Source organism: Vulpes lagopus, chromosome 11 (assembly GCF_018345385.1).
Source record: "Vulpes lagopus strain Blue_001 chromosome 11, ASM1834538v1, whole genome shotgun sequence".
Taxonomy (NCBI): Eukaryota; Metazoa; Chordata; class Mammalia; order Carnivora; family Canidae; genus Vulpes; species Vulpes lagopus.
In genome coordinates this window covers 97,803,770-97,926,002 of record NC_054834.1, presented here as the reverse complement: position 1 = coordinate 97,926,002, position 122,233 = coordinate 97,803,770, and the positions used below count along the sequence as shown (strand labels likewise).

Genomic DNA, 122,233 nt, shown 5'->3' with positions numbered 1-122,233 from the left:
AGATTTAAAAAAAAACAAAATAGCCAGGTTCAAGGGGAAAAAAAGAAGGCAGTTAAGAGTGAAGATGGAGAACAAAGGTGAAGCGAGAACAGGAAGAGAATGTATGACTTTTCCATGGTTTCTTTCTGCTCATTTTTCTCCTTAGTTTTCAGAACCTTTAACGAATCCTTAGCTTACTGTGACTTTTCAAATCATACATTTTTGTATCTTTGCACAAAGACTACTAAGATGATGGGAAGGCATCTAAAGTTGCCAGACCAAAAAAACAAAAACAAAAACAAAAAACAAAACAGTTAAATGCAAGGCAAAATCAAGGCTTTACAAAGGACAGGTGCCTGTCATATTCAGTGGAATATCATATATATATATATATATATATATATATATAAGATTTTATGTATTTATTCATGAGAGACACACACAGAGAGAGGCAGAGACACAGGCAGAGGGAGAAGCAGGCTCCATGCAGGGAGGCCCATGCGGGGCTTGACCCCGGGTCTCCAGGGTCACGCCCTGGGCTGAAGGCAGGCGCTCAACCTTGAGCCACCCGGGCTGCCCCGGAATATCCTAAACATCTTAGACTTGAAGAGAATTTTGACTCCAAAAGATTAATGCAAATACAGGGTTTCTTCGAGTTTCAAAATGGAGCTCTGCACGCGCGCCGCCTTCATTGCAAGCTCAGCAAGCTTCCCAGCCCCCGGGGGATGCACACGTGGTCTCCCCCACGGCGGGACCGCAGGTGTCCCTTTCCACGTGGGCGCACGTTCTATCCAGATCCAGCCCAGGCCCCGGCTTGGGAAGGTCAAGGTCACACACAGGCCTCGGCGACGGGGAAAGCAGGATTCTGACCCGGATCTGATTTTTAAACTCTTTGCTATAAATGACTAGTCACACCGACGTATGAACCAGCGGATCACAAGACGCTGGGCGTTAGGCTGAAAAAAACCAGAGGCTTCCAATTCCGTCTGAATTTACGGCGAGGAAGACGAGCCTAGCAGGGTCCCCGCGGCAGCCGCCATGTTGGCAGCGCCGCGGCCGGAAGTGTCGGCGGCGAGCGGCTGGGAGGCGGCGGCGCGGGGTGGAGCCGGGGATCTGTGTCCCCACCCACCCCTCCCCCGCCCCCCCACATCCCGGCTGCCGGGGGCGGAGCCTCAGGGCGGGACCGGGAACCCTGCGGCTCGGAGCCCTGCGGCGGGGGCGGGGCCTCGCGGCGGGGGCGGGGCCTCGCGGCGGGGGCGGGGCCTCGCGGCGGGGGCGGGGCCTGGAGGCGGGACCCGCGGCTGCGAGGCTCGGAGGTGCCCAGGCGGCGCGGCTTGAGGCCTGGGGCGGGGGCGGGGCCTAGGGGCGGGGCGGGGCCCGGTGGAGGGGCGGGGCCTAGGGGCGGGGCGGGGCCGCGCGGCGGGCGCGGGGAGGAGCTGACCCGGTCCCCGCGCTCCTGCACCTCGCTTTCTCGGAACGTGACAGAGCTGCTGTAGCCGGCCGCCAGCAGCCCGCAGCTCTCGGTGGAGAGAGCTGGGGTGGGAGATGACGGTGATTTCCTCCCTGCTCGGCCCATCACGAGCATCGACTCCCTTCTTGCGGCCTCGGGGCTGCGGACGTAGCAGGTGAGATGGGGCCCCCGGGGGCGCCCCCGCCCCGCCCCGGCTCGGCCTGGCGTACCCTGGATGCCCCCATCCTCGCCCCGCGGGCCTGGGCCAGGGGGGGGCAGTGCCCCGCCCTTAGCACCCGGCGTGCAGCCCGCTGCCGGAGCCTACCCGCTGTTAGGACCCCGGGAGCCACCCAAGAAGACTTAGCCTAGGGGAAGGGACCGCTCGTCCCCTCCAGTGACAAGCGCCAGAGCCCAGTTTGAGGAGCGCCTCCTTGCTCGGCCACGCGTGTCATTCTCGGACTCTGCCTTTTATCCCGAGGGGGCGGCCTCAGTATCTGCCCTCCTGGGAGCTCCTGCCCCGGTACCTGGAGCGCTGCACCAAATTTTCTCCCTTGCCTCTTTTTGGAGCATGTCAGGTACCGTGACGTTGTGACCCCCACGCCCCGGGGGAGCTGAGACCAACTTTCCATCCCAGGCGCAGACCCCAGGCGGCCTTTCGGCTGCCACCGCTGGCTGCCCGGGCCCTGGGTGGCAGCCGGTCTCGGGGCAGGCTGTTTGGTTAAGGACGCTCCGCATCCTTATCTTGGAGGGCCAAAGTCTGCCCCTGCCGACGCGGGAAGAGGCCGTGCATGGCTCCCACCCGAGGTCTCTAGGGAGGACATTTGGTCCTCTGCAGGTAGGTGGGAGTGGGCGGGTGGTGTGACTGCTGATGTGCAAGATGCTGTAATAATACCAGGCTGTGTTAGGTTTGTTCCCCCGCAGGGTAATGGATATTGGCTGTTTGAGGACAGGCTAAGAGTTTAAAGCTTTCTCTGCAATAAATCAGAACCCTCTTCCCCATTTTCACTTAACAGGGGGTGGCTGTTTACGGTTTCAGTGGTTCCTTCGTGTTATCGCCACCAACTGTCAGTGGCTGGCAGCCCTTTGTATGTAGCATTTCTCTCCTCCTCATCCCACTAAGCGGCCACCGAGCAGTGTTTTTTATTGGGGCAGGTCAACTTGTGCCATTAGCAACTCTTGTTTTTAACGAGATGAAAAGACTGGATACAATTTTTTAAAAACTTCCATTGCTTGTGGTTCCTGTTCATGTTCACAGAATGCTTTAAAAAGCTTATACTCTTCCCTACTGGGGGCACACACACACAAAAAAAAAGAGAGAGAGATGAGAACCCTTTGTAAGTGCTATTTTGGTTGTTTCGACATTCCCTCTATTGACAAGTATTGCTTTTATACTGTTGAGGAACATTAAAAGAATCTTTCGGGGATGGGACAGGTTACTTTTCAAAGTTTTTCTCTTTAATTTTTAACTAACTTAAAGTTAATCCTGGGCAGTGCTACAACTATTTGACCATCACCTTGATAAAAATGAAGAACTCTCCCTTCCCTGCTAAAAACTGTTTTAAGTTCAAACTGGATTAAATTGAATTCCTTTTAGTTGTTCGGTATAAAAGAGAAGCTGTTAAACTATGACCCTTCCCGTTTCTCTTATTTTCTTGGAGAATCTTTAATGCCAAGTTTGAAGAGCGGGCATAAGGCATTGAATTATATTTAACGTGTTACCAGTCTCATTATGACCACACTCCTAAGGTTGAAGAAGCTAAGTTTCAGAGAGGATATTTAATTTGCCCAAAGAGTTGATAGGTGATAGGGTCCCAAATTGGGTTCAGGTCTATTTGACGCTTTGAAATGAACAACTGCTATTTTTTTTAAAGATTTTATTTATTTATTCATGAGAGACACAGAGAGAGAGGAGAGAGGCAGAGACGTAGGCAGAGGGAGCAGCAGGCTTCCTGAGAGGAACCGATGCGGGACTTGATCCTAGGACCCCGGGATCACAACCTGAGCCAAAGGCAAACAGACACTCAACCACTGAGCCATCCATGTGCCCTGAACAACTGCTATGTTAGTTAAAACTTGGTTAAAAAATTATTGTAATAATTGATTTGTACTACATACAATACTACATATCAATTATTACAAATAAGGGGTAGTGAACAGTATGAGTTACTAATATTCCAGGTGAAGAAATATAGGGAACTTTAAAAAATAATGTAAGACTGCAAAAGTTCATCACCTTATTTTTTAACATTGCCTTTTCAAGTCCACACCTTTTTGGGCTCCAAATGTTTTGTTTACCAGCTTCTTACTTCAACTAATGGTACCTGTCCCAACCATTAGCTTCCCCAGGATATAATTTGATGCTTATTTGGTAAACTTCAAGTATGTGATTATTGTAGGTTTATGTATATTAACCACTCCTATCTAATCCTGGTAGAAAAATACTTGTGCTGATCCAGATTAATTGTAAGGTTTTAAATGGTTCAGTTTATACGAGGGTAACACAGAGAAAATTATCTTGTCCACACCCCATGTATCAGTTGTTGCTGGTTGGTCTCTGGCCTGCTACCTGAGTCTTTTTTATGTCCTGTGGGTGTTTGAAAACTTACCCGTTGGTATTGTAAATTTCAGGAATCATGAGTGTTTTTACTTTCTACCTTATATAAGGCCACTTTAGACGGTTAACCCAGAATAATCACTTAGAAATTGACAATTGTCACCATATTAATTTCAAGTTACTAATTAAGGCTGATTAGTTGTGAAGTTGCCCAAACTTCATATTCATTGTGAATATGAAGGGAGTCTGATAAGTATTGTAATGCTAACATAAAATTTTTTTCTTGCTTTAGCATTTTCTGAACATCGTTAGAGCATTTTACAACACATTTTGTGTTCTTTAACATTTTATGAACAGCTTTAGAACACTTTAGAACACATCTTGTGGTCCTGAGTCTGTTGCTATAGTGAAAGCTTATAATGCTTTATTATTCAGGAAAAAGATTTCTGTCCATGAACTAGAAAGTTCCTAAAAGAGGACATTGATCCACTAAAAGGTGAGAGATTTAAAAGCAGATTAATATTTTAATCATTCATCAGAATTATATATATTTTTTTTAATATTTTTTTTTATTTATTCAGGAGAGACATAGAGAGAGAGAGGCAGAGACACAGGCAGAGGGAGAAGCAGGCTCCATGCAGGGAGCCCACCATGGGACTTGATCCCGGGTCTCCAGGATCAGGCCCTGAGCTGAAGGCAGCATTAAACCGCTGAGCCACCAGGCTGCCCAAAATTATATATATTTTATATATATAATTATGTAGTGTATATTGATAGGTATATATATATATATATATATATATATATATATATATATATTTTAGACGGTTAACCCAGAATAATCTCTCTCTCTCTCTCTCTCTCTATATATATATATATATATACCCACACACTCTAACATATATATTTGTGTATCCTGTGTGCCAGGCACTGTGCTAGGTGTTAGGGCTACAATAATGAGCAAAAATATGCAGAGTCCGTACTTCTGTGGCACTTAAAGTCTAATGAAAAGATAGATGGACATAAATTAAATAGTCACTCTCATGCATGGTATAATTACAAACTAAGAAAAGTAGCCTGCAGGTAAGGAACATGATTCTACTTGAGAAAGACCTAGCTATGGGATTAGTGAAGCCTCATGGGGTAAAGCAATTCCTGAACTATATGATTTAGAGGGTGAACAGGTATTATTATATAGACAGTGGCAAGGAGAGAAGAGAATATTTTATACTGAACTGCATGTACAAAGTCCCAGTGACACAAAGGGACTATGGGCAAGAGAAGGCAAATATATAAGACCACTATAAAAGGAGGTAAGGGTACCCTGGTGGGATGCCATCACTTTTTTAAAGTTCTCTTTTTTTTTTTTTTTAATATTTTATTTTATTATTATTTTTTTAATTTTATTTATTTATGATAGTCACACGCAGAGAGAGAGAGAGAGGCGCAGAGACACAGGCAGAGGGAGAAGCAGGCTCCATGCACTGGGAGCCCGATGTGGGATTCGATCCTGGGTCTCCAGGATCGCGCCCCGGGCCAAAGGCAGGCGCCAAACCGCTGCGCCACCCAGGGATCCCTAAAGTTCTCTTTTAATGGGCTACCAAAAGTTGTATTTAACTTTTTTTAAGTGATTACTTTGTGCCAGATGTGATTATAAGGACTTGAATAACCTCAAGTCCCAATGAGATAGGTACTATTATTGCCATTTCACAGATGAGGAAAGTTACTGAATAAAGTTGCTCTGTGATACTCTTCTACTATATTCTTCCTGTCCTATATTCAGGTATGACCAGAGAGACAGAACTCTCCTATCCTAAGGTAGCCTTGATAATTGAAATTTCCAGAGAATTTGGATGCAGGTAGACATTCAGGAGAAGCTCTCTGGGTGCCATGCTCTTACCCACAAGGTGGAGCTCAAGTGTGGATCATGGAGAGAGCCATGGGGTATCACTGCAACTGTCGTATTTGTGGATCTTATTTTATTCATGTTTGATACTGAAAATAGGACAGCAACATAAATATTTTGACCCACCTTTGAGAGTAAAGAGGTTATTATTACCAAACACTCACTTTTCTTTTTCCATTGTATTTTTCTCTGGTGGTTGTTGAAAGAAAATACGTGTATTTATTTGGCTATTTGATATGTCTGGGCTTACCAGTATATACTTTCAACTAGAATTCTTCTCATTATTGTTTGTCTGAATTGGTTGACTGAATCTTTTCCTTTCTTTCCAGAGATCTGGTTGGAGTTGGAGGGTGAAAGAAAATGGATTCTTTTTCTGATTTACCTGCAGAGAACCTAACCATTGCAGTCAATATCACCAAGACTTTATCCTCAACAGCAATGCATAGATTTAATTCCACTAATGACCCACCTTCAATGTCAATAACAAGGCTTTTTCCAGCCTTACTAGAATGTTTTGGCATAGTCCTTTGTGGCTACATAGCAGGAAGAGCCAATGTCATAACATCAACACAGGCCAAAGGACTAGGAAATTTTGTCTCCAGATTTGCACTTCCAGCTTTATTATTCAAAAATATGGTTGTACTTAATTTTTCCAATGTGGATTGGTCGTTCCTATATAGTATTTTGATTGCCAAAGCTTCTGTATTTTTCATTGTATGTGTATTAACCTTATTGGTTGCCAGTCCAGACAGTCGATTTAGCAAAGCTGGACTATTCCCTATTTTTGCTACACAAAGTAATGACTTTGCATTGGGATATCCTATAGGTAAGTTATTTTTTTTTCAAGTTTTTTAAAAAATTCAAGTGTTTTAGGAAGTAGCAAAATATAATCCTTTAATTTGTCTAAGCATTTTTTAGTGACAGATATTTACTTATATCTAAAAAAAAAAAAAAAAATCTCTTGGGGCACCTGACTGGCTCAGTTGGTAGAGCGTGTGACTTGACCTTGAGGCCTGTGAATTTGAGCGCCATGTTAGAGGTAGAGTTTACTTTAAAAAAAACAAAAGTCACAAAGCCTCATTCCAAATCTCTGTACTTTGTACCACCCCACAATGCCTACCCCCAAAAGGGACTAAATCTTTAAAAATTTCAAATAAAAAGATCTCTTATATTTTTTCTTAAATACTTCTTACATTAGGGTGAATTCTATTTTTTCCTCAAACTCAGAGTTTGAAGCTCTTTCAGATGTTGACCTAAAATAAATAGTCATACCTAAATAAACTCTATAAATCATCTTTCTAATACATCCTTTTTCTTCTCAGCAACCACATGAAAGAAGTTTAGGTTCCAGAAGGGATTAGAGTCTGATTTAAATTATACTAGAAAGATAGACACGTCTGTATAAAAATAGTTATTAAATGTTAGCAGTGCAAATTTACGAGACTTTTCTCCCCTCCATCATTTTTCTTGCCATCCAGAATATATATTGCTTTACATTAAATCTTGTTGTTGAGTTTATTATTTAAACTGTCAGTGTATTTCCATTGAAGTTAATTTCTTGTATAAGAACAAAAATGGTGAGAGCTTTTTACCTTTTCAACAATTCCTTCCTAGCCTTTCCAACTCTTTAGGCAGCCTAATTTTATGTTTCTATGTGTGTTTTCCTGATAAAACCTTTGGGATGGTGAGATATCTTGAATGTATTCTTTTTTCCAAAACACTCTAAGTACATATCTACCTAGTAGCTACTTTTTATATTTTTATATTTTTTTTTAAGATTTATTTATTTATTTATGATAGACATAGACAGAGAGAGATAGAGAGAGAGAGGCAGAGACACAGGAGGAGGGAGAAGCAGGCTCCATGCCGGGAGCCCGACGTGGGACTCGATCCCGGGACTCCAGGATCGTGCCCTGGGCCAAAGGCAGGCGCTAAACTGCTGAGCCACCCAGGGATCCCCAATATTTTTCCCCAATATATTTTTATATTTAAATTAAAGTTTATGTTGTGCTTTGACCACGTGTCATGATATGAGGACTTGAATATTATGGATGTAGTCATTCATTCATTCACGCATTCATAGGGACCTGTTACATATTAACGTTTGTGCTAACAGATGGGAATATACCAGTCAACAAAGTTCTCAAACATTTTGAACTTACATCTTAATGTGAAAATAAAAGAAAAATTAAAATAAATCAGGTAATGACAAGAGTCATAAAAATAAAGTAGCATAGAGGGCTAGGAATGACGAGGTACTATCTGACATAAGGGTCAGTAAAGACCTCTCTGATATATCTTCTGAGCAGAGACTGAAAGAAATTTATTGAAATGGACAGCTGAAAACTACCATTAACTCCCAGATTCCTTTTCAGTAGTTTTAAAACTTTCTCCTCACCCAACTGTTAATTATTTCCCTTTTCTCCTCTTTTGCCCTTCCTCCATCTCACTAACCAGAAATAGAGCTAAATTATAGAAATTAAATACTAGGAGTAAAGCAGGAAGTTTATAAGAGAAGAGAAACTGGGCTCTTAGATTAGTGAGCTATAAATAGTAACTCTAAAGGTGTTCCTTTAAGGTTATTGAATTTTAAAATTAAGGATGAACCAAGCATTTAAATAAAGACTTTGGAAATAAAATAAGTCCATCTCCTCAGGAGCATTAATAATGTAGATTTGTCAAGGTATTTATGACATAAAGACCTTATAAGTGGCTCGGTATCATAGTGTTAAGTATTTAACAAATATTACATTATCTTAATTTAGGCATAAACTATAAGTATATGGTTTCATGTTCTCGTAGATTAGTAAGTACATAACTAAACAACTAACATTTGTAACTTAATACTTTATAGAGTATTTTCTTATATACTTAGGTAGGGCAGATACTTTTAATCCTCAGTTTCAAATAAGGACACAGGCCTTCAGAGATTTAATTGTTATATCCCAGGTCACACAGCTAATGTGACTGAGATCCAAACCTAGGTCTTTTGGTTCTAAATCCTAGGCATTCTCTTATGCCACAGAGTTATATAACATGCCCATTTAATCTTCGGAAGACCTAACTAGCCTGTAACTCATAAATATCAGAGGGAATCAAACATTTTTTTATCTTTAGATTATTCTAAAGATATTCCATAAAATGAATAGCAGTGGAAAAAGATGTATTAGATGAGCTTGTGCATTTTCATGTTAAAGCAGCATCTCCAAATCAAAATGTAGTCAGCTGTTTTCATTACTGTTTTTCTTATGTCCCACCTTGGATCGCTGAATCTGGCAATAATCATGTTCCCAGCAGTGTGCTAGTCCAATTTCCCTGATGATTATCCTTCTAAATTTTGAGTAGTCATTTTTTGTTTTTAAATCACAAATAATATAAGAGCTCTTGTAACATTAGGTTGCAGAAAATAACCTTACCAGAAACCAACAGTATACACAAAAGTGCTTACTTATATATCTGCAGATTGGAAGGTGTGGTACAGAACTGTAGGGCTGTGTATCTGCTCCAGTGAGCTTATTTATTATTGCTGCTCATGCCCATCTGCCTTCTGGGGCTTTTCAGGATGAACAGAGAAGACTGTGTCTCTAGTGAGAAGACCCGTTCTTTCTGTTTGTTACGTGATGTCTCCCAGGAATTCCCACTCTCTTGTTAACAGATAAGCATCATAGCTTATGAAAAATGTCCTTTTTAAGACTGCTTTTGTTCCACAGAATCAGTCCAATTTACAGGTGACTCGGGAGAAGGCAGATAAGTTAATGATAAAGAAAAAGGACATTCAAGTTTCCTTTTTCTCTATATTCTGACAATTATAACAGTCTATAATATTATATTAAAATGGTGTAACAATATTCAAGTGGAAGAAGGCTGCAGTGCATTTAACAGAGTAAGAGAGAAGCTCGCTGTTTTTTAGAACAATTCTTTTCAAAGGTACTTTAAGAAATACGAGTTCGAGAAGAAACCAAGAATCTACCACGGTGAAATGTTGATTTCAGCAAGTCAGAATGGTTCCCTACCTCTGTCATCAAAAGATACTAATAAGGCATAGTTAAGTCCTATAATTTATTCTTCAAACAATGCTGATAGCATAAGTGCCTCGACTAATCATAATTATGCTCTAGTGCTTGAGCTGTAAACAGAAAGGAAATGAAACATTTAACTATATGCCATTAAATAATAGGATGATCTTGTCTGGGTCTTTGTGTTATTTGCTAGGGATTGAAGCCCGGCAGGAATCAAAATAGGAGCCGCAGTGGGTGGTTAATTTTGTCTCTTAGTTCCTCATAGTGGGATTCTCTCCTCCTCCCCCCCACCAAGAGCTTTATTTGTAAGTGTTAATTAATTAGAACTTAATAGTTGATATAATCATTATAAATCTAATTTGTTAGTATAGGTCACTGGTTTTCATATGTGGTTTTCATATTTGAAAAACCATCTTTTGATTGGTGATAAAAGCACTGCCAATTCATAGATAAATATGTAACTTTAATTATGCAAACGAATGGCAGAAGTGTACTGAAATCCCCACACTAAACCCTGTTCTAGTGATTTAACAAGTATTTATTAATTCCCAATTTTTGCTCTCCCACTAGATTGGACCTTTTTTACCTTCATACACTTATTCAACTGACTCAAAATACCCTAATAGTAACCTGCTTCATAAGTATTCAGAATATGAAAAAAGAAAAAAATTGGATATAAAAAGAAACAAGTCTAAGAGAGAATAATTAGATATAAATTGCCGTGTGTTACAAAATACATTTTTACTTTGAAAACTTTGACATTCGTTGATGTGATAATTCCATTCAGGGAGTATTTTCAGATTTGCTCAGCCCTGCGCGAGGGACTGAGTGGGGGTTCTGAAGAGATGCCTTCAAGGGACATTGTGATGAGGTGGCACTAGTAGGACACAAGGTGCCAGAGCCATCCAGAAGAGAGGAGATCCATGATATAGATTGAAGACTTGGTGGAGGCATTGGTACCTGACACAGGCCTTAAACTGTAGGCAAATTTAGGTAAGAGAGGAGAGACTTCAAGAAGTTGGGGAATGATGATCAGCATGTAGAACGGGTGGTTATGAACCTGGTGTTAGTCCAGCATAACTGCCATCTTTGGCTAGTGGAGGCTTTGCCTTAAGGAATAGTGAGTAAGTAAGGGACCTTACTTAAGGAACTGAGTAAGTAAGGGACCACTTGTGGAGACTGGACTGTGAATGTCAAAAGAAAGGCTTTATTGCTGTTCTTGTGGGAGGTGAGAACTGTGGGAAAATCCTAAGTTTGGAAAGTTAAAATTTAGATGATGTTGTCAGCAGCGAATAGAATGGATCCAGGGAGTGGTCAAGAAAAACCAAAAGAATATAAATTGGCAAACACAATTAATCCAGTTTTGAGATTTCTGACTAGTGGTTCAAGAGAAAATACAAAAGATCCTGAAAGAAGACAATAGTTGGTGATTGGTTCAACATAGATCATAAAAGACTGCTGCTCAAATTTGCATTGAGCTTTTAAAACAATCTAAAGTCCATTATCAGATGGTGGTTAAGTGTTAGAATGCCGGGAAAGTAAATTTCTGGAAAAAGGCATTAACTTAAGGGACTTTGTGTGCTGAAAGTTGTTAAAGGAAACACCTTATGCATTTAATTTTGGCCACTTGGGAAAGTATCTGTACTCAGATTGAAAACACAAGGCTTTTCCAAAAATATGCTATTTTAAAAATTGAGTGGTGGGCAGGTATGGAAGGCTTGCTCTTAGAGATGGAATGTCTGATCAGAAGGAGGGGAGCTGTCTAGAAATAGTTACCAAAAAAAAAAAATGATGCTTTTTTGTACTTTAAAAGATGAAACCTTAATGAAACATGAAAGAAAACCAGTAAGAGATATTCAGCTCCTATATCTAATTTGGAAATCAGTGGAAAGAATTCGTGAAATTTTATGTAATCAAATAGGTTTTGTTTAGCCACTGCTTCATTTCAGGGATATTATAGACCTCTGTATGTGCTTAGCTGAGAAAAAAAAAGGGGAATCGAATCCTACACAAAAGTAGGTTTTAGCTAATGAGAGCCAGGTAGATTTCTAAAGGTTATATAATCTTGTTACATAACTTTAACAGGACATGTGCATGACATTAACTGAACTTATGTATCCTGAGTAAGTAAACTAATATATTTTCCTACCTGTGGAACTTTATCTTAATGTAAATTGAGAAATCTAATCTTTTACATTTTTTCACATGATCGCTTCTGTCTTTGCGAATGATTGTGGCTGTTGTTGTTGTTGTTGTTTTTAATCTTTCTTTCTCAACCTTCAATCATCTATGAATCATCCTTTATATGTTAGGTTGAATTTCACACCTCGTTGCCAAAAAATGTGCCTAAAGACCAGGTTGGTTACTCTAAGGCTCTAGGTTGCTCTGAACAACCCAACACCAGGCCACCAGCTCTCATGTCCATCAACAAACAGCTAGAAGTCTGATCCAACCTACCTGCCCCCTTCCAAGGAGACTCATTTTCTTTTCTTTTATTTTTTTATTTTTATTTTTATTTTTTTAGGAGGTTCATTTTATGCACTGGTTAGGTTCTTTTTTTTAATATTTTTTTAAATTTTTATTTATGATAGTCACACACAGAGAGAGAGAGAGAGAGAAGCAGAGACACAGGGAGAGGGAGAAGCAGGCTCCATGCACCGGGAGCCCGACGTGGGATTCGATCCCGGGTCTCCAGGATCGGCCCTGGGCCAAAGGCAGGCGCTAAACCGCTGCGCCACCCAGGGATCCCTTTTTTTTTTTTTTAATATTTTTTTTAATTTTTATTTATGATAGTCACACAGAGAGAGAGAGAGAGAGACACTGGTTAGGTTCTAAAGTCATCATGTATAGTCAAATCCTTGAAAATCCCTTAAATCACCCACAAAATGCAACGCACATACTTTGTGCATTTTGTATCATTTCTCATAAGTCTAGCAGTCAGATTTGTTTTTCTCTAGCGTTTTTCTTCAATGAACAGGTGAAATAATTAATTTGCATTTGGGAACATGCCTGATGGGGGAGAAAATAAATCTTTTGTTTTCCTACGAGTGTATAGTTTGAGTTTGTGTTAGTTAAATATGCATTGACATGACTCTATTCCATTCGCGAATATTCCTTAGACCCACCTTTTCATTCCTAATTCTTCAGCATCTTCACAGGGTCTTCCTAAAGGCATTCATTCCTTATTTCTCTCAATTGGAGGCTGTTTATTTTCTCTTCACCTGCATCCCACGTGAGCAATAGTACAATAGGTGATAGGTGGAGGCTGCATCCTCATAGCCATCGCGTACCTCTGCTAGGCCATTATTCTCTGCTCTTTTGTAGGAACTGCTTCTTTGGGGTATGTACTGCCTACCTAGACTGTTCATCCTCCTTGCTGTCATCACTGACCTCATTCTGATCATTCTTCCTCATTTAGTGAAGATTTTAATATCTGGCTCATTGTCATCTCGACTTCCAAGCTTTGCCATTATCTTGTTTGAATTTAGCATCAATGGGAACTACCCGTTAAATCCTTGCCTTTCTCAGTTCCCTGACTTCTCCATCTCCAGTGATGTTTTCCTCTGCTCCCTTTCAGCCACCAACTCCTACAGCACATCCTAGACCTTGGCATCTGGGAAAAATTAAATTCAGTAGGTTAATATCTTACTTACTTTGAACTCCTGACCTTCCAACTACTTGTCATCTTTGGATTTTGGAGGGACTCCAGTCCCTGACTCCTCTGCTTTTTATCTGAGAGCCACCTCCCATCTTCATTTCTTTTCCATTAGAGCTTGGACTCTATGCCTCCAGTGCTACTCCCTTCTCTAACCTTTGTAGTCTGGTTTTGGTTCCCTACTCCAGTGCAGCCTCTCTCAAGGGAACCAAACCACTTTGTTGCTATTACTACTTGTATAATTTCTTACTAAATTTGTACTTGGAATTGTTTCTTTTAAGAATTCTGCCCCTTTACTGAGACTAGTCTTAGCCTCTACATATTAAAAATTAGTGGGTTTCACTAACAGTAATTTTTTTAAAGATTTTATTTATTTATTTATTTATTTATTTATTTATTATTTATTTGAGAGAAAAAGGGAGAGGGAGGAAGGGGGAGGGGCAGAGGGAGAAGCAGGATCCCTGCTGAGCAGGGAGCCCCACTGAGGGCTCAATCCCCCAGGACCCTGAGATCATGACCTGAGCATAAGTCAGGTGCTTAACTGACTGAGCCACCCAGGGATCCCCACTAACAATTTTTTAAAGTTGGTTATTATTTTATAAGCTAAATACCATTTAATATAGTGTGCTTTTCTTCCTTTTCACCTTTATTTCTAAAATTTACTTTTCCAAAGTAGGCTAATGAGGTCATTGTGCACTATTTATATTAATTTAATATGTTATAATTAAGCATAGAAAACATTATGTAATTTATTAATGCATTTCTGTGGTGATCATTTTTAAAACAATTTTAATTCATGTTTTGCAGTTGAAGCTTTATATCAAACTACATACCCAGAATATCTCCAGTACATTTACTTGGTGGCGCCAATATCTCTTATGATGTTAAACCCTATAGGGTTTATCTTCTGTGAAATCCAGAAGTGGAAAGACACTCAAAATGCGTCTCAAAACAAAGTGAAAATTGTAGGACTTGGACTTCTGCGTGTATTACAGAACCCAATAGTATTTATGGTTTTCATTGGCATTGCCTTCAATTTTATTCTTGATCAAAAGGTGCCCGTATATATGGAAAATTTTCTTGATGGACTTGCAAATTCTTTTTCCGGATCAGCTCTATTTTATCTTGGTCTTACAATGGTGGGAAAAATCAAGAAACTGAAGAAGTCAGCATTTGTTGTACTAATTCTTCTCATCACAGCTAAACTGTAAGTTTAATTTATTTAACTTGGGAACTGTATTTTGGGAAAGCCTTATTTAGCCAGTTCATTAGATGTGTCTGCAACTATTTTCTCATTTAAATACTCTGGTAGGGATCCCTGGGTGGTGCAGCGGTTTGGCGCCTGCCTTTGGCCCAGGGCGCGATCCTGGGGACCCGGGATCGAATCCCACGTCGGGCTCCTGGTGCATGGAACCTGCTTCTCCCTCTGCCTGTGTCTCTGCCTCTCTCTCTCACTGTGTGCCTATCATAAATAAATAAAAATTAAAATTAAAATTAAAAAAAAACTCTGGTAGTAATACTCTCTCCTGAGTAGTTGTGATTTAAAGGAAAATGATGTTGGTATATTGTTGAAAGTTATTGCCTTATTCTGTATAGGATATTCTTTCCATTTTATCACCAGAAGATAGACTGTTGGCTTCCCCTTAACTTTTATATAGTTTTACTTAGTATCTCCTAATATCCCAGTTTGATCATATATTTAAAGGCAATTTTAGGACAGCCCGGGTGGCTCAGCAGTTTAGTGCCACCTTCAGCCCAGGGCGTGATCCTGGAGATCTGGGATCCAATCCCACATCAGGCTCCCTGCATGGAGCCTGCTTCTCCCTCTGCCTGTGCCTCTGCCTCTCTCTCTATGTCTCTCATGCATAAATAGATAAAATCTTAAATAAATAAATAAATAAATAAATAAAGGCAATTTTACAGGATTTCTGAATCTTCCAAATCTTTTAAAACCCTATTAGTAATGATGAAAACAATAATTTTGAATATAAGCTTTTTTTCATGCATTTTGGAGAAATATTCTATAATTTTGTGGGTGATTGAACTTTCTAAATAGGGAAGTCTGTACAAATAATTATTACTATCTGATCATAGCCTATCAAATGAAGTTTTTATCAGCTCCTTAGTTAACAGTTCCTTAGCTTATTTAGCTCATTAGCCATAGAACTACACTTCATGGTGCAGGTGACATAATTTTACTGCGACACTACCCCAAGGAACTTGGGGCATACTTAAATATCAGAATTAGCTCTTGTATAGACAGTTAAATTCATGAAAGCAGTGCAATATGAAATAGTATCTATATTTTCAAAATAACAAAAATGAATATAACTTTTGAAAATTTTTTATAATGTGGTGTTATGCTCCTTGGAAACAAAGTATTTTTTTAAAAGATTTTTATGTATTTATTTATGAGAGACACAGAGAGAGACAGAGACATAGGCATGTAGGACTCAATCCCAGGACCCCAGGATCACAATCTGAGCCCAAGGCACTCAACCCCTGAGCCACCCAAGTGCCCTGGAAACAAAGTATGAATTAGTATTGCCTCAGTAATGAACATGATTCTAATGTTAATAGTGTTGTCAACTTCAACTGAAATATTCTCATTTTAAAAATTTTTTGTCTTAAAAAATGTTTTTTTCTGGATCTTTGATCCCTATTAGATATTTTTAATCTTTTTCCTTAACTAAAAATACATATAAGAGCAGTCTCGTATATCATACTAGAGCATATCTCTAGGTGCTGCTATGACAATGTTATCAACCCTGGCCTCATTCTTCTTAAAGGAAAGTTTCATTAGCTCAGCTTCCCTTTTATTCTCTTTCTATGGAATCCTGAAGGATTTGTTTAATAATTGACTCTTCACCAGGTCTGGATTTCACTACTTTTCTGCTCTACCTTGGTTGTTTCAGTTACTTCTTTTTGTCTTTATAGTGATGAAGAGGTATTTGTAAGATGTCTGTTTTTCTCGTGGCTTTCAGAATCTAATTGAGCCACATTGTTATCAATACCTGAACAATTTAAACCCCAAATCAAAATAAAGATCAGGGTTCTTTCCAAAAAGAAGTTTAGTAATTTTCTTGAAAAAAGTTTACTCAGATTATCAGTTTTTTTCTTTCAACATTTCAATTTTCTAGTAGAGGAAACAAAAATAGCAGTTACAGTTAAAACTTCTAAAAAATTTTTTAAGAAAATTATTTGTAGAACCAAAGCTGAGTTTGTTTCCTCCTAATCCTTGATGTTGAAAGTATTTCTTAGAATATTGTTACATCTAAATGACTTTAGTTGAATTCTTGATTCTTTCAAAATGTTCGCAAGTAGGCATGCAGAGACTATGTGCATGCAAATATATATACCTTATGGGGAAAAGAGGAATATAACCTAATGCCAGGTTCACTAGAACATCTCCCCTTTGGGGACCACTATGCTCTAATATCAAGTGAATGACATGTTACTTGTTTTTTTCAGCCTGGTGCTGCCACTTCTGTGCAGAGAAATGGTGGAACTCTTGGACAAGGGCGACAGTGTAGTGAACCATACAAGTTTATCAAATTATGCATTTTTGTATGGTGTCTTTCCTGTAGCACCAGGAGTGGCTATCTTTGCAACACAGTTCAACATGGAAGTAGAGATTGTATGTATATTACTACTTTCTAAGTTTGATTGTACAGTTAGTAGAAAAAATGAATTTTTAAAACACAGAGATCAGCATTCTTTAATGAGAATTTGATAAGTGAAAGCTACTTCATTGTAAATAAGGAGGCATCATGTAACATCAGGTAATAATAGAGTTATTTAATCTGGGGTCTTTTTTTAGCCATAACTTTTTTTGTTAGTCTTTTTTTGCTTAAGGATTTTATTGTTATGCTAAAGCTTAAAGATTTATTTATAAAGAATGATAATTTTTGAAGTTTTGGGTAAAAATAATCTGATTCATTCACTGATAATTCACCAGATGCAGAACACTACATAATCAATTGCAGTAAATAGCTATAATCAATTAACACTAAATTATTAGCTGTGTCTAAGCATATTGTACATGTTATTTATACCATTAAATGTTTTTGAAATATAACATGAAGGAACTTCATTTGTTCTAAATTGTTTAACAAAGGATAGTTCCATTATTTAATCTGTAAAATATTTATGTGGTAATTTTTTTCAAATTGATTTTATTGCTTTATATTTTATGAAATAGTATGGAAGGAAACTGGCCATCAGTTTAGTTAGATCATTAATATGGCTTACTTTCGAGAACCTAGAAGATAACCATTAGCTTGGGATGTCTAGTTCTGGCTATGTGCAAATATTAATTGAGCATGGATTGGAAGAGGAATCAAAGGAACTTTCTTTTAAGAACTCTCAGAAAGGGGGAGAATGGTATTAGAAAACATGCTGGAATTTAGAATGTCTTTTTATTGACTCTTGCTTTTATTTTAGAATGTACTGTGGCTATTTAAAATTTAGGATCATTGTTTAATTGAGGCTATGAGTCTTTTCTCAATTTGATTTCATTTTTTTGCAGATAACCTCAGGGATGGTAATTAGCACATTTGTGTCTGCACCAATCATGTATGTTTCTGCCTGGTTACTAACCTTTCCCACTATGGACCCTAAGCCATTGGCATATGCCATCCAGAATGTTAGTTTTGATATAAGTATTATCAGCCTCGTCTCCTTGGTAAGTACGTTTCAGTGTAAATATGAGTGAAAACAGAATGAGTTTGAAAATAGCTTGGTAACCAGAAAGTTAGGGATTTAAAAATCTATTTTTAAAAATCTCTTATGCCATAGAGAAAGCTAAAGCCTACCTATAAAACATAATACCAGCCTTCTGAGTTGTGTCTTTCGTTTTGAGAGTTAGAATCATGTAGCAGACAAGGCATGAGATTGAGTCAGACCTGGTTTGGCTCTTGGCCCTATCACAAACTAGCTGTATGTCTCAGCCTTTCTAAGCTCCAGTTTTCTCAGGTAGGAGATAGGGATACTAAGTTTACCTATTTCCACAGGTTGTTTTAAGGATTACCTAATGACGATATATGTGAAAAGCATCTGCAAGTGGCAAATCACTATACAAATACTACTAGTATTAGCTAATTGTAGTAGAAGCATGGGGTTGGAAGAAATCGTCCAACGACCCATTTAATGTTAATGAAACTTTCTGGATAGATCTAGTTCAAATTAAGTACTTAAACATTTGATGACTAGAGTATCTTGTAGCTCGAGTTGCCTGTGGAGTTCAAGCAATATTCTGGTTGAAAAACAAAAACAACACCTTGTTAAAGGAAGGAGGTAGGGATGAACATGTATATGGACAATGAATAAATGTGTGTCTAATGTATTTTTTAGGAAATTTTACTTCTGTTACATATTCTTAAAATCTGTGTTCTTTGATAAGAGGACAGTCTGGGGAGAGAAGTGATATAAATTTTAATTGATAAGGAGGGGAGAAGAAAGAAAGACATCAACCAGTATACTTAGCTGGGCACTTCAGAAGGAGAATAGAAACTCCATCCTTTTAAATGTGAGGAGTGCAAGGCAATTCATCTTAAAGTGGGCAATATGTATTGTTTGAAGTAAGACTGCCTGGAATTTAGATACCTCATGAACCAATGGTGGAATCAAAAGAAGAAAACTTAGAAGAGGACTTGTAACTGTATCTCCCACTAAAGATCTTTTCCTGAATAGTTGACAGTGAGCCTGTGTCCTAACCGAGCCACACAAGTACAGGAAGTCAGTACGTGGCCTTGGTCAAGACATTAGTTCTTAAAGACCTTGTCATTTCTAAACAGTTAATTTATGATAGGATCTCTCCATGCTTTGCTTTTCCCAAAATATAATGACATGTAATTATTAGTTTCAGGAGAATATCATAGTGATTCAATATCTTTATACATTATGAAGTGATCCCCATGATACGTCAAGTCACCGTTTGCCACTTATTGAAGTTATTATGGTATTACTATATTCCCTATGTTGTACATTACATCCCCAGGACTTACTTATTTTATAAGTGTACTTCTCAGTCCCTCTCTACCCTTCACCTGCCACCCAACTCCTCCCCTTTCTGGTGACCAGCAGTTTCCTGTATCTATGAGTCTGTTTCTGTTTTGTTTTGTTGGTTTATTTGCTTTGTTATTTGGATTCCACATAGAAGTGAAATCATAGAGTATTTGTGTTTCTCTCTCTGACTATTTCACTTAGCATAATACCTCCTAGGTCCATCCATGTTACTGCATCTCCATGCTATTTATTTTACTTTGGATATAGTAATTTACCTTAATATTCTGTTGGGAACCAGGTAGATTAATGTTAAGTAAAATATTGGAATTTCTTTCTGAGCCAAGATAAAGAGAATCCTTTAAAGAAGCTAATCAATGAGTTATTTGATAAGTAGTCATAAAGGTTAAGAAACCTGAATAACTTTTGAACCTTTTGTCTTTAAGATCTGGTCTCTGGCTATTCTTCTTTTGAGTAAGAAATATAAACAGCTCCCTCATATGCTTACAACTAATTTACTCATCGCTCAGGTTAGTAAACCTACAGATACTTAGAACTATGCTTTTTTCATTGACTGTTCTACTATAGAGGGGAAAATTATTTTCCTGGGTTTTTCCAGTTATAAGTTTGAAAGTATTTTTTATGAAGTGCAATCAATCACAGCTTGATTACAATGAATTTATGCCTAACTTATTATATACCACAGTAGGGCTTGAACTAATAATGTCGTTCAGCGATCACTTTGCATTTTTTAATAGAAACAATTAAGTCCTTAAAAATTGAACTCTCACAACCTTATTCTTCTAGTCAAATCTTTGCAAGTCTCAGTTTATGATGGAAAGAGGGTTAGCATTTTTCATGTAAACCATTACTAAATATAAGGTTAATATTTAGAATGTTTGTTTCAATTGAATATGTATACTGTTAAAGACTGTAAGAAGGGCTTTTATCATAAAACTTGAACGTTTAGTATAACTAGCATGATAATCATTCAGCAATCTTGGAAGAAGAATAATTATAATAAATTTGCTGCGAATCAAACATTTGTCTGACTCACATGAATGACTGACTTTGTTTGTAATTTTTTCTTTAGTCTATTGTCTGTGCTGGAATGATGATATGGAATTTCGTTAAAGAAAAAAATTTTGTTGGACAAATTCTGGTGTTTGTTCTATTGTACAGCTCTCTCTATAGTACCTACCTGTGGACAGGTAAGATGGATAATTATTGGAAATTTAGGTCTTCTATCATTAGAAGCTATTTGAAATCTGGTAATCCAGGACTAACACATTCTCTCAGGCTCTTACGCTCACTACCATAGGCAGTCTGCAAAGTCAAGTTCTGTTTCCACGATATAGAGAAATAGTACTCTATTTCTGCCTGGGTTTGGAGGTTTCCAGTCACGTGGTCTTTTTCCTCAGGATCTTTGGCTCTTGGCCACAGTCAGCACAGCTCCCTTTTGGAAACACCAAGATATTTGGTACTAGAAGCAAGTCGAGAAAGGAGGGAGAGAATGGGAGAGAAGTGGGAGGCATGTGAGATATGTCCCAGAGCTCACTATGAGAGTCCAACTGAACTGAGTGAAAAATTCTGACTCTGCTGTCAGCAAACAGTTTAGCTTTTGCAATCTCAGTTTCCTCATCCATGAGACAGGATTATCACACCTTTCAGTTACTTTGAGAGCTAAATGAGATAAGGGGATTTATGCCTGATACACCGTAGGCAGTCAACAACTGAAACTGTATTATTAAACAGAGGGGAAATGGTTATACAAGAACAAGAAAAGTAAGGACTACAAGGGAATGGAAATACAAGAGTACCCAGTAAGAAACTATTTCTCTTTTCAACTGGCTCCAAAAAAAGATACTCAAATATTTTAGCTTATTGTCATTTTGAAGTATAATATTTATTTGGAGGCATACATTCTGGTATGTTTGCCAAACAATCTGTGTGGCTGTTTTGTATTCAGACCACAAAAGTGAACCTATAAAGTGGCACATAAAAGGAAATTGTAGCATGGTAGGGCTGGTGATAGCCACTTTTGGGAGGCAGGTGTCAGGAAATGGCTTCGAGGGACAGGCCTTTGATTTCATGCCTTCGAGATCAAAAGCAGGGCCCATCTAAGTCAATAGCCTTTTGAAGTGAAGCAACAATGTGGGGAGGAATAACAGAATGAAAAATTCAGTGCAAACAGGAGAAGGTGTGTGCTTTTTAAAGGCAGCACATCTGTAACCAAACCAACGTTGAGTTGGCTCCTTGGTGAGTCACAGATAGAAACCACCAGGTGAGTTGTCGCACAAAGGAAACTTTATTTGCAGCAAATAAGGAGATCACAGGGAATAGCTTCCAAAGCTGTGACTCCCCAAGCAAGGGTGAATGGGTTCCTTTTGTCTAGGGTTAGGGTGAATATTTAGATAGGGAAGCCTTGTCATCATATGTAGAGGCGGACATAAGGTCACGCATGCTCCTTATGGATATGTGGCTGTACATGCATTGTATGCCCTGTAAATGAGGCTTGTGCTCCTCCTTGGGTGGAGATTTTAGTGTTAGAATGAGGTAAAGGTAAGAGTAGGTCACCCCAGAGGTCACTCCGTAGTCCTTCTGCACCGGTGCATGCAAGTCGGGGATTTTGCTCAAACTGGTGTGGGTGGCCTGGGCCACAAAGCTCTTCCTCTGTTGCTTGAGGGGTAGTTTTGTTTTGCATCAGGCAATGTTATCCCTGGTTCTTTGCCTGAGTTAAGTTGGGAAGAAGAACTTAAGGAAAAATGTGAGACAAAGGTCTGTGGATACAAGCAGATGAGCAGTAAATAACAAAGGTCTTGGGATCTAGCTGGTGACACATCTTGCATAGCATAAGAGTTCTCATGAGATGTCAAGTAAAAGAGCTTGAAGACTTTTATTTCCAAATACACATGGATAACCTGATCTCTAATACTTAGGCTTATCAAGGCTAAATTGATCATATGAATAGGAGAGCAGCCAGTAGATCAGTGTATCAAAAATCCCCAAGGTTCCCTGAAATCCTCCTTAAGCACACATGCCAAAATCTATCTGGAGCCCTTGTTCTGAATTCCTGGATCCCAATGAAGGTACCCTTTAACCTTGAGCTTATTATGCTAAAACAGAATTTTAGACTTACAGTGTCATTTTAAATCATCCTATTCAGCCATTTTTAGTTTCGCTCGTTCGCATACGGTCTTCACAATTTTTGCCGTATCTGTGTACCACTTGTCCTTTTTTTTTTAAATTTTTCCCCAGAAATTTACTCACTTTTTTAATTTTAATAAATCGAGCTTTATATTAATAAAATCTCAGGGTTCGTGTGCTAGTTTTTCACGCACATGTTAAAATAAACACCCTTATACCACCTATAGTCTCTACACTTCGGAAACACTGGTGTAGTTTACATCCTTTATTCTTCAAGTGAGTTAAATGCGGCCAAAAGAGTTTAACTGATTCAGGCAGGAACTCTCACTGCTTCCACCAGCAACCCAAGAGAGATCCAGGGCTAGCCTGGGCCTATTTGTCTGTCAGTCTTTTCATAAAGCAAGAACTTTAAAGAGTGCCCTCACTACTGGAACAATTGGCACACCGTTGTGTACCTTGTTTCCCTGGCACTTTGAAATCCTAGAACTATAGAGTGCACAAGTATATTTAGGAAGGAGCAGTGGTAGTTAAGTGCCTCTTGAACTTGAGTAAGGTGTGGGTTCCCTGCAACGAAAAACAATTTTCAAGAGCCTTGGTGTTGATTTGTATTATTCTAGCACAGTGTTACTTAATCTGTCCAATCCTAGGTCTGGGTATGAATTCCTCATATACAGCTAATACACAACTTTAAAACCGAAGCAGATTCACAGATGAGAGCCCCAATTACAAACTCAGTAATTCTGATTAGCATCATTCACTGACATCACGGAATCTGAATCACAACCTTGAAATGTAAAATGGAACTCCTTTCTCTGGTTAGGATTTTTTTTTTTTTTTTTTGCCTGGTTTGCCTTTACTTTCAGGTGTGGGCTTAGGACCTGGTTCATCTCACTGCTTTTCTCTCTTCAAACTACCACAGAACCTTCACGTGGACAGTGTGTTATGATATCATTTGGCCCTCACTTGGCTCAAACTTAATGTAAAACCAAATGTTAGCTCTGAGATCATGAGACTGTGCTTTGGTTATAAGATAGGCATCTAGATGATTATCATTGAAAATGTACCAATAGACTTAAGATTTCTCATAGAGATTTCCAAATCCTGCAGAATAGGTCTCAAGAACCCGAGGGAGCCGTGGTTCTGAGTCTTAGAAACACTGAGAGAGTTGGACTTACCTTGAATCAGGTTGGGTTTGTAGTCCTGCTCTGCCCTCTGCTGGCTATGTGGCTTGGGCAAACCCTTGTTTCCATATCTATTAAATGAAGGTGTTAATTTAAAAGTGATTCCTTCCAACTCTGAAGTTCTAAGATTCTGTAACTCTGTAGAATTTATTAAATAAGATATTACTTGTATAAATAATTGGGTTTAAGGTATAAGAAGCCCTCAAAAGTTTTTAAATATCTGTGTAAAATTCACATTATATTTGTATTAAGTTCTGTCATTTAGACTTGAGGCATTTTCCAAAAATTAAACCTGGGTAAGAATTGCCTATACTTAGCACCAGCAAATGAGGATGTTCTTATTTTTTAGACTTGCTCTGTATCCAGTTGGATTTTTTTTTTTTAACAAATATACTTAGATTCCTAACACATCAGACCAAAGAATAAACTGATTTGGGCCTTTGAAGACATCCTCATGTATAAAACAAGGAGATATGAGTAAAGAAGTAATACAGAGGGAAAACATGAATGACTTTGAGTCAAACTTGCTTCAAAATATTGGGGACAGCATTTATTTGGAAAGAGTAAATTCTAGGGCCAAAACCATAGACTACCATTGAAATAAGCTTGGTTAAAGTTCTATGAGGTCTGATCAACATCGAGAATCATTATTGACCTTTCAATATATATCTCTTGTTCCTAGGCCTTCTGGCAATTTCTTTGTTTCTTTTGAAAAAGAGAGAGAGTGTACAAATTCCTGTTGGAATCATCATCATATCTGGCTGGGGGTAAGTTGATAGTTTTCTGTTTGCTTACATGTTTTCCATATATTCAGTTACTATTCATCCTCTCTTTCTCTCTCTAAACCTTATTACAGAATTCCTGCTCTCCTTGTTGGTATTCTTCTGATAACTGGAAAACATAATGGAGATAGCATTGACTCAGCTTTCTTTTATGGAAAGGAACAGGTAAGAAGAGTTTATTGACAGTTCAGTTCTTGGGAACATCTCTCTTTAGTTTGTTCCTAGGTTCTGCTATACTTACATTAGAAGAACAGATTTAAAAATCTGTTCCAATTTATTGCATATCCCACTGGTGATCCTATATCACTTTAAGTCACACCTCAAAATGTGGTAAAGATTTTATAGGTCTATATTCATTTTTAGCTGAGGATTTCCAAATGCTTGAGACTTATCAGGTCTTCTTAAACCCAATAAGTGAGTAAAGAAATAATACAGGAGGGAAAACTTATGAATTATGCTTCCTCTACTGGAAGAGCGATTAATTTAAAGATATTTAATGAGTTAGCAGTAATAATAAAAGCCATGTTCTTGACTTTCAGTCCTATTATAAATATAAATTTCAGAATAGTAAGTATCTGGGGGAAAATGTGCTTAAGAAGCTGTAGTGTCTCAGCTGATCAGAATTCTCTAGGGGTAGGACCCAAACATGTGTGTTTAAAAAAAAAAAAACCTTCAAAAGATTTTTATTTCTTATCCTCTTTTTTCTGTTTTATAATTTTGAATGTTATTGGGTTGTCATGAGAATAAATAAGATTATACATATAAAAGACTTCGACTAGTGTTGGCATATGTTAGTACTCAATTAGTACTAGCCAGAATTATTTATGTTTAATATTATTACCATTGCAGAGTCTCTAGTTGGAGTATGGTTGAACTGCATATTAAAGCAAGGAAAGGGATCCCTGGGTGGCGCAGCGGTTTGGCGCCTGCCTTTGGCCCAGGGCGCGATCCTGGAGACCCGGGATCGAATCCCACATCAGGCTCCCGGTGCATGGACCCTGCTTCTCCCTCCGCCTGTGTCTCTGCCTCTCTCTCTCTCTCTGTGACTATCATAAATAAATAAAAAATTTAAAAAAAAAAAAAGCAAGGAAAAACTTTGAAATAAAAAAGGTCTGTAAGCAGTCCTTCAGACTCCTTATAGAGGAAACCAATGACATTGGTGTATAGTGAAAGAAGCATCTAGAAGTCGTATGATTCCAAGCAAATCCTGATTTCTCTTCAAGTAACTTACATGCCTGTCATACTCTTACTCTTTCTTGAGAACCACCGTTCGGGAGCATTTATAGCTGTGGAGATAATGCATTTCCCACCAAACAGCAGTTCCCTTAAGCTACTCTACTAAGATTATTGAGCTGGGATTGTGAAAAGTGGCCTAATGTCTTTTTGCGATGTTGGCAGATGATCATCACAGCAGTCACCCTGTTCTGCAGCATTGTGATAGCTGGCATCTCACTCATGTGTATGAACCGCACCACCCAAGCAGGACGCTATGAAGGTTTCGACCAGTCTCAGAACGACAAAGCAGCAGAGCCTGGGAACGCCGCTTTTGAGGAGAGTTCAGTGCCAGTAAATGAACCGGAACCTTTTACAAGTTCTATCCCAGAAACAGGTATGATCCTTACACATAAAGAAACTCTTACATGCCTGTGTAGCATGTCTCGTAAATGTTTGGCTTCGGGGAATTTCCTTGAACTATCTTGAATATCACGTGTATTTGTCAAGTGAGGGACTTGAATAATAGTAATAGAAAGAGCTTGCAAGTTCTTCTTTAGAGTCAACTTCATAAATCTTTTGTGAGAATAATCTTATGTGAATAATCTTATGTTAAATCCTAAAATGGCTTTGGACCTGAGAGTTTAGGAGAAAGTGACAACTGAAGGACGTCCCTTTGTAGGGAAAGAAGACACTTCAAACACATGCTAATCTGACAATATTGTCTCAGGTGAGCACCATCAACCAAGTGAGCTGAAGGCCTGTTTTGGCAGAATTAATAGTCAGGAATCGACAAACTATAGTCTACAGGCCAAATCTGAGCCACCACCTGCTCTTATATGGCCCCAGAGCTAAGACTAGTTTGTACATTTTTAAAGCCTTGAAGAAAAATTTCTAAAAAAATATTTTGTGACATTTGGAAGTTATATGAACTTTAAATTTCGATTTTCATGATGTTTCATTCGAACCCACTTGGGCTCATACATTTACGTATTGTGTCTGGCTGCTTTCAGACTATGTTGGTAGGGTTAAGTCATTCACCAGAGACCCGGGGGCCTGCAAAGCCTCATCTGGTCCTTTACAGAAAATGTTTGCCAATCCTGTAAGTGCAAATATGTTCCTAACTAGTAAGTTGGTTAAAAAGTGTTAACAATTGTTGTGGGATTGGCTTCAATTCAGGAAGGGAACTCAAAAATAGAGTGTGCATTTTGGATTCACTGGTGGATGTGGAGATTTCATGGACCGAAAATATTGTGCCAGGAGGTCTATGCCTGTTTTGTTCAGAGACTTTGTGGAGAAGAGGGATGACTATATCAAAACTGTTAATTGTAAATATCGGTAAGAAGTAAATGATTTTAAAAAAAAGAGAAAGATTTGAAAAGTTTAACTATCTTTGTCTTAAAAAGAAGATCCCACAAATCTTACCATTTCATATTGCCTCCTCCTCACACCCTCCCTTCCTCCATCCCAGCCTGGAAGTATAGAGCACAGCGGCTAAAAGTGGAGACTGGAGCCTGACTTCCTGGATTCAGATCCTGACTCCTTGATTTGGAGTTACTTACTTACTGCTTACTGCTCTGTGATTTGAGCAAGTTCCCTGTGCCTCAGTTTCCATATCTGACGCTGATGATCCTTACCTCATGGGACAATACGGTCTACCACATAGGACTGTAGGTTGCCAACTCCTGACTTAGACCATCCCATCCCTGCTTCTGTCAGGACTCCTTTAGTTCATATTATTAATGGTCCTCGCTCATTTTTTATTTTTCAGCCTTCAGAAATTCATTCTTTTGAACCCTCTTCAACATTTTCCCTTTTATTTATTTTTATTTTTTTAAAGATTTTATTTATTTATTCATGAGAGACACAGAGAGAGAGAGAGAGAGAGAGAGAGAGAGGCAGAGACACAGGCAGAGGGAGAAGCAGGCTCCATGCAGGGAGCCTGATGTGGGACTCCATCTGGGGTCTCCAGGATCACGCCCTGGACTGAAGGCGGCGCTAAACCGCTGAGCCACCGGGCTGCCCCAACATTTTCCCTTTTAAAATGGAGGTTCAATCATGTAACTTACGATGTTTTCACTAAAATTTTAAAAGTTGCTTTCCCTAAGTCTGGAGTACTTTTCTGATCCTGCCCAGCACCCTCTTCCTCCTCACTTCCCCTGTGGACACATAGAATGATCCTATAAAGGATCCAGTAGACTACCACTCTGGCTGGCTCTTTGTGTCTTCGTCCCCCACGAGTGTTTTAGAACTGGCAACAGAAGGCCTGATAATGTGTGTGGGGAACACAAAACAAAGTGTCTTAAGCCCAGAGCCTCGTGCTGCCACTGCTACCTGTATTTTATTTTTAAAGATTTATTTATTTTGAGACAGTGTGAGAGAGCAAGCACATGCGGTGGGGGGAGGGGGGTTGTGCAGGGAGAGGGAAAGAATCTCAAGCAGACTCCTCTCTGAGCACTGAGCCTGGCATGGGGCTCGATCTCACAACCCTGAGATCATGACCTGAGCTGAAATAGAGCCGGTTGCTCAACTGACTGAGCCACCCAGGCACTCCTCTATCTGTATTTTTAAAATAACAAATAAAGTGCACCATTGATGTTCTTTAAACTCAGTCATCATTATCTCCAACAGGAAAACTAGCTTGTCCTGTAATGTAAATAAATAAAGAGCCAAAGGACAGCTATTGCTTGGTTCCACAGGAAATCCTCTGCAGTGTTTCTGTTTTCCTCTCCTCACATCTCACTGTTTTATAATTGCTTTTATTTTATTTTTTTATTTTTTAAAGATTTTATTTATGTATTCATGAGAGACACAGAGAGAGGCAGAGATATAGGCAGAGGGAGAAGCAGGCTCCCTGTGGGAAGCCCGATGTGGGACTGGATCCCAGGACCCCTGGGTCACAACCTGAGCCGAAGGCAGATGCTCAACCACTGAGCCACCCAGGTGCCCCACATCAGTCTTATTTTCAGTGTTCAGTAATATTTGTTAAATGGATGGGCAGATGCCCGGCTGGATAAGTTACACCATGATTTTCTGAAGCTACCCTGCAAATTGCCATAGCAAAGTACTTGTTTATATCCCTACTGATCCATGTTGCTAGTGGGGAAGATCTGTGTGGTTATTCTCCTTCCTGAAATCCTGCTCTCTTCTGCTTCACTAGTAGTGTTAACATGTAACACATTTGATGTCCAGCCTGGCCTCCCCAAATCTCTTTCCAAAATAGTTGACTCACCTCTATCCCTTGCTACACATTTGTCAGAGACCCATGACTTGTGCATGTTATAAGTATGGAATTATGATTGAAAGGGAAATTAACCTATTTTAATATGAGATCAAAAGTTTATTTATAGAAGAAAAAGCTAACAGGCTAGTTATGTATCCCTCTTATGTTAGAAGATAAAAACTGCCATAGCACTTCTCATGGTGGCTGTAATCATGTGTGTGTGTGCATTCGCATGCATGCCCTGTATGTATGTCATCGGAATGCGCTGGCTTCATATCTGTTTTCTGAACAATTTCATCTTAGCTGAATTAAGTCTTCCAAGTTTCTGAAGATAGGTGGGCTGAGCCAGATGATCTCTGTATTTTCTTTTCTATCATTCTGTGGTTCCATTTTAACCTTGAGATAGCGTCATTATCTTAAATTTAGTAAGACACTTGTAATAGTTTATTATAGGTTATAATTTTTATACTTTGAAATCTTTTTCTGTTAAGAACACTGCTGAAGATTTAAATCATATTATCAATGAAAGTTTCAGCCTAGGCATTATTCCTTTCTCTGTAGCATATTAAATTTCAATACAGTTTATCACTGAAGTTATTATTCTATTAGAGTCCATGTCAAAAAAAAAAAAAAACAACAACAACAACCAGAATCCATGTCGAGGAGTATCATGTCTTATATGTGTGAAATGTTTAAAGGACACTGAATGCATTCTCTGACTATGTAGAGGAATAACTGCATCTTTATAGCAGATGTCTCAGTGCAACTTCTGTAAACCAATCTACCTATAAAGCAGAGAGAGATTTTTAGCAGTATATATTTGAAAAGACAAAAAAAATAGAATTTTCTGTACTGCATTTTCTAGACTAGCAAGAAACACTTTCTTGAAAGAGGCAAGTCTTGGGCTGAACAAAAAGGAAGCAAGGATTTCAAAGAATTAACAAGAGTGGGAATCCCACGCATGTCTAACTAAGTCTGCAGACCCAAAGAGGCATGGGATTCGTGGAGGACACTAAAGAATTGTCCTGAAAGAAGAGAGAGGCCTTGTTGGATAGTTGGGGTGGTTGGATAGGGAGAGAGGAGCCAAGTCCTTGAGAGCTTTCGAGTTCAGGCCAAGGAGTTTGAATTAACTACAGTAAACAATAGAGCATTAATGCATGTTTTTAAGGAGTGATGAAATAAAACCCGTATTTGAAGAAAGTGTTCAAATTCTTAGTTCTCAAAGCACAGTGGTAACTAGCATGAATAAAAACACTCTTCCTTGTCTCATGCAATGAGGAGACAATACATAAAGGAGCCGGTCCTTTGTCTGCTGCTCTTTAAATGTTAGCTTCCTTGTAAACACATGTAAAATCTTCTCAATAGACATCATGTAAAAACATTCCCATTGTGACAGCATGGGAAATTTGTGTGTGTGTATGAGTGGGTTGGTTGTTTGGTTTGGTTTGAGGTTGTTTTGTTTGGCATCTCTTGAAGTTGTCTGTTTTGTTGTGGTTGGGCCTTAATCTCCTATGTTGTTTCATTTATATAGGTTGCTGCTCCTGCTCCATGGGAAATGGCGGATTACACTGCCAATCCACTGAGCCAGTAGCAAACACAAGCACCAGTGGGCTTGTGACTCCTTCGTTTGAGAAAAGTAAGTGCCTCCAGGCTATGAGGATGGGCCAAAGGAACAGAAGATTCCTCTCCTTATACCTTAAAAGATTTCAGCAGTGCTTATGTATTCTCAAATAAGATAGGGAGAAGTGCTACTAAGATAACAATTGTGCATAGAGTACTCATTTTAAAAACTAAAGTTAGGGATCCGTGGGTGACGCAGCAGTTTAGCGCCTGCCTTTGGCCCAGGGGGCGATCCTGGAGACCCGGGATCGAATCCCATGTCGGGCTCCTGGTGCATGGAGCCTGCTTCTCCCTCTGCCTATGTCTCTGCCTCTCTCTCTCTCTCTGTGTGGCTATCATAAATAAATAAAGAAAAAAATTTTTTTTAATAAATAAATAAATAAAAACTAAAGTTAAAAAAATAAAAAATAAAGTTCGGGGAACCTGGGTGGCTCAGTTAAATATCTGACTCTTGATCTCAGCTCGAGTATTAGTGTCAGGGTTATGAGTTCAAACCCCGAGTTGGGCTCCATACTGGACATGGAGCCTACTTAAAATAATAATAATGATAATAATAATAAAATATAGTAATTGGTACTATTAAACACATATTTTCCAATAGATTTAACCCATGTGGTAATTCTGAGAAGTTTGCCCTAAACACCATTCTTTTAGGTTTTTTTCTTATTTTAGCAGCTGAGACTTTTCCCCCAATCATTTCCACCAGGGCCAGAACCAATTGGTGCTTAATTATATTTTGAATTTATATATTTTAAATATATTCTTTCATATAAAACAAGAAAAAACGTTGAAAGTAATAACCTTTGACATATAGGGTAAGAGACTGAATTACATTTGTGGTCTGAATTTCAGGTTATCTGTATATTTGACCTAGAATTAGTATGTGACATTATATTAGTGTAATGTATATAACATAAAAATTCAATATTTGTAAACATTACACAATGATCACCACAATAAGTCTAGTTGCCATCCATGACCATACAATTGACCCCCTTCACTCTTTTCACCCTCCCCCTAACCCCCTTCTCTGATAACCGCCTTGCCCTAGCTCTTGGTTGTCTCTACATCCTTTGTGATTATCTAAGTAGCCTGATTTTTTTCTTGATAGTTCCAGTTGTTGGGAGTGTGTTAGGGCCCATCCAAAGGGAGGGACCTAGATTCAGGCTGACTGGGAAGCCAGATCCTCAGGCAGCAGCTTTTAAAGTACATAAATATATACAATCCTGCTGGACCATGGTCCTAGACCCTGCTGACCTCTAGGCCAGGAGATCTGAAGGTATCCCCTGGGTGACAATTGCCAAGAATCAGGGCTTCGGACAAGTGTAAACGATCCTTTCTGGGAGATACCAGTGAGCTGCAACAAGGCCCGGGTTGGGGTGGGGTGCGCACAATTGGTGCCTCCCTGCCTGCATCCTCTGAGAGTGCTTCTGTAGCCTGTAGAGGTGGGGAAAGCCTGCAGCTCATCCCTCAGGTTAAAGCTCCTGGACAATTAAATGGGTCTTTTTCATGGGCACCCTGGGGGTATACTTCAGTTTGCTATCTGTGTATTGCCCAGGGTATGGTATCCTGTCCAGAACTATCTTCCCAGTTGTTACAGAAGCCCAAGCCTCCTCGGCCACCAGAACCAGGCAGTAGAGTGTCCTCCATGTGGACTGAGTTCACCCACCAGCTTTAGCAAGGTTGTGAGAAGAGTGTTGGGTGTGGGGCATGCCTGTCCAGTGAAAGAGCATTAGGGGCAGGGCACACCTGCAATTTTAGCAAGGCTGAAGAAGAGCTTTCTGGGATGGACATGCCTTGGTTTTAGCCCTGTTACATTTGCATACACCTGCCTGCCCCAGCAAGGGAGAGGGAGAGTGTAACAATTGGCACTGCAAGGAAAAGTCCAGTGAATTTTCACTGCAAGGAAAAGTCCAGTGAATCTTTAAGATCAGCACTTGAATCCTTCACATATAATCCAGTCACCTCTCAAACTGCTGCCTTTTTGCTGCTTCCCCAGATGGGTGAGTCCACGCATGAGCCCTCAAAAGGAGTATCTCAGATCCCCATAGCCCTGGGGTCCCCTGGACGTAAGCCCCATGTTTCCAAAGCCAGACTTTTTTGGGGCCTCATCTGTCTGGTGCGGGTCTCAAGGCTTGGGTGCCTGATGTGGAGCACAAGCCCCTCACTCCCCAGAGAGTTCTAGGCCTGTCAGATCCTTCCCTATCGTGTGTCACTGCGCCCAGAGTGAGCTTTGTGGTGGGACGGCATTTCTGCCTTTCCTACCTGGCTCCATGTGGCCATTTTTCCCGTTGTTGTGGAGGAAGCTGTTCAGCCAGTTTTCAGTTCTTTTTAGGTGGGAGTGATTCCATATATAGTGCTGGGTTTGGTGTGTCTGAGGGAGATGAGTTCAGGGTCTTCCTGCATCACCATCTCAGATCATCCTCATGCACACACAGTGGAACTCAAATTATTTAAAACAACTGAACACACTTATGTGAAATTGCAATGTACTTTAGTTGATTATGCTCATTTGTAATCAGGTTAGAAAGGGAAACCCCTGAAAATCATCTTCATGATAAAGCATATGTCAACTGTATTGTTGCCAAGGCATTTCATTTTTATATACGAAATGTGAGGATTATGAAAACGAAGTATGCAAATCACTTAGCACAGTGTGGGGAATACGTAGTAAATGCTCATTAAACATGCAGTTGCAGTAGTAGTGGTGTTATCAGTCAAACGGGGTTTATATTTGGCTGCTCTCTGCTAAGAATGAATCTTGAATAGTGGAATTCACATTTCTGTAGAAAGAAGTGAAAATATATCAGATGTTGGGCCTTCACTGACTTTCTGCTGGGAAACCCCATTTGGCATTCAGTTAAACTGCCTCTCCCTTTTTGTATGCCACTGTCCTGAACTAATGTTTCTTAACATCAAAATTCCCAAGGATTTCCTCCTTATGTTTTCTCCCTACACAGTGCACCTAACAGGAAAGTCTGTCGACAAATTCAATGTGTAATTTAATATTTTTTTCTCTGAAAATTATGTTATGCTTTTCTTATCTGTCATTTTCTTCATGAGTAATGCTGATTTCTGAAAATTCTTCTATAGGAGCTTCTTAGATTTTCTGATCCTATTTTGCAAAAATTATGAAGATGAAATCCATATACAAAGAAAGCCATTAAAAAAAAAAAACAAAGAAAGCCATTGTATATGGACTTCATCTATTCACATAACTTAGTGTCATTCCTAAGCCTAAAATAAAGACAGGCTGAAGGGAATCAAACCATGAATAAGTGAGAATTTTTAGAATTTAGCAATATAATTAATTCCTCATCCTCAAAACACTGGCACAGCACAAAGGCAACATCAATATGCAATGTGTGAAAAAGGCAAATGAAAGATAATAAGATGTATTTTTATCCATTTTTGTAATATCTGTACACAGTTTAAGGCTGGATTTATTATACATGTAACTCATTGAACTTTTTTACACCAAAATATATACAAATAATTTTTATTGAGGTAGGATCACACTACAGAGACAGTTTGGCAGCCTGCTTTCTTTTCACTTAGCAGCACTGCACACGCCCCATGCCGTTAGCCGTAATGTTAGACCATGGTTAATGACTGCATATGTCCTTTTCTGGAAAGCAACTCTCAGAAATACAAACTTTTATTGTTACCTTAAGGGCTGAGACCTATAAAATTGTAATTTTCATCTTTTACTTTTTAAAGTCAGACTGTACGTTAAACTAGACATCCATTTGGTAAAAAATGTGGAGCAGAGGCAGGAGAATGAAGGTTTTTCGGGAGAGGCCCCTCCCATCTACTCCTGGCCAGAGAAGGCTCATTCCTGTGATTTGGACTTGGTTCTGCGTGTGAACAGAATGGTGTATAATAGCTTTTATTTGATTTCTTGAAGGTCTTTTTTTTTTTTTTAAGATTTTATTTATTTATTCATGAGACACAGAGAGAGAGAGGCAGAGACACAGGCAGAAGGAGAAGCAGGCTCCGTGCAGGGAGCCCAACGTGGGACTCAATCCCAGGACTCCAGGATCGGGCCCTGGGCCAAAGGTGGCACTAAACCACTGAGGCACCCAGGCTGCCCTTGAAGGCCTTTTCTAAGGCAGATTTTAAACTCTTTAATGAAAGGCAGCGGGGAGTAGTAAATTTGTGTTACAGTCGGCCAAACTGGGGTATCTGTGACCAGTATGTAGATTTGTTATAGATGAAACATGAGTTATTAATTTAGTTTTTAAAAAAGAAATTAAGGGCAGCCCAGGTGGCTCAGTGGTTTAGCATTGCCTTCAGCCCAGGGCCTGATCCTGGAGACCCGGGATCGAGTCCCATGTCGGGCTCCCTGCATGGAGCCTGCTTCTCCCTCTGCCTGTGTCTCTGCCTCTCTCTCTGTGTCTCTCGTGAATAAATAAATAAAATCTTAAAAAATAATAATAAAAATAAAAAATAAATTAAGATATATATATTTGTAATATATAGTTAATGGCTATAATAACAGCTAATGGCATGAGGGAAGTACCCAGTGTTGGTAAGTTAAAAAAAAAAAAAAAAAAAGATTGCCAAATTGTCTCTGTAATATGATCCTACTTTAATAAAAAGTATTTGTATATATCTTGGTGTGGAAAAATTCTATAAGCATATATAGTAAACACGGTCTTAAAAAATATATATATATATATTGAATAGTGTAGAAGGGAACTATTGCATCCTACTTGTATTTTTTCGGATGAAAACACTTGACAAGTAGAACTCTTGTGAGACCACAGGAAGGAGCCTTCCTCAGATTTCATCTAAAATAATATACTGATGCTGAGCTGAATGTGCATATGTGCTGGTTTTGCTTAGAAAGTCATTATAAATTTAAAATGCATTCAAATAAAAAGCTCTGATTACAAATTGTTGTACTTACTGTCTTATAGATGATCATTGTGTGAGTCGCTGTAACTCCCAGAGCTGCATGTTAGTCCAGGAAGAGGAGCAGTATCTACAGAGTGGAGACCAGCAACTGACTCGACATGTGTTGCTGTGTTTACTTCTCATTATTGGCCTGTTTGCTGTAAATGTTTCTTCTGATTTTTGTTTTAGGGCCATTTCCTTAAATGTTTGGCAAAGATTTGATTCAAGCATCTGGGAGAAACTTGGTTGCTGCTTCCGGGGTGGGGGTAGGGGGTGGCAACTAGGCCAACCTGAATCCTGATCTTGAGCTGTTCTGGGGAGAAAAGGGAATGAAGAGGGACACCTGGGTGGCTCAGTGATTGAGCTTCTGCCTTTGGCTCAGGTCGTGACCTCAGGGTTCTGGATGGAGTCCCACATCGGGCTCCCCGCAGGGAGCCTGCTTTTCCCTCTACCTATGTCTCTGCCTTCCTCTCTGTGTGTCTCATGAATAAATAAGTTAAATATTTAAAAAGAGAAGAGGGAATGAAGAATTCCCAGCACTCTGTTGCCTAGCTGCCCCAATAGCCTATTTTGCTTAGAGTCACTTACTTGCTCTATTCTCTGAACCTAGAATTTGGTAAGACCAGGTATCTCCACACCATGCGCAGAACCGCTTATTCAAACGTATTCCTTCTGTGACTGACCTTGGTAGATAAATGCCCACGTGGTCTCACAGAAGCTATTCCTCAGATAAATACACTTTTAAAAAGAATTTTTCGTTTTGAAAATAACACAACCACTTCATACAATAGATAGTTATAAAATTGCTGCCTTCTATTTTAAATACATTTTTCATGGTTCTAATTGTCATACAGATTGATACCCTGTTTTGTCACTTATGTCATCCATTTTCGTGTTGCTTGCTACATAGTCGTTCATAACTGTTACTTTAAATGGCTCCTCAATAAACTATAGAGGAGATACATTATAATTTACTCAACCACTTTCTAATGGATGATTATTCCTAGTTTTTCAAAATGCTTAAATAAACATCTCCATGCAATATTTCCATATGATAGATTCTCAAAGTTGGGAAATCTGGATCAAAGAGTATAAATATTTCTGTGCCTTTGGATGCATTCTACTAAATTGTTTTCTGAAGGAGTAGTATAGGTTTGTAAAAGTACTCTCACCAGCACTGAACATTATAAATCTTAAAATTTGATGATTTTATTTAATTTATTTTTTTGAAGAGATTTATTTATTTATTCATGAGAGACACAGAGAGAGAGAGAGAGAGAGAGAGAGGCAGAGACACAGGCAGAGGGAGAAGCAGGCTTCATGCAGGGAGCCCGATGTGGGACTCGATCCCAAGTCTCCAGGATCACACCCCGGACTGCAGGCGGAGCTAAACCGCTGTGCCACCAGGGCTGCCCAAAATTTGATAATTTTATAAGTGAAATATAGCACTTTATTTTTCCAATGCATTTCCCTGTTACGGGTTTTTTTTAATTAGTTTTATGTCCTCTTTTGTGAATTATCAGTTATTATTATATAATTCTTTGAGATGGTTCAGGCGTAACTTGCCTAGAGATGGGAGATAAGCCAAGTAACCTATAAAGGAACTTTTTTACATGGGGATACTCGTTACATAGAATACTATCAACCAGCACCATTTTAACTGCTATTTAAGAACAAAAATCAAAAAGTAAGAAATGCTGCCAAGAACTGCTGCTTAGTGATGTGATTGTTTTCATTGTGTAGAACTAATTTTAAAATCAGCCCTGTCTTAGGCTAGTCAGCAGTCCTGATGTATTATGTAAGCTTCTGTATTATGGCGCATGTCTTCTTGCTTCAAGTCTGATCAAATTAATTGCTGTTTGAATGACATCTGTCAAAAGGAGAGGTTGAAACCTCTTGTTCAAAAGACAAAGCCTCCATATTCTCTCGGTGTTTTTCCTTTTAGACTTTTTCTGCCTAATTATTAAGCAGATAAGTTATTGTACTGTGTTCTGGGTGGAGAGAAATGATTTAGCTAGCTTCATTTTAAAACACTATTTTCACCTTCCTTCCCAGAATCTTTCCAGTTGTTTATGGTGGCTATTCAACCAAGAACCTGGAAGACTCTATGTCGAGTTACAGTTTTTCTGTGCTGTGTTTAACTTTGGCCAGGTATTTATTTCCTGGGAATTTTTAGAGCTTTTTTTATTTTCCTGGATGGGCTGTTTGGGGGGGTAGCCGTGCGGATCTTGTTGTTTTCTTTTGAATCAAAAGGGTTTAGTTGGTTTGCCAGCTGCTAGCGTGACAGCTGACAGCTGTTGGTCTCCATGTTGGCTCAAGTCATCAGAATGCACGCGGAGTGTTTCAGTCAGAAATACCAAGTCATTTTTTGCTTTGGTTTTAAAATAAAGAGTGATTATTTAAGCAGGGAAAGATGTTCCAGCTTCTTTTTAAACTTTGTGATGGTCTTAAGAAGTCACTTTGGGAAAAAGACCTACCTTCTCTGAGCCTTTAGTTTAGTCACTTAAATTGAACATCATTTCATTTCAGTGTTTCTTGGACAACAGGTACTTAAATCATTTTTAGAAAATCATGTGGTAGATAAATAAATTTTGGCCAAGGATTGTAGTTACCATACCTTGAGGGCCTCCTACTATATGCCAGCCATTATTAAGCATTTTACATTAGTCATCTTACTTAAACATCACAAGAATACTTACAAAGTAGACGTTATCATTCTCATGTTTAAAAATTAGGAACTAAAATCCCATGAAAATCTAATAGAATAGGTGCTGTTGTTTTAATGTCACTATTAAAACGGATATTTAAGGATAAGTGATGTTTTATGTATTGGGAAGATATTTTTGTGTAAAGTTCAAAATATGATTTTGTTTGCAATCCTTTACTTTTTAATTAGGGAATATTAGTCCCCAGATTAAGTATCAGGTTGAAAAAAATACTGTGTTTGAAATCACTGGTTTTAATAATTGACCGAGTCAGTTAATATTTAACAGTAAACACTCCTACACATTGTACCCTAACATTAATTTCTTGAACTATTTCCAGTTTGTTTTACCATTATTGTGGGAGCAAAATGACTATGTCCAGATAGAGAAGTGACCTATTATTATAGGTAGACTAGAGTATCCCAAAGCTACTTGATGCCCACCTCACTTTGTGATTCTGTATAAAATACTAGGTTGAAAACTCATAGTCTGACTCAGCATTTTGTATTCAGGAAAGACACTCCAGGCTGAGTCACCTCAAGACTGGGACTGAGAAAGCTTCAGAAACAAAGAAGCTCATGCCAGGAATGTTGCATTTGAAATGATGCTCCATGGCTAATGCCCTAAATGTTTTGAGAGAGAGAGAGAGAGAGAGAGAGAGAGAGAGAGATAAAATCCTCCCCCACAACCACATCCCATATAGGTATTATAGTAAGATCATTCCTTTTTTGGTTGTTTCTAGTTTGGGTGAAGAAAGGTAGATCCTTCATGCAATATATTACGTTGCCCATCCCACTTCCCACCAACCTGCATTTAGATCCTTTTCCCACTGAGCCTGACAAATGGCAGTTCCCAACCTCCTGCCCCCCCAAGCTGTCCCAGTTGTCCCAATCTCTGGGTGACTTCTGATGCCAGTTTGCTTCATCACCCCTAAATCCTTCAAACCCTTTCCCTAAGCACCTAGCCAATTTCATCTCACATAAAGTTTATTCAGTTACTTCATTATAATCAGATACTATATAATTCTATAATTTCTGAAGTGTTAACAGAAAAATAATAAATACTTAAGTACAATAGAAGGTAACATCTTTTTTAAAAGGGAAAAAAAGACAAAGGTCATAAATGTTTTCATTTTCCTTCAATAAGCTAACATGCAGATGTGGTCGCTCAATACTGGTTTAAACCAGTTATCCAACATAATTAGTAGAATAGATGACTGGAAAAAGGCAGCCAAATATCATATTGCCTCCAGGCACTAAACTTTTAGAAGGTCTGCTTTGTGTGTTCCATTTAAAATATTGTGCTAATCACTATGGGTTTACTAAATATGGTGGCTTCCATAATCTCGCAGTCTTAACATTCTAGTGTTGAATTCATAACTGCAACTTTTCTTCTTCCATAGGGATTTATTTCCTTTGGCATCTTTGGATTGGACAAACATTTAATCATTCTGCCTTTCAAAAGAAGGTAAATTTAGTTTTGAAATAAATCTATATCTGTCAAGGCAATAATGTATGTCAAGGCCATTCTAGCCATTCTAGTAAGATACTGATATTTTTAAACCTTTAGTAACTACTAGGAGACCACAGAAAGCTTACACTAAACACTACAGAAAGGTTATATGTTAATTCACATATTTGTTGTAAATAATTGCAGAGAAAATATTGGAAGAACTCTTAATAATTCAACATTGTCATTTGCATTTTAGCAAAAATTGATGGAGGCAGACTTCTATCTATCCCATTAACTACATAAAGCAAAAGCAAAATGACCCTGAAAGTGTATTTAGAAATGGAAATAGTAGACGGTGTGCCCCCAAAGGCCTATATTTGACAATATAGGTTCTCCCTTGACAGTAGGATTTCTCTTTCTATCAAACTGACAATTTATAGAAAACTCAAGTTCTCTCCTTTCTAAATTTTTGTTTTTTATATGCTTGGTAAAGAGTTTCTTTGGATTCAGATTGGGAATTTCTTTATAATAATAATGATAGCGTGAATATGAAAATGAAGTGAGAATTCTCCAACTTGGGAGTGGCAGGAAGGGGGGCACAAATATTTGTATATCCTCATTTGTTTTCAAAGTCAAAATTAGTAGAAATGAGAAATGCTAATGGAACTTATCGAACCAGGTATATAAAAAGTGCCCAGTATTTGGTCACTCTTCTTTCTCCTCCTCCTTCTTTTTTGTCATCAACATCACCACATTATAAAGATGTAGTTGCTGGGTCATATCACTTCATTAAGGAGGAAAAGTGTAATAGGAAAGTCACTAAACTTAGTTATCAGCTTCATAATGTTGATCAGATAAAATAGTCAACACATCTATTGTCTGAGCTGGAAGAAACAGAATTCTGCTGTATTCCAGATCCCAGTATTGGTCTCTGTGGTACTGAAATTGGAAAATGATTAAATAAAGTACTTGATCTCTGTGAGTTATTTTTGCAACTTAAAACAGTAGAATGTAGAACAAGAAAAGAACATTTATTGGCAGAAACTGAAATGGATCAAATATGTCAGGAAGGTTTATAAAATGTTCAAGTCTCCCACCCCACCTCACCTTACCCCCACCGTACCTGGTTGGACCAGGAAACCAAGGGCAGGTTATGTCTTTGCTTTCGAGATTAAAAATATCTGGATGTTGTAGATGGTAGCTTTGGAAGACACATGTTGATGGGGGTAATAGGCAAGAAGGGGTTTTCTCTCCGTGTTTTCCTTTCCTTAAAAGTGGCATCCATAAATTTTGATTTTTAGACTTGAATTCCTATGGAATAATAAAGAGACAGCAGAAAACAGGGGTTCTCCTGTTCCTGAGGAAATAAAAATGACCTGTCAACAGTTTATCCATTATCACCGTGACCTCTGTATCCGAAATATTGTCAAGGAAAGAAGGTAAGTACAATTTCCAGATAATTATATTTTAGATATTAATTTTGGTTTGTAACAGGCTGAGTAATGGGGTTGTAACTAACTGCATGGTTGTTATTTTCAGTAGCACTTTTACATGTAAAAGTCAAAATAGCTTTATAGTTTAAGAAATAACATATATAAGATTTTTACACTTTCTAAATGTTATATAACTTCCAATGTCCGTATAAAATGCGAAAACTAATTTAGAATGAACCAAAATGTAGTAAAATATTAACATTCACTTTATGTTGGCCATCACAAAACTATGAGAGACACTGGATTTAGGGTGGCTTTCTATTCTCCTGGCTCCTAGCGGTACATTATTTCATATTATTAATTACATTGTCAAGAAAATGAAATGAAATTTCTGTCTTTTAATTACTTTTGCTGCTTATTTTCCCTTTCAAGTCCTAATCTTCAGTCTATGACATCATATTTATTCTTCTAATTCTCAAGATACAGAACATGCAGCAGGAAATGAATGAATCAGTGCCATGATGTTTGGTTGTCATAAAAGAGGGGAAAAAAACATTAAAAAAACAAATACTTTTATGTCTATAACTGCAGATTTGAAAATTTATGAAGATTACCATTTAGGATGATATATTTACACATTTTATGCCAGTATATTTTATTATAACCAAAAGGTAGCCTGGAACAGCTAGTGGAAAGGGGACTCACTGGTTGGGCACCGATACTAGGAGCCAGCCCCTGAGTTTGCCACATATTAGCTACATGACATTGGGGCAGTTCAATTCTCTAAACCTTAGTTTTCCTCTTCTTTAAAATTAGATAACCTGTCCTTGAATCAGATGACAAAACCTACATAATAGGCCCAGCTCAGGTTCTGGTAAACTATGAAGGAAAGCTTCTTACCCTTAAAGAGCCAAAGTTCCATCTATAGATAGTTTCAACAATTTACAATTGTTTTTTGAAATTAAGAAAGGACCCCTGTGATCACCTGCTGTCAGAAGCATGGCTCTTGCGCTCTGCAGGGCTGCCAGTGGGCCTCAGTCCTGGGTGGCTGAATGGGCGCTGGCTGGCAGTGGTGCTCTGCATCCTATATGGCGGCACATTCTCTGCCACTCGGCACAGTCCCATGGGCTGTGATTGCAGCTGCCTGGTCAGTCAGCAGGAAGCAATATTATTCAGTTGGTGTCTGGGATATAAGGTGTTGGGCCATAAATTAAAAATCAACAAGCAGGAAGAAGGATCAGACATAGGTTGTAATGTTCATTCAGGCTTTCTGTTCAAAGTGATAGAGTTTGTAGTTGCAAAACATAAATTAAGATATCTTATTACTAAGCAAAACACTGATGTCAAAATATATTGATTTATGTACTTGAGAAGATTTTTCATGTATATTAACTCTTTTCTAATTTTTATATGAAACGCTGTATTCATTGGTGGTTAAATGTTCTAAAATTTTTGTCGCCTATTTCTCATTTCATCTTGATTTTCATCCGCTGTTTTCCTGTTGTCAAGCACTTCAGGTGTTACAGCTTGACTAATGCTTGTGGACAGATTCATGTTGTCTCTTACATATTTGTATAAAAATGTACAGACTTCATGTAATTGGTTCTTTTACATTTCTCTTCCCTTTGTTTATTTGTTGATATGTGAGGAACCCCACATTTGCATTAGGAAGACAGATTTTAAATTTTAAATTATCAAGAAATAGATTCATCATCAAAGTACATTTTAAAGACGTTAGATTTGTAGCAAGACAGATCACACTTATTCTTTCCTTACTTCCTAATGCAGCAAATTCTTGACAAATACATCAGTAGGATTGTTTTGCTGCTGAAGGCAAGAAGAAAGACTATTTGTGGGCACTGTGATAAACAGAAAATAATGATGTTCGATTTGAGTAGTTTAGTAAAAATAATTACTTCCTAAGAGCTTGTAAAAAATATTATTTAATGTTCCTAAGACAATTAAATTACTTATTATACCTATGAATATATATAACATAAAATAAATAATATCCAGCTGTCTACAGAATGGATCTGAGCATAAAAGGCCAGCTACTATAAAAAGAATGCTTCTTTGTAGATGCACTTACATCATTTTTTTTACATGTTTCTGTTTTCACAAGCATTATTGGCACATTTTATTTTTTTCTGGTGGATCTTTCTAGGGTCAGGTGAGTTTAACAGACCCTTTATATCAGAAAAGTTTCATTCCTGCCACACTTTTAACTGTCATGCTGTGTTTCCCTGTCTCCTGTTTTTCCTTGCTTGTCCTCTATCATGCAGTGCTCATACCAGGTTTACAGAACATATGGGTGAATCATTCCTTTGACATACAGGTGTGGTGCAAAGACATCTACTGGGACTTTCTGTGGCTGTGACCTGGTGAACTGGCTCATTGAAGTCGGCCTTGCCTCTGACCGTGGTGAAGCTGTGATATATGGAGATAGACTGGTGCAAGGGGGAGTCATCCAACATATTACCAATGAGTATGAATTTCGGGATGAATACTTGTTTTATAGATTTCTTCAAAAGAGTCCTGAGCAGAGTCCTCCTGCTATTAATGCAAACACTCCCCCACAGGAAAGATATAAAGAGATTGAGCATTCATCTCCATCCCCTAAGACCTAAATGATGAAGGAGACAACCCTGGGCCATATTCTAGCCCCAGGTCTGTTTCTTATTAGTTGAGTGACCTTGGGCAAATCACAACGTCTCTGAGCATCAGTTGCCTCTTCTGTAAAATTTGATGAGATGTGTTCCTACTCCATGCTAACATTTTGTGATTTCATGTGTATGGAAAACACACAGGAAAACTGACTTAGGAAAAAAGAGAAAACCAAGTCAAAATGTAAAGTCCTAATAAATGTAATAATTACTATAAACTAATTATGCCAACATTTTAAGACATTGCTCCCTGCATCTGTTTGCTATAATTTCAAAGTCAACATGCAACATATTGCTTTAAACTGCCAAATTTGGCAAGTATACTGCTAGCAGGAAATGGACCTTAAATTATGACAACTTTGCACTTATTGATAGCACCTCCTGAAAAAGAATTTTAATGATTCTGATAAAAGACCTTCTTACTCTATTTTCCTGTTTTCTTAACAAATAGTAATTAAAAACTAGAGGCAATATTTTTTTAAAGTTTATCTTTTCTTGTTTTTCTAGCCAAAGTACTAATCTGTGCCACAGGAGGCAAATAAGAACCACCATAAATATTATCTCCAAAATCCCTCAACAGAAGTATAATTTTAGCTTTTGTATTAAAAATAATTTCAGCAGTTTTGTTTAAATTTTAGCAAGAATATTATTGTCATATATCAATTCTGGTGTTTGCACAAAGCATCACAGTGCAGAAGCATAGCCCTATTAATTTCCTGCAGTTAAAAAGAAAAAAAACTATATAGTTCAAGTCAAGATTAAAAAATTCTAAACCTAACATCCAACTTTTACACCTAGAATTTAGTCTTTTTAAGTATCCATGTATAAAAATCTATAAACTTGAAAATTATTCAGTGTTGCCCTCATGTAAGCTTTATCTTCAGTAAATTAAAAAGAGATCTATTCACATGACCTTTGAACCTCTACTTAATTTTATTAGGTGTCAGTGCTGGTTTAACTTATTTAAAACATGTTTCAAGTATTTATTTTTCTCATACTTTTAATGTGTCATGGAAAAGCCATTTAGAAAATGATTTATAAAGTTAAATCATTGCCCTTTTAATGAAACAAATAGATAATTTTTTTAAAAACCTGCATGGAAGCCTAGTGTATTTAACAAGTAAATTACACTTTATTGTGTAGTATTAACCTGTACCAACTTCATGTTATGATGAGGGAATGGGGATGTTTTTCAGCAGAACTGTCTTGCTGCAAGACCTTTTTTTTTTTACATGACCATATTATAACTTTCAGATTGCTCAGGAGTAAGCAAAACGCTTCATTGTTATAGCAGGAGACTTTTATAGTCACAGAAATGCAGATATTAATTCACATGCATGCAGGCAACTCAAACTGGAGAATTTGTTTTGTGAACAAGTCATACTACACATGTTCAGTTATTTGCATGAAGGGAATAAGCAGCATCTTTTTCCACAGAAAACACTAAGAGCAAACCCTGGATCTGAATGATCTGAGATTTCAGATAAACAAAGGCTTTTAAGGGATGTTTTTAGGATTACGGATATGCTAATTTTATTAAATGAAAATATTTGTAACTTTTACTCTGACAAAGCAAGTTTCTCAATAAAATGCCTATTTTAACTTGCATTGGCAACATCTTTTCTTTGAGTAAACTGAAAAATGCAGAAGCCATCAGAGAGGTCTTTTCTATGTTTTCTAAGTTTACATGTTTTGTTTTGTTTTTTTAATATTTTATTTAGGGCACCTGGGTGGCTCAGTGGGTAAAGCATCTACCTTTGGCTCAGGTCATGATCCCAGGGTCTTGGGATTGAGTCCTGTATTGGTCTCCCTACTCCACGGGGAGTCTGCTTGCTTCTCCCTCTGTCCCTCCTCCTGCGTGTGCTCTCTCTAAGATTTTATTTATTTTTTGAGGGAAAGACAGAAAGCACAAGCGGAGGGAGTGGGAAGAAAGACACACAGACTCTCCACTGAGTGGAGAGCCTAATGCAGGTGTGGATCCCAGGACCTTGAGATCATGACCCAAGCCACCCAGGCGCCCCTCAATGTTTTCTTAAATGGGTCTCCTGAGATTGTTCCATTCTTCGTGATCTATGCATAGAGATCTATATGCACAGGGTCTTGCTCAATTATTCACTCAGTAAGCACTTTTTATTAATAAAAAAATGTGACAAGAGTCCTTTTCACATTTCATAATTTTTTTAACATATTTTTTTATTTATGATAGTCACACACAGAGAGAGAGAGAGAGAGGCAGAGACACAGGCAGGGGGAGAAGCAGGCTCCATGCACCGGGAGCCTGACGTGGGACTCGATCCCAGGTCTCCAGGATCGCGTCCTGGGCCAAAGGCAGGCGCCAAACCACTGCGCCACCCAGGGATCCCCACATTTCATAATTTTTAATATGCAGGGTCACAGCTGGGAAAATTACCTGATAGAATTCTGGTTAAAATCTACCCCTTTTAGCCTGGCTGGCTCAGTCAGTAGGGCATTTGTCTCTTGATCACGGGGTCATCAGTTCAAGCCCCAGGTTAGTTGTAGAGACTACCTAAAAAGAAAAAAACTACCCCTTTTAGGCTAATATTCAGTATGGTAAGTTGTTCTTTTCTTTGTTCTGATTAATTTCATGACTATCTTTTATTTAAACTTCAATATTTTAAAAATAAGGTAAAGAGTGCTTGGCATTTTAAGAATAACAATTAATGACAGTAAGTTTGTAAAAGCAAGAAAAATGTAAAACTATTATTTTACATGTTTGCTATGCAGAATAGAGCTCTTATAGTTTTTGCTCCTTCAATTTTCATACAATGTAAAATACTAAATTGCCTTAGACCACTGGACACAGGTAGTCAAGTGATGTCTGATGGTTGGAACACAGTTCAGGATCAGAAGTGTTATCACCATTCTTCAGGAAAAGGTGAGATGAGAAATTTCTATGATTGGTGTGATAAAGCCTGAAGTAATTAAAGAGAGAAAACATTCATTCCATTCAATCAATTTTTGGCAAATTACACAAGTAGGAACTAAACTTCCAAAATTCTAGACTACGTAATTGTTTCTGGGACAAAATTTTTGGTTGATCAAGAAAACTAAAAGACAACCTACTGAATGGTGAGAAGATATTTGCAAATGACATAATTGAAAAAGAGTTAGTATCCAAAATATATAAAGAACTTCTACAACTCAACACACACACACACACACAAATCAGTCCAATTAAAAAATGGGCAGAAGATGCAAACAGACATTTCTCCAAAGAAGACATACAGATGGTCAACAGGCATGTGAAAAGATGCTCAACATCACTCACTATCAGAAAAATGCAAATCAAAACCACAATGAGATGTTACCTCACCTGTCAGAGTGGCTAAAATCAAAAAAAAGAAACAAGTGTTGGCAAGGATATGGAGAAAAAGGAACCCTCTTACACTGTTGGTGGGAATGCAAACTGGTGCAGCCACTGTGGAAAACAGTATGGAGGGTCCTCAAAAAATTAAAAATTAAAAAATTAAAAATTAAAAATAGAAAAAAAATAGACCTACCATATGATCTAGTAATCACACTACTAGATATTTAACCAAAGAATACAAAAACACTAATTCAAAAATCTATATGCATCCCTGTGTTTATTATAGCATTATTTGCAATAGCTAACCAATTGTCCATCAACAGATGAATGGATAAAGAAGATGTGGATAAAGAAAATATATATATATATATATATATATATATATATATATATATATATATACACATATACACACAATGGAATATTATTCAGCCATAAGAATGAAATCTTGCCATTTATGATAGGGATGGATCTAGAGAGTATAATACTAAGCAAAATAAGTCAGAGAAAGACAAATACCATATGATTTCACTTATGTGTGAAATTCAAGAAAAAAGCAAAGGCAAAAAAAACAAAAGACAAACTGTTAACTATAGAGAACAAACAGATGGTGGGAGTGTGATGGTGGTGGGAATTGATGGGTGAAACAGGTGAAGAGGATTAAGAGTATACTTATCTTGATGAGCACTAATATCTGGAATTGTTGAATCACTATATTGTACACCTGAAACTAATGTAAAATTGTTAACTGGAATTAGAATAAAAAATAAAATTGTTTTGGTTGAAGATTAATACATAAATTGATGTTTTCACCAAAGATCAAACTAGCTTTCTCTAAAGTGCTCAGTTCATTAGATTATTGGTTTATTACATCATGGTAAATAATAACCACATCATTTGAGGGTTAACCAAAAAAAAAAAAAAAAAAAAAGAAAGCTTAATTTTGGCTACTATATTTTTTACTTAAGAAACACATGAATTTTAAGAAAACCTTAAATTTTCTAAAATATGCCACCAGGGATTAATTACCCACATAATTACCAAAACGCAAATACCCTATCAGATTTATGGAGTGAAAGTCTCCCAAAACTTTTTTTTAAAGAATTTTTTTATTTTTTAGATTTTATTTATTTATTCACGAGAGACACAGAGGCAGAGACACAGGCAGAGGGAGAAGCAGGCTCCATGTGGGGAGCCTGACGTGGGACTTGATCCCGAGTCTCCAGGATCACACCCTGGGCTGAAGGTGGCACTAAACTGCTGAGCCACCCGGGCTGCCCATCCCAAACTGTTTCTTAGTTAATTCATATATCCTTCTAATAATCCTTGTATTTAGGGAGATGTTATTCCCATTTTGAATATGGAAAAAGGCAACAGGTTGACCTGTGACTTAACAAAGGTACTAAGTTGTACAGGTAGATTGTCTAGGTAATTTGCTCAACTTTACAGAGGACTGTATAATTTATTTCCATGAGCACTTGAATGCTCATTTAACAAATATTTATTGAGCATCTAGCTTGTGCCAACACAATGTTGACTACTGAGCACACAATAGTGGGAACAAAGACAGTTCCTAACCTTATAAAGCTTCTATTATACTGTGAAAGACAGATGTTAGACATATAATTACACTTGTGATCAGGGTCACATGTGACTCTGAGAGTGTGTAACAACAGACTTAACCTTGTGGTGTGGAGAAAACTTTCCTGAGGAACTCATGTTTCAGCAAAATTCTAAAGGAATTTACATAAAGGAATTACATAAAGTGGAGCACATGAAATGAATGGTGCAAACAGGGTACAGCCATTGTGAAGGAGTTGGGCACATTAGAGGATTTGAAAGAGCAGCATAGGAAGAGCTTTTTAAAAGGCACTAGTTGGGGCACCTGGGTGGCTCAGTTGGTTAAGTGTCTGCCTTTGGCTTTGGTCATGATCTTAGTGTCTAGGGATGGAGCCCTGCTTTGGGCTCCCTGCCCAGTGAGGAGTCTGCTTCCCTTCTGCTCCTCCCCACCCCCACTCATGCTCAAGCGTGCTATCTCTCTCTCTCTCTCTCAAATAGTCTTAAAAAATTAAAAAAAAAAAAAAGGCAACAGTGTACAAGGGTTCCTTTTACACTGTCAGTGGGAATACAAATTGATGCAGGCACTGTGGAAAACAGTATGGAGTTTCCTTCAAAAGTTAAAAATAGAATTACCATAGGACCCAGTAATTCAACAACTGGGTATGTACACAAAGAAAACAAAAACACTAATTCAAAAAGATATATGTGCCCCTCTGTTTATTGCAGTATTATTTACAATAGTCAAAATGTGGAAGCAATCCACGTGTCCAATCATAGATGAATGGATAAAAAAGATGTGGTATATATATACAATGGAACATTATTCAGCCATAAGAATGAAATCTTGCCATTTGCACCAACATGGATGGACCCAGAGGGTATTATGCTAAGTGAAATAAGTCAGGAAGAGAAAGATAAACATCTTATGATTTCATTTATATGTAGAATTTAAGAAACAAAATAAACGAACACCAAAAAGAAGAAACGGACAGAGAACTGGTGGCTGCCAAAAGGGAGGTGAATGGGGGGATGGGTGAGGGATTAGAAAACAACTGGATAAAAGTGTAGTAAGATATAGATGGGAAAGATCAGCAGGATCTTGTTGATAGTTGTTAAGGATTGGAACTCATCTCAATGACTCTTGAGTTTTAGACTCAACAATAAGAAAATGAACAACCTGATTTTTAAAACGAGCAAATGATCTGAACAGATTATCTCACTAAAGAAGACATACAGATGGCAAATAAGCATATTAAAAGATGCTCTGGGGACCCCTGGCTGGCTCAGCTGTTAAGCATCTGCCTTCAGCCCAGGGCTTAATCCTGGAGTCCCAGATCAAGTCCCACATCAAGCTCCCTGCATGGAGCCTGCTTCTCCCTCTGCCTGTGGCTCTGCCTCTCTCTCTCTGTCTCTCGTGAATAAATAAATAAAATCTTTAAAAAAATGAAAGACGCTCTGCATCGTATGTTATCATCAAATTAAAACAAGGTACTACTATACACCTATGAGACAGCCACAATCCAGAACACTGACAATACCAAATGACAAGGATGTGAAGCAACAGAAACTCATTCACGGCTGGTGGGAGTGCAAAATGGCAGTCACTCTGGAAAATAGTGTGGCCGTTTCTTATAAAACTAAACATACGGGATCCCTGGGTGGCGCAGCGGTTTGGCGCCTGCCTTTGGCCCAGGGCGCGATCCTGGCGACCCGGGATCGAATCCCACATAGGGCTCCCGGTGCATGGAGCCTGCTTCTCCCTCTGCCTATGTCTCTGCCTCTCTCTCTCTCTGTGACTATCATAAAAAAAAAAAAAAACTATAAAAAAAAAACAAAACTAAACATACTCTTCCCATACCATCCAGCACTCATGCTGCTGGGTATTTACCCAAATAAAATGAAAAACTTATGTCTACACAAAAACTGGCATGCAGATGTTTATAGCAGCTTTATTCATAATTGCCAAAACATGGAAGCAACTAAGATGTCCTTCATAGTGGATATCAGCAACCAAGATACCCAGACAATGTAATATTACTTGGCACTAAAAAGAAATGAGCTCTCAAGCCATGAAAAGACATGGAGGACTCTTAAATGCATATCACTAAGTAAGTTAAAGAGCAAATCTGAAAAGGCTATATTCTGTATGATTCCAACTATGATATTCTAGAAAAGGCAAAACTATGACAAAAAAGTAGTTGTCAGGGGTAAGCAGAGGGAGAGATGTGTAGGTGGAACACAGATGATATTTAGAGCCGTGAAACTACTCTGTATGATACTATGATCATTAATACATATGATTATATATTCGTCCAAACCCATTGAAGGTACCATTAGTGAACCTGATGTAAACTATGGATTTGAGGTGATAATGATATGTTAATATAGGTTCCTCAGCTATAGCAAATGTACCATTCTAGTGTGGGATGTTGCTAGCAGGGGAAATTGGAGGTGGGACAGGAGGTATGTGGGAACTCTGTACTCTCTGTTCAGTTTTGCTCTAAATCTTAAATTTGCTATAAAAAGTATTTTCTTAAAAAGTTCCAGGACAGCAATTCATGATTAGATTTACACTTCTAAGAGATCACTGGGCTGCAGTGATCTGTATGAATGGAGATAAAAAACAAAAATGGGTGTAGAAAACAGCTGAAATTGTCCAAGTAAGAGATGGTGGTAGTTGAGTCTAGGTTGGTGTGGGAGGAGAAAGGGAAAACATGCTGGCCCTAGGGAGAGAATAAGATTCAAGTATGTGTCTCTAGATAAATGAACAGCCTGCTTAGTTTCCTCAAATATTAAAAGAGAGATAAAAGGTGCAGGGGTTGGCCAAGGGTTTTCATGATTTGGAGAGAACCTAACACTGAACCATAACTGAGTACCTGAGATATGTCTCTCTATGGCAGCCCTCAATTAGACAAGAGCAATATCAGGCAGATTATGGTTTTTATGAGAGAACTTTTTAAGAAACTTCCCGGGTACTCTTTAAATATAATGATTTACTGCTTTAGTAATAATCCTAATTACAATGATAGCAACCAGTAAATATAATATAATCAAGTACCTAAAAGAGATATTTATAGAAACCAATAAATAGTGTTATCTGGAGTTGGAATTTTCTTTTGTTTTAAATTTGCGACTTTGAGTCTTACTTGTAATCTCTATGTGACTTTAACAAAGTTTTATAAGCTTTGGGTAGATATTACTCACTTATAATGCTTATAATACATTATACACTATAATGTTCTTAATGTTCATAATACACTAACAATTCTATTTCATTGCCACTCTCACTCATGTTGCTGTTTTCAAGTGAATAGAAATAAAATTTGAGAAAGATTCAAGACACAGAAAGAGTATTCCCTAAGGTCTTGGTTCCCTTAGCCATTTCCTAATCCCCAGATAAGCTCTTCTAAAAATATTAACATAAAAGCCTATAAAGGTGCATAGCATAGCTGAAAAACTACTTGATAACTAGAGGTAATCGCTCACTGGTCAGCCAATTTTTTTTTTTTTTTTGGTCAGCCAAATCTTGACAAAAAGCATGTTTGAGTTTAATAAAAGTGCATTTGCAGAATTAATACACTGTAATAAGACAATGTATAAACCTACAAAATTTTGCTAGATATGATTAGTATTTGCCTAATGAGAAAAAACTCATTACTCAAGAAACAATAATTTCCATTACTAAAGAAAAATCTGCTTTCTTGCTGTAATTAAGAAAATTATTTGAGGGCTATAATAAACATAAATCCATGTATTATTTCAATGTTTTATGCTTTGTGCAGAATATTTAATTACTTTAATTTTTAAAAGGCATTATGGCTAAAAAAAAAAACCCACAAAATATCTGAAATACATCCTGACTATCCCATGATATATGTGCCTAATTCCAATGTTTTTTTCTTTCTCAATATTTCAGCAAAGCTATATGTAGTTTTAATAGGCCATTAACATAAATGCTATTAAAGAATAATCAGATCTGCTCAAGCTAGGTTCTATCATTTACCAAAGTGATAGATTCAGACTTTGAAGATTGCTGACCATTTATATGACCACTAAGGACTAATGTTTGACTTATAAATTCTAATTTCATCTTTTACACACTGAGGAAAGAGATTAACAATTTTATCCCCATCAAGGTGCTTGTTTTGAAGAATTGATTCTATCTCTTTGAATAGTTCTTTCTCCAGTTTCCTCATGTTATCCAACAATGTTTTGGCTTTTTCCTGAAAAATTAAAAAATAAAAATAAATAAACACACACAAATGTACAAGTCTAACCAAATTCCAACTCACTTCTACAGGCAAGATTTGTTCATTCTGGTTTTCACTTCTATTTTAGTTCCCCTCCTCATATTCTTTAAATAGAGAAGGAATAAAATTCTTTGGGAAAAATCATTGTTCTAGGTTAAGTTAATGGATTAACCCAAATTTATTAGGTTTTTTTTTTTAAAGATATTATTTATTTATTCATGAGAGACACACAGAGAGAGAGAGAGAGAGGCAGAGACACAGGCAGAAGGAGAAGCAGGCTCTATGTAGGGAGCCTGATGTGGGACTCAATCCTGGGTCTCCAGGATCAGGCCCTGGGCTGAAGGCAGCACTAAACCACGGAGCCACCCAGGGATACCCCTATTAGGTATTTTTAATAGAAAAGATAATAATTGTGTAGGATTAGTCTATAAGCAAGAAACCTAAAAGACAAAGAGAGAGAGAGAGAGGCAGAGACACAGGCAGAAGGAGAAGCAGGCTCTATGTAGGGAGCCTGATGTGGGACTCAATCCTGGGTCTCCAGGATCAGGCCCTGGGCTGAAGGCAGCACTAAACCACGGAGCCACCCAGGGATACCCCTATTAGGTATTTTTAATAGAAAAGATAATAATTGTGTAGGATTAGTCTATAAGCAAGAAACCTAAAAGACAACAAGGACCATTGAAATTATGATGTTGTACATGGGGAAAGTTGCTGAAAATTGAGGCTAGGATATTTTTATGAAGTTAGATCTTCTATTTTTTTTTTAAAGATTCTATTTATTATTCATGAGAGACACAGTGAGAGTAGGGAGAGAGGCAGGCTCCATGCAGGGAGCCTGACGTGGGACTCGATCCTGGGTTTCCAGGATCACACCCTGGGCTGAAGGTGGCGCTAAACCGCTGAGCCCACCGGGACTGCCCACCTAAACTTTTTTTTTTTTTTTTTTTTAAAGATTCTATTTATTTATTCATAGAGACAGAGAGAGAGAGAGAGAGAGAGAGAGAGAGAGAGAGAGAGAGAGAGGCAGAGACACAGGCAGAGGGAGAAGCAGGCTCCATGCAGGGAGCCTGACGTGGGACTCGATCCTGGGTTTCCAGGATCACACCCTGGGCTGAAGGTGGCGCTAAACCGCTGAGCCAACAGGGACTGCCCACCTAAACTTTTTTTTTTTTTTTAAAGATTCTATTTATTTATTCATAGAGACAGAGAGAGAGAGAGGCAGAGACCCAGGCAGAGGGAGAAGCAGGCTCCATGCAGGGAGCCTGACGTGGGACTCGATCCTGGGTTTCCAGGATCACACCCTGGGCTGAAGGTGGCGCTAAACCGCTGCGCCACCAGGGCTGCCCAGTAGCTACCTCTTAAACTGGTTGTGAAGATTAAATAAAATACTCTGTGTAACAGTACCATGGTGCTGAGTGGATAGTAAGTGCTCAGTAAATATTAGATACTGTTATTACACTTAATATACTAAATTTCCCTATAAGACTCAATGCATTCTTAACCATTATTTTTAACCTCTTGGTTATAGCTCTCCTAGAATCTAAACTATTTTTAGCTTTATAGCTCTCCTAGAATCTAAACTATTTTTAGCTTTATAGCTCTCCTAGAATCTAAACTATTTTTAGCTTTATAGCTCTCCTAGAATCTAAACTATTTTTAGCTTTATAGCTCTCCTAGAATCTAAACTATTTTTAGCATCTAAGCACCTAAACTATTTTTTTTTTTTTTTTTTAAAGATTTTATTTATTTATTCATAGAGACAGAGAGAGAGAGAGAGAGAGAGAGAGAGAGAGGCAGAGACACAGGCAGAGGGAGAAGACACTCTGGAAACATATCACTCAGGAACTTGAGCAAAGGCTAGAAGAACCAGTGGACTAATTATTTTTCACAGAGGTGTGCTGAGTCTGGAGGGTAAGCCAAGCCCATGCAATGTATGACACCACAGCCACTGGAGTGGGCTCTCATCAGCACATTTAATGGGCTCCTAGAACAAATTGTTTGCCTCTCACTCCATGCCACCAGGCTACAAAAGGTGTTTGGGCTCTAAGCTTCTTGTTGTTGTTTTAAAGATTTATTGGCTGGGTAGGGGCAGAGGGAGAAGAAGAGAAACTCTTAAGCAGACTCTGCACTGAGCAGGGGGCCCGCACGTGGCCAATGCTACGCTCCATGTCAGGCTCAGTCTTATGACCCTGAGATCACGACCTGAGCCAAAACCAAGAGTCAGACACTTAACTGACTGTATCACCCAGGAGCCCCTATGCTCTAAGTTTTAAGTTAAAACAAAGATAAAACAAAAATAGTGTCAAGAATTCACAGCAAGGGGATACCTGGGTGGCTCAGTGGGTGGCACCTGCCTTCAGCCCAGGGCCTGATCCTGGAGTCCCAGGATCGAGTCCCACATCGGGCTCTCTGCATGGAGCCTCCTTCTCCTTCTGCCTGTGTCTCTGCCTCTCTCTGTGTGTCTCTCATGAATAAATAAGTAAACTCTTAAAAAAAAATTCACAGCAAATAGGTCTGGACAGAACTCTCTGCTTTAAGCATAAGCATAGCAGGTGGGGGAATGGCAACCATTCTAACATACCACAGACAAAAGTAAATAAATAATTACCTGGAGGACAATTAATTTAATTCACTTTATGTGGAAAAAATGTAAATGTATATACCTTGATGAAGTTAAAGGAATTATAGGCAACAGAAATCAGGAGCTGGTATAAACAGGCGAGAAAAGGTATAAAATGGCCAATCTTTTCCTTCATTGAGGGAAATCAGTTGATAGTTCTTTAAAAAACCTTTAGGGTGCCCTTCCATTTCCTTCTAGTCTATTTTTATCTCTGGGGGAGAGAGGGAAGAGGACAAGAGGACTGAAGAGGTATGGATATTATAAAATTGTCAATCTATCCATGTATCTGTCTCCCCAAAAGTGTATCTGCTTATTTCTAGAGATGAGATTTTGCATGTTAATCTCCTATAATTCTTACATTTAAAAAACACAAGCATTTATCTTTTTGTTTAAACTCCAACTCATTATTATTATTTTAAGTCTAAGGGGTGTTAAGCACTTTGCATTAAAATTCATCTACGGCTATATGATTAAGAACATTATGGAAGAGATTACATTAACTGCCCTCCAATAGCTTTGTTAGTGAGATATAAACTAAGCAAACTGCTTAAACTCCCTAAGTCTCAAATTCCTTATCAGCAAAATGGACATAGTAATAGTAACTACTCTTTTTTTTAATTCTACAGTTTTATTTTTTTATTTTTATTTTTATTTATTTATTCATAGAGAGAGAGAGAGGCAGAGACACAGGCAGAGGGAGAAGCAGGCATCATACAGAGAGCCTGACGTGGGACTTGATCCAGGGTCTCCAGGATCACGCCCTGGGCTGCAGGCGGCACTAAACCGCTCCGCCACCAGGGCTGCCCAGTAGCTACTCTTAAACTGGTTGTGAAGATTAAATAAAATACTCTGTGTAACAGTACCATGGTGCTGAGTGGATAGTAAGTGCTCAGTAAATATTAGATACTGTTTTATTACACTTAATATACTAAATTTCCCTATAAGACTCAATGCATTCTTAACCATTATTTTTAACCTTTGGTTATAGCTCTCCTAGAATCTAAACTATTTTTAGCTTTATAGCTCTCCTAGAATCTAAACTATTTTTAGCATCTAAAGCACCTAAACTATTTTTTTTTTTTTTGAGAGAAAGAGACAGACAGACAGGCAGAGGGAGAAGCAGGCCCCATGCAGGGAGTCTGACATGGGACTCGATCCTGGGTTTCCAGGATCACACCCTGGGCTGAAGGTGGCGCTAAACCGCTGAGCCACCGGGACTGCCCACCTAAACTTTTTTTTTTTTTTTTTAATTTATGATAGTCACAGAGAGAGAGAGAGAGAGAGAGAGGCAGAAACACAGGCAGAGGGAGAAGCAGGCTCCATGCACCGGGAGCCTGACGTGGGACTCGATCCTGGATCTCCAGGATCGCGCCCTGGGCCAAAGGCAGGCGCTAAACCGCTGCGCCACCCAGGGATCCCTAAACTATTTTTAAACCTATTTTTACATAAAGGAAGGAAAGAAAGCTGAGATTCCAAAGTTCAAAATATGGATTGAATCACATTTGAAACTCTTCTTAATGATAAAACAGAATCTAATTTAGTCATACCTCCTTTTTATCTATTACTTCCAATGCCTGTTGATGCTTTTGGTAGAGTGGGTGCCTTCTGTCAGGCTTATGCTGGAAACGTGGCTTCTTCTTAACTGGATCTTCAAGTCCAAATGTTGGTGAACTGGTATCCAATAGTTGTGAAATATTTGGCACAAATATGAAAGGCTTAAAAACGGATCTAGAAGAAAATGTCTTCATTAAATTGGCTTGCGGTGATATAAAAGTATTCAGCATTATTTTAAATCTTTTAAGATTCCCTCTAGTTAGAAGTTTCTATTAATTTGTTACATACTAACTGTTCCTGTCATACTAGCTATACTCACATCGGTCTTTCCTGGTACACTGGGCTCTCCTTTGGGGCTGGGGACCGTACTTTCTTTAGCTCTGTATTTCCACAAACCTAACAAAGGGCCTGGCACAGAAACAGTGCCAAGTGAAAACACAGCTCATCATTTTCTACTGCAAACTCCACAGCTGAACGGTAAGAGCAACCCACAATGTTATAGATTGAGGATTGGGATTTGGAATGAAAATCAACAGCAGTATTAATAAAGCATTCACAAGTCTCATTCCATATTCTTGAAAATATCTTTAATAACATGAAAGACTTTAACACTAGGAAATAGTGAACATAAGATCATTTCTAATGTCATGTGCATTGAGTTCTGTGGGAGACATTAATGACTAAAGATAGTCTGTATAAATCTGACTTTAGATATAACTTCAGCTACTGATAGTTTAAATTTTATATGCATGTATTTTCTAGATATGAGTAGATAAGTAACCATCTAAATCCGGCACAACTACATCTAATTCTCCATTTTATCTTTTTACTGTTATTAATCATCTAATATTGTAATGCTGAATCTGCAAAAGAAAACCATCTTCTTTTCTTGACAATTTTAAATATATTTGGAGAAAGAGAGTAGGGATAACTGCATACAAGAAACTATTAACATTTTTATCCTATAAAAATGAGAATAGTTATGGCAATTATACACATATGGAAATGGCAGGCTACAACTTGAACAGAAAATGCTTCCAAAAAATTATTGTCATATTTGTGTAAGAAAAATTTAGCCTGGTAAAATCACCAACAGACTAGTGACTACCCTACCCCCTGAGCCCTTGTTGGTTTACAGTATTTTATGACTTTACCTCTCAGGATCAGGAGTCCCTGTAAAGAAGTGAATGCAAGGAAGGCTGGAGTCTTGAGGTAAAATAGAAACCATGCTTGCAGTGGTCAGGAATTCTCCTTCCATATTAATGCCACTTGGTTTATCTCGGAGAATTTCCATCATTGTTTCAAAAGTTATATTTCCTAGGGAAATCATTTTAAAAATCACCAAATACATATGAATTTGCATACTGACATAGTGTAAATATTAACTGCTTTCTCTCAATAATATATAACATGAGATAATGGTCTAGGTATAAATTAGAGATTGACTATAAACAAACATTGTATCATAACTATTAGTTTCATTCCACTGTCGTAGAAAGATTTCTTAGAAAAATATAAAATACAAAGTCTCAAAAACCATTATATCAAGTAAAATCTGTAACTTCCTCAGAAGGAATAAAAAATGCAAAATTCATTCAATCTGGTTGCTCTTACAAAAATCTTTAAGGTGTATTTAGTTAGCATTACTGACAATATTCAGTAACTATTATCTGAGTGTATCCATTCTTTTTAAATCTTTTTTTTTCTTTTTAGATTCTATTTATGTATTTAATAGAGAGCGAGCACAAGCACAGGGAGTGGCAGGCAGAGGGAAAGGAAGAAACAGGCTTCCCACTGAGCAGGGAGCCAGCCATAGGACTTGATTCCAAGACCCTGGGATCATGACCTGAGCCAAAGGCGGACAACTGAGCCACCTAGGTGCCCTGCTTACCCTTGCTTCTATGGGAGAACATTTTTTTCAACCTGAAGAATGACCTTTAATATTTCTTTAGTGCCAATTAGTGACAACTTCTGTTTTATTTCAAGTTCATTTTTGGAGGAGATTTTCACTGGGTATAGAGCTCTAAATAGGTAATCATTGTTTTTGTTTTTTTTTTCATCTCTTTAAAGGCATCCTTTACAGTCTTCTGGATTCTTTTCCTTCTGTTGAAAAGTTATTTGTCAGTCCTATATTTGCCCCTTTGTAGCTTTCCCTCACTGATTTTAAGATTTTCTCTCTATTGGTTGTTGTTTGGGTTTTTTTTTTCCTTCAGAAATCTCACTAGGATGTGCCCGGGTATGGTTTCTTTTTATTTCTTCTTGTGGTCTGTAGAGCTCGAAGCTGGGGATTAATGACTTTTATTAGTTTGGGAAAATTCTTGGCCAGTATCTCTTCAAATATTGATTTTTTGCCCCTTCATATTCTCTCTTTCCTTCCCTGCTGGGACTCCAACTCCATATGTGAGACCTTTTCACCAAGTCTGAGAAGGCTCTCACACACTTGTCTACATTTTCTAAACTTTTCTCTCTCCATTTCAACCAAGATAGTTTCTACTGACCTTCCAGTTCACTAATTTCTTCTGCTATGTCTATTCTGTTATTTTTTTAAATTTTTATTTATTTATGGTAGTCACACAGAGAGAGAGAGAGAGAGAGAGAGAGAGAGAGGCAGAGACATAGGCAGAGGGAGAAGCAGGCTCCATGCACCGGGAGCCCGACGTGGGATTCGATCCCGGGTCTCCAGGATCGCGTCCTGGGCCAAAGGCAGGCGCCAAACCGCTGCGCCACCCAGGGATCCCTGTCTATTCTGTTATTAAACCAATTGGTATCTGTTGAATTCTTAACTTCAGTTATTAGAATGTTACAGTTCTATTATTTCCATTTGATTATCTTCATAAACTCCAGTTCTGTAATGAAATTCTCCATCACTTCATCTAATTTTTTGAATATCTAAAATATACTAATTTAAGTCTGTCTGATGAAGCTAGTTTATGGACACCAGTGGATCAGTTTCTACTGTCCACTTTCTCTTGGTTTTCAGTCATTTAGTCTAATACCTTGGCATGTCTGATAATTTTTTATTGAATGTTGGACACTATGGATGAAAATTTGTAGCAGCTCTTCATGTTTTCCTCAACAGAGGATTTAATTTTCTTGTGGCAAACAAACAATATAAGTAGATTACCTATTGGTCCAGTTGAGACTGGCTTAGTACCTGTTTCTTCTTACTCCTAAGGTGTAGCTTTCCTGGGATGTTTCTTAGGCCTGGTTGACTATTAGATCTAAGTTTTGTCCCTAAGGCCTTGTGAGATTCCCAAATCTTACATAGCTTTTTAGACTTTTAGCAACTACTTTTGTCTTGATTTTCCAATGTCTCATTCTACATTTGTGCTACTTACAAGTCAACAATTGCTTTAAGGAGAAATTGTGACATAGAAGGTCAGGTGCTTCTCAAAGTGTAGCTAGTCATTCCTCCATCTCTTGGATCTAGGCCCTCATGTCCTAACTGTCTTGGGTGCTCACCTATGCCTTCAAATTTTATAGTTTTTATAGTTATTCTTTGGGGGGGGGAGGTTAGCCTACTACCAGTTATTCCTTGATAACCAGAAACAGAAATCCAGCTCAGTGCTTTTAACCACTCCACTATTGTGCCTCCCATCAGTCTCTTTTTAGCCTCAAATAGTATCAATTTTCCAATAATAGTAACAAACATGATAGGCCCATATTTAACAAGCACAGTTAAAAAATTTCCTGCCATCAGATATTTTCAGATACTTTATATTGGAAACATTTAACTACTGCATTAAAACTATTTCTAAAGAAACAAATAACTTTCATTTAACACAGTTGGTTGACCACAGGTATTTGTTTCCTCTCTCCTAATACCCTATGACAATAACTGTAAAGGAATAAAATATGAAATAACTCACAAAGACAAAGAGAGCATGAAAATCAAGAATTTCCCCCTACCCCATTCCCATGATATATGGGAATAATTAAAAGGAAAAAAGCTTACAGGAAGTCTGTACTCAAAATGTGATTCTATGACATTTCAAATTAAAATAAAATTGACTTCCATATAAAATAATCTAATGTAATACCCTCAATCATTACATGTTACCAACTGTTTTATGTTAATAGCAAATTTTCCGTTTCTCTTTAGGAGAGCTATGACTTCCAATTCAAGAAAAATAATTTATACATAACTTCTTATAAGAGCAAATTTTTCTGTTAATTTTGAGAAAATGCAGGGAAAAAAAACAAGACTGCACCTGAAAACAGCCTTTAACTTTAAAACTAAACAATAAAGCAAAAGCCTGCCATCCACACCTATCTATCAGACACATAGCTTCTGCACCTAGTGAGATTTTAAAATGATTCAAATCTAAATTCCTGTAAATGGCAAGTTTTAATGAAAACAGTGTCAGAACCATAACACTGCAATAATACAGGTATTATGAAAATGTTTTCTGTATTCAAAACCTACAATTCTCAAAATGAAGGGAGGATTTACATGATCACTTGAGTAGGATAGCTATAAGTAATCCACTAGCAAGCATTGAATAAGTACTGAGACTGCAGTAGCAGGGTTCAGTAAAATGAATGCAAAACACAGGGTGCAATTTCACTGCAATTTAAACTAGTTATTTAAAATACATGAGTGAATATAGATACAATTTGGATATACATGCAGCACAGTTAATAGCTATCAGGTAGCTGGAAAGAAGAAAGATAGACTCTTCCATCTAGAAAAATCATAGGAAAAATTATAATATATACTAGTAGACAATTTTCTATGAAAGTATTGGAAAGACATTTATTCCTTTGGCAAGCACAGAAAGCTAGATGAACTGTACTTTATACTTGGGAAGAAAAAAGTTTCATGTCAGATGCAATTCTTGCTGTAATCACATATGCATTTCAAATCCATATAGAATTCAATTATTTTATAAATATAACAGAATTAATTATTATGATGCAGTGGCTAATTAATTTAGTTACCTCTACTTTTCTTTCTTTTGTCCAATTACTCTAAACCCTAGGATTCTTGACATTTTCCTCTCCACCTTAATTATGTGTTGTTATTCTTCATTTTTTTTTTAGGAATACCTGCTAATTTATGTCCCAAGCCTCTAAGTTTATTGCCAGAAAAAAGTATACAACAGCAACCTTTGTTAAATTATTTATCTGTAAGTTACAACTTAATTTAATTCAATTAAATTTAACAATCCTGGGATGCCTGGGTGGCTCAGCGGTTGCGTGTCTGCCTTTGTCTCAGGGTGTGATCGCCGGGGTCTGAGATCAAGTCCTGCATCAGGCTCCATGCAGGGAGCCTGCTTCTCCCTCTGCCTGTTTCTCTGCCTCTCTGGTGTGTCTCTCATGAAAAAATAAATAAAATCTTAAAAAAAATTAACAATCCTTTGTTAACTTAATAAAAAAATACTTATTTTTTAAAGATTTTATTTATTTGTGAGAGATAGAGATAGAGATAGAGAGATAGAGAGAGAGAGAGAGAGAGAGAGAGAGAGGCACAGGGAGAAGCAGGCTCCATGCAGGGAGCCGGACATGGGACTTGATCCTAGGTCCCAGGATCAGGCCCTGGGCTGAAGGCAGCGCTAAACCGCTGAGCCACCCGGGCTGCCCAAAAAAATACTTATTAAACACACGGAACATACTAATGCAAGACACTGAACTAGGTGCTGAGAGAATAGAAGCTCAAAAAAGAGAGTCCATTTTTTTCAGCTTCATAGAGGAGATAAATGAAGAACAGTTTCCTCATTTGTGAAATGAAGGTAATATCTACTTCACATAGTTCCTTAGAGAAGATAATACAATCACTTAGCACAGCGTCTACCCATTAACAGCTTTTAACAAATGGGAATAGGTACTGCTACAATTGCTACTCAGTCTCTACTTTTACAATAATAGTAAGTCTAAAAATCCTTAGAATAATATATTTTAGCATTCTCTACATATCCATCACATGAAAACAAAAGATAGTCTAAATAATCTATTTACAAAATGACAAACTAACATTAAGAAATTTTATTTAAAAACCTTTCAAATGATAAGACATTCTTCTGGAAAGCAAAATATAAGTAAAATACTAAATATTTTAAAACAATGATATTAAGGCATTCAAAAAACATTGTCACAAACTTTTTTCTGTCATACCAAATAACTAACATATTACTAATGTGTTTAATGAATACCTAAGAAGCAAATATCAATCATTGATCTATCTCGGAGCAGTTGCTTTCTGATTGGCTTGAAGAATCATTTTATCCTTCAAGTGAAACAGAATATATTAGTCACATATTTTGGAATACTGTGGAATGACCCATTAGTAGTTAATTGGTACCCAATAATCTTCTAAATACAAGTTACTTTGCTGGAGCTATTTGGAAGCAAAGGGGCAAAGACACACTACAATTTCTTTTTTAAGAGTTAATAGTAAAAAATAAATAAAATAAAAAAGAGTTAATAGTGACTAAATTTAAAAATGGAAAAAAGACATACTAATAAAATACAATTTAAAAATTACAGCTTTTCAACAAACTTAATTCTAGGTAAGAATAAGTAGACAGGGGGATCCCTAGGTGGCTCAGTGTTTTAGCGCCTGCCTTTGGCCCAGGACGTGATCCTGGAGTCCCAGGATTGAGTCCCACATCGGACTCTTGCCATGGAGCCTGCTTCTCCTTCTGCCTGTGTCTCTGCCTCTCTCTCTGTCTCCGTGTCTCTCATGAATAAATAAATAAAATCTTTAAAAAAAAAAAAAGAATAATTAGACATATAAGAATATGCCTGGGGCGGCTGGGTGGCTCAGCGGTTGAGTGTCTGCCTTCGGCTCAGGTCATGATCTTCAGGTCCTGGGATGGAGTCCCACATTGGGCTCCCTGCATGGAGCCTACTTCTCCCTCTGCCTGTGTCTCTGCCTTTCTCTCTCTGTGTCTCTCACAGAGAGACATGGGTCCTGGGACATGGACAGAGAGACACCCCAGGGTCCTGGGATCAAGCACCATGCCAGGTTCCCTACTCAGGAGGGAGCCTGCTTCTCCCTCTCCCTACTGCTCATGCTCTCTCCCACTATCCCCCTCTCTCTCTCAAATAAATAAATAAATAAATAAATAAATAAATAAATAAATAAATAAATAAAATCTTTTAAAAAAATACAACCATATGGAAATAAACAAGATAGCAAAATAATAGAATACTATGCATCAGTTAAAAATGTGAAAAAATCCTAGGGACACTTGGGTGGCTCAGTGGTTTAGCACCTGCCTTTGGCCCAGGGCATGATCCTGGAGTCCCAGGATCGAGTCCCACATCGGGTTCCCTATATGGAGCCTGCTTCTCCCTCTGCCTGTGTCTCTGCCTCTCTCTGTGTGTTTCTCATGAATAAATAAATAAATTTTTTTAAAAAAATGAAAAAATTCTAAATACATTAAATAGAATCACCTACATTATATATTGTTAACTAAAAAAAAATTATGTGCGGAAAAGTGTATATGGCATACTTCCATTTCTTTAAAAAAAGAGAAAAAATTACATATATATTTTTTGTTTCATCAAGCATATATTATCTATGGAAGAATACAGAAGAGATTTCCTGTGGAAAAAAGAAATTAACATTTAGGGACAGGATAGGAGGAAATTACTTCACTGTATACTCCTGTGTACCTGTGGATTTTGAATCATGAGAACATATTTCTATAAATAAAATAATGTCATGGAATATTAAATGACATAGGAAGGGGTTCTGCTTTCAATTAAGCTAAGTAAGCTCCTATCAGACCAACCCTCCCTTAGGTAGCTATAAACTTGGGACAAAAGACAGACTACCTAAAGTTTCTTTACAGTTAACAAAAGTAGGAAAATTCTGGACAGGGCCTTTTGGAAGATGGGATGAAGCACAGGATAAATTTCCTATTTTTGTTTTGGCTTCAGCCCAAGGGAAGGCCACAGTCAACAGTGTGCAATATTGTGCAATTATTTACAAAAACCTCTGGCCTGAAGAACTAGAGGTCAACCACAGGTATTAGAAAGTGAAGGAGAAATCCCTTAAGAGACAGAGTTAGAGATAAACCCCCCAAATTCTGTGGGGGGATAAAGCTGCCCAAATTTCCATCTGTTTTGTGAATCAGGATGTGGAGCAGACTGTAAGCAGCCTGCTAAAGATAAAAGAACTGAGCTGACGTTTGAGCTGCCCACCAGTAGAGTTTGCAGGTTGAATACAACCAGTTGTCTAGCAGACAATTATCAAGAGTTACTCCTTTCTAGGTGAGTTTTGGTGGTTTGTGGCTTTCAAGGAATTAGTTCATTTCCTCTAAGTTTGTAATATTCCTGTCATTCTCCTAATGCCAGTGGGGTTGATATTTTTCTTGCACATAACTTGTGCTGTCTTCCTTTTTTTTTTTCAAACTGTCTAGGGTATATCAATTTTTTAAAAAGATTTTATTTATTTATTCATGAGAGACAGACAGAGAGGCAAAGACACAGGCAGAGGGAAAAGCAGGCTCCATGCAAGGAGCCCAATGTGGGACTTGATCCGGGAACTCCAGGATCATTCGCTGAGCCAAAGGCAGACACTCAACCTCTGAGCCACCAGGCCCAAAACTTATAATATTAGTTCACAAAATTTCAGTTTAGTAAAACTATGTCTTACTAAGAATAATTTCTTCAGGGACACCTGGGTGGCTCGAGGGTTGAGCATTTGCCTTCGGCTCAGGGTGTGATCTCAGGGTCTGGGGGTTGAGTCCCGCATCAGGCTCCTGTGGGGGAGTCTGCTTCTCCTTCTGCCTATGTCTCTGCCTCTCTCTGTGTGCTCCATGAATAAATAAATAAAATCTCAAAAAAAAAAAAAGAGAATAATTCCTTCAAAACCAGATTTTATCATACCAACCTTATACTCAGGCAAAATATAATTTTTCATTCTGATATTTTTTAAATGATAAAATACCTTTGTGTTTATTCAGAAGCCTGTAGCCTTCACAGTATCTGCCTGGTGAAATCTTCATCTTGGCTGTGTCAAGGTAAGAATATGTTGCAGCAAAATCAAACTCCTTTTTGCCATCCCACCAACCTTTCTGCTTAGCATAGTTTCTCATGTCTGGATGTTCCCGATCAATCTTGGTTGTTATAGAAAGCTGATTAGAAATATTACGAACTCCCTCTATTTTCAAAGAAGAGCGGAAGGAAAAGAAAAATCACATTTAACATATTGTATTTATTTGTACATTATGATTCCTAATCACTTTTTAAATGTGAATATAGATCTCTAAATTTTGTACCATATGCATTTGATGAACATCTATTACATACTCAAAAAGATAAAGAGGGTGCCTGGGTGGCTTGGTGACTCTTGATTTAATTAATGTCATAATATGAAAAAGAGAGAACACCACCTTTTTCTCTTTTTCAGAAAAGCTCTTTGTAGTACTCCTTCACTGTTACATTCTTTCAAATTTTTCATTTCCCCTGCAGTTCAACCCTGCATTACACTGGATTATAAATCTTGAGAAATAATTAAATGCAATGTCTGTAGTTAAGGGGGTTATTTTTTTAATTGTAAAACAAATTTTAAAAATCATGAAAAGTAATCCATACCTTGTACTTTTTCTGCTGCCCAGTACTTCCCTGCAGTCTCCAGAATCCAGGCTTCATTCCTATCAGCTATCAGGAAACTGTTGTGATAGCTAAATACCATCCTACCCTCTGAACAATTTCCACCCTGGCCATATTTTTCTAATAGATCAACAATGACATTGAGGGCTTTTTCAGCTGTATCAGCTCTTTCAAGGCCAAGTCTAAAATAAAAATATAAAAGTTTTCAGATTAAAATAAATTTCCATCATTTTTCTTAAATAATTTCATGTACATGAGATTTTTTGTTTCTTTTTTTTTAAGATTTTATTTATTTATTCATGATAGACAGAGAGAGAGAAAGAGAGAGGCAGAGACACAGGCAGAGGGAGAAGCAGGCTCCATGCAGGGAGCCCAATGCAGGACTTGATCCCAGGACTCCAGGATCATGCCCTGGGCCAAAGGCAAGCACTAAACTGCTGAGCCACCCAGGGATCCCCAATTTTTTGTTTATTTCAAAGTAAAAGTTCTTTTAAGTTAATGGATAAACTGAAATCCAACTTCTAAGCCATTCCTTCTGAAGTCACTTTGGAATCATGAAATCAGAAAAAAGTTTCTGGAGTCAAATAGATCAATGTTCAAATTCCAACTTGGCAACTTATTGGCAAGTTGCTTTATCTCAGAATCTCATCTATAAAAGATGATAATAATATGTAGTCTATGAAGTTACCGTGAGAATTAATTATGATCTGATAAAGTATGTTAGGTATTTCATATAATTTCATATAATTCACATAAATGAATCATAATTTTCAACTCTTTCCCTTCTCCCAATAACCTTGAGTCTTCAAATTACATGCCTATATAGGCATATGTTGGAGATATTGCAGGTTCAGTTCTAGACCACTGGAATAAAACAAATATTGAAAAAAACAAATAGGGATCCCTGGGTGGCGCAGCGGTTTGGCGCCTGCCTTTGGCCCAGGGCGCGATCCTGGAGACCTGGGATCGAATCCCACATCAGGTTCCGGTGCATGGAGCCTGCTTCTCCCTCTGCCTGTGTCTCTGCCTCTCTCTCTCTCTGTGACTATCATAAATAAATAAAAATAAAATTAAATAAAATTAAAAAAATAAAATGAATTTTTTGGTTTCCCAGTGCATATAAGGTTATGTTACACTATTCAATAGTCTATTAAGTGTGCAACAGCATTATGTGTAAAAACAATTACATCCCTTTATTTAAAAATTAATTTTAAAATACTTTATTGTTAAAAAAATGTTAACCATCATCTGAGCTTTCACCAAGTTATACTCACTAATCACAGATCACCATAAAAATATAATAAAAAGTTTGAAATGTTGTGAAGATTACCAAAATGTGACATAGACATGAAGTGAACAAAATCTGTTGGAAAAATGGTGTCGATAAACTTGCCTGACACAGCATTGCCACAAACCTTCAATTTGTAAAAAATGCAGTATCTATGAAGTATTATAAGGCAAAGTATAACAAGATGAGATATGTCTGTACTCTGAAGCATTTTAATACAAACTATAAAGGATCAATGTCCAAAATATGGGAAAAAACAGGAAAATAAAACTTATAAGAGTTACACCAAAATTAAAAATTTAGACAAGTTCTATACTGGAAAAATATAATTAAAAAATAACCTGACAAGGTCCATGCCCAGTAGCGCCTCTTCATCACAAACTTCTTCTCTTCCCCATACAGCTTCGTTCCCAATGCAAACTCCATGCTCATTGGCTCCCATTTCTGCCCCCCATAACCAAGCTGGGCGACTAAGGACAACAGCATAGGTTTCAGGAACTTGATCAATTTCTATATAAGTACACTGTAAAGAAAGCCATAGCAACAACCAAAAAAGAAAAACTTATTAAATTCCAGAATCTTAAAAATCAAGCAGAAGACATGCCCATTATGAAATAAAGTACAATTTAAAATTTTCAATCATAAAATTATTACCCTTTAAACATATTCAGAATTTACCCTGAAGCTTTTATTCATTGAAATCAAGCATCTCCTATCACAAAGCATTCTAAGAGATATGGTAGTTACAAAGATGAATCAGATACAGATTTCCTTTCAAGAAACTAAAACTTTTTTTTTTTTTTTTTTTTTTTTATTTATTTATGATAGTCACACACACACACACAGAGAGAGAGAGGCAGAGACACAGGCAGAGGGAGAAGCAGGCTCCATGCACCGGGGGCCCGACGTGGGATTCGATCCTGGGTCTCCAGAATCGCGCCCTGGGGCAAAGGCAGGCGCCAAACCGCTGCGCCACCCAGGGATCCCTAAAACTTTTTTTTAAACAATATCTTTTTTAAAAAAAAGATTATATTTATTTATTCATGAGAGACACAGAGGGAGAAGCAGGCTCCATGCAGGGAACCCGACATGGGACTCAATCCTAGGGTCCCCAGGATCACGTCCTGGCCCGAAGGTGGTGCTAAACCACTGAGCCACCTGGGCTGCCCCTAAAACTTATACATTAACTGAAATACAACAAAATGTAAAGTATAAGGCCCATGAAGAAAAGTAAAAATGAGGTGCTAACAGAAGCTTAGGAGAGAGATGGTTTCTAGTTGTGAAATCATGAAACATTTTGTAGAGGAAGATGTATTGACTTAGGCTTAAAGAGAGTAGATCTCAATCTCAATGTCCAGTATTTCTTAATTAGTGACATAAGTTCCATATAGCAGCGCTTATATACAATAGAATTGCTACAGAAGCCTCTGTAACATGTGGAAGTCACCCATCTCGTGTGTCCACCATAGTGAAAGAATAAGAACCACTGGTTTACAGAACAGGAGAAATTTAAACATAAAGAGAGAAAGTGGAAATGGATTCAGGATGAAAAAATAGTCTCAGAAAATAAAAAAGGCCTGTATACAGAAAACATCTAATATTTAACATATTTTAGTATTAGAATATCAATAAAATGAAATCTAAAAAATATATACCTTAGCAATAAAAGCATAATATGAAACTTTTACTTTAAGTTCCATGTTGAAAGGATTTTTTTGAAAGGATTTTTAATAAACATTTTTAAAGGTCCTTTAGTTAATGAGTATACTACAAAATGACTGCATAAAACATATGTTTTTTTTTTAAGATTTTATTTATTTATTCATGAGAGGCACAGGGAGAGAGGCAGAGACACAGGCAGATGGAGAAGCAGGCTCCATGCAGGGAGCCTGATGCAGGACTTGATCCTAGGACCCCAGGATTCACCACCTGAGCCAAAGGCAAACACGCAACCACTGACCCACCCAGGTGCCCCAAAATTCATGTTAATAGTGTTATCACAGGGCCCCAAAAGCTTTTTTGAAGATAAAACTTTTATTCCAGAGACTGTAATTACTTTCCTTTTCTACACCAATCAGAATTCCTTTCTGTCCATCAAACTCCAGCTGAACCCTAGTTCCTGGGTGGAAGTCTTCCGTGATCTCTAATCCGAAAAAACTGCTCTTTCTCCACTGTTGTCACAACTGTGTTGTTCATTATTTAAATTTAGCATTTAATACCACCCTACTTTATAATGGGTGTGTAGTTACATGTACATTCCTATTACTCTACTCGACTCTAAACTCTTAGAAACAGAACTAGTCTTGACAGCAGGCTTTAGTTCAAGTTCTAGTCCACTGAGTATAAAACAAATATTGGAAAAAAACAAATAGGATCCATGGGTGAGCGCAGGGTTTTTGGCGCATTCCTTTGGCCCAGGGCGCGATCTGGAGAGCTGGGATCCGAATCCCACAATCAGGGTTCCGGTGCATGGAGCCTGCTTCTTTCCCTCTGGCCTGTGTTCTGCCTCTCTCTCTCTCTGTGACTATCATTAAATATTAAAAATAAAATTAATTAAAATTAAAAAAATAAAATGAATTTTTTGGTTTACCAGTGCATTAAGGTTAGTTTACTCTATTTCATAGTCTATTAAGTGTGCAACAGCATTATGTGTAAAAACAAATTAATCCCTTTATTTAAAATTTATTGTAAATTACTTTTTTGTTAAAAAAATGTTAACCATTCATCTGAGCTTTCACAAAGTTTACTCACTAATCACAGATCACATAAAAATATAATAAAAAGTTTGAAATGTTGTGAAGAATACCAAAAATGTGACATAGAATGAAGTGAACAAAATCTGTTGAAAAATGGTGTCGATAAACTTGCCTGACAACAGCATTGCCACAACCTTCAATTTGTAATAAAATGCAGTATCTTGAAGTATTATAAGGCAAAGTATTAACAGATGAGATATGTCTGTACCTCTGAAGCATTTTAATACAATCTATAAAGGATCCAATGTCCAAAATATGGGAAAAAAACAGGAAAATAAAACTTATAAGAGTTACACCAAAATTCAATATTTAGACAAGTTCTATACGGAAAAAATAAAATTAAAAATATAACCGGACAAGGTCCATGCCAGTAGCGCCTCTTCTTCACAACTTCTTCTCTTCCCATACAGCTTCGTTTCCAATGCAACTACATGCTCATTGGCGCACATTCTCCCCCTAACCACGCTGGGCGACTAAGGACACTGCATAGGTTTCAGGAACTTGATCAATTTCTATATAGTACACTGTAAGAAAGCCATAGCCAACAACCAAAAAAGAAAAACTTATGAAATTCCTGAATCTTAAATATCAAGCAGAAGACATGCCATTATGAAATAAAGTACATTTAAAATTTTCAATCATAAAATTTTACCCTTTAAAACATATTCAGATTTACCCTGAAGCTTTTATTCTTGAATCAGCATCTCCTATCTACAAAGATTCTAAGAGATATGGTAGTTACAAAGATGAATTCAGGATACAGATTTCCTTTCAAGAAACTAAAACTTTTTTTTTTTTTTTTTTTTTTTTTATTTATTTATGATAGTCACACACACCACACACAGAGAGAGAGGCAGAGACAACAGGCAGAGGGAGAAGCGGCTCCATGCACGGGGGCCCGACGTGGGATTTCGATCCTGGGGTCTCCGAATCGCGACCTGGCAAAGGTAGGCGCAAAAAGCATGCGCCACCCTGGGATCCCTAAAACTTTTTTTTAAACAATATCTTTTTTTAAAACAAGATTTTATTTATTTATTCATGAGAGGACCACAGAGGGAAGAAGCAAGGCTCCATGCAGGAACCCGACATGGGAATCAATCTTGGGTCCACAGGATCAGTCCTGGCCCGAGGTGGTGCTAAAGCACTGACACCTGGGCTGCCCCTTCAACTTATACATTACTGAAATCAACAAAATGTAAAGTATAAGGCCCATGAAGAAAAGTAAAAAGAGGTTGCTAACTGAGCTTAGGAGAGAGTTGGTTTCTAGTTGTGAAATCATGGTAAATACATTTGTAGAGGAGATGTATGGACTTAGGCTAAAGAGAGTAGATCTCCAATTCAATGTCCAGTATTTCCTTAAGTAGTGACTTAAGGTTCCATATGCAGCGCTTATATACAATAGAATTGTACAGAAGCCTCTGTCCATGTGGAAGTCACCCATCTCGTGTGTCCACCATAGTGAAAGGAATAAGAACAACTGGTTTACGAACAGAGAGAAATTTAAACATAAAGAGAGAAAGTGGAAATGGTTTTCAGGATGAAAAAATAGTCTCAGAAAATAAAAAAGGCCTGTATACGAAAACATCTAATATTTAACCATATTTTAGTATTAGAATATCTATAAAATGAAATCTAAAAAATATATACCTTAGCATAAAAGCATAATATGAAACTTTTACTTTAAGTTTCCATGTTGAAAGGATTTTTTGAAAGGTTTTTAATAAACATTTTTAAAGAGTCCTTTAGTTAATGAGTATAATACAAAATGAATGATAAAACATATGTTTTTTTTTAAGATTTTATTTATTTATCATTGAGAGGCACTGGGAGAGAGCAGAGACACCAGGCAGAAGGAGGGGGGAGAAGCAGGCTCATGCAGGGAGCGATTGCAGGACTTGATCCTAGGACCCCATGGATCACCACCTGAGCAAAGGCAAACACTCAACCACATGACACACCCAGGTGCCCCAAAATTCATGGTAATAGTGTCTATCACAGGGCCCCTAAAGCCTTTTTGAAGATAAAACTTTTTATTTCAGAGACGTAATTACTTTCCCCCTTATCTACTCCAATCAGAATCCTGTCTGTCCCATCAAACTCCAGCTGGAAACCCTATTCGCTGGTGAAGTCTTCCTTGGATCTCTAATCCGAAAAAACTGCTCTTTCTCCACTGTTGTCACAACTTGTTGTTCTTATTTAAATTTACATTTAAAACGCCCCCTACTTTATAATGGGGTTTAGTTTACATGTACTTCTATTTACTCTACTAGACTCTAAACTCTTAGAAGACAGAACTAGATCTTGACAGCAGCATTAAATCCTTGCCCTAATTGACATGCTTGCATAAAATAAATACTTCAAATACTTGAACAAAGAAAATAACGTTTTTATTGTTATTTCACTTCCTCCAAATCACTGAAATCAAAAGACCAGATAGTATAGCTCTGATTCAAATTATTTTTTCAAATTTAAATCCTTGAATTTTTAACATCTATAATCTCTACCAAATAACTAGCTAATGATCATAGGAAAGCTGTTTATGGGTAGCCCTTGGTGTGCTGTGGTTTGGCGCCTGCCTGGCCCAGGGCGCGAACCTGGAGACCTGGGATCGAATCCCACATCCAGGTTCGCGTGCATGGAGCCTGCTTCTCCCTCTGCCTGTGTCTCTGCCTCTCTCTCTCTGTGTGACTATCATAAATAAATAAAAATAAAATTAAATAAAATTAAAAAATAAAATGAATTTTTTGGTTTCCCAGTGCATATAAGGTTATGTTTACACTATTCAATAGTCTATTAAGTGTGCAACAGCATTATGTGTAAAAACAATTACATCCCTTTATTTAAAAATTAATTTTAAAATACTTTATTGTTAAAAAAATGTTAACCATCATCTGAGCTTTCACCAAGTTATACTCACTAATCACAGATCACCATAAAAATATAATAAAAAGTTTGAAATGTTGTGAAGATTACCAAAATGTGACATAGACATGAAGTGAACAAAATCTGTTGGAAAAATGGTGTCGATAAACTTGCCTGACACAGCATTGCCACAAACCTTCAATTTGTAAAAAATGCAGTATCTATGAAGTATTATAAGGCAAAGTATAACAAGATGAGATATGTCTGTACTCTGAAGCATTTTAATACAAACTATAAAGGATCAATGTCCAAAATATGGGAAAAAACAGGAAAATAAAACTTATAAGAGTTACACCAAAATTAAAAATTTAGACAAGTTCTATACTGGAAAAATATAATTAAAAAATAACCTGACAAGGTCCATGCCCAGTAGCGCCTCTTCATCACAAACTTCTTCTCTTCCCCATACAGCTTCGTTCCCAATGCAAACTCCATGCTCATTGGCTCCCATTTCTGCCCCCCATAACCAAGCTGGGCGACTAAGGACAACAGCATAGGTTTCAGGAACTTGATCAATTTCTATATAAGTACACTGTAAAGAAAGCCATAGCAACAACCAAAAAAGAAAAACTTATTAAATTCCAGAATCTTAAAAATCAAGCAGAAGACATGCCCATTATGAAATAAAGTACAATTTAAAATTTTCAATCATAAAATTATTACCCTTTAAACATATTCAGAATTTACCCTGAAGCTTTTATTCATTGAAATCAAGCATCTCCTATCACAAAGCATTCTAAGAGATATGGTAGTTACAAAGATGAATCAGATACAGATTTCCTTTCAAGAAACTAAAACTTTTTTTTAAACAATATCTTTTTTAAAAAAAAGATTATATTTATTTATTCATGAGAGACACAGAGGGAGAAGCAGGCTCCATGCAGGGAACCCGACATGGGACTCAATCCTAGGGTCCCCAGGATCACGTCCTGGCCCGAAGGTGGTGCTAAACCACTGAGCCACCTGGGCTGCCCCTAAAACTTATACATTAACTGAAATACAACAAAATGTAAAGTATAAGGCCCATGAAGAAAAGTAAAAATGAGGTGCTAACAGAAGCTTAGGAGAGAGATGGTTTCTAGTTGTGAAATCATGAAACATTTTGTAGAGGAAGATGTATTGACTTAGGCTTAAAGAGAGTAGATCTCAATCTCAATGTCCAGTATTTCTTAATTAGTGACATAAGTTCCATATAGCGCGCTTATATACAATAGAATTGCTACAGAAGCCTCTGTAACATGTGGAAGTCACCCATCTCGTGTGTCCACCATAGTGAAAGAATAAGAACCACTGGTTTACAGAACAGGAGAAATTTAAACATAAAGAGAGAAAGTGGAAATGGATTCAAGATGAAAAAATAGTCTCAGAAAATAAAAAAGGCCTGTATACAGAAAACATCTAATATTTAACATATTTTAGTATTAGAATATCAATAAACTGAAATCTAAAAAATATATACCTTAGCAATAAAAGCATAATATGAAACTTTTACTTTAAGTTCCATGTTGAAAGGATTTTTTTGAAAGGATTTTTTTTTAATTTTATTTTATTTATTCATGATAGGCACACAGTGAGAGAGAGAGAGAGGCAGAGACACAGCCAGAGGGAGAAGCAGGCTCCATGCGCCGGGAGCCCGACGTGGGATTCGATCCCGAGTCTCCAGGATCGCGCCCTGGGCCAAAGGCAGGCGCCAAACCGCTGCGCCACCCAGGGATCCCTTTTTTTTTTTTTTTTTTTTTTTTTTAAATTTTTGAAAGGATTTTTAATAAACATTTTAAAAGGTCCTTTAGTTAATGAGTATACTACAAAATGACTGCATAAAACATATGTTTTTTTTTTAAGATTTTATTTATTTATTCATGAGAGGCACAGGGAGAGAGGCAGAGACACAGGCAGATGGAGAAGCAGGCTCCATGCAGGGAGCCTGATGCAGGACTTGATCCTAGGACCCCAGGATCACCACCTGAGCCAAAGGCAAACACTCAACCACTGACCCACCCAGGTGCCCCAAAATTCATGTTAATAGTGTTATCACAGGGCCCCAAAAGCCTTTTTTGAAGATAAAACTTTTATTTCCAGAGACTGTAATTACTTTCCCTTTTCTACACCAATCAGAATCCTTTCTGTCCATCAAACTCCAGCTGAAACCCTAGTTCCTGGTGAAGTCTTCCTTGATCTCTAATCCGAAAAAACTGCTCTTTCTCCACTGTTGTCACAACTTGTTGTTCTTATTTAAATTTAGCATTTAAACCACCCTACTTTATAATGGGGTTAGTTACATGTACATCCTATTACTCTACTAGACTCTAAACTCTTAGAAGACAGAACTAGTCTTGACAGCAGGCTTTAAATCCTTGCCCTATTTGACATGCTTGCATAAAATAAATATTCAAATACTTGATCAAAGAAATAACTGTTTTTATTGTTATTTCAGCTTCCTCCAAATCACTGAAATAAAAGACCAGATAGTATAGCTCTGATTCAAATTATTTTTCAAATTTAAATCCTTGAATTTTTAACTTCTATAATCTCTACCGAATAGCTAGCTAATGATCAATAGGAAAGCTGTTTATGGGTAGCCCTGGTGGTGCAGTGGTTTGGCACCACCTGCAGCCCAGGGTGTGATCCTGGGGACCCGGGATCAAGTCCCACGTCGGGCTCCTTGCATGGAGCCTGCTTCTCCCTCTCCCTGTGTCTCTGCCTCTCTCTCTGTGTCTCTCATGAATAAATAAATAAAATCTTAAAAAAAAAAAAAAGAAAGCTGTTTATTTTATTTTTAAAGAAAACTTGCTAACAAAACATGTACTTCACTTACCTGAAGATGTTCTCTCGGGTTATCATGAACTGCGGCAGGAAAATAAACTATCTCCTGTACTTCATCGCACAGTCTGTCTGAATTTTTTCCAAAAATAATCCTGTTATCAACCGTTGCCGGAGGTAATGCCACAAAAGTATCACAGGAACAAGGTTCCATTTTTTTAAAAAAAAAAAAAACTATAAAAACACATAGAAAATTCAAAATAAAAAGAGAAAAACGTTTTTAGTATACACAAAATAGAAATTTCACTCGATGGCCAAGGGATGTTATTACTATACCTAATAAAGGGTATTCACTGAAGTTTTAAACGTTATGCTGTCTACAAAAATCAGTAAGAAAATGACTTAGGAATGCATTTTGTAGTACAAAAATCAGTAAGAAAATGGCAATGACCGGTACCTTCTTCTAGTCTACAGGTCAAATTTATTCTCTAAGATCTTCCTTTCCTGATGTGTTCCCTGAATCTCCCTTCACTGTTTCCATACTCGGAAACCCCTGCACTTTACTACTATGTAGACCATATCTTTGTACACATATGCATTTCCATATCTGTGTACACGCGTGAGTCTCCTTCTAGACAGTAAGGTCCTTGAGGGCTGGGAGTATGCTTTATTAACTTTTGTATTCTCACCACCTGAATTTATGAAAAGTCCCAGTATTTCCTCAAACGAGAATACCCACAGATTATAATACTGAGAACACTGAAAGTTTAAAAGCTTTTTAAAAGCTGACTCGCTGAATCAGACAAATACAAAACCATGTCAGTAAAATTCCTAATTGTTGATACTTCCAGGAAGAAGCTCACAGACATAATTTGTAAATCCTGACTGTAGAATTTAGTATCAAGATTGTGTCTTCATTTGTAACTTGGAAAATCTTAAACCCTTGATTTCCCATAGAACGCGTGTGCTTCCAGAGTGGACATACTGGTTTAGAGTTTCCTGCTCTCCTTTATTTTATAATGACCAAACTTTAGAATGGCTTTACACAAACAGATGCTAGCAATTTTTTTTTAATTTTTATTTATTTACGAGAGTCACAGAGAGAGAGAGAGACAGAGACACAGGCAGAGGGAGAAGCAGGCTCCATGCACCGGGAGCCCGACGTGGGACTCGATCCTAGATCTCCAGGATCGCGCCCTGAGCCAAAGGCAGGCGCCTAAACCGCTGCGCCACCCAGGGATCCCAGATGCTAGCAATTTAAAACAAAATATAAATCTGGTAAATGTTTTCATTCGAAAGAGAACAGAACGACTCAAGAAAGAAACACCATGAGCCTGAAACTCTTAAAGACTTTTCCCTTTTCCTCAGTTATGGGAGGAGAGAGGTCACTAGCCGCTGGGTGAATTTCAATCTTTGTGCCCTGGATCGCCTTCTATTTGTGTTCTGAGCTTAGCTCTACCACTGCACAACCTTGGGAGGCTCCTTAATCTCCATCTAAGCCTTCCCCCTCGTAGGTAAATCCCTCAGGAGGCTCTTATTAGAATTTAATAAGACAATGTATAAAGTTTTTTTTGGATTTTTTACATATTTAATATTTATTTAATATTTTTAAAATATTCTATTTATTTATTCATGAAAGACACACAGAGAGAGGCAGAGACATGAGAAGCAGACTCCCTGCAAGGAACCCGATGTGGGGGACTTGATCCCAGACCCTGGGACTACACCCTGGGCCAAAGACAGACGTTCAACCACTGAGCCACCCAGGCTCCGCCCCCCCCCCCCGGGGGAGGTGCATATTTTATTTTAAAATAAAAATATTAAACATTTAAAAAAATATTTATGTATTTATTCAAGCTTTTTTGCATAGTGCATGGAACAAATCAATACAGGCGAGCTCGGTTCTTGTCTCTTGTAGTCCAAGAATGAATCTTGCGGACAGGAGAGCGAGCAAAGCGATGGAACTTTATTAAGCAGAGATACAGAGAAAGCTCTCGAAAGGGAGAGGGGCCCAGACAGGGTTACCACCCAGGGCTTTTAGGGCCTGTCTTTTATAGGAAAGTGACCAGGGAACTTGGTAAATTTCTTATCAATATCATTGTGGATATTTAGAAGGAACACAGTGGGGACCTGTGAGCATCATCCCAACAAGATGTTTTTGTAAATGTCACGAGCTCAAACCAGGGGTTCCCTGCTCTCTGGTTAGGATCTCCTCCGTAACATTCCTCTACAACTGGTTCTCTGGGATCGCTTAGCAGCCAGGTAAAGGGGGATAACTCCCTAACATTTTGGAGCTAGGGAGCTAGGGTTTTTTTTTTTTTTTTTCCTGTCTTCACCGTCTTATCTGTTTCCTCGGGATGGGTGGGAGCCCGACTCTGGGGGCCTCTCCCTTATCCTTCCCTGCCTAGCCCCACCTGCCCCTAACTCGTTCCTCCATCAGTATCAGACACTCAAACGCAAGCGGTTATTATCATTGGACAAAAGGGTAAACCGCTCACAAGAGGTTTATTCTCGCTATCGCACCCCCCGCCTCCCTGCCAGAGGGCTTGGTTGGTGGAGCCCCTGCAGCAGTAGCAGCTCCGGGCACCCAAAACCCTGGGGTCTCCGGGCAGCCCGGGTGGCTCAGCGGTTAGCGCCGCCTGCAGCCCGGGGCGTGACCCTGGAGACCCGGGATCGAGTCCCACGTCGGGCTCCCTGCGTGGAGCCTGCTTCTCCCTCTGCCTGTGTCTCTGCCTCAGTGTGTGTGTGTGTGTGTGTGTGTGTGTGTGTGTGTGTGTGTGTCTAATAAATAAAATCTTTAAAAAACATGGAGCTGCACGACGGGGGTCGCAGGAGAGGCTATGGAACAGGCCACCTAGTTGGTAGAGCAGTGGGGGAAGCTCAGGAGCCCTTGCCAACTCCTAAATGCGCATTCACCACTCAACAAATGCCAATGCACATCAGGCACACGGTACAGCCGGTAACAAAACATAAACCCTCTCGCTCCTTGTGGACCTTGGCATTTTCCAGGGCACAGGCTTAGCTCACCGAGAGCTTGCAGAAGCATCCAGAGTTTGCACGAGAATTCGCTACTTCCACAATGCAGACGAGACAATCGGTGCGGAGAACTTTAGGTAAGTCGAGTCAGAGTCCGCGGAAGGGACACCTCCACACAGCCCTGCCCACCCGCAGCCCACCCCCTCCCGGAGCCCCCGAGGCCGCCACGCAGCACCTCCCGGCTCGGCAGCCCCACGGCGCACGCGCCCACACTGACAGGGGGAGGGGCCTGCGGGGCGGGCGGAGGCGCGAGTTGCCGGAAGTGGTCACCTTTGACCGCGGAAGTTCCCGCCGCCCCTGGCGGCGCACTTCCGGTTAGGCGGCAGCGTTTGTTTACGTTGTTCTGAGACCCGGCGTCCAGCTTCCCCAGCTCAGGCTTTAAGATGGGGAAATCTTTCGCCAATTTCATGTGCAAGAAGGACTTTCATCCTGCCTCCAAATCCAATATCAAAAAAGTGAGTAAGGGAAGCCGGGGAGGGTTCCGGCCGGGGGTGCCCGGGCTGCCCGGGGCTGCAGGAGCTGACCCTGGTGGTGTCTCTGGGATTCCCGGGACAGTCGCCTCTTCCCCGGGCTGAAGCCCTGGTCTTCTCGCTCCTTCTCCTCCCCGGAGAAACTCGCCGACGAAGCTGGCATCAGCCAGGAGACGGGCAAGCCTTCGTCTGCTCGGTCGGCTCGTCAGCTAGAATGTGAATCTGTAAGATAACGAAGAAGTCTGATCGTAGTTACTTCCTCAAAAGATTCTGGTTTTGTCTTTTCGGATCCCAGGGATCGTGGCTTCTGAGCTCTGCCATCCTGTCCAAAGGTGATTCCCTGTTTCCTTCAGATCTTGAAAGGGAAGTAAGGTCACCTCTTGCTTCCCCCCCCCCTTTTTTTTATCCCACCCGAAAATGTAGCGTCTGTCTCATCTCTTTGAAGTTGGGCTATTTTACGTAATATTTTTAAATTCAGGCGTACACAGTGTTACATTAGTTTCAGATATACAACGATGTTTGGCTTTATTTATGGAGTTAATGATTTTTTTAAAAGTAATCTCTGCACCCAACCCGGGGCTCCAGCTCACCACCCCGGAGAGGAAGAGTCACATACTCTGCGGCTGAGCCAGCCAGGCGCCCTGTTGAGCTTTTTAAATGATCAGTTACAGGTCTACTCGGTGCAGTACGGAAAAACCCGTGCTGAATAGTGTGGCCGTGGAAAGCAGAGTGGTGAAGTAGGAAATAGGAAAGTCTGACCTTTCTGGAATCCGACCAGGATTGTAATTATTTCAGTACAGTCACTTTTAAACTCCAGACCTTACACAAATATTTAAAATCCCTTATCCTCAGTCTCCTAATTTGTAAATTTAAAATGACAAGTGTCCGTTACCATGAAATTGTTAGCAGTAAATAAGATGGTGCAGATAAAGGCTGTGAAACAAAGCACCACCTAGCACCGGCTCACCCATGGAGGGATTGCCCAATAAAGTGTTAATTGCCCCCCCCCCCCACATATTTATTTTTAGCCTGCTCTTAGAATACATATGTTATCCAGAGCTTCATCCTTGGCCTGTGCCATACTTTGTTTACTTTATATGCTTTCCCAGACAGTCACATCCACTTTCATGGTTTTAACTATTACTTTACAACTCTGAAATCTGAAGTCTCACTTTTCTCCCCCAGCTCAAGGTACCTCAAGACAACTGTATGCACTAGAGAGTATCATCTTGGCACATTACAGGCATCTCAAACTCAGGATAGCTGAAATGAATATATATCTCATCCTAAATCTGCTTTTCTTTTTATACTTCCTATCTCATATGGGTAGGAAATAGAGGTAGTAACACATTCCTTCATTCTGTTACCCAGGCCAGAAATTCAAGATTCATCCCTTTTCCATCACCCCTTTATCTAGGTAGCTAATAAATTCTGTTTGTCTTACCTTCCAAATATCTTTTTAATTCATTTCTCCTCTTTGTCACTACTGCCTATTTCTTAGCTTAGACCTTCATTATCTTCCACCTAAAACTTAAATTTCCTATAAATGGAATCATTCAGTATTTGGCCTTTATGAATGATTTTTTTTCTTAATATGTTTTAAAAGTTAATCCATGTTGTAGAATGTATTGGTATTGTATTCATTTTTATTGCTGAATAATTCCATTGTGTGGATATAGAACATGTCTTACCCTGTATTTTCCTTCAAGTTCAAAAATTTGAACTTCTTCAAAACCCTGCTTAACATGTATAAAGTTACTTGTGTATGGGGTTATTTGTTGAAGCAAAGTTTATAATAGCAAAAGATTGGAAATTGTTTAAATGCCCATCAGTAGAGCGGGAGACTGGTTAAATAAATGGTGCGATAGCTCCACAGTAAAATGATATTCGGCCCCTTCTCCCCCCAAAACCAAGAAAGCTTTTTTTTTTTTTAAACTAATCTAGAAATGATCTCCATAGTATTCAGTTTTATTTTATACATATTTTGTGTGCAAGTATGCAGTATACGTTACCATTTATGAAAAGATTGAGAAAAGAATGTATGTTTGTTACATATACTGGGGGTGTGTGTGTGTGTATATATATATATAATCATATATATAAGATTATGTGTATATGCATTAGAACATCTTTGGAAAGATATGTAAGAAATGATAACTTTGGCTACCTGAAAATATAGTTACCTAACTTAAAAATTAGCTTCTAGAGATACCTGGGTGGTTAGTCAGTTCAGTATTTAACACTTGGTTTCAGTTCAGGTCATGGTTTCAGGGTCATGAGATCAAGCCTGCTGTGGGGCTCTTGAGATTCTCTCTCCCTCTGCCCCTGCCCCCTCAGGTGAGCATGCTCTCTCTTCTCTCTCTAAAATAAATAAATCTTAGAAAAATTAACTCTAAAAAGCAAAACTTGCTATAAAGCATTCCATTATACCAGCCTTCCTCCTGTCCTCCAGTCACTGTCTTGTTTTATTTTTCTTGTATATATTTCTATTATCCAGATATCAAACTTTATTATTATTTGCACAGTTCATTTTCTTATCGTGAAATAGTTTAAACATACAGAAGTGAACGTGATTTTTTTATCAGCATATTCTGAGCATTTTGAAGGCAAAAATGTATTTTATTTTTATTTCAGTCCATGGTACTCAAAATGTATTTAAGCACTTGAGCAATTGAGATTAGTAAAATAACTTTGTAAAATTTAGAGCTTTAAATAAATGGTAGTTATTCTGTTAGAAATAATATGTTCTCCACTTGAATGTTATTATTAATGTGTTATTCTATGAGACAGTGACACCCTGCGTGTCTTTGTTGTAGCTGTTTTCACTTTGAGCTACAGTAAAAAATTCCAAATGTGCCTATCTTAAATGTAGGTGTTTCTTGTACTGTAATATTACATTGCTAAGTATGAAGTCAGTGGGAGAAACTTTCAGGAAACATACCAAAAGAAATTTCTGGTATATTCTGTCCCTGGAGAATTGCCTTTCCATTTCTTTTTTTTTTTTTTTAAACTGTATACTTTTTTTTTTTTTTTTTAAGATTTTATTTATTTATTCATGAGAGACACGCACAGAGAGAGAGGCAGAGACACAGGCAGAGGGAGAAGCGGGCCCCATGCAGGGAGCCTGACGTGGGACTCGATCCCAGGTCCCCAGGATCACACCCCGGGCCAAAGGCCATGGTAAACCGCTGGGCCACTGGGGCTGCCCTGCCTTTCCATTTCTGTTTTTGCTTTTATTTCCATATGAATTCCTTCTTACCCACTTCTAAAACAGTGTCCCCTAGAACATTCCTATTTCATCATTATTAAAATACTGGTAACTACACCTGTTTTGCTTCTAGAATTGAGTAATGGCAGTCTTGTCCCACACTCTCCTCTGCATACCTATCTGCCCCCATAGTTAATAATTATAATTTTATCAATGTAAGTATTTGTCCTCCAATTTACCTTCCTAAAACAGCATATTTAGAGAGAAAGTCTTGATTTCTTGTTTACATTGAATGGTTGTCAAATACCGTGTCCTTTACTGTAAAGGCAGTAGGAAGGCACTGATACCTTTGAAACCAAGAAATAACCTGATTAAGTATTCTTGTATAAGTTGTGTGGGCTTTTTACCTCCAGTACTTTTATGATTTTTGAGGATTTCACGTAGAGACACAGTCAGCCTGTGGTTTGGTACCCTTGAGCAACTCAAGACATTTGACACATCTCTGTTACCTGTTTTCTCTCTTGTCTCTTTCCTTTTTTCTACAACTACCTTTCCATTTCTTTTCTTTCTTTCTTTTTTTTTTTTTTTCTATTCCTTATCCTCCATTTCTCCTCTTTTGGAGTGTCTGTGATACTCATGGGCATTGTTTATTCCTACTGGTTGTGCCGTAGGTGTTTTCTAGACTAGACATATTCCATATAGAGAGATGGTCATTCTCTTCTCTAAGATGATATGGAGACTGCATGCAAGAAGCTGTTGTACTGCAGGTGCTCAAAGTGGTTCTTAAGTTTGATAGTTTTGCATGGAAGTTTAGCTATTTTGAATGACTAGATTTAAGGACCTGTATCAAGGCACAAATCAGACTTTTTAGCTGTTATTTTGTGGTGATGTCATTATGGCCAAAATAGGTTATGTTGTAAACCATATATGATAACATTTTATATTTTGTTATAAAAGAAAAGAAAACTTACTATTTAACTTAAATTTCTTACTTCACTAATTTAGGTATGGATGGCAGAACAGAAAATATCATATGATAAGAAGAAACAAGAAGAATTAATGCAACAGTATCTTAAAGAACAAGAATCATATGATAATAGGTAAGAAATTTCACTATGCTAATGTTTTTAGAATACTCAGTTGCATGAGAATAATCACTTACTAAATCATACAGTAAATTAGCTTTTTTGAATTGAATTCCCCAGTGGTAGGATTCTATTTCCTGTGTACCCTCTTTACTCTTATATCTGTACATTGCCACTTTTTCCAGCCTTACCCATAATTCACATAAAACATATATTGATGTGACTCCATCACACAGTTGATGAGCAAATCCCAACTTAGGTAAAGCTTGGAAGAACAATGAAAGTCTACACTCAAACTACTGAGATTGCTTACAAAGATACTTTTTTAGCGTACACTGAAATAAAAAGATGTACAGGACGCCTTCAAAAAGTAAAATGAAGTGTCTCTACTTGACCTGCATGTCATTGCCCTATTAATGGCAGAATCATAGTAGAGTTCTGTTTTGATGTATTCCAGCAGAGTACCTGCCCTTCATCTAATGTCATTTTATGTTTATATTAATATGTCTAATTCTGAAGCTAATTGCTCTTGGTTAATTAAGCAAGTGAATGATAGTGCTTTAATTACATAGACCATACTATCTTCAGTTCATTTCTGTTTTTCATCAAACTATGGAACATAAGTGAAGTACTACTTAACTCTTACTAGATATTCTCTTTAAATATAGTATACCAAGGGGCGCCTGTGTGGCTCAGTTGGTTAAACATCTGCCTTTGGCTCAGGTCATGATCTTGGGTGCTAGGATCAAGCCCCACATTGGGCTTTCTGCTCAGCAGGGAACCTGCTTCTTCCTCTCCCTCTGCCTCCTTGTACTCTTGCTCTCTGTCAAATGAATAAAAATCTTTTTAAAAAAAGTAAAATAGGGGATCCCTGGGTGGCGCAGCGGTTTGGCGCCTGCCTTTGGCCCAGGGCGCGATCCTGGAGACCTGGGATCGAATCCCACATCGGGCTCCTGGTGCATGGAGCCTGCTTCTTCCTCCGCCTGTGTCTCTGCCTCTCTCTCTCTGTGACTATCATAAATAAATAAATAAATAAAAATTAAAAAAAAAAGTAAAATAAAAAAATATAGTATATCAAGAGTGAAATTATAGAAATAAAACTTTTAGGTCAATTAAGTACTCTTCTCACTAATTCTATTTAATTTGGTTAACTTTTATTGAGTACCTAATTTCATGCAAGACCATAAATAGCAGGCTGTTTAAATAGGGGCCTATACAAGTGTGATATATAGTTTGTCTCTGCCCTCAGAAATATCTATGTACACATAGTTCAAAGCTGAATATAATAACTTGACATATTAAAAACACAATGTTTTAAAAACTATAGCATGCTAATGTAGGACAGATGATTCCATTTGGGATAGGAAGGTAAAACTTCATGAAAGAAGTGACAATTGAGCTGAACTATGAAGAATGTTAAGGATTTAGATCAGTGGTCCTCATCTGAAGGCCATTATTTCCCCCCACTGGCCACCCTCCTGCCAGGGGACATGTGACAGCATTCGGACACATTTTTGATTGTCAGAACTCAGAGGTTGGATGCTACCAGCATCTAGCGGGTAAAGACTAGGGATGCTGCAAAACATCCTACAGTGTACAGAACAGTCCCACACAGCAAAGAATGATCTGGTCCAAAATGTCAGTAGCACCACTGTTGAGAAACCCTGATTTCCATATAGTAAAAGCTTATTAAAGATCAAAGTGGGAGAGTAGAGAGGGTGTTTGGGGAAGCAGTCAATAATTGAGTTAGGCTGATAAAAAGATAGTGGAGATGGAAAAGTAGGTTTGCAACAGATTATGCTGGGTTTTCTTCTTCTTCTAATTCTTCTTCTTCTTCTTCTTCTTCTTCTTCTTCTTCTTCTTCTTCTTCTTCTTCTTCTTCTTCTTCTTCTTCTCTTCTTCTTCTTCTTCTTCTTCTTCTTCTTCTTCTTCTTCTTCTTCTTCTTCTTCTTCTTCTTCTTCTTCTTCTTCTTCTTCTTCTTCTTCTTCTTCTTCTTCTTCTTCTTCTTCTTTCTTCTTCTTTCTTCTTCTTTCTTCCTTCTTCTTCCTTCCTCCTTCCTCCCTCCCTTCCTTCCTCCTTCCTCCCCCCCTTCCTTCCTCCTTCCTCCCCCCCTTCCTTCCTCCTTCCTCCCCCCCTTCCTTCCTCCTTCCTCCCCCCCTTCCTTCCTCCTTCCTCCCCCCCTTCCTTCCTCCTTCCTCCCCCCCTTCCTTCCTCCTTCCTCCCCCCTTCCTTCCTCCTTCCTCCCCCCCTTCCTTCCTCCTTCCTCCCCCCCTTCCTTCCTCCTTCCTCCCCCCCTTCCTTCCTCCTTCCTCCCCCCCTTCCTTCCTCCTTCCCCCCTCCCTTCCTTCCTCCTTCCCCCCTCCCTTTCTTCTTTCTTCTTCTTCTTTCTTCTTCTTCTTATTATTAAGTAGGCTCCATGCCCAGCATGGGGCTTGAACTCAGAACCCTGACATCAAGAGTCACACATTCTACCAACTCAACCAACCAGGTGCCCCCTGTTTATTCTTGATCTTAAAAAAGAGTTACTTTATTCTCTTTGTAATTAAATATTTGAAGCTATACAGATATCCTGGGTTTTTTTGAACTTTTGTCCACTAAGCTAGCATTCACTGGTGGATATTGCCTGCATCAGTTATTACTGTGGTATTCCAGTAGTTCTATTCCTCTCATTCCCCCTATATTTTAAAGTTTGAATTCCTCTGGAAAGAAGAATTTTCCCTTTGTCTCATTTAGTTATGTATGTAATTATTTCTACCAGCATGGACTCAGTGATACTTATTCAATGGATTATAATACAGTATTATTGTTACTTATTTTGTTGCTCAGATTGTGTCAGTTTTGGCCTTTGACTGCTCTATCAGCTTGGTTCCTAAATCCATTTCACATGCTGCAACCTTTTTTTTTTTTTTTAAGATTTTATCTATTTATTCATGAGAGACACAGCGAGAGACAGAGAAAGGCAGAGACACAGGCAGAGGGAGAAGCAGGCTCCATGTAGGCAGTCCGATGTGGGACTCGATCCTGGGACTCCAGGATCATGCCCTGGGCCAAAGGCAGGTGCTGAACCACTGAGCCACCCAGGGATTCCCCCCCCCCTTTTTTTTACATACATTTTTTTTAAAGATGACAGTCACATTTATTATTCTGACTGGATAAAAACAGATTTATTGGGATGTCAGTGCATTCACTCTGCATATAATCAATAGCAAAAAAATAATAATTTTTACAAGTTTTTAATTGAAATTAAAACAAAATGCCAGTATCATATCTTTACCTTTTATTTTATATACTTGTTGAATTTTACATGAAGTGGAAATTGGATCTTCCAGTTTTTATTTTATGTTATTTTTGTTTCAGTATAAACTAAATGTTTTTTTGCAGGGGTAAAATATATAGAACATTTTTAAGTGTACAATTCACTGCCATTAATTTCATTGACTGTGTTATGTTATCGCTACTATTTATCTCCAAAACATTTTCCTTTACACCAAATAGAAACTGTACCCATTAAACAATAATTCCCTATTTCCCTCTCCCTTCAGCCCCTGGTAACCACTATTTTACTTTCTGTTTCTATGAATTTGCCTATTATAGGTGCGTCTAATAAGTAGAATCATAAAATATTTGTTTCTTTGCAACTGATTTATTTCTCTTAGCACAGTGTGTTCAAGATTCATCCATATTGTAGCATGGGTTAGAACTTATTTTCTTCTTATGGCTATATAATATTCCATTGTGTGTATATACTGTATTTTATTTACCCATCCATCCATGAATGGACACTTAAGTTGCTTCTACCTTTTGGCTGCTGTAATGCTGCTATACACATTAGCATGCAAATGTCCATCTGTTCAAGTCCCAGTTCCTTTAGATATATACTTAGGAGTAGGGATCCCTGGGTGGCGCAGCGGTTTGGCGCCTGCCTTTGGCCCAGGGCGCGATCCTGGAGACCCGGGATCGAATCCCACATCAGGCTCCCGGTGCATGGAGCCTGCTTCTCCCTCTGCCTGTGTCTCTGCCTCTCTCTCTCTCTGTGACTATCATAAATAAATAAATAAATAAAGCAGTGCTCTAAAAAAAAAAAAGGAGTAGATTTGCTAGGTCATTTGGTAATTCTGTGTTTAGCTTTTGAAGAACCACTAAATTCTTCCATAGTAGCTGCACCATTTTACATTACCACTAGTAATGCACGAGAGTTCCATTCTCTCCGTGTCCTTGCCAACATTTATTATTTTCCTTTTTTTTAATAACAGCCATCTTAATTAGTATGAAGTGCTATCTCATGGTTTTTATTTATTTTTAAGATTTTATTTATTTATTTATTAGAGCACATGTGAGACAGAGTGAGCAGGGGCAGAGAGAGAGGGAGAAGTAGACCTCCCACTGAGCAGAGAGCCTGATGCAGGGCTCAGTCACAGGACCCTGGGATCATGACCTGAGCTAAAGGCAGACACTTCACTGACTGAACCACCCAGGTGCCCCTAATTTCTATTTATCTGATGACTAGTGATGTTGAGCTTTTCACGTGCTTGATTTTAACTTTTAAGATGGTGTTAATTTAAGATAAATTTTTACAGTTGTTGAAAATGTACATTGGCTTTAAGTATATATCATTACAGAGTTTGGGAGCCATCCTAATCTAATATCAGAACATTTTCATCATCTGAAAAAGAAATATTGTACCCGTTAGCAGTTACTTCCCATTCTTATACCTTGTGCCTTCTACTTCTCAGCCCTAAGCAACCATTAATTTCTTTTCTGTCTCTATAGATTTGCCTACTCTGGGCATGTCATATAAATGGGATTACACATATAAATGATCTTTTGTGACTGGCTTCTTTCTCTTAGTATAATATTTTTGAAGTTCATCTATTTTGTAGCATGTTTCAGTAGCTCATTCCTTTTTATTGCAAAATAATATTCCATTATATAGATAGTGATCCTGTCATCCTTTTGCTCTCTTTCTTTTTTTTTATAGTTCTTTAAAAATTCGAATGGAAATAAGTGAAGAATTATAATTATGTAATACATCCTTTGTGATTGCCTTTTTCAAATATAAGAGGTGATTCTATTCACTCTTTAGCTTTCATCTTTATAATCAGTACTTTACTTGGATCTTATGAATTAAAACTTTAACTCAACCAGTCATTCAATTTATTGCAGAGCTTTTTAAAAAATTATATCTCCCTAAACAGAACTCAAACTGGGAACTTTCAGTGTTAGACTATAAGGAAAATGATTTTTGAGGTGCAGCAGACATTGATTCTATCATAGTGATTAACCTGTTGTAGGATCTCTTTAAACTGTTCTCTCCTCTGTGGCCTCATCAAAGAATTTGATTCTCCTATTGACTTTGACCCTTATTACAAGCACTAATTGGATTGACTTTCTTTTTTTTTTTTTAAACAATTTTTTTTTTTAAATCTATTTATTCAGAGAGAGAGAGAGACTGAGAGGCAGAGACACAGGCAGAGGGAGAAGCGGGCTCCATGCAGGGAGCCTGACGCGGGACTCGATCCTGGCTCTCCAGGATCAGACCCCGGGCTGCAGGCGGCGCTAAACCGCTGCGCCACCGGGGATGCCCTGGATTGACTTTCTAAAGAAATTCCAGAGAGACTCATTTTTCCAAATGGTTTGATCCTTCACAATTAAGAAAAAATGTTGGCACTATTTAACTTAATTCCAAATTTCTGCTGGAATATAGAATTTCAAAACTGTCATTATTTCCATAGCATTTCAGGGTTTAAAAAAAGTATGTGAGGGCGACCATGGCATTTTTCTCCTTTTCTGTTGGGAGGGCTAGGATCTCTCAGGTAATGAGAGAGTCTCAAAAATTAAAACCAGTTACTAAAGAGGCAGCACTGTTTGAATTTCCATTCATGTATTTCAGAAGTTATCTAATCAGTGAAGTAAAGTTTTAGAACTTTATTTCCAACAAAAATATTTTCTCTAAATTCCCTTAGAGTTTTAGAAGATGGGGAACAGTTATTCTGTAATTTTTTCCTCCTATATAAAATTGTTAATTTTATTTCTTGTTTTATTTAGATTGCTTATGGGCGATGAGCGTGTAAAGAATGGCCTTAATTTCATGTATGAGGCCCCACCAGGAGCTAAAAAAGGTACTTGCCTCATTCCCTTTTTTTTTTTTTGTCTTTGATGTCTTTACAACTAAAGCTTGAGCACTGTTAGAACAGACATTTTTTTACAGTTGTTCTTCATCTTTGGGGCTCCTGGGTGGCTCAGTTGGCTAAGTGTCCAACTCTTGATTTTGACTCAGATTATGATCTCGGTATCATGAGATTGAGCCCCACTTTGGGCTCTGTACTCAAGACTCTGCTTGGGATTCTTTCCATCTCCCCGCTTGTATTCTCTCTAAATAAATAAATACATAAATAATCTTTAAATAAGTAAATACATACATAGGTACATAAAAGTTGCTCTTCATCTTTAAAATTGCTATTTTTTCCTGTAAAAATAATCGTAAAATACTGAATTCAGTGCAACAGAATAAATACTAAAAATACCTGTCTAATCTAGTAATATTTTGTGACTTGACCTTTGAGGAGGAAAAAATGTCAACATTAACAGAAGTGCATTTATTCTTTTATACTTTGTGTATACATCTTTAGTTCTTCCTGCTGAATATACTTATAGGTAGCATAATATTCTTTCAATGAAAAATAAAAAGGTTTAAAAATTAGGAATTAATGTGTTATTACTATCTCACTCAATATTGTATTTATCCTTTAGCAATTTGAATTTTATCTTGTGAAAGAAGAAAAAAAGTCAAACCAATAATTTCTTACAAGTTACAACTAAATACTGTGATATCATAATATATGATAGGAGACTTTAATGTTGAAGTTTTTAACTTGAGCTACTTTTTTTTTTCTCCTATATCTTTGATATGCAATCAAGAAAACAAAGAGGTAAAGTACTATTTAATGTGCTTCAGTTTACTTGGCAGTAGATTGTAATTTTATGAAAAAATTGAAAGACTTCTTAATGTTTTTAGAAAGAAGAAACAGAAGGAGAGACTGAATACAAATTTGAATGGCAGAAAGGAGCTCCACGGGAAAAGTAAGAGCCAATTTTCTTTTAAGATGAAATATATATCATTAACTTTATCTGATATCCCATCTTATATCGCTTCTTCATTCACTAGAGTAGGTGACTAATGTAAAAAGATATTTTACATGATTTGTTTTATACAACTAATTTACTTGATCATAGGCTTTAATTTTACATAGTTTTCCATTTTTTAAAAATCACATATCATCAAACTGGATAATTAGTAATAAAGTGGTGTTTGGAAATACTAAATATATTTCATAGTTCTGTGTATTTATTGAAGTTACACATTTTATAATGTATTTAGAACCATAAAACTATTTTCAGGATTACTGCTCTCTAATTTATTAAACTGTTCTTAATATTGTGTTTATACATATTCTCTACTCAATAGATATGCCAAAGATGACATGAACATCAGAGATCAGCCCTTTGGCATTCAGGCAAGTGACCCATATTTTACTCTGTAAAAATATTCTTACTTAATAAATACTTCTTTATACTGTTGTCCAAAAGGTATTTCAGCTGAAAAAGGGCTCTGTAGTTTTGATTTGTATCCAGATAGTAAAAGGACTCGGGGAGAAAACATTAAATATAGTAGACAGATTAAAGATAGGAATCAGAAATTTCATATCCATGTGGATTCTCTGTACATATGCCTATTAAATTTGATTTTCTCCTGCTAAAAAAAAAGAGAGAGAGAGAGGAATCAAAGGTTTGTATTGAGGGTCATAATGATATGGGTCTCTGTAGTTTTCAGGAATTTGGAGAATTAGCTCAAAGTTAAGATGTAAAACTATTTGTTTAGAATCGGGACAAAATATTACCAGAGGGCCAAGTTCTTGTTGGAAATAACATTTTTTGGAATCCTGCCTTGCTTATTCATTTACATATTGTCCGTGGCTTCTTTCTGCTACATTGGCAGAGTTGAGTAGTTGCAACAGAGACCTCTGGCCCATAAAGCCTAAAATACTTACTATTTGGTGTTTTACAGAAACAGTTTGCAAACCTCTGGTTAGGCAACTGAAACTTCAAAGGTTAACTTTTATGAATTAGAGAATTTAAGATTAAGCCAGGACATAATTCTTTTTTGATATTTTATCATTTCTTTTTAGATGACATTGTTTTATTGTCACCAAGTAACAGTCAAAAGGAAACAGAATTCAGGTTAGCTTTTAGGCAGAATTTATAGAAGATTTTAGTATTTATGTTAAATTACCAAATATAGTCAGGGAGTCTCTTTCCCTGGAAATCTTTTATGAATGATAGTAATTTAACCTAAACTACTAAGAAGTAGGGATTTGAACATTTGTTAGATTCTTACAATCTGGGCAGCCCCGGTGGCTCAGCGGTTTAGCGCCGCCTTCGGTCCAGGGCGTGATCCTGGAGACCCCAGATGGAGTCCCACGTCAGGCTCCCTGCATGGAGCCTGCTCCTCCCTCTGCCTGTGTCTCTGCCTCTCCCTCTCTCTTTCTCTCTCTCTGTGTGTCTCTCATGAATAAATAAATAAAATCTTTAAAAAAAAAGATTCTTACAATCTTAACTGAAATAATGTTCATGATTTCTCAGGTTCGAAACGTGAGGTGCATTAAATGTCACAAATGGGGTCATGTCAACACAGATCGAGAATGTCCTCTATTTGGTCTTTCTGGAATCAATGCAAGTTCCGTTCCCACTGATGGCTCAGGTAGGCACTAGACATGATTTGTTTGTTTGAGAATTTGTATCAAGGACAAACAAGGAAAGAACATTTTTCTTTTTTTAATCTCCCTGGGTAGTGGTTTCCTTTGGTTTGGTTTTTTTGGACCAAGTCATGTGCTCAAAATATGACCAGTGGGAATTCTGGTCATATATTTTGAATTTGAAATGCTGTGTATTAGAATTAAATTTAATTTGTCTAGCCAAGAGCCCTATAAACTTGATTTTATTTATTTATTTATTTACTTATTTATTTTAAAGATTTTATTTATTTATTCATGAGTGACAGGGAGAGAGAGAGAGAGGCAGAGACACAGGCCAAGGGAGAAGCAGACTTCATGGAGGGAGCCCGACATGGGACTCGATCCCGGGTCTCCAGGATCAGGCCCTGGGCTGAAGGCAGCGCTAAACCGCTGAGCCACCCGGGCTGCCCTATAAGCTTGATTTTAAAGGTAAAAGACAGATTAAGCATAGTTAATCAGGTTAGTAACCTAAAAATAGAAGGAAGAAATAGTTATTTTTCATATTCATGTCTCCAGAATTATAAATGTAGGCTAACTAGAAGACTCAGCAATTGGTAATTGCCTCGTTTTAGTTCAGAGATAAAATCAAAATTGAGTTTAAAAAGATGTTAAACATGTTAAAATTGAGTTTTACTTGAAAGTTATTTACCTTCCTGCATATTATTGACTACTTAAAAAAACTGGTCTAATTTAGTTTGGATCATTTGCACACTCAGATATTAAAGCTGAGAAGTTTTAAATTTGCAGTGCCATATTAGTATATTCCTGAGATAGCCACACTAATCCAACTGTAAGTCATAATAAATTATAAATAGAAATAACCAGAATAAATAGAAATAATAATACTTAACTGTAACCTTAAACAAGTTACTCCACTTTTATGAGCTTTACCTCATCTTAAAATATGAATGATAGTATAACTCGAGATTTTTCAGCATTATTTAAGAAACTGCAGAACCTTTTTAAAAAAGAACTCTTAAAAAATATAAATAAATAAAATAAAAAAAAATAAAAAAGAACTCTTATGTGAAACCCCAGTATATAGAACATATATAAGGCAGAGCTGCTGTACTGAAGCAAGTGCTCTGAGCATTAAGCCCTATCCTGCTCACTAGCCCTGTGATGCACCTTTTTGGACTCCCTATGGTTTTCACTACCACCTTTGAGCCCAGGGTTCACTGTCAATCAGCATATGACCTTCAGCTTTTATTCTCTTACAAGAGATCCTGCTTCCTTCCAACAAGCCAGAGGAAGGCTTTATGATTCAAAATGCTAGTTCTCATATTAAGATTATAGGAATTTGGTCCGATGTCAAGTTTGACACTGGAGTTTTTGTTTTTGTGGATTTTTTTTTTAAGTTGTTTTAAGGGCGTGGAGCCCAGTATGGGGCTTGAACTCATGACACTGAGATTAAGATCTGAACTGAAATCAAGAGTGAGAGGCTTAACCGACTGAGCCACCTGGGCACCCCTTGATGCTGTTCTTAAATGGCATATGGATATTAGAACGGGTAGAAGAAGTACACAGAATATTACAATCGATTTTTTTTTTTAATCACTGCTCTAAAGAAGGATAAGAAACCACATTTTACGTAGAGGGAAACCATTAGCTCAGTGGTGAGAGAGTATTAGTACAGACCTTGGTCTGGCAATCTCTGACAAAAGAACGTTCCATGATGCCACTGTGCAGGTACTCTTATAACCGACATATTGATGTTCCCTCCCCTCCCCTGCCCCCACTAAACTGGTGAAAGAAGAGGGAGAGGTCCCAAAAGAAAGCCCCAAAGAACATGAGGGTAGACTAGGTCATATATGAAGAACCCATTGTCTCAAATATTTCTGACTACAGTTTTAGTAGTCATAGGAATCTGAGTTATTTCTGAAAGGTATATATGTTTTTTGGAAGGGGTTGCATCATTCTCGTTTTTCCTTACAACTGCATGACTTCTGTATTGGCTAGGGGCAGACAGTAGTAATGGCTGCCTTTGTAATCCCTAGCCTCATCTTACTTTGATCCTGCTTCTTAGAGGATGAGTAGGATAGACTCCAGACTTAGCCTTTTATTGAGTAATCAGTAGACCTGCTTTGTCTTATATATAACAACACCTAAAAGAACATGTGCCTTTGACTTAACCTCTTTAAGAGTATTGGATGGTGAATTCAGATACAACAAAGCTGGTTATTAGCTCTTCTCCAGCTGTCTGTTTACATTCATAGACTTTAAAGTATAATCATTCATTTTATACAAAGTTTTTTGAGCCCACTTATGGTGGGATTATACTGTAGTTCTGTTCTTCAGTCAAATGAACTTTTTCAAAATAAAGTGAACCAAGTAGAAAAATACACTATTTGTGGCTCCTACTAAGTCTTAACATATATGTAACCAAGCCTGAACTGTCTACAAATTACTATTACTCTGTATCTAAATGAATTGAGCAGTGGGTGATAGAGGTTAAAAATGTATTAACTTTTTTGAAATACTACAGTTGATAACCCTAATATATAAAATGCTCTTTCGGGACACCCAGGTGGCTCAGTGGTTGGGCGTCTGCCTTTGGCTCAGGGCATGATCCTGGAGTCCCCGGATTGGGTCCCACGTTGGGCTCCCTGCATGGAGCCTGCTTCTCTATCTGCCTATGTCTCTGCCTTTCTTTCTGTCTCTCTCATGAATAAATAAATAAATAAAATCTTTCAAAATAAATAAATAAATAAATGCTCTTTCAAGTCAAAGTGAAAAAGATGAACATACAAATGGCAAAGGAGCAAAAGATACAAATACAGGTAGCTTACAAAAGGAGGACTCCAAATGGCCATGAAACCTATAAGGACATTTTCAACAGCATTAATAACCAAAGAAACGAAAACTAAAATAATATATTATCTTTTTGCCTATCAATTTTGGCAAAGATCTATTTATTTAAATTCAGTTAATTAACATACAGTGTATTATTAGTTTCAGAGGTAGAGGTCAGTGATTCTTCAGTCTTATATAATGCCCAGCACTCCATTACAAAGATTTATTTTTTATTTTTTATTTTTTTTCCATTACAAAGATTTAAAAGAAGTATACATCCACTGTTGAAGCAAGTGTGGTAAATGAACATTTTAATCCACTGTTGATAGATTGGAATTGCCTTTTTTAAAATATTTTATTTATTTATTTATTTGAGAGGGACTGAGAGAGCACAGGCAGGGTATAGGGGCAGAGGGAGAGGGAGAAGCATTCTCCCCTCTGAGCAGGGAGCCTGATGCAGGCCCAGTCCCAAGACCTCGGGATCATGACCTGAGCCAAAGGTCAGGATGCTTAACTGAGCTATTCAGGTGGCCCTGGAATAGCCTTTTTAAAGAGTCATTTGATGATATGTATCAAAAGCCTTAAATGCATGTCCTTTTACTTAGAAATTCAGCTTCTAGGAATTTAGAAGAAAGTGATAAGAGGGGTGCCTGGGTGGCTCAGTTGGTTAAGTGTCTGACTTGTGATTTCGGCTCAGGTCATGATCTTAGGGTTGTGAAGTTGAGCCCTGTACTGGGCTCTGTGCTCAGTGGGGAGTCTGCTTGAAATTCTCTCCCTCTCTGTCTATTCTCTCACCCCCTGCTCCCAGGTGCATTCTCTCTTAAAAAAAAAAAAAAAAAAAGTTAAAGATAAATATTGGTTCCCAAGCCCCTTTCGAATCAGAGTACTGAGAGAAGTCTGAGACTGTCACCCCTAGAGGATGATCATGATCTGAAATTTTGGGAAAATGAGCTTAGGCAAAAATGATCCCATAGAATATTCTCTGTGGTGTGGTATGTGTTCTTTTTGGAAGCAGGATAGTACAGTGGAGAAGAAAAGATGGTAATGTGCTGAAAAACCTTTTTTTTTTTTTTTTTAAGGGAAATGTTCATTTCAGCATCATTTCTTGTTTTTCACTATTATAAGTTAAATATCCAGCATTAGGGGAATGCAATAAACTGTTGATATATTTAGTGAATTAAGGAGTACTAAGTGAATCTACATTATTTTGGTAATGTAAAACTACATGTATATATATTAGGACTGGAAGGAAACACAGAAGAATGAAAATAGTTTTATAATTGATGAAATTACAAGTAACTTTCTTTTATGTTAAAATTTGTGGTTAAAGGGATCCCTGGGTGGTTCAATGGTTTAGCGCCTGCCTTTGGCCCAGGGTGTGATCCTGGAGTCCCGGGATCGAGTCCGACGTCAGACTCCCGGCATGGAGCCTGCTTTTCCCTCCTCCTGTGTCTCTGCCTCTCTCTCTCTCTCTCTCTCAATAAATAAATAAATAAATAGATAGATAGATAAATAGATAGATAGATAGATAGATAGATAAAATAAATAAATAAATAAATAAATAAATAATAAAATTTGTGGTTATAATTGGGAAAGAAACTTAAAATTTAGGCTTTACAGATGCTGAATATCTCATGATATGCTTCAAAAGGCAAATGTTTTCCTTTGTACTCCTATATTAAATTTATTTTCAGAATAGTTGTAACAGCTAAAGAAAGCAAAAAGTTACTGGTATGTTGTAAACGGTGTGTTTATGATGAGAAATATAAGTAGCAGTCTGAATTCTTTGCCTCATTCTTTTTTTTTTTTTTTTAAGATTTATTTATTCATGAGAGACATAGAGAGGCAGAGACATAGGCAGAGGGAGAAGCAGGCTCCTCACAGGGAGCCCGATGTGGGATTCAATCCTAGATCACAGGATCATGACCTGAGCCGAAGGCAGACGCTCTACCACTGAGCCACCCAGGCGTCCCTCTTTGCCTCATTCTTTATAGAAAAAAAGTATTAGGAAAATTTCCATTAACAGTTTTTCCTTTAAAACTGGCAAATGTAAGTGTGAGAACAAATACTGGTAAATACACAGGATATTTTTTATTTCTTTTAAATCCTATATCTTACTCATCTGAGAATATCTCAAACCTCTGAACTCTGTGATAAAATTATGGTAAAAATGGATCAGTAGCTTTCACCATCTGTGATACCCCAGAAGATGATGAAGATGATGAAAGTTACAATCTATTTCTGATGCACTATGAAGGTTGAGAACCATCAGCTTCAGCTGTGTATAAGACAATTGATATGATAAAAGGACTTATTAATGATACTGATGTCCTTAACATTTGGTCAAATAAAAAAAGCAAGTTCTAAAACATAGTAGCTACCTGGATTCCATTCATGTTTCTCTTGCTATCTTTAGGTAGATATATAGACAGATACTCATGGGAAAATGTCTGGCAGGAAGTAGACGAATATATTAACATTGATTGTACACTTACAAGTTTTATAAGTGGATATTATTTTAGAAAAATTAAAAATTTTGTACATAGAAGTAAATTATTTAAAATTTTATTGCTCAGTTAAAACATTTGAAGTTTGACCTGAATTTAGCAGTGCCACTTAACTAACAGTAATAGAAACTCTTAAAGGTTTCTCAAAAACAAAATAAAAAACTCTACAGTATCAAATAGGAAAGCAAATAATAATGATGTTGTATTCTGAATTTGAATGCAATGAAAAATAAACTGGCCAATTTCCTAATCCACTTGCTGATTCAAGCTAAAAAATCCTTTCATTTTAAAAAATCACCTATTGAATAATGTCTCACCAGTGAATAGAGCTTATTTTTGCAATAATGCAATTTCAGTGGATGTGGTTATCATGGGATAATCACACCCCTGGGGTACAGCCTTGTGCCTGTAATCTCCCAGGAGTGTAATTATTTCATGATAACCGCACCCCCTGGTGTTGCATTATTTCTATTATGAAATTCTTAGTTTAGTATATAAAGTAACTTACTTTGATCACTGGAAACTGCAAGGTGCTGTTAGAATGTTCCAGCTGTGAGGTTTACAGAGACCAGCTATAAGATTTACTTCTCCTTTACAAAGTTAAATTAGGCAATCAAAATGCTTCTTTTGGCTAAGCTGTTTAGAATATCTTTTCTACGGATAAGATCATCTTAACTTTGTAAGTTTCTGTGCACTCTAAATACATCAGAATTATATGTAAAACTTGCAAGCTTCAGTGGTGACTGAATTTTTATAAAATATTACAGTACAATCAAATGGCCTACCCACCTGCCTTTTATCTACACTCTTGGCCCTTAATTCTTATCATTGACTCTTACTATCTGTCATTTAAGTTTTTAGTGTATACTGAAATTAAACATTTTTTAATCCACAGTGACAGTTTTCAAAGTAAGGAGTATTTTTGTTTTTGTCTTTTGCTTTCTTAATAGATTTAATAGTTACATATATCTGTGTGTCTCCTACTTAATCTTTTTGTTTTTTGTCCTTTTAATAAACTTTATTTTTTATAGAAGTTTTAGATTCGGAGGAAAATTGAGAGGGAGGTACAGATTTCCCATAGCACCCTGCCCCCACAAATGCATAGCCTCTCCTATTATCACCATCCTCTATAAGAATGGTACATTTGTTACAATTTTTTAATATTTTATTTTTAAGTAATCTTTATATACCCAATATGGGGCTTGAACTTACAACCCTGAGATCGAGAGTTGGCACACTCCACCAACTGAGCCAGCCAGGCGCTTCACGTCTATTATAATTGATCAGCCTACACTGACCTATCATTATCTCCCCAAATCCATAAGTTTACTTTAGAGGCACGGAAACAAAACCAAACATGAACTATTGGGATTTCGTCAAGATAAAAACTACATAGTGAAAGGAAACAATCGACAAAAGGCAGCCCCTGGGTGTCTCAGTCAGTTAGGCGTCTGACTCTTGATTTCAGTTCAGGTCATGATCTCAGGGTCATGAGATTGAGCCCTGCATCAGGCTCTTCACTCAGCATAGAGTCTGCTTGTTCATCTCCTTCCCTTTTTTGCCATGCCCCCTACTTGTCCTCAAATGTGTGTGTGTGCGCTCTCGCATTCTCTCTCTCTCTCTCTCAAAGAAAAAGAAAATTTTCGAGGATTTAAAGACTCCCTCTGAGGAACTGGGGACAAAGTCTAGCCAAGTTCTTTTTCATTTAGTTCAAACTATTTTAAATTTTCTCTTGAGACTTCTTCAACCATGTGTTATTTAGAAGTATGGTGTTTAATCTCCAAATACTTTGGGATTTTCTGTTACTGATTTCTAGTTTAATTACATTTTGGTCTGAGAGCATTGTTTGAATGATTTCTACTCTTTTATGTTTGTTAAGGTGTGTTACATAGCCCAGAACCTGGTCTGTCTTGGTGAATGTTCCATATGAGCTTGAGAAAAATGTGTATTCTGCTGTTGATGATGAGATAATCTATAGATGTCAACTAGATGCAGTTGAAGGATAGTGCTGTTCAAGTATATCCTAATTTATTTTGCCCACTGGATCTGTCTACTTCTGAAAGAGTGGCATTGAAATCTCCAACTATAATAGTAGATTTGTCTATTTCTAAAAACATTATCAGTTTTTGCCTTATATTTTGATGCTGTATTGTTAAATGCATACACATTAGAAATTGTAATGTCTTACGGAGAATGAACCCCTTTTTTCGTTGTGTAATTGTCTCTTTATGCTTGATAAATTTGCTTGGTCTGAAATCTGCTTTGTCTGAAATTAATATGTATACTACAGCTTTATTTATTAGTGCTAACATGGTATATCTTTCTCCATTATTTTAATCTATTTGTGTCATTATATTTAAAGTAGGTTTGTGGGCAGCCCTGATGGCCCAGTGGTTTAGCGCTGCCTTCAACCCAGGGCGTGATCCTGGAGACCCGGGATTGAGTCCCACGTCAGGCTCCCCGCAGGAAGCCCCTGCTTCTCCCTCTGCCTGTGTCTCTGCCTCTCTTTCTCTCTCTCTCTCTCTCTCTCTCTCTCTCTCTCTCTCTCTCTCTCTCTCTGTGCCTCTCATGAATGAATAAATAAAATCTTTAAAAAATAAATAAATAAAGTAGGTTTGTTGGGATGCCTGACTGGTTCAGTTGGTAGGGCGTTCTACTCTTGATCTTGGGGCGGTGAGTTCAAGCCCCACATTGGGCATAGAAACTACTTTTAAAAATTAAAAAAAAAGTGGGTTTGTTATAGAGAACATTAGGTCTTATATATATAATAACATATTAATCACACAACTGAATTAAGATCTATTATATCTATAATCATTTTCTATTTCTTGCCCTCATTCTTTGTTTTATTTTTTGTGTTCTGCTCTTTTGCTATTTTCTTTGGTTTTAACTGATGATTCCATTTTCTCTCCTCTCAGTGTATCAATTTTACTTTTTTTTGTTTTGTTTTATTGGTTGCTTTAGAATTTGCAATATCGGGACACCTGGGTGGCTCAGCAGTTGAGTGACTGCCTTTGGCTCAAGGCGTGATCCCGGAGTCCTGGGATCAAGTCCCACATCAGGCTCCCTGCATGGAGCCTGCTTCTCTGTCTGCCTGTGTCTTTGCATCTCTCTCTGTATCTCTCATGAATAAATAAGTTAAATTAAAAAAAAAAATTTGCAGTATAAGGACGCCTGGGTGGCTCAGTGGTTGAGCGTCTGCTCAGGGACGCTGGGATCAAGTCCCACATCAGGCTCCATGCACGGAGCCTGCTTCTCCCTCTGCCTGTCTCTGCCTCTCTCTCATTGTGTGTCTCTCATGAATAAATAAATAAAATCTTTTTTAAAAATGTGCAATATGCATTTATAACTAATTTGACTTTAAAATAGCACTGTACCACTTCACAAGTAATACCAGTACTTTATAACAGAGCAAACCAACTCCTTTATATAATACAATTCCTTTTTTCTGTCCCATTTAACATTGCTGTCAGACATTTATTCATAAGCTATAATCGTCCAATATATTGTTGCTGTTATCATTTTCAACAAGATATTATCTGTTAGGTCAGTTAAGAATAAGAAAGAGGGATCCCTGGGTGGCGCAGCGGTTTGGCGCCTGCCTTTGGCCCAGGGCGCGATCCTGGAGACCCGGGATCGAATCCCACGTCGGGCTCCCGGTGCATGGAGCCTGCTTCTCTCTCTGCCTGTGTCTCTGCCTCTCTCTCTCTGTGTGACTATCATAAATAAATAAAAATTAAAAAAAAAAAAAAGAATAAGAAAGAATATTTTTCATTTATTCCTTTTCAAATGCTCTTTCTTTATGTAGATCCAGATTTCTGATCTGTGTCATTTTCCTTCCCTCTGAAGAACATCTTTTAATCTTTCTTGCAAGGCAGGTCTGTTGGTGACAAATTCCTCAATTTTTGTTTGTCTAAGAAAGTCTTTATTTCTCCTTCACTTTTGAAGGACAGTTGCACTGGATACAGAATTCAGTGTTGGTAGGTTTATCTTTCAACACTAAATATTTCACTCTCCTATTACTTGCATGGTTTTTTAAGAGAAGTATGATGTCATTTTTATCTTTGTTCCTTTCTAGGTAAGGGTTTTTCCCCCTGTGGCAACTTTTAAGATTTTCTCTTTGTCTTTGATTCTGCAGTTTGAGTATGCTATACCTAGGTGTAGATTTTTTTGGTATTCATCATGCTTGGTGAGCTCTGAGCCTCCTGAATCTGTGGTTTGTTATCTGTTGTTAGTCTTGGGAACTCTTATCTATTTCAGATTTGTCTTCATTTCTCTCTTTTCTCTCTTCTAGTATTCCTGTTGTGTATATGTTGTACCTTTTATAATTGTCCCACAGTTTTTGAATATTCTGGTTTTCCTTTTTTCATTTTCTTCCCCTTTGCTTTCAGTTTGAGGAGTTTCTATTCACATATCTTAAAGCTCACTGATTCTTTCCTCAGCCTTGTCCAGTCTACTGATGAGCTCATCAGAGGCATTCTTTATTTCTATTAAAATCTTTTATTTCTAGTATTTCCTTTAGAGTGTTTATCTTAGTGTTTCTGTCTCTGCTTATATTACTCATCTGGGTTTGTTTGTCTTTTTTTTAAGAATTTATTTATTCATTTGAGACAGAGAGAGCATGAGCAGGGGGGAGAGGCAGAAGGAGAGGGAGAAGCAGACTCCCCACTGAGCAGGGAGTCCAATAAGGGGCTCGATCCCAGGACCCTGAGATCATGACCTGAGCCAAAGGCAGGTATTAACCATCTGAGCCACCCAGGCGCCCCTACCCATCTGTTTTTACATGTTGCCCATTCTGTCCATTAGAGCCTTTAGCATATTAGTCTTATTTAAATTCACAATCTGGTAAGTCCAGAATTTACATCTTAGCTAAAAGTTTGATTCTGATGTTTGCTTTGTATTTTAGCATACTTGTAATTTTTTTTGTTGAAAGCGAGACATGATGTATCCTCAGGTAGATGAAACTGAGGTAAATAGGTCTTTCGCGGGGATCCCTGGGTGGCTCAGCAGTTTAGTGTCTGCCTTCAGCCTGCGGCGTGATCCTGGAGTCCCGAGATGAAGTCCCACGTCGGGCTCCCTGCATGGAGCCTGCTTCTCCCTCTGCCTGTGTCTCTGCCTCTCTCTCTCTCTCTCTCTCTCTCTCTCTCTGTGTGTGTGTGTGTGTGTGTGTGTGTGTGTGTCTTTCATGGATGGATTAATAAAATCTTTTTAAAAAAATAGGTCTTTAATGTGAGGTCCTGTGTTCATTTGCTATAGCTGTAGATATCAGGGGCTTAAATTTCTTCTAGTGTTCTTGTTTTTGTTTTCCCTGTTATCTTTTGGTTCCCTAGAGACTGTTTCTTTATAACACAGTCTGAGCCTTGCTTCAGTTGTAATCTCTTACAGGCACCCTATTAATGTGGTGGTAAGATACAGGGGAAGGAGAATCATTCTATAATCCTATGACTAAGTCTCATTCTTTTCTTTTTTAAGGTTTATTTTTATGTATGTATGTGTTTATGTAATTGCTACACCCACCATGGGGCTCAAACTCATGACCCCACAATCAGGAGTTGCATGTTCCTCCAACTGAGCCAGCCAGGCGCTCCTAAGTCTCACTTTTTAGTCAGCCTGTGCCAGTAGGCTGTAACTTTCACAAGTACTTCTCAGCTTTTCCCCTCTACTTCTCAGCTTCTTTTTTTTCCATGTAGGTTAGGTTCTGGTAAGTTTCCCTTGAGAGTAGGCATATGCTCAGGACAACAAAATGCTCTGGGAATATTTCAGAATGATTATTTTTGTTTCTTACTGTTGGAAGGTAAGTACCAGGAGATATTCATAGTGGGAACCTGGTGAGGCTCCTGGAAGTAAAACTTCTAGAAGTGGTTTTAGTCCTCAAGCTAGTCCTTGCTCAGTCCAATGTTTCCCTTTTAAGGATTCCTAGTAGTTGCTGACTCTATTGGTCGTTCCTGGTCCCATTAAACTGTGATTCTGTGTGTCACCTATCTCTCCTGTTTTGGGGGCAGTGTTTTTACCCTGTGGCCTCAATTCTTGAATACCTCTAAGAAGATTTGTTTTTTTCACCTCTTTGTTGTTGGAAGGATGGGAGGACTTTCAGGCTCTTTATATATTGTACCAAAATCTAAAAGTTGTTAAAGTAACATAACAGTGAATAAACATTGAGTCCAAATTTATTAACATGAGTTTCATATTCTACTAATTATTTGACTTTTGGTTTTTTAGGCTTAAATTGCTATATATGTAAAGTACTTTGCCTTTTTTTTAACTTAGCTATGATTTTTTAAATATTTGGGTTTTTTAAGATTTTATTTATTCATGGAAGACACATAGAGAGAGGGAGGCAGAGACATAGGCAGAGGGAGAAGTAGGTTCTGTGCAGGGGGCTGATGTGGGACTCGATCCCAGAAGTCCAGGATCACACCTTGAGCCAAAGGCAGATGCTCAACCACTGAGCCACCCAGGTGTCCCAATTTTTAAAATATTTGGAACTGACTTTATATAATATGGCAAATTACACATTTTTAATAAAAGTAAATTTCAAATTCAAAAAGGTGTCACTGGATAATTTTGATATATACAAAAAAATTTTTTTTGGTGTGCTAGCATTTTATTTCTTAAGCTGAGAATGGCTTTACAAGTTTCTGTTGCAGTGTTCTTCAGACCATTTTGAAATCTTAAATGTTGCAGACAATTCATTGTCATTATTAATGATGCATATATATCAAGATAGTATATAAAAGAAACAGAAATCACCCGTGTTTCTGCCAACATGCACAGGAAATACAACTTTTAACATTTTGGCCTGTGTCCTTTCAAGATTTTGTGTTCTATTCTCTCTGTATATGGTATACGTGTTTGTTAACATATATAGTTCCCTAGTGAAATTTTATTCATATAGAAAGAGACAGAATATACAATACATAAATGGGCCATACTCTGTATTCCATTTTTATAACTTTTTAAAAATTTCATTGTGGAATTAGTTATACATTAATAAATATGACTGTATTATCATTATAATGGGTACATATTACCCTACATATGGGTTTACTATAAGTTTATTTAACCCTTTAAAAAATTTTTTTATTTAAATTCAGTTAATTAACATATAATGTATTATTGGTTTCAGAAGTAGAGATCAGTGATTTATCAGTCTTATATAATACCCAGTGCTCATTACTTTATGTGACCTCCTTAATGTTCATCACCCACTTATCCCATCCCACCATCCCCTCCCCTCCAGTGACCCTCAGTTTGTTTCCTATGATTAAAAGTCTCTTATGGTTTGCTTCCCTCTCTAATTTTATCTCATTTTATTTTCTCATTTAAATTCCACTTATGAGTGAGATCATATGATAATTGTCTTTCCCTGATTGACTTTTTTTGCTTAGCATAATATCCTTTAGTTCCATCCATGTTGTTGCAAATGGCAAGATTTTATTTTCTTGATGGCTGAGTTGTAGTCCATACACCACATCTTCTTTATCCATTCATCTGTTGATGGACATCTGGGCTCTTTCCATAGTTCGGCTATTGTGGACATTGCTGCTATGAACATTGGGGTGCAGGTGCCCCTTCAGATTACTACATTTGTATCTTTAGGGTAAATGCCCAGTAGTGCAGTTGCTGAGTCGTAGGGTAGCTCTATTTTGAACTTTTTTAGGAACCTCCATACTATTTTCCAAAGGGGTTGCACCAGCTTGCATTCCCCAAAATTTCTTTTTCTTTACAATGTCTACGCCTGAGAACTTAGCTACAAATGGCTGAAATGATGTCAGGTGGGTATTTAATGTTTCACATGTTTCTATCCAGTCTTGTTTACACGATAGTTTTTAGTGTGTTTCATTCAATATGAAAATGAATAAATAGCTTAAATTGAGGAATGTATTATTTTACACTTATTGCAAAGATTCGTTTGCCTATGAATGCTCTTTTCTGGGACACCTGGGTGGCTCAGTGGTTGAGCACCTCCCTTCGGCCCAGGGTGTGATCGTGGAGTCACGGGATCGAGTCTGACATCGGGCTCCTTGCATGGAGCCTGCTTCTCCCTCTGCCTGTGTCTCTGCCTCTCTGTGTGTCTCTCATGAATAAATAAAATCTTTTTTTTAAAAAAAAATTCCATTGACATTAATTGTTGTGATCCTGTTCTATCAGTAAATGACTCTGCTCTGTGTTAAAGGCATGTGTGGGGCAGTGGGGGCTACATTTTCCATAATCTCCAAGGAGTATTAAAATTTTCAGATCACCGTCGTAACTCTCTTTTACATGATTCTTCCTATTAACATCATTCTGTCTACTCAAGGTCTGCCAGCTTCAAGTAAAGGAAATTAGCTAGTGATTACCTGGAAAAGGAAAACGAATGAAATGTAGTCCACCTAGTAAATATTAATTCTACACAAATCAAACTTAATGAAGTTAACAACCTTCATCATGTTCCACTCACTTAGAATGCCATACTTTTTGCCTTTTCCAAAATTGTATGACAGTTTGAAAATCAAATTCAGTTTCTTGTTCTTTCCTGGAAAGTAAGTTTTTCTGAATTGGGGACTTTATCTTATTTATCTTTGTATCCCAATGCCTTGTACAATGTACATGCTTAATAAATAATAGTTTACTGGTTGAATGGAAAGGTTTGGCAACTATTATAAGCATCACTGTTTATCATCTCTCAATATATCTTATAACACAGATTTATAATTTATATTTTTCCTGTTCTTTGATATGAACTAGTGTTCCCCAAAAGCTTATAAGCTTGAAGACAAAAATTAAGTTCTCTGTTCTCTAAGAGGCCTAATGAAATAAAATAATCTTGGATTCCTGGGTGGCTTAGCCGTTGAGCGTCTGCCTTCAGCTCAGGGCATGATCCCGGGATCTAGGATCAAGTCCTTCAAGTCCTGCACCGGGCTCCTTGTAGGAAGCCTACTTCTCTCTCCCTCTCTCTCTCTCTCTCTCTCTCTCTCTGTATCCCTCATGAATAAATAAATAAAATCTTTAAAAATAAATAAATAAAATATTTAATAATGATAATCTCCCAGTAATACATGATTTTTAAAATCACCTTGTATGTTATATAGTAGGGATGAATAAGTTGAAATTCCCTATGCCAGACTCTCTCCATAGTTAGAGATGTAATACAGAAATGTAGTTAAGAGTCTATAATTGAGTAATTACTGTTGACTGGTTTAAAATATCATTTGTAACTTTAAGCCAAATGCACTGGTTCTTAAGTGTAGAGTTCAAGTCTGACTAATGTTATGTACCCATGTAACCAAGGTCTCTGACAAAGATTCAGAGCATAGAGTATTGCCATAACCTAGAAAATTCCCTTCTGTCCCTTACCAGTCAGCCTCCTCCACCCACAACTGCTATTCTAATTTCTAATTTCATATGTTAGTTTTACCTGTTCATGAACTTCATATAAATGGAATCATACAGCATGTATTTTCTGTGTCTGACTGCTTTGATTCAGCATAATGTTTTTGAGGTTTGTGAATGAATAATTTTCAAGAGCTCTCATATTCTCTCTCAGGAGCATTCATATTCTTAGAACTTAATTAAAACATGGTGCTAACTTCTAGCACTTCATGTTCATCACAGCACAAATGATTTTTCTTAGTCCTCTATGGACTATGAATTCACTTTATTATCACTGGATGTAGCATCACTAAAGTATCTGCATGTAAATTAAGTTGAAGATATAAAATGTAAGTCATATATTTTTAACTATTCTGTAAGGGAAGGTTGTTTTTAATAAATACTGTTCTTTACTGACATACAATAAGAGAAGTTTTATCTTACCTTGTTTCTGTGTATTTTCCAGAGACATAGACTAAAATGAAATGTTCAATTTTTTCTTTACGTTGTATGTTTTAATATAGATCAAATTAGCTGTCTTCAGTATGAACTTGGGATAGGGCAATAAGAAACCCTATTGTTTCCAGCCTCCACTAAGCTAAACTGGCAGTGTGTCAGGAAAATTCCCAGTATGGAGCAGTTTTATTACAATTCAGTACAATTGGTTCTTGCATAACCTTTAGAAAATCATACATAAAACATTCTCATCTATATAAATAAAAATCACCCACACACTTTATTAATAGCTTTGTTCACTGTTTCCCTGGGACTTGTGCTGCATGTTCCCACTGTGCCCCCTTTTTCAGTCTTTTTTAAGATAACTTTCTATAAGCTTTTCTTAAAAGCAAAAAGGTTAGGTAATATTAGGAGTCATATATGAGATTCTTTTTTTTTTTAATTTTTTTTTTCATATATGAGATTCTTGATAGTTCCCACTAGACACAGATCTCCCTCTCAGTTGTGTACTCTAGTGTTTCTGTGTGTCCTTTTTACATTTAGTAACAAGGAGTGGCTTTTTTACTAGATACAGTCAATTTAATTTTAGGAAAGAAAGAAGGTTTTACTTTCACAGAAATGCGGATCATATTTTATTTGTGATAATGTACGGGGGTTATTTTAAAACACATATTTTTGGGATGCCTGGGTGGCTCAGCAGTTGAGCATCTGCCTTTGGCTCAGGGTGTGATCCCAGAGTGCCAGGATCCAGTCCCACATCGGGCTCCATGCATGAAGCCTGCTTCTCCCTCAGCCTATGTCTTTGCCTCTCTCTGTGTCTCTCATGAATAAATAAATAAAATCTTAAAAAAAAAACCCACATATTTTTAAGGTTCTACCACTGTCACTATGACTACATGGTAGCACCAAAACATACTGGTTTGAAGTCTCAGCATTTTTTCCCCTTAGTCTAGTTCATTAACCAGAAATGTGTTTCTTTCAACTGTCATTTTTCTAAATCTAAATTAAAGAATATTTTCTATGTATTCTCCAAACTATATGGTATACAGTGCCAAGGTAATTTAATAATAAACCTCTAGATCTAACTGCCGACTTACAGAAAATATAGTGACTAGAAGAACATATTAAATGACATCACTATCCAGAATATGGGAAATTTACAGAACAAGTGACCCAGTTTTCTCAACAAATGAAAGCGGGTAGGGGGTAAGGGTGGTGAAATTTTTTTAGATTAAAACAGACTTAAGGTATGTGTCACTTATACCTCAATTTAAAAAGTGAGAGGGGGGTTTAAGAGATACATGAACTAGATGCAGTGTGTGGACCCTGCTTGGGGTCTGGACAAACCAACTGTGAAAAGATACTTTTGAGACAACCTGAATGATGACTGGATATCAGATGATATATTTAAAATGCCAATAGGGACAGTTGTAATAAAGGTATCAGGGTTTTGTTTTTAAGAAATACTCCTTGGAAAAAAAAGAAAATGAAATACTCTTTGGTGGGGCACCTGGGTGGCTCAGTCAGTTAAATGCCTTTGGCTCATGTCATAATCCCAAGGTCCCAGGAACAAGGTCTTCATCAGGCTCTCTGCTCAGAGGGTAGCCTGCTTCTCCCTCTGCCCCTCCCCCTGCTCATGCTTGTGCTTTCTCTTTCCCTGAAATAAATAAACAAACAAACAAACAAATATTAAAAAAAAAAAAAAAAAACGCCAAGATGTGGAGAAATACTCCTTGGAGGACCTGGATGGCCCTGTCAGTTGAGCATCTGCCCAGCTCAGGTCATGGGATCAAGCCCCACATTGGGCTCCCTGCTCAGCAAGGAGTCTGCTTCTCCTCTCTCTCTGCCCCTCCCCATGTTTGTCCTCCCTCTCAAATAAATAAATAAAATCTTTAAAAAAAAAAAAAAAAGCCTCCTTGTTTATTAGTAATTAAATACCAAAGTGATATCTGAGATTTTATGTCTATCAAATAAACTTAGCTCTATCAAATACTCTATCAGTAACTCTATCAAAAAAAAAGTAAAGGAAGTTAGAAGTAATAAGAATGGCAAAATACTGATAATTGTTGAAACTTTGAAAGGAGTACATAGGGTTCATTACATTATTCTCTCTAGGTTAGGAATTTTTCACTGTATAAAGTTAAAATCAATGGGAAGGAAAAAATTATCATTTTTTAAAGATTTTATTAATTTGAGAGAGAGAGAATGCAAACAAGCACAGGGAGTCGCAGAGGGAGAGGGAGAGGGAGAGAGGGGCTCCATCTCACGACACTGTGATCTGAGCCAAAATCAACAACAGACGCTTAACTCTGGCTGAGCCACCCAGGTGCCCCTACCAATTGTTTTTTCTTTTTTAAGATTTTTTTTATTGATTTTAGAGAGAGAAAGCACACCAGTGGGAGAGGCAGAGGGAGAAGGGGAAGGAATTCCAAGCAGATTCCGTGCTGAGCCTGAGCCCAATGCAGGACTCAGTCTCATAACTCTGAGATCACAACCTGAGCGGAAAGCAAGTCAGACACAACTGACTGTGCCACCCAGGCGCCCCATCACACTTTAATAGCAGCAAAACTATGTTCACTTTAGGAATAGCAGACATTTTTCAGCAAACAGTAACATCCCATAAATTAAATTGATGTGTTATATTTAGGGGAAGGAGGAAAAGGCATTTGTAATACAGCCTTACCTAACCTACTATTATTCATTGCCCTCCCTTCTCCCACTGAATACCATGAAATTGTAGAATGCTTCATTTGAAAGGAATGATGAACTTTGAAAGGAAGATACATCTGTCCTTGGGAAGAGCAGATGGACTGTGCTAGCAGTGAAACACGTGTCTTTTCCTTCACCATTCAGCTTTCTCCTTGGGAGTCACTTGGGACTGCTATCCAGTTGTGAAGTCAGTGATACGGCCTTTCTCAAAGCCAGAACTTTTTGGCTTCCTCTGTTATTCTCTGATAAAAATATCTGTTTTACTATGGAATACTTTTTACCTTCCATTATTTTTACTTAGTTCTATAAAAAATGAATGCTCTAAATGAATAGACTAGGGCCTTTACATAATTTTGTACAACATAATTTGCCGCCTTTTTTTTCCCCAGAGACACTGACTGCATGATATTTTCCTAATAGAAAATAGTCTAGGTCTAATTGGGACATAAACTGAATACATTAGTCACAATCAGTATTTTGATGGTTTCACATATCACAGCAAAGAAAGTTTGCAAAATTAGTGAAAGTCGATAACAGTTTCTAAGTTGTAACATTGGTTTTCATGCTGTGGAGGCTTAACCCAACCTGACTAAAGTGATCTAGAAAGGAGCCCTAACAAATCTACATTTTAAAACAAAACCCTTTTCCTGAATTCTCTAGAATTATTCAACCATAGCAAATCTAAGAGCAAATCAAACATTCCTGAGCCCCAAATCCAGTTGTCATTTAAATTATTAAGGCACTACACATGAAAGTAGTCATTTTGCATTTGAATATATTTTTAAAATCTATTTTTCCAACATATCTGTATAATCTATTGTATCAACTAAATTTTGAGTTCTCAGAACTAGAGTCATTTCTGTCAATTTAACTCTTCATAGCCACTGTCACAATAACGGGAAAGTATAAAGATATCTTGCTAAATATATCTTCATTAAACCTGACTTGTCACATCTTCTAAACTCAGAACTTTTGATGATAGAAGGTTTAAGTAGGGGCGCCTGGGTAGCTCAGTTGGTGAAGCGTCTGCCTTCAGCTCAGGTCATGATCTCAGGGTTCTTGGATCAAGTCCAGCATCAGGCTCCCTGCTCAGTAACAAGTCTGCTTCTCCCTCTTCTCTCCCTCTGTGATCTCTGTGGCTCTCACTCTCTCTCAAATAAAATCTTAAAAAAAAAAAAATAGAAGAAGAAGGTTTAAGTATTAGAATATGTGAATAAGACTGAATTATGGGCAGCCCTGGTGGCTCAGCAGTTTAGCGCCACCTTGGGTTCAGGGTGTGATCCTGGAGACCCGGGATCCCGCGTTGGGCTCCCTCCATGGAGCCTGCTCCTCCCTCTGCCTGTGTCTCTGCCTCTCTCTCTCTGTCTCTCATGAATAAATAAATAAAATCCTTTAAAAAAAAACTGAATTTTAAGAAATATTACTCTAAAAGTACTTTTTAAATTTTAAAGAATATGTCAATAATTAAATGTTTTATAGGTACTGGTAAAAATAGTAATTGTTACTGTTTAGTGAATATGATTTGTCAGGTAGTTCCCTAAGTATTTAATCTTACAGTGTAGAAGTATATGCCAAGCATATGTACTACACAGAGTTCACTTGAGGTTTTGGAGCAATATAAATGCTGGAAGAATAATGTTTGTTTCTTAATCTATATAATCTGTCAGACTGGCTAAAGGGAGGTCATTTTCTTGAAGTAGTTTTAACTACTGTAATGAAAGTGTAAAAGCATGTTTTTTAAAACTTACTAAAATTACCCATCTTTTTTTTTTTTTAAGATTTATTTATTTATTTATGATAAACAAAAAGAGAGAGAGAGAGGCAGAGACACAGGCAGAGGGAGAAGCAGGCTCCATGCCGGGAGCCCAACGCGGGACTTGATCCCGGGACTCCAGGATCACGCCCTGGGCCAAAGGCAGGCGCCAAACCGCTGAGCCACCCAGGGATCCCCTAAAATTACCCATCTTTTGATGAAATTAGTAGCCTCTCATCATAATGGCCAAGCTCTTTGGCCCTTTACTGGAGTAGTTTTTATCCTAAGTCTTAGCAGGTCATCTAAAAAAGTTGTTAAACAAAGAAATGTAGTTTTGATGCTTCAGAAACACATTTTCTTTTTTTTTTTTTTTTAAGATTTTATTTATTTATTCATAGAGAGAGAGAGAGGCAGAGTTACAGGCAGAGGGAGAAGCAGGCTCCATGCAGGGAGCCCAACATGGGACTTGATCCCAGGTCTCCAGGATCACACCCCGGGCTGCAGGCGGCGCTAAACCGCTGCGCCACCAGGGCTGCCCGAAAACACATTTTCTACTTTATAAAACTATGTTCCTACTTTCAGTTGTTCTTGGTAGTATGAATAGAATAGTAAAGCCCATAGATTCTAATAAAAGATAGTAACATACACCTGAACTTTTCTGACCAAACTTTTTATTTTTTTTATTATTATTTTTTAATATTTTACTTATTCATAGAGACACACAGAGAGAGGCAGAGACATAGGCAGAGGGAGAAGCAGGCCCCCTACAGGAACCCTGACACGGGACTCGATCCCGGGTCTTCAGGATCACACCCCAGGCTGCAGGCGACCGCCGTGCCACCTGGGGCTGCCCTGACCAAACTTTTTAAACAAAGATGTTACTAGCATTTGAGATTTGAATTTTGTCTTTTGTTTTCCATGGTAACATGTAAGTGAACATGCAAATAACTAGTAAAATATCAATAAAGTAGTGAAAAGACACACAGATGAAGTATTTAATCAACAAACTAGAGAATCTGTTTCTAAAGTTTATCCCCCACCCTCCCTTATGAATTCCTTCTTGGCAGGAACTTTCTTATTCTTCCTTATATTCTGGATAGATTACCCAGGGAAGTTCATTTAAGACAGTATAGATAATTTAGGCCAGAAACTTCAAACAGCTGCATAAAATGTCCTTATATGCTACCTGCCGCAGGGAAAACGAAACTGAAATAATATGAAAGAAAGAGGAAAGGATCTCTGCTTCCATATGTTAAAGATAATAATGTTAAGCAAAGAGCACAGACTTTTTTTTTAATTGTTTTTTTAATGTTATCTATCTTTTAGTCCATGTTATTTATCTTTAGTATATACTATGTGACCCAAAAGGAGTTTGCTATTCAGTTTGAGATTTTGTAAAAGTGGAAACAGCAGCTTGTGAAAAATATAACACACACACACACACACACACACACACACACACACACCTATAGCCAGCCTAAAATTATCATCAACCCCAAATTAATAACTAGAAATTTCAAACTCTGTATATATGAGATTAACAAAAGTGCTTAATAGTGATGCATAGTGTGCGTGGACGTGCCTGCATACATACTTGTTTGTGTGTGTGTGTATTCTATTGATAATAATTAGCAACTATGGCAATGTATTCAGTATTAGTACCTGATAACTAAGGATGAGGAATTTTGAATGGGAAACTACAATAACAAATTGCTCATATACCTTTAAAAGTTTCTTTTTTGAATTCTTACTATAAGAATAACTATTAAAGTTTAATTGCAGTTTTTTACTATTTTTCTTTGAATTTATCCTAAAAACTGCCAAGCAGCTAAATGTATCTTTTTCAATGTGACAAAGTTACATAAGAAGAGAATCCCCTAGCATGTAAAGAAAAATGCAATTATTTTCTATTCTGAATCTCCAGACTGCTGTTTTAGAAAATCATATCTGATTATTTGCTCAGCAGAAGATTATTGAGTTGATTTAGCTGTGATTTTACTTAACAAAGCTTCAACTGCATTCCTACTGTGGAGTCCAAAAAAGGTAGAGAGATATAAATGATACATTCAAACTGCGATTTTTGTGAACAGGGCCATCGATGCACCCCTCGGAGCTAATAGCGGAGATGAGAAACAGTGGGTTTGCACTGAAACGAAATGTACTGGGGAGAAACTTGACCGCAAATGATCCATCACAGGTAATGATCTTTTTATCGGTAAGCTGAAAATGTCTATAAATCTAAATGTGATTGCTTGTGAATTGCTACTTAATGTTTTCCAATATGCATATATCCATAGGAAAGCAAGATAGAGCAAAGAAAATGCCTAAAATGTATTTTGATTTTGGTTCTTTATTATTTTAACCTAAATGAGAAATTGTTTTTAAACCTATATTTTAATAAATGAAACTGCTCCTCTAGGTTTGTGTGGATAAAATCGCTAACCAAACTGGTGATAAGGTTGGTTTTTTTTCCTTCCTGCTAACTTACATTAAATAGAATGAAAGGGAAGAAGTGTATGGAAGCAAACTCCTAAAAATTATAGAAAATATTTTAAATTTACTTAATTTATCAAACTGGACATAGATCCGGAAAATGATTGCATTTGAAGGTTGTTGATATCCTAATGCAAACTATTTTATTTAATGAGGAAACTGGAGCCCAGAGAAGTGAAATGATTGATTGCCCTTGTGGAGCATGTGGTTGTTGAGAGACAGAACCAACACGAAAATCCAGACTCCCATTGGCAGAAAGTTGTGGTACTCTGCAAAGAGGCACATTACTTTCCAGGCACTGCTCGGGACTGTTCATATAACCAATATAGTCGTTTATTTGTACTGTTTGATACATTGGTATGTGTTTGATAATCATATATTGGATAATGTGCTGTTGAATTTATAAAGGCTAAAATTGTGGATGGTTTGACCTTCTTATAAAAGTTCATGGTCTTCTTGGCTTTAACATTTCATTAAGTTAAAAATAAAATCTTTAAACACTTAAGTGTTTAAATTCAAACGCAAGAGATGGAGAGCAGAAGCCATGCTATAAATGGTTTTGTCTGTTTCTCTGTCTTCCTCTTCCTGGGAAAGTTTGTTAATGCCACAAAGCAGTTATCTCAACCTCTTAGCGTGTTATAATCCTTTTTGGCAGGCAGACTACAAAACATTTTTTAGTCTACCCCCCAACCCCACTTCCCAATCCAGGATGTCATACTCATCTATAGTATGTCCCTAACACAAAATTTCTTATTTGTAAATGTTTTCCTTCCCATCTGATAACTAACTTGTCTTGCAATCTTACAATTTATTGATATTTTGTCGACTCAGGAATATGTCGCAAGTGAAGGTGAAGAAGATCCAGAAGTCGAATTTTTAAAGTCACTAACAACCAAACAAAAACAGAAACTTCTCAGGTAATTAAAAAGTGTATATTAAATGAATTCAACTATTTTCTCTTATATTTCATCTTAGAATCCTATTTAACCCTGATCCTAAGAACGTATGAAGCTACTTTAAGCCACGCAACACATCTTTGATTTGTTCTTCAGCTTAGAAATACAATTTTGTTTTTCTTTCAATAATATGAAAAGGAGTATAAGATTATATATACTCAGATTATGACACAAATTCATTATACTTTTTAGAACATTTAGTTTGGAAATAGCTTTATTTGTAGGTTTTACTTTTCAAAAATAGATTTGTATATATCTTTGCACACAGTTCGCATAAAATATAGGGCCATGGATTACTCTTTTTGTAAGATTTTATGAGCAATGCTGAAAAATATTTAAATTTAAGGTAAATATGAATCTTGTTAAACAGACTACTGCTGGATTAAAGAATCCAGGAAATGTCTGCAGAGTCCAATAGAGGGAGCTCATGATGTTTCCAGTCTGTGAATTTTGAGAATGGCCGGACAGAACTCAGTGAAAACATTTATTTCAGAGTAACTCAAACACATAAACAAGTTACTCTTCTGAGATGTGAAGTACTCTTCAGAAATTCAGAATGACTTAATAAAATTGTCCCAATTATTTTTAAATCTAAACCGTTATTGAAAACTAGTATGTGATTATTTTACATAACAAAACCAAGAAACAAAAAAAGCGTAAAGTGTATTCTTTTTTAGAATTTCTGGAGAATATACCCTTAAGTTTTGGTAATGTAATATTGGTTAGTATTTCCATATTTTAAAATAGTACATACATATGATTAATTTTTCATCTGATTATAGCTATATATTTGAGTTTACATTAGCACATAACTAACGTTATAAAGCCTCCTTGAGGTCAGGCTGACCGTTCATTCAGAGTGCTATATAATTTCAAATTCTGATTCAGTAAGAATTTTCTTTAATAGTCATTACCATTGAAGGAAGTATAGTGAGAGAATTGGGCCTAATGCATTTAATTTTGTGTGTGACTTGAATAATTTAAAGAAAGAAAATTGTGGGATCCCTGGGTGGCGCAGCGGTTTAGCGCCTGCCTTTGGCCCAGGGCGCGATCCTGGAGACCCAGGATCGAATCCCACATCGGGCTCCCAGTGCATGGAGCCTGCTTCTCCCTCTGCCTATGTCTCTGCCTCTCTCTCTCTCTCTCTCTTTGTGACTATCATAAATAAATAAAAAGTAAAAAAAGAAAGAAAATTGTTATTTAATAAAGAATGCATTTATATTTGAAAACCACTTTCAATAGTGTCAAAGAAAATATATCGTCTATTTAAAATTTTGTATTTGGGGCAGCCCTGGTGGCGCAGCGGTTTAGTGCCGCCTGCAGCCCGGAGCATGATTCTGGAGACCTGGGATCGAGTCCCACGTCAGGCTCCCTGCGTGGAGCCTGCTTCTCCCTCTGCCTGTGTCTCTGCCTGCCTCTCTCTCTCTCTCTCTCTCTCTCTCTCTCTCTGTGTGTGTGTGTCTCTCTGTCTCTATGAATAAATAAATAAAATCTTTAAAAAAATAAAAATAAATAAAATTTTGTATTTGTCAACACAAGGACTATTTTTACATAGTATGTTACTATTTTCCCAATAACAGGAAATTGGACCGACTTGAGAAGAAAAAAAAGAAAAAGAAAAAAGATAGGAAAAAGAAAAAGCTTCAGAAAAGCAGAAGTAAACACAAAAAACATAAAAATAGGTCTCCCTCCTCCTCATCCTCCTCCTCCTCCTCATCCTCCTCGTCCTCCTCCTCCTCCTCTAGTGAGACTTCAGAAAGCAGTAGTGAGAGTGACAACAAAGAAAAGAAAACACAAAAGAAGAAAAGAAAGAAAAATAAGTGTTCAGGGAATAACAACAATGATTCTGAAGAGAAGGACAAGTCTAAGAAGAGAAAACTTTATGAAGAATTTTCTAGCAGTCACCATGACAAGGATGAAGCCAAGGAAAAGCCTAGGTTTTTAAAACGAGAGAGTTCTAGGGAGAATAGCAAATGGGGCCATTCTGATTCCGACAGAAAGTCCAGAAGCCATAACCAGAGCCCAGAGAAGAGAGGATCTGAAAGAAATGAGAGAAGCAGCAGGAGCCAGAGCAGGGATGAGAGGGGTAGGAGAAGCCGAAGCAGAAGTCACAGCAGTTACAAGCAAAGGGAAAGCAGAAAACGGCCACAGCGAAGTCCCAGTGAAAAGCGGAATGGAAAGAATGATACCAGGAGCCATGGCACAGATGCACATAGAGGAGGAAAAACACACAGGGAGAACCCAGGAGATAAGCATACCAGAGTGACACAAAGAGAACGAAGCAGAAGTAGAGAGAATAAAGAGAGACTATATGTGACGATTACCTGGGAATAAAAATATCTCCACTCCCTCACTGAATACCTGTGGCAAGGGCTAAATTATATACTATTGTCTTTCTAATAAAAAAGCTCTGTTTTAATTTTCCATTCCTGAAAACTGTCATATCAAATACAAAAACCATAGGAGTCCTGTAAGAATGAACTTTGCAAATATTTGTAAGTAATCTCTTTTGGGGCTGTAAAAATACCTTCTCTTGATAAATGTTTCTTGTGCTCTATACTAGATTAAAAAGCCCATATAACTCTGTGGCATTTTCTTTGTTCTGAAACATCATTAAAAGAATGACAGTACACTGAATTGATTTAATTTTTGTTTTTTTCTGTTCAAACTTAGTATTTTTAAGATTTGAATTTACTTGAAGCAAAGTATAATCATTGCTGAAATTCTTACAGTATGAATTCAGTAGTGGAATTTTTAAGATTTTATTTATTGGAAAGAGAGCACAAGCAGGGGGAGCAGCAGACAGAGGGAGAAGAAAAGGCAGGCTCCCTGAAGAGGAGGCAGCTGACGCAGGGCTTGATCCCAGGACCCTGAGATCACAGCCCAAGCTGAAGGCAAACGCTTAACTAACTGAGCCACCCAGGCGCCCCTCAGCAGTGGATTTGATCCGTGTTTCCTTAAAACATTTAAGCTCCCTTCAGCTGTTTTTGTTCTCCTGTTTACCTTGGTATACATCCTAGTTTTCTGTGCTACCATAACAAATTACCTCAGACTTCAAACAACACCAATATACTATACACTTCTGGAGATCAGAAGTCCGTAATGGGTCTCCCTGGGCTAAAATCAGGGTTCAGCAGGATTGGTTCCTTCTGGAAGCTCTCAGAGAAAATCCATTTGCTTGCTTATTTCCAGCTTCTGGAGTCCCGGCTGCACTCCTTGGCTCCTGGCCCCTTCTTCCATCTTCAGCACTGACAAGGGCAAAGTTAAGTCCTCACATCTGATCATTCTGACACTTTGATATTCTGCATCCCTCTTGCACTTTTAAGACCTTTCTGATTAGATTGGTTCCACCGGAGAAACTCCCTATTTTTTTTTAAAGATTTTATTTATTCATGAGAGACACAGAGAGAGGCAGAGACACAGGCAGAGGGAGAAGCAGGCTCCATGCAGGGAGCCCGACATGGGTCTCGATCCTGAGTCTCCAGGATCAGGCCCTGGGCCGAAGGCTGCCCGGAAACTCCCTATTTTAAAAGAAACTGATTAGCAACCTAATTCTGTCTGCAGCCTTAATTCCCCTTTGCATGTAACCTAACATATTTACAGTTCCAGGGATGAGAACGTGTACTTCTTAGAGGGCCCATTATCCTGCCTACCACTGATGGCCTTTCTGCTACTAGCATAGACTATTAAATATTAAACATTTTACTTCTAAAGGTTAGGCATTTATATGATGTCATGAACGGACTATTATAAACTATTAAATCTATTTCATGAGCATAGGTGTATAAGGCATATTTAAATTTAGCTGCAGATTTTCCCTTGTGCTTCAAAGGATACGGTACAGAAAAACTGTAGAAAAAAATTTCTTAGTACAAATTACAAGTAACCTGCAATTCCAAAAAACATGTAATAAAACATTTCGGACTTAGTATTTCTGTTTTTAAGGTTCCACATTTGAAAAAACATCTGTTATTTAATACAATCCGAATATTGGTTAGTTTGGATGATTTTAAGGGATGGCAGTCATAATTTCATAAATTCTATAAGTAAGTTTGAAAGGAGTTATCACGCCAGGTAGTCTGATAGATATGTCTTTGTCATGTATATGCACACACACAAATGCCCTCTTAGTTAGAAGAAACTAAAGGCATAAGCAGCCCTTTGATTATTTTAGATTTTTAAGAGAGTTGGTGGGAGAATTTGAGTGCCTTCTACAGTATTTCTTACTTAATAACTTAAACTGTGCACCTCAAAGATCCCTTTCCTTCATTTAAAAAAAATATGCATTTGAAGTTGATAAAGACTGCTAATTTACACCTTGAGTTCATCAGTGTTGCACTGATTATTTTCTATCTTCCACCTTTTTAGACTTTATAATTTTTATAATGTCAAAACCTATGCAATACTTAACTGCCTCAAAGGGTTCCTGAACCAGTACAGTGTTCATGAAGAGAAATGTCAAAATGCATCCTATAATTAAAAGTGAGTTAAAGAAACACATTGTCATTTCTTACACCTTTTTCATTTGACTTTCACAAAAGTGTGATCCACTTTTTAAAACCTTTGTAAGTGGCCATTAAAAAAAAAAAAGTGGCTGTGAGGATTTTTTTTTTTAAATCTCTGGTTTAAAAATCCTTCATTGTTGAGCTTGAGAAACTATCAAGCCTTACCAACAGCCCCAATAATCTTGCCCATCTCATGGTGAGAAAAACTCCTCTGTGGTTATCAAAGATGTTGATTTGCTGTTTGGCTCTCAGCTTTGGTCACTGAAAGGTGCTGGACAGCCCCCCTGGGGGCCAGCATTCCAATTTTGCAAACTTAAAACCCAAAGGGAGGAATTTTCCCGTAGAATCATAACATGGTAATGGCTTTAAAGAGGTTCATTTGTCCTTCCTACTTGTAATGATAAGGGTATAAGGCACTGAGAATGATTTTTTTAATAAGAAAAAAATGTTACACATCTAATTCTGCTTTTGTTTTTGAAATACAAGGTAGAAAGTAAACACCACGATGAAAAGGATGTCTAGTATGTGTGGAGACTCCTGTAAGTTCTGAAAGCCAAAGAGGCAGCCTCCAAGTTCAATGAATCCATGATTCAAGAACCCAAACCAGTCTTCAACGGTGACATACCGTAGAAAACCACCAGAAAAGTCTGGTTATAATGTTTGTCGTTCTTAGCCTTACCAGAGAGATTCTTGTCAAGAAATCTGGGTATGCCTCGAGACGTTTACTTGTCTGTGGGCCTGACACGGGGCCAGCTTCTGGGGTGCGCTCCCCGCCCCTTCCCCTTCCCCTTGCCCTGGCCTAACATTTAACATAATTCAACACTAGCAAATTAATTCCTGTAGGAGGTGCTGTCGATTTACAAATGGCCAGGAAAGCTCAGGTTACTGGGTTAGGGCTTGTTTATTTATCGGAACGTCTCTGTGTGGTAAGTTAGTCCTGACTCCATTTAATGAATGTGCCCAAACAGGCCGAGGCGGCCGCAGCAGAGCGGCAGGTCCGCTTACCTTGCCTGGGAGGTGGGAACCTTGTGAGCCACGCGGTCCTAGGCCGAGGGACGCCTTTTATCTGCAGGGCCCGGAGAGACCTTTCTGGCCGTTCTTCCATGAGACGGCGGCGGCGGCGGCTGCTGCGGATCGGCTCAGGCCACGCTGCCGGCGGCCCGTCCTCCCCAGTCTGTCACCGAACGTTTCCTCTTCTTCACACCGGAGCTCGGAGATTGCAGAGTCCCCCCGAGCCGTCTCCCTCCCCTGCCTGCGCGGCGCCCACGGGCCCGGGCCGCGCTCCGGGCCAGGGAGGAGGCTGCAGGGCCGCTTCGGGAGCTGAGGGGTGTGCAGGGATCTGGTTTTCCCGGTTTCCTGAAAGAAAACCTTGGTAGTTACCACTTCTTAAAAAGAAGGGCGTGCGGTAGCTGCAGGCCTCGGGGAGCGGTTTTTTTGTTTTGTTTTTTGTTTCGTTGTTTGACTAACAAGGAGAAACGCTTTTTAAAAAGTTGGGAGAAACAGGACGGAGGGAGGCCTAGGGTCTGCGAAGCCTCCCGCCCGGGTTCCCGCCGCCACAGAAAGGGAAGCGGATACTCCTCCTCACCTCTGCCGCCTTTTCCTCCCTTCACGCGCCCCGCGGCTTCCCTCGGGA

The 122,233-nt window shown here is 37.8% G+C and overlaps 3 protein-coding genes across 5 annotated transcripts; 2 read left to right on the top strand and 1 right to left on the bottom strand.

Annotated features, from left to right (window-relative positions):
* Window positions 1-1,395: 1,395 nt before the first annotated feature.
* GPR155 (G protein-coupled receptor 155) lies at window positions 1,396-45,491 on the top strand. 3 transcript variants are annotated; one of them, XM_041722592.1, is made up of 17 exons: window positions 1,398-1,604; window positions 2,064-2,264; window positions 6,219-6,715; window positions 14,371-14,770; window positions 17,035-17,200; window positions 18,092-18,247; window positions 20,013-20,096; window positions 20,660-20,777; window positions 24,577-24,661; window positions 24,751-24,841; window positions 26,075-26,285; window positions 30,643-30,747; window positions 35,654-35,790; window positions 37,686-37,781; window positions 39,738-39,802; window positions 41,089-41,226; window positions 43,556-45,491. In XM_041722592.1, the coding sequence occupies exons 3-17, from the start codon at window positions 6,250-6,252 to the stop codon at window positions 43,845-43,847; spliced, it is 2,610 nt and encodes an 869-aa protein (XP_041578526.1). In that variant the 5' UTR covers window positions 1,398-1,604; window positions 2,064-2,264; window positions 6,219-6,249; the 3' UTR covers window positions 43,848-45,491. The 3 variants fall into 3 exon arrangements, with proteins under 3 accessions (XP_041578527.1, XP_041578526.1, XP_041578525.1); XM_041722593.1 differs by lacking the exon at window positions 2,064-2,264 and having other exon boundaries at window positions 1,396-1,604; window positions 43,503-43,637; XM_041722591.1 differs by lacking the exon at window positions 2,064-2,264.
* Window positions 45,492-50,706: 5,215 nt separating this feature from the next.
* Window positions 50,707-79,727, bottom strand: SCRN3 (secernin 3). The gene is made up of 8 exons (XM_041721766.1): window positions 79,513-79,727; window positions 76,541-76,719; window positions 74,076-74,257; window positions 66,742-66,941; window positions 66,095-66,307; window positions 58,350-58,512; window positions 57,189-57,369; window positions 50,707-52,994 (listed from the first exon to the last, which is right to left on the bottom strand). The coding sequence occupies exons 1-8, from the start codon at window positions 79,529-79,531 to the stop codon at window positions 52,824-52,826; spliced, it is 1,308 nt and encodes a 435-aa protein (XP_041577700.1). The 5' UTR covers window positions 79,532-79,727; the 3' UTR covers window positions 50,707-52,823.
* An 87-nt stretch (window positions 79,728-79,814) lies between these two features.
* Window positions 79,815-118,732, top strand: CIR1 (corepressor interacting with RBPJ, CIR1). Its single transcript, XM_041721764.1, has 10 exons — window positions 79,815-79,976; window positions 84,205-84,299; window positions 90,331-90,404; window positions 91,204-91,214; window positions 91,301-91,365; window positions 91,751-91,799; window positions 92,926-93,043; window positions 114,737-114,843; window positions 115,971-116,056; window positions 117,676-118,732. The coding sequence occupies exons 1-10, from the start codon at window positions 79,905-79,907 to the stop codon at window positions 118,427-118,429; spliced, it is 1,431 nt and encodes a 476-aa protein (XP_041577698.1). The 5' UTR covers window positions 79,815-79,904; the 3' UTR covers window positions 118,430-118,732.
* Window positions 118,733-122,233: the final 3,501 nt, after the last annotated feature.

Coding starts and splice junctions, on each gene's coding strand:
- SCRN3 (XM_041721766.1), bottom strand. Junction 74,258..76,540: donor ACCCGAGAGAACATCTTCAG/GTAAGTGAAGTA, acceptor CTTTCTTTACAG/TGTACTTATATAGAAATTGA. Junction 58,513..66,094: donor GCTTCTGAATAAACACAAAG/GTATTTTATCAT, acceptor TGATTTCCCTAG/GAAATATAACTTTTGAAACA.
- CIR1 (XM_041721764.1), top strand. CDS start 79,905: ATGGGGAAATCTTTCGCCAATTTCATGTGCAAGAAGGACTTTCATCCT. Junction 91,800..92,925: donor ATCAGCCCTTTGGCATTCAG/GCAAGTGACCCA, acceptor ATGATTTCTCAG/GTTCGAAACGTGAGGTGCAT. Junction 116,057..117,675: donor CAAAAACAGAAACTTCTCAG/GTAATTAAAAAG, acceptor TCCCAATAACAG/GAAATTGGACCGACTTGAGA.
- GPR155 (XM_041722591.1), top strand. CDS start 6,250: ATGGATTCTTTTTCTGATTTACCTGCAGAGAACCTAACCATTGCAGTC. Junction 20,097..20,659: donor CTAATTTACTCATCGCTCAG/GTTAGTAAACCT, acceptor TTTTTTCTTTAG/TCTATTGTCTGTGCTGGAAT. Junction 41,227..43,555: donor AATATTGTCAAGGAAAGAAG/GTAAGTACAATT, acceptor TTTGACATACAG/GTGTGGTGCAAAGACATCTA.